This window comes from Melanotaenia boesemani, chromosome 21 (genome assembly GCF_017639745.1).
Source record: "Melanotaenia boesemani isolate fMelBoe1 chromosome 21, fMelBoe1.pri, whole genome shotgun sequence".
Classification (NCBI taxonomy): Eukaryota; Metazoa; Chordata; class Actinopteri; order Atheriniformes; family Melanotaeniidae; genus Melanotaenia; species Melanotaenia boesemani.
In genome coordinates, this window is record NC_055702.1 from 29,111,230 (window position 1) to 29,224,922 (window position 113,693).

The 113,693-nt window shown below is 44.1% G+C and overlaps 3 protein-coding genes across 5 annotated transcripts; 2 read left to right on the forward strand and 1 right to left on the reverse strand.

Moving 5' to 3' along the window:
- Positions 1 to 7,309: 7,309 nt before the first annotated feature.
- LOC121633000 (transmembrane protein 26-like) lies at positions 7,310 to 18,744 on the forward strand. 3 transcript variants are annotated; one of them, XM_041974847.1, is made up of 6 exons: positions 7,310 to 7,569; positions 7,674 to 7,770; positions 7,876 to 7,959; positions 15,165 to 15,364; positions 15,442 to 15,521; positions 16,213 to 17,225. In XM_041974847.1, the coding sequence occupies exons 1-6, from the start codon at positions 7,382 to 7,384 to the stop codon at positions 16,338 to 16,340; spliced, it is 777 nt and encodes a 258-aa protein (XP_041830781.1). In that variant the 5' UTR covers positions 7,310 to 7,381; the 3' UTR covers positions 16,341 to 17,225. The 3 variants fall into 3 exon arrangements, with proteins under 3 accessions (XP_041830781.1, XP_041830780.1, XP_041830779.1); XM_041974846.1 differs by lacking the exon at positions 16,213 to 17,225 and adding an exon at positions 17,234 to 18,744 and having other exon boundaries at positions 7,311 to 7,569; positions 15,448 to 15,521; XM_041974845.1 differs by lacking the exon at positions 16,213 to 17,225 and adding an exon at positions 17,234 to 18,743 and having other exon boundaries at positions 7,312 to 7,569.
- Positions 18,745 to 19,630: 886 nt separating this feature from the next.
- Positions 19,631 to 66,452, forward strand: adgra1a (adhesion G protein-coupled receptor A1a). The gene is made up of 7 exons (XM_041974843.1): positions 19,631 to 19,830; positions 20,051 to 20,413; positions 50,649 to 50,776; positions 56,128 to 56,251; positions 57,817 to 57,968; positions 64,407 to 64,502; positions 64,590 to 66,452. The coding sequence occupies exons 2-7, from the start codon at positions 20,411 to 20,413 to the stop codon at positions 66,064 to 66,066; spliced, it is 1,980 nt and encodes a 659-aa protein (XP_041830777.1). The 5' UTR covers positions 19,631 to 19,830; positions 20,051 to 20,410; the 3' UTR covers positions 66,067 to 66,452.
- A 34,817-nt stretch (positions 66,453 to 101,269) lies between these two features.
- On the reverse strand, positions 101,270 to 106,372 carry si:ch211-214e3.5 (zinc finger protein 518A). Its single transcript, XM_041974314.1, has one exon. It carries the CDS (start codon positions 106,354 to 106,356, stop codon positions 102,337 to 102,339), a length of 4,020 nt encoding a protein of 1,339 aa, XP_041830248.1. The 5' UTR covers positions 106,357 to 106,372; the 3' UTR covers positions 101,270 to 102,336.
- Between the last annotated feature and the right edge of the window lie 7,321 nt (positions 106,373 to 113,693).

Below are 113,693 nucleotides of genomic sequence, written 5' to 3' on the forward strand. Positions count from 1 at the left end.
ATGCTCAAAAGCAAACCCATCACACCAAAACAGTTGCTCATATGCTCAAAAGCAAACCCATCACACCAAAACAGTTGCTCATATGCTCAAAAGCAAACTCTGACACCAAAATACCACTCAAGGCCTGCAAAAATGTAAACACTACTGAGCATCATTAACCACATTACCAAAAAAATTGAAAGCACAATTTTCACAGTGTGAGACTGTTCTTTTTACAGTTTCACAACTGCCAGGATGCATTTGAGCAACCCTTATTTATTCTCAAATATGTTTTGGGCATTTTCTATAGATTTGTGCATTTCATGGGAATAGTTACATAATGCAGAAAATGCAGTAATATCACAACTCAATGCAAAAATGAGTACTAAACTCCATGGAGGATCCATTACACACAATAGATACTGTACAGTAACAATTGAGAACACAATGTTCAGGGTGCGATTTCTTTTATTACAGTACGTTGAAAATTGACACAGTATGTTGTATGTTGACACCGAAATCATGGAGAGGCATCACGTCGTCGGGCTGGGTCGGGCCACAGGACCTCATCAACGTCACAGGCAATATTGTCCATAGCCAAACAACGTGGGAAGAATGCCCTGGCATGCCGCACCCAGCCTTGGAACGCCTCCACAGCCACATCATCACAGGCCAGGTCCATAGCCCTGAGAAGGTTCTCTCTAGTGTAAGGTTGGCGGTCATAGACCTTCCACCGCCATGCTGAGAAGAGCTCCTCTATTGGGTTTAGGAACGGAGAGTAGGGTGGCAGACACACATTAATGAATTGCTGATTGATGTTAAACCACTCTCTGACCTGGATGCTGCGATGGAAGCTAACATTGTCCCAGAGGATGACGTATATGGGAAGATCAGCTGGCCCAGGAATCTGCTGGTCGTGGTGATCTGCTGGCCGAGCATTCAGGTGGTCATTGTCATGCAAAACATCTCTGAGCTCTCCTAGGAAGGTGAGGAGACGCTCAGTGTTGTAGGCACCAAGTTCAGCATGCCGGTGGAGAAGCCCTCTAGAACTCATGGCAGCGCAGAGAGTGATGTTTCCTCCACGTTGGCCGGGCACATCAACGATAGCTCTCTGTCCTATGATGTTACGGCCTCTCCTCCTCCTTTTTGTGAGGTTGAAGCCAGCCTCATCCACAAATATAAATTCATGGGGTCTGGCCATGGACTCCAACTGGAACATCCTCTGTGGAAACAAATAGCGTTTTCAGGTGTTCAGAAAGACAGTCAATAGAGCACATTACAGTACGACAGTATAGTATTGTATAGTATATAGACTCTGTCTATGGTTGTCAGGCTGACATTGTCAATGGTCGGAAAGTTCAAATTGTCACCAATGATCCTCTCCCGTATCTCCCGTAGTCTGATCACATTGTTCTCCCGAACCATATCCACAATGAGGACCTCTTGGGCTGGTGTGAATCTGGAAGCCCTCCCACCTGCAAATGGCAATCTTTCAACTCTAGAGAAACAAACATAGTCATTTGGTCAGAAATGGTCCTTGCAGTACACACTTTTACTGTAACCATGATTGCACTTGTCTGTATGTAGGTGCACTCCACTATACTACTGTATACTGTGAATATCTAGTGTAGTGACTAAAAAACTACTACATACAGTACCTGTTGTGTTCTCTGAAGGCCCGAATAATGGTGCCCACTGAGAATCTGCTGAGGTTTGGTTGGACTCGTTGTCCCGCTTCGGTCATTGTCATGCCGTGGACAATGACGTGGTCAATGACTGTTGCTCTCATTTCATCTGTAATGAAAATGCGTTGTCTTGCTTGCCCTCCTTCTCCTCTCGCTCCTTGGCCTGCTCCTCTTTGGACTGCTTCTCGCCCTCCTTGGCCCACTCCTCGGCCCGCTCCTCTCCCTCCTCGGCCCGCTCCTCTCCCTCCTCGGCCCGCTCCTCTCCCTCCTCGGCCCGCTCCTCTGCCTCCTTGACCTGCTCCTCTCCCTCCTCGGCCCGCTCCTCTGCCTCCTCTGACACGAACTCCTCTGCCTCCTCTGACACAAACTCCTCTCCCTCCTCTGACACAAACTCCTCTTCTTCTGTCTTCATCATCCATTTTTGTTTTTGAACTTTCAGCAAACTGCACTGACTTATATAGGTGTGGTCACATCATTTGCAATAGGTGTTTTCAATTATGAGTCGTTGTGTTTACTGATTGGCACCAGGTATGTTCATTGTGTTCAAGTTTTGCTGATTGTGGGTAGCATTTTGCATCACATGAGCTTCACAATGCATATTGGAGCAGAGTTATATGCAAAATGTGTTTTAGCACGGCAATTTTTGTTTTGAGTTTTGAGAAAAAGGGGATGGGTTTTGTGAACAGTGTCTACAGGTGAATTGTGTTTGTGGTTGTGGCAAAAGGGGGGGAGTTTTACTAAATGTGTTTAGGCAACTGGTCATTTGGTTTAGAGTACTGGGTTTTGTGTTTTGGCAATAGAGAAAAACTGTAAACCCTAGTTCCAACCACCCTGCAGACCTGTCCAGGGTGCCAGAGATTATCAGAACTGTGGTCAACCTAAGGAGGCCTGACGGAATGCAGATCCTCTAGGAACCACTGGAAACACAAATATCCTCCTCACTGTCTGAATGCGCCCCTCATCCACACTCCTTAAGCCTTGTAGCAGTTTGAGGCTTTGGAAGAGTTTCCTAAATAAAACATGTGGAGATTGTTCGTTTGGATACAGATGGAAACTGAGGAAGGATGGAGGGTCTAAAGCAGCACTTATGGGGAAGCAACATGGACCACAGGCTTGCTGTGACAGGCTAAAAACATCCTCCAGCTAACAGAGTGGTGAGCTGAAAGCACCCAGGATGCAGGAGGAACTTCTTTATTTATCATATAGCTGATAGTAAATACAGCGGGACAATAACTGAAGCTGGGCCACTAATATCTGACTATCACACGGTGTTGTTCATGCTGTGCAAAGAAACATCAGTTTGAAGGCAAACAAGCTTATGTATTATGGAAATCTGTTAAAATCCCACTGGAAACCTGCATTATTAATCAGAGTTAACTCTGTTAGAGCATCAGTCTTGTACTGCCCACAGAAATCATCAACTCTCTTCTTGTCCTGTATTGATGTTTATTATTTCAAATAAAATCTTAATTCTGTCTCCAGACATTATAATATGATTATTATATGAACACAGAGGTCGGCTGCTTCTTGCTGTTTTACACCCCTTTGCTAACAATGTCATGTGCTGCTCCAGCTCTGTACATTCATGGACCAGGAGGTCTCATGGTTTACGACTGATGGCAATCCATGTGTGGATTTTCCCCCATATATGAATCATGTAAAAATGCAAGTAACACTTTTCATTTCATTCCACAGTGTAGGATTTTTTAAATGCTAGATTAGATGTGTATGTGTGTATGTGTGAACCTAAAGTAGTTTAAATGAGAGGTTATATGTGTGTATGTGTTAGTCTAAAGTAGTTTAAATGAGAGGTTATATGTGTGTATGTGTTAGTCTAAAGTAGTTTAAATGAGAGGTTATATGTGTGTATGTGTTAGTCTAAAGTAGTTTAAATGAGAGGTTATGTGTATGCGTGAAACTAAAGTAGTTTAAACGAGAGGTTATATGTGTGTATGTGTTAGTCTAAAGTAGTTTAAATGAGAGGTTATATGTGTGTATGTGTTAGTCTAAAGTTTAAATGAGAGGTTATGTGTATGCGTGAAACTAAAGTAGTTTAAACGAGAGGTTATATGTGTGTATGTGTTAGTCTAAAGTAGTTTAAATGAGAGGTTATATGTGTGTATGTGTTAGTCTAAAGTTTAAATGAGAGGTTATGTGTATGCGTGAAACTAAAGTAGTTTAAACGAGAGTTTATATGTGTGTATGTGTTAGTCTAAAGTAGTTTAAATGAGAGGTTATATGTGTGTATGTGTTAGTCTAAAGTAGTTTAAATGAGAGGTTATATGTGTGTATGTGTTAGTCTAAAGTAGTTTAAATGAGAGGTTATGTGTATGCGTGAAACTAAAGTAGTTTAAACGAGAGGTTATATGTGTGTATGTGTTAGTCTAAAGTAGTTTAAACGAGAGGTTATATGTGTGTATGTGTTAGTCTAAAGTAGTTTAAATGAGAGGTTATATGTGTGTATGTGTTAGTCTAAAGTAGTTTAAACGAGAGTTTATATGTGTGTATGTGTTAGTCTAAAGTAGTTTAAATGAGAGGTTATATGTGTGTATGTGTTAGTCTAAAGTAGTTTAAATGAGAGGTTATATGTGTGTATGTGTTAGTCTAAAGCAGTTTAAATGAGAGGTTATATGTGTGTATGTGTTAGTCTAAAGTAGTTTAAATGAGAGGTTATATGTGTGTATGTGTTAGTCTAAAGTAGTTTAAATGAGAGGTTATATGTGTGTATGTGTTAGTCTAAAGTAGTTTAAATGAGAGGTTATATGTGTGTATGCGTGAAACTAAAGTAGTTTAAACGAGAGGTTATATGTGTGTATGTGTTAGTCTAAAGTAGTTTAAATGAGAGGTTATATGTGTGTATGTGTTAGTCTAAAGTAGTTTAAATGAGAGGTTATATGTGTGTATGCGTGAAACTAAAGTAGTTTAAATGAGAGGTTATATGTGTGTATGCGTGAAACAAAAGTAGTTTAAATGAGAGGTTATATGTGTGTATGCGTGAAACAAAAGTAGTTTAAATGAGAGGTTATATGTGTGTATGCGTGAAACTAAAGTAGTTTAAATGAGAGGTTATATGTGTGTATGCGTGAAACAAAAGTAGTTTAAATGAGAGGTTATATGTGTGTATGTGTTAGTCTAAAGTAGTTTAAACGAGAGGTTATATGTGTGTATGTGTTAGTCTAAAGTAGTTTAAATGAGAGGTTATATGTGTGTATGTGTTAGTCTAAAGTAGTTTAAATGAGAGGTTATATGTGTGTATGTGTTAGTCTAAAGTAGTTTAAATGAGAGGTTATATGTGTGTATGCGTGAAACTAAAGTAGTTTAAATGAGAGGGTATATGTGTGTATGCGTGAAACAAAAGTAGTTTAAATGAGAGGTTATATGTGTGTATGTGTTAGTCTAAAGTAGTTTAAATGAGAGGTTATATTTGTGTATGCGTGAAACTACAGTAGTGTAAATGAGAGGTTATATGTGTGTATGCGTGAAACAAAAGTAGTTTAAATGAGAGGTTATATGTGTGTATGTGTTAGTCTAAAGTAGTTTAAATGAGAGGTTATATGTGTGTATGTGTTAGTCTAAAGTAGTTTAAATGAGAGGTTATATGTGTGTATGTGTGAAACTAAAGTAGTTTAAATGAGAGGTTATATTTGTGTATGTGTTAGTCTAAAGTAGTTTAAATGAGAGATTATATGTGTGTATGTGTTAGTCTAAAGTAGTTTAAATGAGAGGTTATATGTGTGTATGTGTTAGTCTAAAGTAGTTAGGATCTAGAATCTGCTACAGCCAATGAGAACGGGTCCTTCCAGGTCCCTGCTTTGTCCATTGCCTAGCTTACAAAACCTAGACCTTGAACTTCCTCCCCGGGGTATTGCATCCATGAGGAACTTTTGTGTTTGTGTACACATCAACATTTGACATCATGTCTCTGGGATTCAAAACCTTCACACCTCAGTTTCCACAGGTAGTATCTTGACTTAATAAGAAAACAACCAAATTTCTCTCCTGGACTGGGTTTTACAAATACCAGTAGAGAATTACTCGTCTCACGTGTCAGGATACTGTTATTCTGCCTTTGGGGTATGACGTCAGCTTTGTACAGCTAGACACACAGTTAACAGCACGAAGAAGGAAAACTCCAGAAATATTCTTGAGGATTGATGTTTAGTCTTTTTGTTGTCTTTTCTTACTCAGTTTTATTTAATAGGTTTTTCCCATTTAAGTCTGTAATGAGACCAAGTTCTGTAATGAAGCAGACCTGTGAATGATTTCTGTACTGTTGCTCAAACTGGTCCGTCACTGAAACGGGTCTGACTAGGAAGTATGACTCAACGCAGCAGGGCGGAAAACGGTGGAAATAGAAACAAGCTGATGGCCTCCATCTCTGTCTGCCTCAAAACATTTTATAAATCCTGAGTGATACTAGCTGTACGCGTAGAGCTAGTAGAAACACCTCCAGCTTTATTAGCAGTTTTTTTGTCCATGGACATTTTTGACCATGAAGGCCACCAGAGGGTGTAAATGTGAGGAGGACACAAGGGTCCAGTCTCATCAGTAAACTCTATTTCCCATTAGGTGAAATCCTGATTTAGGTCTTCTGTCTGGTGGTGGTAGACTGGATCCTGGTGTGGTAGTAGGAGGATCAGCTCTGGTCTATTGTCTGGTGGTGGTGGTAGACTGGATCCTGGTGTGCCTAGCTCCACGGTGGGAGGTGTGGGGCTTCTGATACTGGGTCCGGGGTCTGATCTGTGTCCTTCCTCTTTACTAGAAGTCAGAAATATCTCCTTCCTCTTCATTCTTATATCTTCCTCTACTGAACCAGACTGGTTCCAGCATCCATTTCTGCACATTTTCATGCTGTAGCTTCTTTAAAACCAACTAGCCTCTTGTAAAAATGAAACTGGATCCTGTAGTGCTAGCTTAGTCAGCACTAAGTAACATGGATACTGAGGTTTGTTTTGAGCATCTTTATAGTTTATTTTCAGCTCCACTGTGAAAATCTTGATGGACTGAGTTGATGTGTAGTCCCTAAATACACTCACTGGAAACTAAACATGACCTGGTTTCCCCACATTATCTAAAAACTAATCTACTGCTAGCATAGAACTAGATTAGCACTGCTATGTAGCTTCATGCTAACATCAGGTTAATAGCCTTACATAATGTTAGTAGTTGTAACTGCACAGGGACTAAATTTGTTCTGTCAGTATTTTTAATGGATGAATAATTTGGAAAACTACTTCATAATTACTTCAAACTGGTGTAGTGATACTGGTGAGCCATGCAGGTCTGGAAAGAGGTTTCTGTCCTCCTCTCTCGGTGACCTGTCAATCATTTGAGATGACATGTCCAATCAGACCCCCCCCCCCCCAAGCTCCATCCCTGTAGACTTGTTAACAGAATGCATTCATTCATAGTTTGACTGTGCTTGTTATCTGGACTGTGGTGTTTCTCATGTGAACACGGCCTGATCCATCGACGCTCCTGCACTTTCCTCATTCACAACTGTTTTGAAACCATTATATTTTACAAACATGTAGACCGTGACGACACAGCTGCTGGATCAACATTAGAGTAAAGTGGAAAATAAACAGGTTCTGGGAGGCGAGTCTAAGCTTGTCTCGCACCCTTCTGTAGTAGCTAAACAGCTTCAGACGACATTCTTCCTCACAGTCTCCTGCTGGAGCTGGTCTCTCTGATTCTCCCCCTCTCAAACCTCTGACATGCTCTTTAAGTTCATCTCTGCTGTTGTGACCAGGGCTGTCTTCATCCTCGTCTCCCTCATCGGTGTGTGGAGAGTGGTGTGGGTGAAAAACAATGGACACTACTGGTTACTTACCATCCTCTACCTACCGCTGGTGGCTGAGATGATCCTAACCCTGAGGAGAAAGAAGGGGAATGATTACAAATGGTATGATGGTTCAACAGTTTCAAGCTGTAATCTGTAACAGGTTGTTAAAACAGAGAGTTTTAAATAATAAGAATGTTTGGTGAAGATGTCTTCTTTCCCTCCAGGTTTTCTCCAGCAGTATTTCTCTTCCTCATCAGTATTATTCCATCTATATGGATTTTAGAGATTCATCACCAAGAAAACAAATCTGCAGACTCCAGAGTACCAATCCATCATTTATCATTTATATTGTTTTACTGTTCAGTTAAACATGAAGATATTTTAAAATAAGAAATATTTCACATTAATCCCTCTTCATCTTTCTAGTGTAATAAACTTGACTCATCTGAAAATTTTGAGAGGCTTTTCAAACTCAGGAGCAACTCAACCAGCGTCATGGAGAGATTAGAGGTAGGTTTCAATATATTTCATTAATGATGACTTTTACATGGAAGAAACTTCATTATGAAGCAGCATACTTGGAATGGTGGTTAGATTGAACAGAATCAGGTTTATGTGGTGTTATTTTTCAGTTTTCTGTGAAATAACAGAATGAGGGTGATTTTTAGTTTTCAGCTTATTGAAAGACACCTTTCTACTCAGTTATTGACAGTTTTTTTTCTGTAATCCAGGTCATAGTATTTTTCTTTTTGGTGTTCTTACATGTCGAGACAGTGGGGCTGTGTTTGGTAATATGGGTTCACCTCAAAGAGGCCTCTGTGAGGCTTGAACTGTAACTGCATTCATAGAGCTGGTGAGTTTTAGTGAAACAACCTGCCCTAAACAAAAAGTCCACTCAGAAGCATCACATTTCTTCTCTCCATGCTTTATAGAAGAATATTTTAGCACATCTTAATTCTCATTAAACTTTTCACAGAGTATATTCATTTTTTCTTTAAGCTCTCCCTGCATGATGTTTAAATTGAAACTTCCTCCTCTCAGGACCACATCAGTCATCAAAATGACAAATATTAAACCTCCTGAAATGAATTTGACATTGAAGTTTAAGACTACATGGAAAACTGAGCTCGATCAAATATGAACACATTCTTTTTCATCTTTGTTCTTGTAGCAATGACAGCAACATTAATAATAATTATTATATGAATATGACTAATAGTAATGTGTTTTCTTATTCTTAAATAATTAAAATAACTATAATAAAAATAATAATAATAATTATTATTATAGATTATTATATATATATATAAATAAGAATTATTGTTTTCTTTAAACGTGAAAGAGGAAAGCCTTACAGAGCCCTGTTTGAGATGACATGAGCACAGCCCGACCCGTCTCAGCTCCTGGACTTTCCTCAGTCTGAAGGACCTCTCTGGCTCAAACAAGGTGCAGAGTAATTTATTTGAAAGGTGCAAAATCAACCCTGAAAACTCCTTCTCTGCAAACTGTCCCCTGAATGGGACCTTTTTAGGGGGTCACCTGTCTCAGCAGAAGAAAACATAGACCCTGAATCTGTTGTGAAGGCAAGACAAGTTTATCTGTACGTCACATTTCATGTACAAGACTATTCAAAGTGCTTTACATGAAACATTACAAGCATTACAGTGGGGTCCAGCAAGCAAAAACAAGTAAATTTAAAAGCAACATAAAAAGTGAGGACTGGAGTTCTAGGAACTACTTTCCTGGTCTTAGTGAGGACTGGAGTTCTAGGAACTACTTTCCTGATCTTAGTGAGGACTGGAGTTCTAAGATATACGTTCCTGGTCTTAGTGAGGGCTGGAGTTCTAGGATCTATGTTCCTGGTCTTAGTGAGGACTGAAGTTCTAGGATCAACTTCCCTGGTCTTAGTGAGGACTGGAGTTCTAGGAACTACTTTCCTGATCTTAGTGAGGACTGGAGTTCTAAGATATACGTTCCTGGTCTTAGTGAGGGCTGGAGTTCTAGGATCTATGTTCCTGGTCTTAGTGAGGACTGAAGTTCTAGGATCTACTTCCCTGGTCTTAGTGAGGACTGGAGTTCTATGATCTACTTTCCTGGTCTTAGTGAGGACTGGAGTTCTAGGATCAGTGTTCCTGGTCTTAGTGCGGACTGGAGTTCTAGGACTAATGTTCCTGGTCTTAGTGAGGACTGGAGTTCTAAGATATACTTTCCTGGTCTTAGTGAGGGCTGGAGTTCTAGGATCTACTTTCCTGGTCTTAGTGAGGACTGAAGTTCTAGGATCTACTTTCCTGGTCTTAGTGAGGACTGAAGTTCTAGGATCTACTTTCCTGGTCTTAGTGAGGACTGGAGTTCTAGAAACTACTTTCCTGATCTTAGTGAGGACTGGAGTTCTAAGATATACGTTCCTGATCTTAGTGAGGACTGGAGTTCTAGGATCTATGTTCCTGGTCTTAGTGAGGACTGAAGTTCTAGGATCTACTTCCCTGGTCTTAGTGAGGACTGGAGTTCTATGATCTACATTCCTGGTCTTAGTGAGGACTGGAGTTCTAGGATCAATGTTCCTGGTCTTAGTGCGGACTGGAGTTCTAGGATCAATGTTCCTGGTCTTAGTGAGGACTGGAGTTCTAAGATATACTTTCCTGGTCTTAGTGAGGGCTGGAGTTCTAGGATCTACTTTCCTGGTCTTAGTGAGGACTGAAGTTCTAGGATCTACTTTCCTGGTCTTAGTGAGGACTGGAGTTCTAGGATCAATGTTCCTGGTCTTAGTGCGGACTGGAGTTCTAGGATCAATGTTCCTGGTCTTAGTGAGGACTGGAGTTCTAAGATATACTTTCCTGGTCTTAGTGAGGGCTGGAGTTCTAGGATCTACTTTCCTGGTCTTAGTGAGGACTGAAGTTCTAGGATCTACTTTCCTGGTCTTAGTGAGGACTGGAGTTCTAGGATCAATGTTCCTGGTCTTAGTGCGGACTGGAGTTCTAGGATCAATGTTCCTGGTCTTAGTGAGGACTGGAGTTCTAAGATATACTTTCCTGGTCTTAGTGAGGGCTGGAGTTCTAGGATCTACTTTCCTGGTCTTAGTGAGGACTGAAGTTCTAGGATCTACTTTCCTGGTCTTAGTGAGGACTGGAGTTCTTGGATCTATTCCCCTGGTCTTAGTGAGGGCTGGAGTTCTAGGATCTACTTTCCTGGTCTTAGTGAGGACTGGAGTTCTAAGATATACTTTCCTGGTCTTATTGAGGACTGGAGCTCTAGGATCTACTTTCCTGGTCTTAGTGAGGACTGGAGGAGCAGCGTTCTGGACTACCTGCAGCTGTCTGATGGCCTTTTTAGGGAGACCTGTGAGGACAGCATTACAGTAGTCCAGTCCACTAAAGATAAATGCATGGACCAGTTTTTCTAAATCCTGCTGAGTCATCAGTCCTTTAATCCTGCAGATGTTCTTTAAGTGACTTCACAGCTTTCTTAATATAACTGCTAAAATCCAGCATCCAAGGTCTGAGTCCAGGACTACTCCCAGGTCTGAGTCCAGGACTACTCTTAGGTCTGAGTCCAGGACATTTCGCAGGTCTGAGTCCAGGACCATTCCCAGGTCTGAGTCCAGGACTACTCCCAGGTCTGAGTCCGGGACTATTCACAGGTCTGAGTCCAGGACTATTCTCAGGTCTGAGTCCAGGACTACTCCCAGGTCTGAGTCCAGCACTACTTCCAGGTCTGAGTCCAGGACTACTCCCAGGTCTGAGTCAGGGACTACTCCCAGATTTCTGGCTTGGTTGTTGGTTTTAAACGTCACTGTTTGAAGCAGAGTGTTGACTTTAAAAAAAAAATAATAATTTTTGCGCTCTAGTGGCCTTTGTTTTAAGGAAGATCTAAAACATCCAATCTTTAATGTTATTAATGCATCTGATCAGTGTTTGGATTGGAAAAACAAACAAAATAAACAAATTACATAATCATCTCCTGGTGAGATAGTTATGTAATTTGTTTGTTTTCCATAATGTGAGCGAGTGGTAGCATGTAGATGTTAAACAGCAGTAGCCCCATGATGGAGCCTTGGGGAACCCCACAGGTTATTTATGTTGACTCAGATTTATAGTTACCTGTAGACACAATGTAGTCCCTGTCTTTTAAATAGGAGTCAAACCAATTCAGTACTGGTCCAGAAAGTCCAGCCCCGTTTTTTAGCTGACCAAGTAAGATATTCTGGTGGATCCAGTAGTATCAAGACTAAAATGTTAATGCTATCTGTGTGCAGGCAGATATCATTGAAGACCTCTACTACAGTCACAGTGCTGTGGCATCACTGAAAACCGGACTTGTCAACATCAGAACAGTTATTAGTGTCAGGAGGTTGTGTAACTGGTGAACGACCATTTGTTTTCTGTTATTTTACTAAATTACTATGTTGTCGGGGGCTCATGCCCCTGGTAGGGTCACCCATGGCAAACATGTGTCCAAGATTTCCCTTGCTTGGATGTGTGTCACCGGGGCCCCCCTCTGAAGCCAGGCCTGGAGGTGGGGCACGGAGGTGAGAACTTGGTGGCCGGGCCTTTGCCCACGGGGCCTGGTCGGGCTCAACCCGAAAGGGTGACGTGGGCCTCCCATCCCATGGGCTCACCTTCTGAAAGAGGGGCCATAGGGGTCAGGTGCAGTGTGAGCTGGGGGGCTGCCAGAGGCTGGGACCCTGGCGGTCTGATCCTCTACTGCAAAAGCTAGCGGTAGGGACGTGGAATATCACCTCTCTGGCGGGGAAGGAGCCTGAGCTGGTGCGCGAGGTTGAACGGTTCCGGCTAGGTATAGTTGGACTCACCTCGACGCGCAGCTTGGACTCTAGAACCACTGTCCTTGAGAAGGGCTGGACCCTCTTCCATTCTGGAGTTGCCCCCGGTGAGAGGCGCCGAGCAGGTGTGGGCATGCTCATTGCCCCCCAACTTGGCGCCTGTACATTGGGGTTTACCCCGGTGGACGAAAGGGTAGCCTCCCTCTGCCTTCGGGCAGGGGGACGGGTCCTGACTGTTGTTTGAGCTCATGCACCAAATAGCAGTTCAGAATACCCACCTTTTTTGGAGTCCTTAGGGGGGGTGTTGGAGAGCACTCCTTCCGGGGACTCCCTTGTTCTGTTGGGGGACTTCAATGCTCACATGGGTAATGACAGCGAGACCTAGAGGGGCGTGATTGGGAGGAATGGCCCCCCGATCTAAATCTGATTGGTGTTTTGTTGTTGGACTTCTGTGCTCGTCATGGATTGTCCATAACGAACACCTTGTTCAGACATAAGAGTGTCCACATGTGCACTTGGCACCAGGACACTCTAGGCCGCAGTTCGATGATTGACTTTGTAGTCGTGTCGTTGGACTTGGGGCCGCATGTCCTGGACACTCGTGTGAAGAGAGGGGCAGAGCTGTCAACTGATCACCACCTGGTGGTGAGTTGTCTCAGATGGTGGGGGAGGATGCAAGTCAGGCCCGGCAGACCCAAGCGCGTTGTGAGGGTCTGCTGGGAACGTCTGGCAGAGTCCCCTGTCAGAAAGAGCTTCAACTCCCATCTCCGGCAGAGCTTCAACCATGTCCCGGGAGAGGTGGGGGACATTGAGTCCGAGTGGGCTGTGTTCCGTGCCCCTATTGTCGAGGCAGCCAGCCGCAGCTGTGGCCGTAAGGTCGTCGGTGCCTGTCGTGGTGGTAACCCCGAACTCGTTGGTGGACACCAGTAGTGAACGATGCAGTCAAGCTGAAGAAGGATTCCTACTGGACTTTTTTGGCCTGTGGGACTCCAGAGGCAGCTGATGGATATTGGAGGGCTAAGCAGAGCATGGCTTCGGCGGTCGCTTAGGCAAAAACTCGGGCATGGGAGGAGTTTAGAGAGGCCATGGAGAATGACTTCGAGGAGATTCTGGTCCACCATCTGGCGACTCAGAAGGGGAAAGCAGTCAACACTGTGAACAGTGGGGATGGGGGGCCGCTAACCTCGACTTGGGACGTTATGAGGCGGTGGAGGGAATACTTCGAAGACTTTCGCAGGTCGCTGAGATGGTTAAAAAGCTCCTCGGTGGCAAGGCCCTGGGGGTGGATGAGGTCCGCCCAGAGTTCCTTAAGGCTCTGGATGCTGTAGGGCTGTCTTGGCTGACACGCCTCTGCATCATCGCGTGGAAGTCAGGGACAGTTTCCCTGGACTGGCAGACTGGGGTGGTGGTCCCCCTCTTCAAAAAGGGGGACCGGAGGGTGTGCTCCAACTACAGGGGGATCACACTCCTCAGCCTCCCCGGTAAGGTCTATTCAGGGGTTCTGGAGAGGAGGGTCCGTCGGATAGTCGAACCTCGGATTGAGGAGGAGCAGTGTGGTTTTCGTCCCAGTCGTGGAACAGTGGACCAGCTCTGCACCCTCTTCAGGGTCTTTGAGGTGGCATGGGAGTTTGCCCAATCAATCTACATGTGCTTTGTGGACTTGGAGAAGGCATTCGACCGTGTTCCCCAGGGACTCTTGTGGGGGGTACTCCGGGAATATGGAGTGCCAGACCCACTTGTACGAGCTGTCCTGTCTCTGTACGACTGGTATCAGAGCTTGGTCTACATCGCTGGCAGTAAATCAGAATCGTTTCCAGTACAGGTTGGACTCCACCAAGGCTGCCCTTTGTCACCGATTCTGTTCATAACTTTTATGGACAGAATTTCTAGGTGCAGCTGAGGTGTTCAGGGGATCTGGTTCGGTGGCCTCAGGATTGGGTCTTAGTTGGGGAGAATCAGCACCTCCAAGTCCGAGACCATGGTCCTCAGCCGGAAAAGGGTGGAGTGCTCTCTCCGGGTAGGGTCCTGTCCCAAGTGGAGGAGTTCACGTATCTCGGGGTCTTGTTCACGAGTCAGGGAAGGATGGAGCGGGAGATCGACAGGCGGATCGGTGCGGCGTCTGCAGTGATGCGGACTCGTGGTGAAGAAGGAGCTGTGCAAAGCTCTCGACTTATTGGTCGATCTACGTTCCTACCCTCACCTATGGTCACAAGCTGTGGGTAGTGACTGAAAGAACGAGATCGCAAACACAAGCGGCCGAAATGAGTTTTCTCTGCAGGGTGGCCGGGCTCTCCCTTAGAGATAGGGTGAGAAGCTCGGTGATCCGGGAGGGGCTCAGAGTAGAGCCGCTGCTCCTCCACATCGAGAGGAGCCAGATGAGGTGGCTCGGGCATCTGGTCAGGATGCCTCCTGGACACCTCCCTGGTGAGGTGTTCTGGGCCCGTCCCACCAGAAAGAGGCCCCGGGGAAGACCCAGGACCCACTTGACAGACTAAATCTCTCGGCTGGCCTGGGAATGCCTCGGGATCCCTCCGGATGAGCTGGTGAATGTGGCCGGAGAGAGGGAAGTCTGGGTTTCCCTGCTTAGGCAGCTGCCCCCACGACCCGACTCCGGATAAGAGGAAGAAAATGGATGGATGGATGGATTTTACTAAATGTAGGCAAACTTCCTGAATGGACCAAACCTGCAGGAAAAGGTAACAATTTTTCAAATCGTTAACAAACAATGAAAACAATTATGTAAACCTATTGGTCTGCTGGTGCCGTCTCTGATGGTTACCATGGTGACAGGTGAAGCAGAATTGAGCCTTTAATGTTTTGCTGAAGGCATCTGGACCACTGGGTTGGTACACTGTGCAGTCATTTGTTTCCACTCTTTAAATGTCATCTGCACACATGAAACTTTGTCTGAACCAGATGTGCTGTGTTTCCTGCGTAGGTTCCTCTGACCACCGTCTGTGCCAATGACTGGATCCTGGCCTTACATCAGATCCTGCTGATCTTACTGATTTTGGGAAAATGGCTGCTGCCAGCAACCGGAGAGCTGACCAGAGACCAGCTGTCTCAGTTACTGCTCATCTTTGTGGGCACAGCAGCCGACATCCTGGAATTCACCTCTGAAACCATTTCTGACATCAGGTGAGTGGAACGGAGGAAAAGGAGAGATAAAAAAGCCATTTTATTGTTTTGTTAAAAGTCTCTTTGTCTGTGTGCAGCAACAGTAGTCCAGCTATGGTCTACGTAATTCTGAGTGTGTGGACTTGGAGCATGCTGCAGTTTCCTCTGCACCTCTCAGGTATGATTCAGAAGATGATCTGCAGTCAGGCAGAGACTTAGTAGTGAACCCCAGCCAGATAATGGTGAAGTTTACTAATGTTTCCAGAATAATTTTATTTAATGTTCATTTTTCCGTTTTTTGAACATTTTTGATCTTCATTAGCCTTTTTCCAGAAAACATTATAACAGTTAAAGGACAGAAATATAACATATAAGCTCTTTCAGGCAACAGCGAAGTCTTAGACACGTGAGCACTTTCATTCACTGACAACATTTGACACAGGAAAATATAAGGTCTTTTTTACAAATTAAAGGCTAACACATTAGAAACAGCTTTGAGTCCTAAAGTTCAGGTTTTAGCATTACTGTTACAAGACTAATGCACTTAAACACTTAATTAAAACAAACATGCTAAAGAACACATAGATAGATAGATAGATAGATAGATAGATAGATAGATAGATAGATAGATAGATAGATAGATACATAGATAGATAGATAGATAAAAACTTTATTAATCCCCAAAGGGGAAATTCAGGTGTCCGGCAGCAAACACAATCACCAAAACCACGCACACACATAAATAAGTATAAAAAGTGTACCAATACAAATACAATGCACAGATAAAAAAGTAATTAGTTCAGACATATCTGTTGACCAGCCTAATAGCTGAAGGAATGAACTACTTTTTAAACCATTCTGTCCTGCAGCGCAGCGAGAGGAGCCTGTTGCTACGGTTACTCCGCTGGTTTGTTATTGCCACATGCAGATTCAGAGAATCAGGAGGAATCTCTGTGTGCATGGGACAAGGCTGGATGCTGGTGATCTTCTGCATTAAAAGCAGACATGATTCCCTACTGGAAACCACTGCATGGACTCAGGAAGACTTCCAGAAACCACTGTCTGTGAACACAGTTCACCCTGAAACCCACAAATGTAGAGAAGAAGCCAGATGTGAACAGGATCCAGAACCAGCTTCTTCCGTCTTCTCTGGACCAAAGCTCAGACCAAAGAGGAGAGGGGGCATCCAGGAGGATTATCAGTGGACAGGCTGGCAGGCTGCTTATTCCAGGAGCAGGACTCTCAGAGAGTTGGCAGCTCAACTGAATAGTTGAGCAAGAAGGATCTTGTCAGAAAACAAAACAAAACAAAACAAAAACAGCTCAGGGATAATCTGATTAAACATGTAGCTGCATCTCCTGCTCACGAAAACAACCCACAACTCCTAACGGCTCAGCAAGAAACTCCAGTGAAATCTTACTGTTTTTAGTTTCAAGATGATGAAAAAGATCTCATTTATACAGGCTACCACAGAAAATTCAGAAAAATCCAAGTTTTGGCTTCTTTACGTGCCTGAATGTAAGCTAAGAGGACATGCTGCTTCTCAGAGAACTGGTCTGAACACACATCTCTGGAAGCCCAGGTTTCCATGTTCTCAACCTGGCCTTCCAGAGATGGTCAGATGTTTTAAAGTTGACCACTACAACTCTGAGATTCTCTTCTGTTGTTCTGTTTTGTACCAACAACCTAAAAGCTGACTGTATGTAACTATAAACGTCTTTTTGTTTGTCCAAAACTGGTTTCTCTCGTAACTGAGACAGTGTCTCAGTGGGACTACCTGTTTAAATAGAGGTTAAATAAACATGAAATTAAAAGGATGAAAGACTCATCAACAGGAAGGAAAGAATGAAAACTGTCAGTTTAAACTGAGTTTGTCCTGGATCTCCACAGTGATGGACTCATCGTCAGAGGACCAGCCTGAACCCGCCCCGTCTCGGCCCTGTCACCTCCGGGCTGATATCTGGAGCATCATGGAGGCTTTGCTCATCCAGGATGGACCTTTCTTGGTTGTTCGCCTCGTCGTCATGATCCGCTTCAAAGTTGTGCACCAGATGCTGATCTTCTTTGTCATTAAGAACTTCCTGGTTGTTGTGTTGAACGTCTACAGGTTGCAGGTCCTCAGCTGTGACACTTCCAGCTCGGACGGCTTGTAAAACACATTAACATGAAGCCATGCCAGAAATCTAGTTATTCACCTTTTTAAATACAGCCCATAAATTGTTGTTGCGTTATGTGTGTGTTCAGAATTGGGACGGAGGTGTGGTAAAAACTGTGTCCTTTAGCTCAGTGGTTCCCAACCTGGGGTCTGGGACCCCCCAAGGGGGTCACCCAAAGAGCACAGGGGGGTTGCTGAGGCTTTGACCATTCAGGACCATTGTGATTAATGTCCACACATTGTCCCCATGTCTCTGTCTGTCTGTCTGTCTGCCAACAACATATAACCAGAAATGTCAGAAACGGAATAAAGGAACAAGTGATCCTGTTGGAGGGGTGGTCCAGATCTCCGTCTGGATCCAGGAATGTTTTAAACGATTCTTTTGTATGAGGAGATGGGGACCTCCTTCGAACTTCTAACTCCAAAATAATGCCCACAATCACTGGTATAAACAATAAATACAATGGCTTGGTGGAGGTCTGCACTCTCTGAGTGCTTCTAGTTTTTTCTTTCTTTCTTTCTTTTTTTTTATTAAGCTGTACAGATTCGTAAAGGTTGGAAAAATGATGATACATTTTTTTATAAGTGCTTTACATTGTACTGGTGGTAGTCTGGAAATGATTTATCTTGATCTCAGTTGGCATTTTAACAGAGGTGTGAACATTTTTTTCTCCTCTGGGTCATCAGTGATGGAGGAAACTGCTGCTTGTCTGTGTCCCTGGACCAGAACCAAAGCTCCAGCATCGTCTCCCCGTCCAGGCGTTGCTGGTCCATCACCTCCATCCAGTCCTCTACAGCGCAGGACTTCTTCTCTGGAGCCTGCTGCTTTCTGACCTGCTCGACTGATTTCTTTTCTTCCTTTTCTGCTTCTCGTCACGTTTCTTTGAGTCTGGCGTTCGGTTCATCTGGATCTTTAACAACTTCCTTCCTTTCTTTGTTACTCCAGATGTTAGACCAGCTGACTGGACAGATCTTTTTTTTTTATTATTAAATTATCTTTGTAAAGGGTTTTAAAGTCCTTTCTGATGTGTCACTGTTTTATCTGTTAGAACTTTATGGGCCATGTTTCTGTCAATCATCAGGTGCAACAACTCCCCCAAATGAAAATGTTTTACACTTTCATTTAAAATATTCCTTTATGTGTATGTAAAATAAAACGTTTCCTGTGTTTAACTCAAACAAAGCTGGTAATTACAGTCATTTTTTAATAAACTAGATGTTCAGCTGATCAGTTTAGTGTCATTTCTGTGATTTTTATCCTTTTGTTTTTTGTAACTTTCAGTAATATTGAACTCTTTCTTTTTTCATTTTTGATTTTACAGTCCTGAATAATCGGTGTAATGTAAGGTAAACATGCAGGATTCCTCTCACACGAGCTGATAAATCCTGTAAATCTGCTTTATGGGTGAAAAGAAACCGACTTTCACTACTTGGTGTTAAAAGGTTTAATTGATCTGATTCAGCCTCTGATCAACCAACAATAAATTAATATTAAAGAACTTCTCTCTTCCCTCCTCCTCCTCCCCCCTTATTTTTCTCTCTTCCCTGTTCTTGCCCCTCCTCCCTATCGCCTCCCTACTCTTCCTGCTCCTCCTCTTCATCTTCCCCTCCCTCTTTTTCTCTCTCTCTCTCGCTCTCCCACCCTCGTCTTCCTCCCTCTGCTCCTCCCCCGTGTAACTCCTCCTCATTTTCCTCTCCCTCCCCCATTCCTCCTCCCTCCTCCTCATCTTCCTCTCTCCTCCCTGTGCTCCTCCCTCCTCCTCATCTTCCTCTCTTTCCTCCCTACTCTTCCTCCCCCAGCTCCTCTTCCTTCTCCCTCCCCCCTGCTCCTCCTCTGTCCTCCTCATCTTCCTCTCCCTCCCCCTTACTCCTTCTCCCTTCTCCTCATCTTCATCTCTTTCCTCCCTACTCTTCCTCTCCCTGCTCCTCTTCCTCTCCCACCCCTCTGCTCCTCCTCCGTCCTCTTCATCTTCCTCTCGCTTCCCACTACCTCTCCTCTTCATCTTCCTCTCCCGCCCCTTTACTCCTCCTCCCTTCTCCTCATCTTCATCTCTTTCCTTCCAACTCTTCCTCCCCCTGCTCCTCTTCCTTCTTCCACCCCTCTGCTCCTCCTCCATCCTCTTCTTCTTCCTCTCCCTTCCCACTACTCCTCCTCCTCGTCTTCCTCCTACTCTTCCTCCTGCTCCTCTTCCGGTGCCGGCTGTCCCCGCCCCTCCTCTGCGTCACATGCGGCACATCGTTACGAGCAAATGGAGCGCAGCCACTATATCCACTGACCTGGATTGAGGAGGTTCTGGATCTCCGTCAGTGGAATGAGAAGACTCCTTCGCAGGTAAACCTCACTGCTCTTCATCACTGAATATTTGCTCTGTATTCTGTGGGAAAATGTTTGTGTTTCATTTCAGAGGTTGTTTCATTTGTCACCATGTGGTGAAGCTGATGAATGAAACGCTCTCAGCTCCATGTCCTGTTAAATAAACTGATATCTAATGAGTCAGATGATTAAATCTTCACTCATGATGGAAATTAAGCGGATTTCTGTATTTTTAAAGCTGCCTCTATGTTTCCTGAACGTGACCATCGTCCCTCCATCCGCCCACGCGCACGTGTCACGCGAAGCTGGACAAACTACAGTTGAATATTGAGCGCTGATCGGATCCACTGTTCGGATGGAGCCGGGACGGAGAGGCCAATCAGGGGAGGTCCCGGAGCCGCGGCGCCGGAGGAGGAGCAGCATCCTCCCGAAGAGACCCCTGTGACCTCATCACCCTCCTACTGAACCTGGTTAAAATACCTGGAGAGCCTTCACAGCTTCATCATCCTCTGCATGGAAGTGGAAGGATAGGGCAGGGCAACAGCTTCTCCTCCAGAGACCAGACCTCATCACCTGAAGAGCAGCTCCACTGAAGCTAATGGTGAGTTAGTTTTCTAGCTTTTTCTATACAGTCAGATTACAGCATATGGATGGATGGACGACATGTCCATAGGTCCTAATTCAAGTGCTGGGGTGGGTCTGGAAACTCATTGGACCTGATATGTTAGTGAAGAATTTGATGGATCAAAAGTTGGATAAATGATGGAAAGTTAGTTTGAAAGATGGAGTAGTGATTCCAAAGTATGCTGAAGGTGGACCCGTTCAGCTGTGTTAAACTTGCTGGTCCATCAAAAACACGTTTTCACTGTAAAGTCATGGTACATCTGTGTTGTAATGAAATTAAAAAGTTAACCTAAAGGTCTGTTTCAGTTGTTTTCTCTGAAAGCCCAATATATGGAACAATATATATATATATATATATATATATATATGTATATATAGATAGATATTGGCTATATATATGTTTAGCTTTCTATAAGTAAACTAAGTAAAAGCAAGTTTTAAAAGATGTGTTTTTAGCTGCTTTTTAAAAGAGATCATGGAGTCCACAGATCTCAGGCTGAGAGGAAGGAGGTCCAGAGGGAAGGAGCCACGGCTGCGAAGGCTCTGTCACCTTTGGTTTTCAGTCGTGTTGGTTTAACAACCAGCAGACCTTCATCACTTGATCTCAGGGACCTGCTGGGAACGTAGGGCTGCAGAAGGTCTCTGATATGTTCAGGTGCTTGTTCATGAAGGATTCGATAAGTTAAAACCAGAATTTTAAAATGCACTCTGTAATAAATGGGAAGCCGGTGCAGCTGGATCAGTAATGGAGTGACATGAATGAATTTGGAGGATTTTGTTATCAGCCTTGCAGCAGTGTTAAGAACAACTTGGAGACGGTCAAGAGATTTTTTGCTTAAGCAAGTGAAGATGGAATTACAATAATCTAGTCTGGATGAGATGAAGGCATGGACGATCATCTCCATCTCAGGTGGTGAAACAGCTTGACAATGTTTCTGAGATGATAAAAACTGGATCGAACAAGTAATTTTACATGAGTGTCTAAAGACAGTGCAGGGTCAAGGGTTACACCAAGGTTCCAAACCGAGGGCTTAATACATGAGGCAAGTGGGCCGAGACTCTCAGTAAAAACAAGGACCTCAGTTTTTACATCATTAAGTTGAAGAAAGTTTCATTCATCCAGCTCCTGACAGCATCCAAACACCCAAGCTGGATCTGAATGCATATATGAAATGAATAGCTGAAGATCATCAGCATAGTGGCAAGAAATATCTTTAAAAGAGTTTATAATGCAGAGGCAGCAAATATAATATAAACAATAGAACAGACCCCTGTGGAACACCAAAATCAAGAGATGAAGAAGAAGATTTGAACTTAGCAGCAGCCACAGAAACTAACCTCCCAGAGTAATGAGAGGAGAACCATTTAAGAGCAAATCCTGAAACCCCAACCCAGCGTCTCAGCCCGTCCAGGAGGACAAGATGTAATGTGATGTCTAATGGGCTTAACCTTTATTTATTTCACTACCTGTAAAATTTGACAGTATTTTATCAAACAACTAATTTTTCTGTGTGCAGGTAAACCAGAGATAATTTTATTTATTTATATGTTCTTTTGTTAAAATGATGCTAAATGAAATTTAAAGCCCAGTGAAACTGAGATAGACTCCAGCTCCCCTCATGACACTGAACTGCATTAAGCAGGTTTGGAAAATGGATGAATGGATTGTTGATAGTAATCTCACAAGATAAGTTGTTGTGGATGTATCTCACAAACAGCTCATATCAATAAAAACATATACAAAAGAGAGAAAACCCCCAGAGATTTTTCCTTGTTAACAAAAAAGAAAACAAAATTATCTAAATCTTGTCTTCCAGTCGATTATTTGATATATTGGATAATCATTCCGCCTCCAGCGAACTGATTGGTTTATGGATTTTGTATTGAAGGCTATTTGGACAGGAGTGCTTCAGCACTGTTTCTACCACCAGCAGCCGTTTTACAGAAGAGCTGCAAAGTACCACAGAAACGGTGACATTTATTGTCTGTAACCCACAGCAACTCTGCTCAGTGACGGTGGATAATTCCAGCTGAAATGATAACAGTCATTTTCTCCATCTGGGAGAGCAGAAGCATCGCCAGAGAAACCCAAACTGACGACTCATTTCATAAATAAGTTAATTTATTTACTCATAATATTAGATGAGATCTGTTGGGATATTTTCCACATCAATATGTCTGATTGATATTTAGGTATTTTTTAAATAAATTGATTCAATTCAGCTTTATTTGTACAGCTTAATTAACAATAACATATTCTTAAGTCACTTTTACACGTCCACTTCAGTCCATTCTGAAGATAATTCACTTAAAACATATCCATGATCCACATCAGTCCAGTTTATAATAACAATGCTCATATAAACCTGTTCAGAGAAGAATGACTGAGCTATGGAGACCAAAGGACTGGATCAGATCTTCTCTTTTATTCAAGCCTCTGTCCTGATCTGCATGAGGACACAGTGGAGAGGAAAACCTCCATCAAAACCAGAACCAGGAAAGAAAACCTCCACCAGGACCAGAACCAAAAAGGAAAACCTCCATCAGGACCAGAACCAGGAAAGAAAAGCTCCATCAGGACCAGAATCAAAAAGGAAAACCTCCATCAGGACCAGAACCAGGAAAGAAAAGCTCCATCATGACCAGAACCAAAAAGGAAAACCTCCATCAGGACAAGAACCAGGAAAGAAAAGCTCCATCAGGACCAGAACCAAAAAGGAAAACCTCCATCAGGACAAGAACCAGGAAAGAAAACCTCCATCAAAACCAGAACCAGGAAAGAAAAGCTCCATCAGGACCAGAACCAAAAAGGAAAACCTCCATCAGGATCAGAACCAGGAAGGATGGCCAGATACCTGGATCTGTTGGGAGTGGAGAGGACAGGAAAGAGGGTGAACTAGCAGCAGAACTCTAATCCAGGGGTTCCTGCTGAGAAAGAAGAAGAAAAACACAAGTTAATAACATCATTAACTCCCTCCTGTCCACAAACAAAGTGCAAACACACTGAGCGAAACAGCATCACCACTTTGTGAACGATGTGGAAGTAACTTATAACGTTCCTGTTGTTACTTCTGTCCAGGAGAAGAAGCTAGCTCCGAGTCAGACTGCAGCCTCTTTAGCTCTCGCAGTGCGCTCCTCTTTGGAAATACAAGGCCCATGCTAATCCGGGTTATGTCCATTTCTTTATCCAACAACTTCTTCACCAACAACCATAGTTTCCTTAGAGAAGAAACCTGGTCGTCTGCAGGTGAACGTTTCGTTCTGCTCTCTGCCATTTCACTTGGAAAATACTTCGAGCTGCCATTGCTCGCTGGCTGTAGGCTTTTATAGGGCCAAGGGCTCGGAGAGGAGGGCGGAGGTGGAGATTCACATGAACATGCAGCCGGACCGGCTGGTAAACGTGGAGCTGAGAGGCAGTGTGTGACGTCATGCTCCAGATTAAAGTACACCTCTAGTTCTTCACAGACATCTTTTATTTCTTTCCATCTAGAAATGATGAATTTCTGCTTATTGCCCCTTTAAACTTTCTGTTCCCCCAACAGGCTCCGATGACCTAAAGGTGGTGTTTATGCTCAGGCATGAAGGAAAAGAAGCCTGATTATAAAATGTTGTGTTGTGGCACTGCGTGTGGTCATTCAGCTGAGATTAATGGTCTGTTGTGCACTCACATTTTGGCTGCTGTCTGTGTGCACCCTTGTGTTTTTATGTTTTTTATTTTCAGGGATCTGCAAAGGATTTAATCAGTCATGCTGTGTCTAATAGATGAGTTGTTCAGTGGAGCGTGAGGAGAGAGCATGCTGTTGTGGAGAGAGATGATAGGAGGAAGACATGACAGTGTCTGTAAAATCCATGCTATCAGAAGACAAAGGAAAAACGAGTTGACGCTGTCGTAAAGATGGAGCCCAGTTAGCTCTGGATTTCTGCCTCCACAGGAATCTTCAGTTTGAATTGCAGACATGCAGGAGTGTGTTGTGCTGAAAGAAAGGACGAGGCCTAACTGTTGTCTGAAGGCACATTTTGCCTTTAAACACAGAGGGAATGTTAGACCTGTCCAGGACACCCCATCACTTACCCGTAGTACATGAGTCACGTTCTCATCCTCCTCCACACTCCGCCTCCCCGGCTATCTCATCCAAGCTCTGCCAAGTAACACTGATGCAGTCATGATTATTTCACTAAATTCATCCTGAAATGGCATCCTGAAAGAGCGCTGATGATATCAGGAAGATGGTTTCAGAGTTCAGTAATCCAGATCGGGTCCCTCTAATCCCGCATTAGCTGATTTTACTAGAAATTTGCGTGGACACCCGTTGCCTTAAACCACTTTAGTTTTTACAAATGCTGAAACCAAACATGTCAAGTTGTATCAACATAGGCTGACGTTTCACAACGACCTCAGCAACCTCTGAATTCAGGAGAAAATTCAATCATCCAGGTTCTACAGAGTTCTGTAAAAAAGCTGGAAGTCCCCAAACAAAAATCAGGATTCTGTTTGTTGACAGCATTTACCTCCATGAGCACCATCCAGCCGATCATCTAACTGCAGACACTGCAGCTTGGAGCCTCCATTTGTCTGCGGATCAAAGATTTCCTGGCTAACAGACCCCAGCATGTCAGGATGGGCACCTCCACATCCGCCACCATCGTCTTCAATGCTAATGTTTCTCAGAGCTGCGTTCTGAGTCAGTCTTGTACACACCATACACCCATCCATGACTCTAACACACTCATCAAATTTGTGGACAATACAACTGTTGTTGGGTTGATTAACAACAATGACAAGGCACCCTACAGAGAGGAGGTCCAAACACTGGTGCAAGTGAAAGCACCACCAAGAAAACAAAAGAAATCATCACTGACGTCCAGAAATCAAGGAAGGAAGTCCTCCAGCAGAACTAGAACTAAGAAGGAACGGTCATTTTCTTGGACCGGCTGGGGGTGGAGATGCACTCAGGCCTGAGCATTAATGGGGAAGAAGTGGAGCGGGTCACAAACTTCAAGTTACTCGGACTGCACATCTTGGAGAACCTGGGCTGGACTGTGAACATGACCCACATTTTTAAAAAGGCGCAGCAGCGTCTCTTTTCCCTGAGAACACTGAGGAGGAACAAAGTCGCTCCATCTCCACTGACAAAGTTTTACCGCTGTGGAAAAGAGAGAGTCCTGACCTTTGGATGTACAGTGTGGTACGCCAGCTGCACTGCATCCGACACGCCTAGAGGAGATCTATTTTAGCCGTCTCTTCAGACTAGCCACAAAGGATGACCCTGTCCACCCAGGACACGTCCTGTTCACCAGCCTTCTGGCAGACTCAGAGTCATGCGAGCTCACACCAACAGACGTAAACACAGCTTCTTCCACATGGCTGTGAAGAGACCACTGAAGAAACCATGGAACAAGCTGGAGTCCTTCTTTTATTAGCAATACTACCATTTATACTACCAATACTGCATCATTAATACGAACGTTACTATCAACACTAATATGAACATTACTGAGTAAAGCTAAACTTTGCTAGTTGCTACATTCTGCTAGCTGTGGCCTGTGCTCTTATATCATGTATGTGTTATTGGTTTGTTTCCATCCTACAAATTCATCATCTCTATCTGGTCTGAGTTCTCCAATGCAGCGGTCAGAGTCCACAAACGTTAAACAAACGTTAAACCAGCAGCGGTCAGAGTCCACAAACGTTAAACCAGCAGCGGTCAGAGTCCACATACGTTAAACCAGCAGCGGTCAGAGTCCACAGACGTTAAACCAGCAGCGGTCAGGGTCCACAAACGTTAAACCAGCAGCGGTCAGAGTCCACAAACGTTAAACCAGCAGCGGTCAGGGTCCACAGACGTTAAACCAGCAGCGGTCAGGGTCCACAAACGTTAAACCAGCAGCGGTCAGATTACACAAACGTTAAACCAGCAGCGGTCAGGGTCCACAGACGTTAAACCAGCAGCGGTCAGGGTCCACAGACGTTAAACCAGCAGCGGTCAGGGTCCACAGACGTTAAACCAGCAGCGGTCAGAGTCCACAAACGTTAAACCAGCAGCGGTCAGGGTCCACAGACGTTAAACCAGCAGCGGTCAGGGTCCACAAACGTTAAACCAGCAGCGGTCAGATTACACAAACGTTAAACCAGCAGCGGTCAGGGTCCACAGACGTTAAACCAGCAGCGGTCAGGGTCCACAGACGTTAAACCAGCAGCGGTCAGGGTCCACAGACGTTAAACCAGCAGCGGTCAGAGTCCACAGACGTTAAACCAGCAGCGATCAGAGTCCACAGACGTTAAACCAGCAGCGGTCAGGGTCCACAGATGTTAAACCAGCAGCGGTCAGAGTCCACAGACGTTAAACCAGCAGCGTTCAGAGTCCACAAACGTTAAACCAGCAGCGGTCAGGGTCCACAAACGTTAAACCAGCAGCGGTCAGGGTCCACAAACGTTAAAACAGCAGCGGTCAGAGTCCACAGACGTTAAACCAGCAGCGGTCAGAGTCCACAGACGTTAAACCAGCAGCGTTCAGAGTCCACAAACGTTAAACCAGCAGCGGTCAGGGTCCACAAACGTTAAAACAGCAGCGGTCAGGGTCCACAAATGTTAAACCAGCAGCGGTCAGAGTCCACAAACGTTAAACCAGCAGCGGTCAGGGTCCACAGACGTTAAACCAGCAGCGGTCAGGGTCCACAGACGTTAAACCAGCAGTGGTCAGGGTCCACAAACGTAAAACCAGCAGCGGTCAGGGTCCACAGACGTTAAACCAGCAGCGGTCAGGGTCCACAGACGTTAAACCAGCAGCGGTCAGGGTCCACAAATGTTAAACCTGCAGTGGTCAGAGTCCACAAACGTTAAAACAGCAGCGGTCAGGGTCCACAGACGTTAAACCAGCAGCGGTCAGGGTCCACAAATGTTAAACCAGCAACGGTCAGGGTCCACAAATGTTAAACCAGCAGCGGTCAGAGTCCACAAACGTTAAAACAGCAGCGGTCAGGGTCCACAAATGTTAAACCAGCAGCGGTCAGAGTCCACAAACGTTAAACCAGCAGCGGTCAGAGTCCACAAACGTTAAACCAGCAGCGGTCAGGGTCCACAGACATTGAACCAGCAGCGGTCAAGGTCCACAAACGTTAAACCAGCAGCGGTCAGAGTCCACAAACGTTAAACCAGCAGCGGTCAGGGTCCACAGACGTTAAACCAGCAGCGGTCAGAGTCCACAGACGTTAAACCAGCAGCGGTCAGGGTACGCAGACTTTAAACCAGCAGCGGTCAGAGTCCACAGACGTTAAACCAGCAGCGGTCAGGGTCCACAGACGTTAAACCAGCAGCGGTCAGAGTCCACAGACGTTAAACCAGCAGCGGTCAGGGTCCACAGACGTTAAACCAGCAGCGGTCAGAGTCCACAGACGTTAAACCAGCAGCGGTCAGGGTCCACAAGGGTCCACAAATGTTAAACCAGCAGCGGTCAGAGTCCACAAACATTAAACCAGCAGCGGTCAGAGTCCACAGACGTTAAACCAGCAGCGGTCAGAGTCCACAAACGTTAAACCAGCAGCGGTCAGGGTCCACAGACGTTAAACCAGCAGCGGTCAGAGTCCACAAACGTTAAACCTCCGTCCTTCAAATGCCACTTACCCTATGTGGCAGGGTGGTGTTGGTAAGGCGAAAAAAACAATAATTTCTATACAAAAAAGTCCACTCAGCCGCTTCTTGTGAAAAACTTATGATTTTAACGATGAAAAACAACATTAACATAATAACTGATTTAATATTTATGTCTTTCGTAAGTGACCGTGGTATAAGCAGGATAATGCCCTTCAAGGTGTCCATTATCAGAAGGTAATGGACTCTGACACATAACGCCTCCGCATCGTCCAATAATTTATGATAATGGACACTTCGTCAAACGTTATCCTCTACGTATGTTCTCGGTCAAATGTGTTAAACGGTTTGTAGTTATTAACATTCCTAAAACAGTTTTATCTGCTGTAACTTCTCAGTAAGGATCTATATTTACCCCCACAAGCCTTCTCTTAACTCTGATCCAGAGTCAGGGTGAACTAACTTTCTTTCTTATAATCAAAATCCAGCTCTCTGTTGAAAACCAAGAGTGTTGTTCATAGAATTGAAAAAGGTTTCTGACGGCTCATTGACTGAAATCTCCTAAATACCTACAGAACCTACCTACAAACCTTCTATCATAATTTCCTGAACTTGTCCCTGACCTGACTGGAAAGTGTCATGGAGGTAAAAAAGCTTTTATGGCTGAGGAGAAGATGGATGTGGTGCCCTGAGAATCTAAACTCACAAAACACTAAGCTGGGATGTCGGTCTGCAGGACTAATCAAAAATACCAACTTTGTTATCTGACCTGGTAGGTCCTACTCACACTGATTCAGTGATGAGCCCCTTCATCATCATCATCACCATTATCATCATCATCATCATTATTTTGTTCCCAACAGAACAGAAAAGCCACAAAAGTGGATTTTAGTGTTGTCTCAGGCTGCACACTCTCATGATAATTAATAAAATGATTTAGAAAATGTCCATTTTAACAATAGCGTTGGTAGTTTTCATAACAATAAAGTTGCAGATGTTGTTTACAGCTCTATGAACGTGGGTTAGGTGCACTACCCCTTTAATAAAGGATGTTTTGGTGTCTCAGGAAGTGTTGAAGCATCAGGAGAATTCCACCAGCTCTTATCAAAGCTGCCATGTAGATAGTTCTGGGTCATTTCACTCGCTGAGGAAGATTCTCTGCAGAAACGACTACATGTTAATGAAAGAGTGTTCCAGAAGTCACCTTCTTCACATCTGATCAGATGTGATGATCAGACATTAAAAAGCTTTTGTCCCTGAGTCACAGCTGAAAAATAGATCATAAAAAATCACTTAAATATGAGTAAATGATGGATCATCAACAGATTCATCTCTACACTCTAACAGAAGCATTTATTTTGTTCAGTTTAAATGTATGAGGTCTTGAATCATACAGGTGAAGGAAATAAATAAACGGTGAATACTAGGTGAATACTTGTGGTCAGATTTACAAACATCAGGAACCCTGATAAGAATAACCCTCCCCTAGTGTGTGCTGCTGTGCCCTCTGTTAGTCTAGCTGAATATTTCAGGGTCCATGTAACCATGATGTACATGTTTAATGATGTGCACAGAGTTATTTTAAGGTGGTGATGTCATTGTAGTGAGGCAGTGACATCACCATCACAGCTTCAGTGTTGCTCAGGTGGATGATGTGGTGCACATAATTCACCCGCCTACATGAGAGGAACTAGTGCCTCCTAACAGATGATTCAGTCTCAGGGTTAACCATACCTTGGTGCCATCAGCTGATGGTGTTCAGACTTCTTTTAATAAACTAAGTTAGTTGTTTAAAATGATGGAGGAGCCGATGCACTCATGAGATGTTTTACCTCCAGATGTTGAAAGTGAGCAGGGAGCTCTGCCAACAGCTGTTTGCAGTGATGTATCCTCAAAGCCTCCATCAGGGTTGAAGATCCAACAAATCCCAGATGAGTCAAGTTTCACTGCACATGTCTTCATGTGAGGAGCTGCACACAACAGACAGTGACCTCCACAACCTCATCATATCGTTTTCCAGCTTTCTCTGAGGCACGGCAGTTTTACTCAACAGCAGATAGAAGGACTCCTAGATGCTCCACCAGTGTAAAACTTGAAGATGGACATGAGATATCCTTGAAGGAGTTGAAGAATAAAATAAAATAAACGCACAAGTTCTGCTTGTCTCACACGATGTTATCTCAGCATAAAATCAACTGGCCAGATCATTACCGTAAATATCCTTAAATCTATTAAAACATTAGTTAGGTTCAGAGAAGCATTTATTATTCAAAATGGTAATTATTTAACTGTGATGAGTTGCAGATTAAAGACTGCAGCCTTATCAGCAGGTTACCGTTTCACAGCGCAGACACAGTGTGGAGTCAAAGCAGGAAGACAGAAATAATGTTCTGGAGCAAATTCCATTCATTTTCAATAAATATGAGATTTTTTTACAAGACACAATAGTATGAAAACGTTTTGTTAAGTAGGAAAAAACAGATTTTGTCATTCAGTTGGTCAGAAAAACTTTGGACGTTTAGAAGAGAAAACAGTGTTCTTGGTTTATCTACCTTCTATGAAACCGCTGCTGTTATCTCTAAATGAACCAATCACTTGCCTCTTCTGTTGACGCCATGTTTATCGTTTTGCTTACATCCTACAAACTTCATCTCTGTCTGGTCTCCAATGCATCCTCTGGTGAAATCCTCCAGTAGCTACAGACAGATAGGGCCAGAACGTCATAGGAGTCATGGTAAGACAACTTCTGCTGTTCTGGTTCGGTTTCTTCTGACCACCACTCAGACTTGGCTTTTTCCATCCCCATCACCTCTACTGCCGGCACACAGCACTATTTCTACTGTCAAGTTTTTCTCTGTTGCTTTGGTGTATTTCTCACATCACAATTAACAACTCGTCGTATGTGCATATGAGAGCAGAACTTCTCATGCATTGATCAAACGCTTTTGGGCGTGTAAGTGTTTGCTTTTTCATTCATTTGCTTTGGTCACATCAGTCAAAATTAACTTTAGTTACAACTGCAGAAGTCAGTCCCTATAAAACTAGTAGTCCTCATTCCTCTGCTTGAGTCATTACAAGCTAAAGAGTTAAACTAGTTATCAGAATCTGTCAAGCAGATTTTTAACGTTTCTTTATAATATTTTCCTGGAACATCTCAGAAATGGAACAACTGCTCTCCGCTTTTACTAAATCCAACAGAGGAGTTTTTCTCTGCCTGGAGGTGGAAGGTGAAAGGCCAGCGTCCACATACTACCACGGCTCTGCTAGCAGCCATGGATGCAGGATGCAATGCGATGACAGCAGAGTCCTGCAGAGGGTGGGTTCTCCACTCCGGGAGATTCTTTCCTCGCTGCATTGCACGGGATGAAATCCGATGTGATGTGTGTCCAGACAGATGGGAACGTCTTGGTGTACAGTAGAGATTTAGTATGTTCAGTTACATACAGAACACTAATGAGTATGTACTGTTACAGTAGTATGTTGCTTACAGTTGTGCACAACTGCACTCAAGGACTGATATTAACTTTTAGTTTGTTGTATAGAAGTGACTGAAGTGTTGGCTTTTTGCATAATGCTGTGAACAGATGACTGTATTCAGTGTTCAGTTACCCTACAAACAGGAACTTTGCTGCAGTTTTCAAATGGATGTACATCTAGTGCTGTCTTGGGCATTTTAAGATAATGTCTCCAAGACATTTTTATTCAAAAACACGTAGATTAGACTGTCACAATGAAGTCATGACGAAGCCATTTGAGTACCTTGTTCACGGTGGCAGGACTTCTCATTTTGATGGCTCAGACAGGAGCTACGTTTATATGGAGGACTTTTAATCTGATCAGAATAAAAGTGCGTCATGTAAACATGTCAGCTGGTCTAATCAACCTGGATTGGAAAGAATTTTTGATCTGATCGAGAGGGGTGGTTTGAACCTTTTCGTGATCAGATCTCATTTGTGGTGCATGTTGTTTCTGTGAATGCTTGAACCAGGTGGGGTTACATGGTGAAAAATGGCGGCAGCATAACGGAACGGGACTGTGGCAGATACATTTTTGTTAGAAACTGAAAGGAGTTAAGGATTATTAAGCATTTCAATGGTCACAGGCTAAAAATAAAAACAAAAACACACTTTTTCCAAACTAGTAGCTCTGCACATGTCAAAAGCATTACGATTGTTCGCATTAAATCTGTCTATCACTATCCAGCCCCCACGTAAACATGTCAACTGGAATCTCTGATCAGACTGACTTCAATCGGATAGATAAAATGTTTATCCATGTCTTATCTTTAAACGTGAGTACTTGCTTTCGAGGAATGAACAATCTATTTTCAGAAAGTGACATGCTTCTGCAGGTCACCCACTAGCTTCTGCAGTTTGTACTAAGTGTTTTGAGAAACCCACTAACTGCTGTGCAAATGTTAATTCAGATGTGAGAAATGCACCAAAGCGACTGAGAAAACCTGTAAAGGTCATCAGCTCCCTGCTGCCACCCAGTGGAGGAGTATTTAGTCCACTGACGGGAGCATCATGATGGTTGTATATTATTTCTCACCAGGAGTCAGTTCATTGGTCTGAACCATCAGTCGCTACAGGAGGAACCACAATGTCACAAAGAAAGTTGGACCCCAGGAAAAGCATTATCCAGCAAGGCAGGTTTACCAGATTTATTAAGGATAGGTTGGATGGAGCTGTAGATGGTTGACGTTCAGGGATCCAGGCGGGCTTGTAAGCGGGCAGACGGGTTCCAGTGGAGGCAGCTTTGGACCTCAGGCAGGGAATCTTTTAGAAGGGCAGGAAAGTTGGTCATGGAAGTGTTTAACAAGAACATGAATTTACTAGAAGCCGGTGTACCACATAGCTGTAGCAACAATCCAGCGCTGATTTAAGGTCAGCGGGTTTATAAGCAGGTGAGGTGCAATAAGCCTGATTCCACTCAGCTGTGCTGGTTAACCACAGGACACGCTTCCTGATCACACCAAGGGAAGACGGCATCGTGCACACAAGAGACGGGGAGGAGGAGCATAGACTGCTGACACAGAAAGGTCTGCAGAATAATCATGGCGTGTGGACAACGTTGAACTAAGGATTGTCATTTCTCTTCCACCTCTTTCCCCTCCCCCTCACCATAGGGGCATGACCTCCTCCCTGTCATGAAGATTTTCAACGGGGAGCAAGCTTCTATTAAGGTGTCATACAGTTCTTTTAATGAGCTAAGGATTACCGATAAAATGCCTCACATCACTTCCCGGACTTCCTTCACCGCGCTAATTGTGTCTCTTTGCGTCTGCAGGACGGCATCCGTCATCCGCCATGTGCTCAGGCAGGCCATCCCAGCAGCCTTTCTTTATTTGTGATTCCACGACTGTGAGCCCCAAATAAAACGTTTTTGCGAGCCTTCACCTCACCGGCAAGCACCTCAACTTCAGTCTCCATGAAACTGTGTTTTCTTGTTTTCTCGGTTGCCATGATTTAACTTTAAATCAGATCAGCTTATTTATTTACGTAAGATATTTTGCATTGGCCATTTCTGGTAGAATGTGGGTGCGTAGAGGCGTATGGGCTAATTTCACCTTTCAAGATGAGTGTGATATGTAAAAGGGAAACTTCCACCTGTGCGAACGCTTGGTGTAGTGCGTACGTCCCACTAAGACGCTACTGGATGTTAACTGCTTGGCACTGTTCATACATAAACTCAGTTGGGCTAATGATCACTCTTCCTCCGATGTGTAAAATCAGATAATTTATTTTCCACGACAGTCTATTTCCCTTCAGCCTCCATTAAGACACATTCTTATTAAACAAAACGTAAACCCCTTTAACTGAGTACAGTAGAAAAACTGTTTAGCCTCTTCTGAGTCACAGAATGATTGACCTTACATAACCCCAGGCTACCCTAGCCACAGGCAGAACACACAAAAAACCTGAACACCACCCCCTAGAGGTTGGGGGGAAACTTAAACCAAAACATGGCTCCTACACCCCCTAACTGCACGTGGCAGAAGACATAGCAGTCACCACAACCTAAATTAAAGGAGCCACAATAACAAAACAAAACAAAAAAACAACAACAACAAATAACAGATATCTCAACATGCTTGAGTGTAAGTTTCCACATATCACACTCATATCATCTAAGCTTATATCAAGCCGTGACTTCACCTAGTAGACATATTTTTGTTACAGGTCTTTCAATCACGCTTGTTTTGGTCTGGAGACGAACCACACATACCAGTCCTTTCTTATCTGGGAACGTTTTCAGAACTTTTCCAAGCACCCAAGCTCCTCTTGGTGTTGTGGAGTCCATAACAATGACAACATCTCCAGACACAAAACTCCTCTTCTCCTTGGTCCATTTTTGTCATTGTTACAGCAATGGTAACTACTCTTGGGTCCATCATTTCTAAAAGAGATTGGAGATGTATTGAATTTGCTTCCACTTTCTCCTAGAATAAAGATCTTCCTTGTTAAAAAGCCCTGGTGTGAGAACTGGTTTCCCTTTCCTCCCGTGTTAAAGCCTCCAAATCATTGGGGTCCTCCGACAATTTTGTAATGGGGCGATCGTTGAGTATTGCTTAAGCTTCGCAAAGCACAGTATGAAATCTTTCATCATCCAATGTTTGCTGACGAAGCACAGAATGCAGAACCTTTCCGACCATTCGTATGAGGCGCTCCCAGACGCCACCATGATGTGATCCAGATGGTTGATTAAAACTCCGTTCAGTTCCCCTGTATGACATTGCTTTGTCAGTTTGGTCATGGTTTAAAGCAGCTAAGGCTTCTCAAAGCTCTTGTTCTGCTCCTACAAAGTGTGAAACTTGTCCTGTTTGAGAGATGAATCTTCGCAACGCATTATTGCTGTATCAAGTAAACACCACTCCATACCATTTCACAATATTGCGCCCTCTTTTTTTTTTTTTTTTTTACATCAACTGGCCCAAAATAATATCTAAAAAATCTACGCCAACATTGGCAAATGGTGGTAAATGAGGGGCCACTCTTTCCTGGGTAGGTCTGCCATTTTTTGTTAATTTGTCTTCCCTACATCTCGCTTGCAGAACGAACATTTTGCTATGACTCTTGTCATGGCCGAAATATAATTTGTCATCCAAGACTTCCTTCTTACAGTTGACAGGACATCATTTCTGTCTCCATGACCTAGCTGTAAGTGGAACTGATGGAGAATGAGGTGGAGAAAAGGGGATGTGTTGGTGTTTTGATAGGATGAGGGGATGTTTTATGTTCTCAGGAATAGCTGCTTGCTCAGCCGGCCCCTGACATGCAGAAGACCTCCCTTTAGCACAGGATCAAGTTTGTAGATGCTGCTACTCTTGGGCAATACTGGATTACTGAAGGCCAATGCAGCAATCTCATCAGGGAATCTTTCCTAGTGACAAAAAGCAACTATGGATGTCTCAGCTTCTGCAAGATCTTCCAAAGACACTCTTTGATTTCTTAGAACATCTTTGAAAGCTTGCATGTCCTTAGTCAGATTCAACACAGGTCCTCTGTTATCACATGCAGCTCTTTTTTAGCTTGACGATCCGAACAACTGCAACCTTTAATCGTTGCCAGTCTGAGAAAAGGGTTATTAGCTGAGAAGTAGCATTTGTGTTGATGACAGTAGCATTGACCATGGGATGTTGTTTTACCTCTGGGTCATCAGCAGTCACAATGAAGTCCATAGATGACTTTGGCCACCTGTTTTCAGGTTCTCATAGAAATTTCCATCCATCTTTGTTTCCAAAGGCTATCTATCTTTAATCCACGAGAAGCATCATCAGCAGGATTTAGACGTGAAGGAATGTATCTCCAACCTCTGAGCAATCCCTGATTGTTATTATGTTTGCAACAAAGGTTTGAAACCTTCAGTCTTCATTTCGTATGTACTTTAGAACTGATGTGCTGTCAGTCCAGAAGAAGGCTCTCTTCAATGGCAGTTGGAGCTCATTTTGAAGCATTTTATCCACTCTGACAGCAACAACGGCAGCGGTGAGCTCCAAACAGGGAATGGAAACAGGCTTGCCAAACAGGAAAGAAACATGAACCTTGTTATTCATGTTTTGTATTCTAAGAAATGTAGCTGTGCCGTAGCCATTTTCACTATCATCAGAGAAATCATCAGAGAAAGAAACAACATACGCATCATCACTGCAGGATCTGGTTTCTCATCTGCTGTGGACTCTTTCATGGGGTGAACTTTCTTTGAATGCTCTTTGCATTTGCCTTCTGGCCCTTTTGCGATGCTGATTTTGATCTGTACTGCCTTGCAAAGTGGTTCAGTTTTCCACAGAGTGCATTGTTCATTTTTATCTGGGCACTCTCCAATGTGAGGGTGTTTACTTCCACATTTTCTGTAACTCTTGTGGGAATATTGGGTTCAGCTGAGGTCGCTTGCGGATAAATGACGGGACACTTTCGTCTTCTTTACTGGTTTAATAGGCGTATAAACATTCTTACAGCTTTGAGTTGCTCAGCCGTATTCATCTCTTTTCTTTCTACAATTAACCTTAGCTTGAACAATGCTGCCACCCTGTGGCCAGGAGTAACTATAGCTTTAACAAACAAATTAACTAATAAACTGTAGTCTCCTTATCTGAACCAACCAATACACAGATAACTAACTATTACCAAACATACAACATACTCCCCCCCAAGAAGACGGTTCAAGGGCTCCTCTGAGCTAAATTTCCAAAGGATACAGGAGTTGTACTGGTCTTCTTAATACTGTCCCATCTGGAGTGCGCACAGCGCAAGATCTCACAAGTCCATCTCTTCCTGAGAACAGCTCTTTCACCATCCCAGTCTTCCAAACCTGACGTGGCATCTTGTTATCTCCAATAAAAACCAGATCGCCTTCCTTTATTGTGGTGGTGCATGGAGACTTCACGGTATGGGCGGATCTCAACTCCAGTAGATATTCCTTTTTCCACCGAATCCAGAAGTCTTGCAGAAGCCGCTGTTGAAACTTCCATCTGCGAGTCAGCATCGCCTTTGTGGAGCTTGGAGTTTGTCCGACAGTTAGAAAGGGTTTGGGTGGTAAGGCAGAGAGCCTTGCGCCGATCAGAAAGTGTGCTGGTGTCAGTGGCTGAGGCTCTTTAGGCTCATTATAGACAAAGGTAAGTGGTCTTGAGTTAAGCGTTGCCTCTATCTCTGCAAGAAGTGATGTAATTTCCTCAAAACTCAGTGACGCTCTTCCCATTATCTTTCGCAGGCATGTTTTTACTGAACGGACCAGTTGTTCCCAAAATCCGCCCCACCAAGCTGCTCTTTCTGCAATGTATTTCCATGTGATTCCCTTTTCTGAAAAGTATTTCTGCAGCTCAGGTTCCTTAATAGATCTCCAAAGTGCCTCGAGATCTTGGTCGGCTCGCTTGAATGTCTGTGCATTATCTGAATAGATGACTCTGCAGAGGCCTCTTCTGGATATGAATTTTTTAAACGCTAAGAAGAATTTTTCTGTTGACATGTCTGACACTAGCTCCAAATGAATGGCACGGGTCACAGCACATGTGAATAATGCTATGTATGCCCTCTCTGCTGTGCCCTTGTTCCTCACATAAAGTGGACCTGCAAAATCCACACCTACTGTTTCAAATGGAGGTGTTTCCATGATCCTCTCCCATGGCAGGGGAGCTGTTACTTGCAGTATGGCCTTCATCTTGAATCTCCTGCATGTGGGACAAGCAGCAATAATCCCCTTTGCCATTTGTCTGGCACGAGGAATCCAATAAGTTTCTCTTAGCTGCACTAACGTGTCTCTTAAGCCTGAGTGCATAACTTGCTCATGAATTTGTTGAATGAGCATTCGTGACAGTCTGTGATCCGAGGGCAGAATCAGTGGATGTCGCTCGTTAAAAACCAAGGTTTGACTGCTGCATCCTTCCTCCAAAGCAAAGCAAACCATCTCCATTAAGAAATGGCTTGAGATGTCTGATCTTTAAGTGGCTGTGGATTTCTTTTCCTGCCCGCAATTCCATCATCTCTCTGTGATAAGATTGCCTTTGCACATCTAAGATCCAGTGTCTTTCAGCTTCTGCTATTTCTTCCACAGTTAGTTCTCCCTGTCTTTTTGACCTGGACCGACTGTTGTGAACCAAGCGTTTAACCCAAGCGGTGACCCTGAAAACAGTTTTAAGCTTACTGTATTTTTCCAACTGCAGCAGTGGTTCTGTACACATGGTCTCTGTGTTGCTAAGATGTACCTGAACCTCTGATTGTTTGAGCTCATCCTTCATTTCTTCTTAAAGCACTCTCTCGGCACTGGCTCTGGTTGTGTGACTGTATCCAGAAATGAAGGCCCAGACCACCACAGCCTTCCCTGTTTCAGTTTTGAGACTGTTTGGCCTCTTGTGATTAGATCTGCAGGATTCAGCCTTCCAGTGCAATGTGCCCAAGATTTGGGTATGGTTAGTGACTGAATCTCCACCACCCTATTGGCGGCTGTCAGGGACCAAGCAGTAAAGCAGTGAGGACACAGAAAGTAATTTCAGCTTTGCCCAGGGGATTAGCTGTAGATGGTAAACTCTCCATTTCTGATAAATCTGGGTTACCTGGTACAGCATCCTGAAGTGGAGATGTTCGGGCCTGAACCTCCAACTGGAGAAGCTGGAACTGGTGTTGGAGTGTTTTAAATCTCTGCTCCTGGCATTCAGTTACCTCCTTTTGCCTTGCTTTTCGGGCCTCCTGTTGAGCCATATTAGCCTGAAGGATTGAAACCAAATCTGCCATAGTTGGCTCCTTACCATCTTCACCCTCAGTGCTCTCAACCACTCCAGAAGCTACATTGTCCTCCTCCTCTTCACCAGCTTGTTTGTCCTGGGCAGCTATTCCTCTTTTCTTATCACTTTTTCCTCCACGCTGCATGTTGTCTTCACTGACAGAGAAAAAAAAATACTCTCAAAAATATGGCCACAAAAGGGGTGGGAAAAAAAAGAAAAAAAAAAACAAAAACAAACTGTGTCCTCTACTCGATGATCCCACCACTGCCACCAATTGTCAGGGACCAAGCAGTAAAGCAGACACAGAAAGTAATTTCAAAAACCTGGGTTTTTATTGACCCAAAAATACAGAAATCCAAAAAGGATGAATAAACTAGCCGGCCATTAAAAGAGGTCAACTGAATTTAACGATACTCAAAAGTGTAACTTAAACAAAATCATACTTAACTGAGGGAAAACTGACCTAACACAATGACACAATGAGGGTAACTTATAGTGGGTTGGCCAAACCAAATAACACACACAGGGGAAAACAAAATGGAAGACAATAACTAGACAAAGACTCCAAACTAACTAAACTTGAAACCCCCCCATGATCCAGCAGCACATGGTAGAGCCTGACGAGCTGGCGCCCAGATTTAAAGCTCCTCAGCCCTTTGCCACGCCTTTCATCAACCAGGAAATGAAGTTTGCGCCACCACGGTAACTCAAAACAAGAAAACACATGTTAAAGCACATAATCTTCCATTGTTGATATGTGTGCACTCCAAATCATCAATGCAAGGTAAAACAAATACAAATACTGTCTAATATTTATCTGCAAATCAATGTATAATGAAAATATGTGAACATTACCATTGTGGGGCTTATGCCATCACAGCGGCAAACAATTTCCATCTTTGTGCTGAGCTGCGAATCCATTGAATGACGATCATGGAGTCTGACCACATCCTGATTTGTGTTGGCTGCATGTTCAGCGCCTTTAACAAGTTGTTTCCCATCCGAGCAGCAACTAGAGCTCCCATTAACTCCAGACGTGGCAGAGTAAGTTTTTTGATGGGTGCCACTCTTGACTTGGACATGATCAGTGTAGTAATAGTCCGTCCTTCGTCTGTCTGTCCCTGAATATATGCCACTGCCCCATATGCCTTCTCACTGGCATCACAGAAAACATGAAGGATCTGATCACTGGTTGTGTGCGACATATCTACTCCATACCATCTCGGGATAACAATCTCGTGAAGTTGAAGCAGCTCCACACACCACTGTTGCCAATTTAGAGAGAGGTCGTCTGGCAACTCCTCATCCCAGCTGATGCCTCTTTGCCACATCTCTTGAAAGAGACACTTGACTCCTATTGTGAAAGGAGTCAGAAATCCCATAGGGTCAAACATTTCAGCTGATGACTGCAGGACACTTCTTTTAGAGTTTTTCCTGTTTTGAAAAATGTCCATTAGATGCTTGAAATCAAAGACAAAGTCGTCTGTCTCTGGTCTCCACACAAGACCAAGCACTTTCAACACACAGCCATGCGCTTCAGTTTCCAGTGCAAGCTCAAACTCTCCTTGCGTCCACTTGGTTCTCAGCTCAGGAGAATTGGTGGCCCATTTACACAAGTTCATGCCAGCCGCTTCCAATATTTCCTTTGCTTCTGTTGTGACCACATAAGCCCCTTCAGCATCTCCAGTACTAGCTATAAAATCGTCCACATACAAAGTGTCCTTCAGAAGGTTAGTAGTATGTGGATAGCTTTCCTTGTATTTCTCCAGGTGCTTTCTGATGGTGGCTGCCAGCAGGAATGGGCTTGATGACACCCCAAATACCACACGAGTCATTCTGAGGGTGCACTGTTCTGTGCCTTCAGCTTCGGGTGGCCCTGTGAACCAGAAAAATCTCAGAGCATCTCTGTCCTCTTCTGCGACTGAGATCTGTAGGAAAGCCTTAGTTATGTCAGCTAAGAATGCAACTGGATGCAGCCTGAACTTTATTAAGACGCTCAGAAGGTCTGGGTTTAGATTTGGGCCCGTGAGGAGACAGTCATTGAGTGAGGGAAAGCCATCCACATGTGACGAGGCATCGAATACAACTCTCAACTTGGTTGTGACTTTATCTTCTCTGATTACTGCGTGGTGAGGCAAATAATATTCAATGTTGCCGTCATAAACTCCATGAGACTGCTTGGGCTCAGGTGCTCTTTCACATATTCCTTGTTGCAGGTAGTCCTGTATCACTTCGTTATATCTCCTCAACAAGGACACATCACCTTTACTTTCTTTTGAGATTCTCAAATCTCTTTTGAGCAACTCTCTTGTTGTCTGGGAGTTTAGGCGCATCTGATCGCCATGGCAACCTCACCTCATAGCGACCCTCTCTACTTTTCAGTGACTTGTCGAAATGCTGTTGAGCTTCAGCATCTTCAGCCTTCTGCTCTGGTTTATGAGTAATACCCAGGGATTCTATTTCCCAAAATGCTTGTAGTTGATCTGAGACTTGGATAGTTTCATCAATTCCTATTTTCATGCATGAAGCTTCACTCACGCTTGACATTGGAATGGGTCCCTGAACTGTCCATCCAAATACAGTCTCTATGGCAGCCAGGTATTCTGACAGTCTTTCAATCTTTCCTGACACCACCTCCCAGTAGTGATCAGCACCTATTAGAACAGACAGCTCCAAGTCTTCAGCACTGCTTACTGACATGTCAGCTAATGGCAAACCCTTTTCCTTCAGCTGCTGTCTGATCTGTTGTCCTGGTACCTGCACTGTTGCAGAGCTTACTTGTGGTGTCTCAATGGTTTCAATCGTTAAGGTTTTTTCCTTGTTAGCCACGTTCTCTGGCACTAGCCTTACAACACTACATTACATTCTTGTTGGCGCGCTGCTACCAAAGGTATGGAGCTTGATAGTCTCTTTTTTCACCACTGGCAGTCCCAATGCTCTCACATGCTTCTCTGATACAAAGCTCCGCTGACTTCCTCCGTCAATCAGGCAACGTAGCCTAGCTTTTCCCAGTGGTCCACAAGCACATGCCGTCACTGTCTGCAAAAGAACTGTGTTACCTTTTCCTTTGTTTGTCCTTAGCGTGTGTGGAGCCACTGATGATATGACGGCATCCGTCGCCACCGGACTTTCAGCGAGGGGTTCGTCATCACCATGTTCGCCCTTATCACACATAGTTGAATAGTGCCTTTGACCACACAAGCTACATGTGATGCCCTTAGCCCGACAGAACCTTGCCACATGCCGCCACCTAAGGCACACAAAACATCTTCCCAGCTTCCTCAACTTCTCCCTTCGGATACTCAATGAGCTCTCTGTACATTGTCCAGACTTGTGATTTGTGTTATCTCAGAATATGCAGACTTCTGTTGTGTTAGTGCTGCTAGCGTGAAGCGCTGCTGCAGATGGTAAATCAGGCTTCCTGAACCGTCTGCTGTCTGCGTCTGACTTGTTGTTTCGGTGGTGAGAAGGATGAGGATCTTTATTAATGCTGCTCGCCTTGGTCATGTGCATGGCACGTTCTCTGCTTTCAACTTCCTGCTGTAGAAAGGCGATGTCTCAAGGCAACAATGTCCGTGGATCTCTTGACTGGGGTTAGGTTCAGCAGCTTTGTCATGTGAACGCTCACTATCAAGTCCTTTCTGCCAAACCTCTCTCTGAGCATATCTATGGCAGCATTGTAGTTGTGCTCAGTTAGCTTTAGACCAGCAATGGCTCTTGCTGCGGGACCCACAAGATAAGACTTGAGATATGTAAACTTTTCAGTTTTGCTCAACTCACTGTTTTCATGGATGGCAGCCTGAAATTCCCAGAATTCTTGCCACTTTGATATGTCCCCATCATATTTATTAATGTAGAGCCATGGCAACTTAACTGACTGCCTGTTGTTTACACTACTGGATTGCGCACTCACGTCACCTACCCACGCGCTTTGTTCTGTAGCTGGTCGGGCATCGTCTCTTTCAATAAGCCGTATGGCTCTACTTTTCCAAAGGTTAAGGTGATCGTGATAATCCACACTTTTAATCATGTCTGCCTCCAACTCGCCCATCTGAAGATCTGCTTCAATGTCTCTTTCTAGCTCCTGAAGACTTGCTTCCTTGACCGATAACATGGTCAGCAGCTCTTTTAGATGGTCGCAACTCACGTCATCCTTGCGTGTTTCCTCCTCAAGGGTTCGCAGCAACTTCGTTGTGGATGCTCGTACAACGCCTCGTTTTTGCTTTAGCCTCTGTAGACGCTCCGCCATTCTACTCAATTATCCTCTTGCTAGCAAGTTAGCTACAGCTGTCTGTCAATAAATCCTTTCTTCATCCCGTCCCGGGTTTCGGCACCAAATATTGGGTTCAGCTGAGGTCGCTTGCGGATAAATGACGGGACTCTCTCGTCTTCTTTACTGGTTTAATAGGCATATAAACATTCTTACAGCTTTGAGTTGCTCAGCCGTATTCATCTCTTTTTCTTTCTACAATTAACCTTAGCGTGAACAATGCTGCCACCCTGTGGCTGTTGGATCAAATTAAATGGATCCAACAGCCTATAAGGATCTGAACAATGACTCATTAGTTTAAGTCAGGTGTGTCGGTGCAGGGATGCATGGAAAACCTGCAGGATTGTGGCTCTTGAGGACCGACGTTGGCCACCCCTGCAGTATTGATTCCACTCTCAATCTGTCTCTCTGAATATATTGCGCTGTTCACACACTAGGTGGCGTAGATTTTTTTAAAACTTATTAAATTCTTGTATACACCATAGTAATGATGTTACGCACAGTTTTAAAAATAGGGCCCCAAGTTGATTTGACCCAATCCAAAGGACAGAACCTTCTGTAGCATCACAACTCTGATTACCTAATCTCGTTACTCTCCTTCCTTCTGCTCATTTACTGACCAGCAAAACCAGAAACATTTCAACTTTAACAACAAATGACCCACAGATTCTGTAGATGAGTTTAAATTACAGAAGCTAATATTAACCAGTCAATTTCCCAGTCTGGGATCAATAAAGCACGTCTGATTGTGACTGATGGACAACCAGCGGAAATGAAAGGACCTTAGTGCCAAAGGTCTTGTGTGGTGTCTTTGTTCCATCATAGATCCCTCAACTGCGGATCTGAGTCAGCTGAAACTAGTCTTAACTAGCTAACTAACTAGTCTTCCTGTATCACACCTCAGGAGAAGCTGTCATGGCCAGAGCTGGCAGTGAGTTATTCAGAGAAATGAGTAATCAATCCATCTGAAGCCAGATTATTCAGACTGAACATGTAAGATGAATCAATGAGAGAACAAGTGCTGCTTTTTCTTCAACCAAACCTCTTGTTCCATCACGTTTCAGTTTCTTCACCGCACGTTAGAATCAAGATCTGCATCTTTTATTTATTTACAGTTAATTTGTTACTGTGGCTAGGGTCTCAGGCTTTACCTTGTTGAGTTGGTTAAGTCGATTAAGTATGACATTTGAAGCTTGTCTGTGGTAATGCCGACTAGTTTCTTTCCACCAGGTCCCAGTAGCTGTTGTTTGTCTCAGACCAGCAGCTACGTTCTGCCTGGTGTGATCTGGAAAAAATTAATCTGGAGACATTTCATTTTCACGTTGAAATCCATGTCAATAAAATGTAGCGTGACATTTCTATACGGCTCTATGGTGCAGCTTGACCACAGGTCCATAGCGGTGGCGAAACATTGGACTGCAGCCACGTCAACACCCTCATCATCCTCATCAACCAGGGAGAGACTCTCCACTAACATGGAGACAAGATGGTGGTGATGCCGTTTGTCCAACATGTTGATGAGTTTCTTAAATTCAGGTTGCTCACTGTGTTATTTGAGAAAAAAGTTCTGTTTGTTTATAACGTTTGTCTCTCTGGGTCTCTGGAAGCTGGTGGATTATTTAGTCACGAATCAAAAGAATTGAACATTTTTCTATTTTCTTGTGTTGCGTTGCAAGCCCCCGTGTGCACATCTGCGTGAACGACCGCAACATTGCACATGCGCGAATGTCGCCTGTCGCTTGGCTGAAGGAGGGCAGCCATTTTCATCTCATCATGCAAGTTCGATAGAAAATGTAGGAGAAGGAACGACGTCGCCTCCCGTGTGTCCAGCCCATAACTGGCGAGGTGTTTGCAACTCGCTCTGAATAAAACTAAAACAGTTGGGCTGTGGGAGGAGTCTGCAACAGTGGGAGAAGTCTGCAGCTGTGGGAGGAGTCTGCAACTGTGGGAGGAGTCTGCACCAACTGAAAACAGCACAAGAGGAAACTGCGAAGGACAAAAATGATTGGATCCTTTAATTTTTATGATCGTTGAAAACCCAGATCGTAATCGTGATTAAAATTCGATTAATCGCCCAGCCCTAGTACCTGCTGTCTTGTTTCACACAAGCGTCATATCATATATTTAAAAAAAATCTATTCAGTAACAGTACAACATATTTACCAGTACACCAACATTTCAAAATGATGCAACATTTTTGTTCAGTCAAACTTTATGTGGGAAAATAAACAATCGCAGCGTGCGGGGAGAATGCTTGTCTGTGACGTCTTGCATGCCACAGCTAAGACTGAAGGCCCATTTATGCTCGACACATATGACGGATACACAGACAGACGGACAGTATGGAGAGAAGGCGCTTCAAGATGTGAGTGACCTCGGGGACACTGGCGCAATAAAAATTCATTGATAATAAAATCAATAGAAAGTAAGCTTCCACAGTCTCTTAAGAAAAAGTGGCTTGTCTACATGGCAGATGGATGGAATACCTCACACAACAGATTTGATAGTCTGCTGAAGATCCTCAAAGGGCAAGAGAGCATATATGAACAGCTTGAGCAACTGTGGGATGACAGCTATGCAGGAAGGCCAGAACCAAGATCGCCAAGTCGGAGAATGACCAGACAGTACGGTCTGTGGTGATGGAAAACACAGAAAGATGCTTTAAGCCTTTCAGCCTTAAGGTTAGCAGACAAGAAGACTGCAGTTAGGAAACTGTGGGCATGCAAGAAGTGTCTGGAGATCTATGACATGATGGCATACTGAAAACCCACTTATTTGTGTAAAAAAGACGGTGAAGATGACCATATCATCTTCGGAACACCGTTACTATCTCAGCACCAATGCTGAAAGAGAGAAAAGCAGTGCAGTGCAGAAGGTGGGCAGATGTGACCTGGAGAAAAAAGAAAAGTGGAAAAAAATACAGATGAGCAACAAAAATTTCTTAGTAAACTTTCACCAGAGCTGGCAAAGCAATGCCAGGATGCTTCCTCAAACACTGCAGCACAGACACTTAACACAGTAAAGAACCAGCCAAGCCTCCTGATGGAAAGTGGCCTGCAGGCCAGTAATCGTGATGCTACTTGAATTCTCTGCTAATGCTGGTCAGCCAGTTGGCACCCTGAGTGATTTGGCCTTAGACACAAATTATATAGCCCACTCAGCTGCAAGTAGACTGAATCTCAGAAGTGAGGATATCACCCTTGTTCTTCATGGTGTTGGTGGAATGAAAGTCCATGTGGAAACCAAAAGGCCTCTTCTCAAGATTCAGATAAAGACTCCAAAGGGCTCCCTATGTGCACCAGCTGGTGTGTTATGGATTGGATAGCATCGCAGATGTCTACAAAAGTGTGACTGCTGAGCAGTTGAAAATTCTTTCCAGATGTCTCAGTTCGAGGATTTTGTGAGACCCAAGGAGATAAGTCTGCAAATAAGCCATCGAGAGGGCAGGCTAGCGCCTCAGAGGATTGGAGTTGTTGGGGATCTGGTGCTGTGGGATGGACAGTTAGGAATGACAGTCGGAGGTACACATGGAGAGTTTTTGGAAGAAGCATATTGGCCCATATGTCTAAAACTCACTTTGCCAGGTCGATGAGGGCAGCTGCTGAAAAGTATGAGGAGCTCCCTGCCATAGCCTCAGAATTGTTTCCACCCAAAAGGCGAGGTGGTAGTGACCCCCCAAAAATCAAGCATCTTGAGGGTCTCAGATATTTTACAGGAGACCATCATCAACCACATTGGCATGCCAAGTATCCCTGGTAGCAAGAACGGCAGCCAGAAATTCAGAGGTGTGAGTCTGAATGATGTGCTGATGAAGGGTCCAGATGTCCTTAACCAGGTATGTGCTGTCATTCTCAGATTTGTTTGCTGCTCTGGGTGACATAAAAAGATGTACAACTCTGTCTGGCTTGAGGACAGAGAAATGCACCTTCATAGATTTCTGTAGGGAGACTCCGATAGTGAGGAGTCCAATATTCACCAATTACCAGGGTGAATATTGGAGACAAGCCAGCAGGATGCATTGCACAGTTAGCAATGTGTGAGACCGCCAATCTCCCCACCTTTAGTCATCTTGATGAAGAGTGTCGGGTAATCCTGCAAAGCTGGGGGTTTCAAGCTCAAGCCATGGGTCTTCTCTGGCCAAAACGGGAAGAAGGAGTGCAGTGAAACACAGGATGACAAGGAAATTATTAGGTTGGGACCAAGGTCTTGCTAAACCAAATGGGTAAAGATGAAAACAAAGTACCTGCCCTCGGCTACATAGTTGAGGAGGACAAATTGCATATTATGACTGCAACCAACTTTTCAAAGAGAAAGAAGAAAATTAAGCTTGGGCAAAATCTTCAGGGGAGCATTTCAGGAGACAAAAGTTTCAGTTAAAGACTCACTGGACATTGCACTTTCAGGTGGCCTCAGAGAAGATGCAGTTGAACTCTTTGAAGAATATGTCCAGTTAAGCATGATCAAATTTATCAGAGCCATGACTCCTTCTTTCTTGTGGGAAGGCCTAAGGCAATCACATTCTCAGACAGAAGTGAGCATGCCTATGCGGCTGTGATGTATTTGTGGTAGAGCACAGACTAGGATCCTGTAAACCAGCTGGTTGAATCATAAGCCAAGCTGACTCCTTTGGATCACAAGGGTGGTGAAAGCAGAGATGTGTGAGGCAGTGTTCGCAACAGGCCTAAGAAAGTCATTTGAGCTACATGACCATATCCGGGTTGGGAGGTGGTACCACTTTGTTGACAACCAAACTGTCATTGGAGCAATGCAGCTGGAAAGCAGACAGAGCTCAGGCAGGCAGACAGACAGACAGACAGTCAGTAAAACAGGCAGGCAGGCAGTCATAAGGATGGACAGGCAGGTAGACAGACAGTAAGACAGACAGACAGACAGGCAGTGATTTTTTGCCTTTTAAAAAACATGGATAAAGGAAACTACCTGCATGTCGGCCCCGGCTTATCCTGGAGAGAGCCATAAGTACCCACCTAGCTGCAGCCTGGAGCAGCACAGATCCATCAGATGCTGGGTTGTTATCAGGCTGGAGACAGACGAGGATTTTGGTTCCATCCTGGAGGGAGGGGACTTGGGCGCTGTGGCTGGGACGACTGGGTCAGAGCTCGCTGGGGGACTGGTGGGGGAGGATGAAGTGGGGTGTTTCGGGGTGAAAAGATGGGACTGGGGCATGGGGTCGGTTTGGTCGCCATAGTAACCAGCTCCTTCAACTGGGAGGTGAAGTCCAGGAGGGGTGGGGAGGATGGGGTGAGGGAGGGTGACCTGGATGGAGGATGATGAGATGAAGGGGGTGGGTGCTCGCTGGAGGCTTTGGGGGTTTCTTAAGGAGGGGCTGAGGTGGTTTTCTCCAGGTTTCCTCTAGACTCTGTCTCATCACGTTGTTCTGGTCTTTCCTGTCTGTTGTCCTTGTCCGAGGGAACAGAGTCTGTTCAGAAAATAAACCAGTTTGGAGGTGAACAGCCTCACTTCTAACACTGTTAATTTTTTTAATCGCGTGTTAAGGATTTTTTTTTTTTTTTTTTTTTTGCTGGCCGCTGTCTTTGATGACAGAAACATGGCGTCCATGTCTCCCTTCCCTGCTGCAGCGGTGCATCTGATGTAATCAGAGAGCGGGTTTATTAGAATGAAGAGACGTTTTCTGTCTGGAACTTAAGAAAGAAGAAAAAGAACCAACGTTTCTCTTTGTCAAAATCCATGCAGAAAGACACAACATCATGATTTTTGGGCGGGAAACTTTTTATTTATTATCATGCTTTTAATAAATCCATCCATCCATTTTCTGCTGCTTATCCGGAGTCGGGTCGCGGGGGTAGCTGCCTAAGCAGGGAAACCCAGGCTTCCCTCTCCCTGGCCACATTCACCAGCTCATCCGGAGGGATCCCTAGGTGTTCCCAGGCCAGCCGAGAGATGTAGTCCATCCAGCGTGTCCTAGGTCTTCCCCGGGGCCTCTTTCTGGTGGGACGTGCCCAGAACACCTCACCAGGGAGGTGTCCAGGAGGCATCCTGACCAGATGCCCGAGCCACCTCATCTGGCTCCTCTTGATGTGGAGGAGCAGCGGCTCTACTCTGAGCCCCTCCCGGATCACCGAGCTTCTCACCCTATCTCTAAGGGAGAGCAGGTCATCCTGCAGAGAAAACTCATTTCGGCCGCCTGTACTCATGATCTTGTTCTTTCGGTCACTACCCACAGCCCGTGGCCATAGGTGAGGGTAGGAATGTAGATTGACTGGTAAATTGAGAGCTTTGCCTTTTGGCTCAGCTCCTTCTTCACCGTGACAGACCGACGCTGCACCGATCTGCCTGTCGATCTCCTGCTCCATCTTTCCCTCACTCCTGAACAAGACCCCGAGATACGTGAACTCCTCCACTTGGGGCAGGACCCTATTGCAGACCCGGAGAGAGCACTCCACCCTTTTCCGGCTGAGGACCATGGTCTCAGACTTGGAGGTGCTGATTCTTATCCCAGCCGCTTCACACTCGTACAGGGACCGGACAGCTCGTACAAGCGGGTCCGGCAGTCCATACTCCTGGAGTACCCCCCGCAGGAGTTCCCGGGGGACATGGTCGAATGCCTTCTCCAAGTCCACAAAGCACATGTAGATTGGTTGGGCAAACTTCCATGCCCCCTCAAAGACCCCGAAGAGGGTGTAGATCTGGTCCACTGTTCCACGACCAGGACGAAAACCACACTGCTCCTCCTCAATCTGAGGTTTGCTATCCAACGGACCCTCCTCTCCAGCACCCCTGAATAGACCTTACCGGAGAGGCTGAGGAGTGTGATCCCCCTGTAGTTGCAGCCCACCCTCCGGTCCCCCTTTTTGAAGAGGGGGACCACCATCCCAGTCTGCCAGTCCAGGGCAACTGTCCCCGATGTCCACGCAAGGCATGTCAGATGAAAACAGCCCAACAGCATCCAGAGCCTTAAGGAACTCTGGGCAGACCTCATCCACCCCCGGGTCTTGCCGCCGAGGAGCTTTTTAACCATCTCAGCGACCTGCGAAGGTCTTCGAAGTATTCCCTCCACCGCCTCATAATGTCCTAAGTCAAGGTCAGCAGCCCCCCATCCCCACTGTTCACAGTGTTGACGGAGCACTGCTTTCCCCTCCTGAGTTGCCGGATGGTGAACCAGAATCTGCTCGAAGTCATTCTCCATGGCCTCTCCAAACTCCTCCCATGCCCGGGTTTTTGCCTTAGCGACCACCCTCCGATACTCATCAGCTGCCTCTGGAGTCCCACAGGCCAATCACGCCCCTCCAGAGAGACACTTGCAGCTCCAGAGTCGCAGGTTGGAGACCCCTGATGTCGTGTTTGTAAACCAAAATTTACTGTATTTTTTATATAGCTGTAGGCCTTCTTTTAAAGGAAAGAGACATTTTACACATAACACTCACGATTAATCGCAGCATGTCATGCAATTAATCGCGATTAAAAAATTTAATCGTTGCCCAGCACTAATATACATATATATATATATATATATATATATATATATATATATATATATATATATATATATATATATATATATATATATATATATATATATACATATATATATATATATATACAGTATATATAGTAGTAAGTTTTGTTTGTGTTTTTAACTAATCTTTCTTCCCTTTTAGGATCTAAAGAGAGTGCTGTCCTTCCCTCCATACCCTGGGGATTATCTGCATCCAGTGGTGTATGCCTGTACTGCTGTCATGCTGCTCTGCTTGCTCGTCTCCATCATGACTTACATAGTACACCACAGGTGAGAAGAAAAGTTCATTGATAAAACTTTACTATTCCATTTCCTATGGATCTCTTTAACTTTAGAGCAATCTCTCAATCGTCAATGTTCTTCCAACATATGGGACATGGAAGCAATGCCAGTCGAGAGAGATGTGGAGCTGTCGACGAACTCAACTGTGGTGCCTCCAGAATACGTAAAAAATGCAGTCTAGGACGGGGTTCTTAACCTTTTCTATGCTGGGCCCCAACTTTTCCAGTACAAACAGGTCCGAGGCCCATTCACATATTAATCCTGTTTTTGTTCTGTTGATATCACTCTTGGTTTAATTTGTATTCAACAACTAAATCAAATCCATTTTCAGTTTAACAGCTAGAACCTTGTGAAACATCACATGAAAAATGATCTAAAAAAATGACATGATACAATGAGATTGTCACAAAAATGTTATCAATAAAATCATGCAGTGAAAAAAATGCATTCAAAATAATAGGTTCAAATTAAATAGTAAAAAAATAAATACAAAATATTTAATTAAACTATTTATTAAACTTTTCTTAGAATCGCTTCACTTCAGGCTGGCAGCTAGCTGAGTCTTCTTTTGCTTATTGGAGTCAGTGTTGCCAGATTGGGAATGTTAAAGTATCATACCAGGAGCTTAAATCGCATTTTCAGTAAAATTATTGTACACTCCCAATTTGCATCCAGACGTGGGTCATGACTATCACTTTCAAATAACACATTAAGACTGTGCACATTGCACCCTATAATGTAGTTTTAGCTTTGAATAATTTTAATAAAATGTTTGGCTATTGTGGCTGTCTTTGTATGGCCAAAACTGAGGCTACGTGTAGTTTTTGAGTCTTTAAAAATATCTTTTAAAACATCCACTAAATGGTCTGAAGCTCTCATGGTAACGTCATGCTCTCCTCTAGCCAAATTTAGCTCTGCCGTTTTCACGGTTGTCTTGAGCTGACCGGTCTCCGGGGTCTTCTGCAAACACTGTGCTGGGACCAGGCATTTTTTTATCTAGATGTTTATTTAGACCTTGAGTGATTCTCCAAAACAGTGAGCTCCATCACCATTTGAATGTTGCAACAGCGACAATTTTTCCCATTCTTGCCTGTATAACTGCTGGCCATGCTTCTTTTTTGAATCCTCGCTCATGCCATGCCTCTCGGCTAGTACTTTGCTAGCAGCAAATTGCTACATACGCCACACTAATTACTTACATTCTCCTTCTTTAAGTATAACTCCAAGCGTCACCATGGGCTACGTGAGCGTTGATTGGTTGTATAAGCAGGAAACTGTGAGCAGTCAAAGGATCTGTGTCCCACATAATGACAGAGCCAAATTATCGTACTTTATAGGATTTGTGGAATTATTGATCGTACATCGTACAGAGTGCTAAATTATCATACAAATACGATAATTATCGTTCATCTGGCAACACTGACTGGAGGTGATGTAGGTGTTGTGCGAGTCATGAACAAATCTTTCAGTACTTGAGAATCACTTTACTGAATTGTGAATCACGATTCCTCGTACCCACTGACTCATTCACTGATTCGTCCCTGCTACTGCTAGCTAACTACAGAGCTAACTGAAGACCAAAGAAAAAATATTCCCAGCCAGGTCCCCCACTGTTTATTTTGAAGATAAACTATGAATTTAGTGTCCGGTTCGCCACTTTTTACTGCTGCAATTAAAAATGCAATGAAAGGAGCAAGTTTTGGTTGAGTTCCGGTTTCTCATTAGATTCTTAACTGAGATTGGAAAATAGGTTTTCACCATATTTGGGTGGAAAATAAGTTTAATTATTATTAATGAAAACTGTTTAATTAGAAAACAGGTGTTTCTGTTATTTAGTTATTTATTTTGCCCATACTTGACTTTAATGTGTGAGGGGCAGGACCAGGAGGGGGTAAATCCTCATTTGTGGGTATGTCTCAGTGGGTAGAGTAGTCATCCCATAACCTGGGGGTTGCTGGTTCAATCCCGGCCTGGAGAGCTCATGTCAAGGTGTCCCTCAGCAAGACACTGAATCCTAACTGCTCCTGATGGGTCGTGGGCCTTGCATGGCAGCTTCCGGCATCAGTGTGTGAATGATAGATACAATGTGAAAAGTGCTATATAAATCTAATCCATTATTATTATTTGCGGCCCACTCATCTTCAGGGTAAAAAGAAAAAAAATGGATAGTTGCAGAAGAAGTCATATTTGGATGCGTTTTGAAATGACAAGTCCAACACATGCAAAATACCAGCTTTGCTTTTCTCCTTCGAGGGGGAAGCACATCCAGTGTGAGAAGGCACCTAACACCTAATGTTGCACTGTTTAAACATTGTAAATTTTCTCAGCTGCATTTATTTTTAATTTTAATGTGTGAGTTAGAGAAAGAAAATTAAAAGTTTCCCCTTTGAGATCTGTTGACCTTTCACTTTTTTTCTACAATAAAATAGATTATTTGCAATCAGTGGTTTTAACGGTATGAATCAGTCAGAAATGGGAGCACATGTAGATTTTAATGTACTCGCCAGGTAACTGACTCAAAAACCTGATTCACTTTGGTGAGTGACTCATTCACGCTCGATTCAGTAAAACGAATCGAGTTTACCATCACTAAACCAATCACTAGCTAGTGATGTGCAGATCGATACCAAAATATCGATACTACCGATACCAGCATTTCATGTTCTAGAATTCAACATGTTAGAATGTCGATATTTTACTGATTTGGGGTAAAAATGCAAACTAACTGGAATACAGTGGAAAGTAACTATAATATCAGGATCTTCCCAAATTATACCCCGTTGGTAGGAACTACTTTTTCTTCCGCCTTCCAAAGTCATGTGTGAAATGGCCCAGCGAAGGGGCAGCGGCGTCTCTCAGGCCATGTGGAGCTGAACAGCAATGGCGTGATGTATGACGTGTGTGGGAAGACATAGAGGTTTCCATAGCAACACCACAAACCTCCTTAAGAGAGTCGACCAGAACACAGAATATAATTAAATTATGATGAGGAAGAGGAGGAGATTAGCAGGACAGGTGCTGTAAGAGGAGACACGTCATCTTTGATGCTGCAGCAGGTACTAACCAGAATTCAGAGGGATAAATGTGGAGCTGTGGACCACTGATGCTGAATGCTGTGAAAGTGGTTTTCTATATATATTTCTGGTTTGTACCAGTTACTTTTCTTCTACTGGGAATGAAATGTGGCAGGATGGGATTATTTCTAGTTATATTTATATTTTACACATAAATCTGACCACAACTGGTGGCAGTTTTCTTCCACCCTAACCATCATGTAGGTCACCAGAGGTTATATTTTACTCTGATTTTTATTCATACATTTAGCAATTCTATGCTGAAGCACACGTGAGATCTTTACATGAAGACTTTCCTCCTCACAGAGACAGGCGTGTACAGAATCCAAATATCTACAGCTCAAATCCAGTCAGCTGCTCCTGCCTTCAGGACAGTACCTCTATGGACCGGTTGTTAAAGCTATCTAGATTTGGGAATCCATTTTTCAGAAAAATAGGATTGGATCACTCTGATCCAGAATCCCGTTTTTCACCAAAATCCGTATTTCCAGCGTGTGGATGATTGTTCGCTGCCGGCCATGTACAGAACAGCAGGAAGAGACGGTGGACCCACTGGGAGCATCCGTGCATGTGTTGTCCTGCATTACGACCAGAGAATCTCTGTGAGGACGTTAATGACGCACCTGAGCCCCGTGTGGAGGTTCCACCGCTGGCTTACTGTCAGAATGAGGGACGGACGGGGCGTGTAGAGTGATGAAATGGTAGAAATGTATTTTTTTGACAGGTTCTTTTCTGATTATGCAGTGATGAATAACAAGAATTGAAGAAGTAATTATTTGTGTTTCTTATTTGATTTGTTTGGGGGTTTATTTCATGGGGACAGGATAGTGTCATGTCTTTATTTTTCATTTTTTATTTATTTTTTGCTGTTTTATTTTACTATGCTGACAGGCTTAGTAGGCAGCCCACCTATGTTAACCACTTTATCTGTAACGGTTAAGTCAGGTACAAAATACAAATATAAAAATGCACCGAATAAAAAGTTGTAGTTGATCAGCTGTTAGGTTGTACGCAGTTTCTTCCTGAAATCTGCCTTTGATCCTGCTGTTGGGATCAGGATAATCCTGTTTTTTGGATCAGAGTTATTCAGATTCTGCTCAAAAGTTTTGAACAACCCAAACTGAGGGTTTTATCTGGATAGCAACCAGGACTGGATTACGTGATCCAAGTGGATTTCGGGATTCGGATTTCCCTTTTGAACAACCCATTTTCAGGATTTGATCCTATCCGAAGCCCGATCAGATTACGTTTGAACAACCGGCCCTGTATGATGATACTTCATCACCTTCACCTAAAACAGCAAAGCAGCGCTTTTATTCACTCATCTCTCCTTCTGTATAATAACATAAAACAACCATCTTAGACATGAAACACAATGTCCTAACATTTCTTTATCTAATTGTTTCTTTAGTTTAACTAAAGTGCAGACAGTCAAAAGTAATAAAAAGCCAAATGCTTGCATGTGCAGCACTATTTAAATGATTTAAATAAGATTTTAATATCTGCCCTAATTTTCACTCTTAGTTTATATCCTCGTTCCAATGAGCCACTGGTACTATTCTGATGACTGCAAAGACAGGTGGAGTGGTAAACATCTTTTCATTTCTTAAGACAAATATGGAATGTTTACACAATGTTTAAGTTAATTAGTTTATTGGTTATGGTGTGTGTGTGTGTGTGTGTGTGTGTGTGAGTGTGTGTGTGTGTGTGTGCGTGTGTGCGTGCGTGCAGTAGCAGAAACCAGGGAGTATTCCACAAAGCTGGATGAAGGGAAATCCAGGCTTATCTTGATATGTCTGGCTCATTTAAGCCAGAGTTCCATCAATGTGGTTTATGTGAATGCTGCTGAGTAACCATGGTAACTGATGCACCATAACTAGCCTGCTCGGGGGCAGGCTAACGTTTAGCTTAGCTTAGCTGTGTCTCAAAGGTCTGATACAGACTCTGGTTGGTTGGTGTAGGGTATCTTGGTGAAAAATGTCGACAATAAAGAAACATCACGCGATGTCCAGTCATTTTGCCTCCTATGTGCTTTTCCTCATGATGGTTGCCTCTGAGACTGGACACTGAAGATGACAATCCTACACACTGGATCGTGTTTGACTCTCTCTTCAAGCCGAGGGGATTTAGCTTACCCTTTCAACGGAGCTTTTTTTCCTTTTAGATGAGTGTTTCCACTGTCTGGTTGGTTGTTGAACCAGTGGTGGATGAAGAGCTGGTGAATGGCTGTCCATCTTTATATTTATCTTTGTTTCTTGTTTCCAGTGTGATCCGCATCGGCAGAAATGGCTGGCACACTCTGCTCAACTTCCTCTTCCACACAGGACTGACATTTGGAGTTTTTGCTGGAGGCATCAACCAGATCAACTTCCCTTTTGTTTGTCAAATAGTGAGTATTCTACACATCGTACACATTGTTATACGAGTATGATGGACTTGAGAGAGCTAGAAGCAGCCAAATTCAGCCAACAGCTGAAAAGAAGGAAGCATGAAAACATATGACTGTTTAAATAATCACAGATCAGGTTATTTAATGTACGTTATAAAAAAGGACTTCCAAACAGTTTATGTCGTAAATAGCACATATACCTCCATCCATCCATTTTCTTATCTGAGGTCAGAGAGGGACTATGTCCTATAGAGGGAACCCAGACCTCCCTCTCCCCACTGATCCTCTCCAGCTCCTACTGGTGAATCCCAGTCCAGCAAGCCCTGCGACCAGGACATGCTGGTCCTTGCCCATGTTCTACTTCTAGATTTCATCTCATGTCTGAGGCTAAGCCCTGCCTTCCAATTCAATTCAATTCAATTCAATTCAATTCAATTCAATTCAATTCAATTCACTTTAATTCAATTCAATTCAATTCAATTCAATTCACTTTAATTTAATTCAATTCAATTCAATTCAATTCAATTCAATTCAATTCAATTCAATTTAATTCAATTCAATTCAATTCAATTCACTTTAATTTAATTCAATTCAATTCAATTCAGTTTAATTCAATTCATTTCAATTCAATTCAATTCACTTTAATTTAATTCAATTCAATTCAGTTTAATTCAATTCAGTTCAATTCAATTCAGTTTATTTCAATTCAGTTCAATTCAATCCAATTCAGTTCAGTTCAATTCAATTCAGTTCAATTCAATTCAATTCAATTCAATTCAATTCAATTTAAATCAGTTCAGTTCAATCCAATTCAGTTCAGTTCAGTTCAATTGAATTGAATTCAGTTCAATTCAGTTCAATTCAATTCAAATCAGTTTAATTTAATTTAATTTAATTTAATTTAATTTAATAAGACCCATATTAGTCTGATGGAGGTCAGTTGTCCATCCTGAGCTGCACAAGGAGACACCGGAGAGAAAAACCTCTATCAGGACCATGAAGGACGGCCATCTTCCTGGACCAGTTGGGGGTGGAGAGGACGGGAAAGAGGGTGAACCAGCAGCAGAACTCCAATCCAGGGATTCCTGCTGAGAAAGAAGAAGAGAAACATGAATAAACAACAACGTCAGATAATTGTACATGGAGAATAAAGAGAGCAGAGAGGAGCCCAGTGCATCATGGGATGTCCCCCAGCAACAGAGTTATTATTGTAGGTCAACAATTATATTTTATAAAATATTGAAGTTCAACGGGTAAAGTTTTGATGGGTTTAAGAACGTTTTTCTTCAACAACAGCGAAGTAAAATACAAATAAAGAATATTTCTAGGTCATGTTCCTCTTTTCAGGGTTCTGTTGCTGTACCATTTGATCATATTTAATAAAGTGAATTATGAGAGGCATTATAGTATATATAGTATGACAAGGTTTTTTATGTTGTATTTTAGAGTACATTAGCATTCAGACCTCTCAGTATAATGTGAATATAATAATAATGGAGTTCATCTTGTAGTAAGATGTTCATTTAGATTAAGTCTTTCTAACCTGAGTTTATTTCTTTCATTAGGTTGGTGTTGTGCTCCATTATTCTTCTTTGTCAACGATGCTGTGGCTGACATTCACTGCTAGAAACATTTGGAAGGATGTGTCTAAAGACCCACTTCGGTCCAAGGACAGGAACGGGCCGGTCCAGACGCGTACCAAACCGACCATCCTGAGGTAAACTCTAAGCAGGTTTCTTACATCCAGATCTTCTCAGCAGGGTGTAAATAAGTCTTGATCGATTCTGTTTACTAGCAACGTCTCCATGAGCATCCTGATACCTCTGTACTACAAGTTATTGTTCCCCAAAGAGAAACGTCAGAAATGTGCTGTAGTCTGCAGCAGAGCTGCAGAAGCCTCTGACTGAACACATTGTATAGAGCACGGGTGGCAAACGTTGGTCCTGGAGAGCCACAATCCTGCAGGTTTTCAAAGTTTCCGTGCTCCAACAGACCTGACTCAAATGAAATGGATCCAACAGCCTTTAAAGATCTGCACAATGACTCATTAGTTTAAGTCAGGTGTGTTGGAGCAGGGAAACATGGAAAACCTGCAGGATTGTGGCTCTTGAGGACCAATGTTTGCCACCCCTGCTGTAGAGGATGTTCAGTATCCTTCTCTGCACATTCGACTCCAGGATCTGGTCAGGATCTACTGGAACTGATGGAGCAGAAGACATGGACGGTCATGAAAAACACCCTCAGGACATTATTAAGCTCATTCTCATTACGACTTCATCACTGACTGTTACTTCGAAGGGCTGGAGGCCTGGAAGGCAAAGCCGATGGAGGGGCGGGAATTATAAACTGAACAAATACTGGGCAGCTTTCTTCTTGATGAATCACAGCTACAGCTTATACATCTTTCATTTGGTTGGATTTGAGTGTTTATTTGAACATAAGGGTAATAAAAAGGAGATGTGGAATGTCCAGTGTACTAGTAGTGAGGTGGTTTAAGGTATGGAAGCACACAGGTTTTCCATTTGACTGGTTTATTTCCACCGGACTTATAGTCTGCAACAGTGCAAAATGATATAATTCAGAATATAGTAATAAAATGCAACTGCACATTAACAATTACATAAAGGCTGTAATGGGACATTAATCGCGCATCGTTGCTTGCATATAACTTTAGGCCTTATAGAGCTCAGGAAAGGGACATCACAGCATTGAGGGATTTGCAGATACGCCGGCAAACCAAGCATAGCCAACAGTCCCAGCTGCTCTGCAGTAAACGTTTTTCAGGCTCATTTTTCAGCGATGGCGAGGGCTTATGTTTTGAACTATCACAACTGTTCTCATGGCTGTAATGGCAAACCATTGCAACGTCATATTATTTTTTAAATTTTTCCAACCTGGAAACAAAAACATTTCTGACGTTACCGGCCTGCACGGATTCAACATTTCAAGGAGTATGCTTATTTGTTGGCGGCATTTTCACAGCAGAAAGTCAGCATTGATTGTATGTGAAGGTGGATAATTAATGACTTTAGTTAGCATTCTTTCTTTTTTTCTGTCATAGTGTGATATGTGTTGTGTTTTTTTCCAAGGTAAAAGCTGGTCATGGTATTTACACAGTACTTGTAAAACCTGTATTATGTATGTTATTGTGAGTGTTGGCAGGAAAGGATGTTGGAGTAAGTGGTGTGTGTGAAGTGAAAACACTGGCTTTCAGGACGCTGTCAGCTTGATGTCAAGGATGTCTGAGTGTGAGGGAAAGAGACCAAGTCTGAGAGCAGAGTTTTGAAAGGAAGAACAATATATTTGAAAGCAAGAGAGGACTTTCTGAGTGTGAGAGCAGAGTTTTTAGAGAGAACACGAAGATATTTGACCGTGAAAACCAGAAATCTTGCTCTCAAAACAATTGCGCTCTTGATTAAAGATGAATGAAATGAATGAATGAAAAATACTTATTAATCCCAAAGGGAAATTCAATATTGTAGTAGTAGTAATTTTTTTAGTAAAACAATCACATTAATTAATTAAGGGCTTTGTTCTTCAGCCTGATAGCTGCTGGAAGGAAGGATCTTCTGTATCTCTCTGTCTTGCATCGGACTTGAACAAGCCTCCCACTGAACACACTCTGTTGTTTCGTCACGGCGTTGTGTAGAGGGTGTGAAGGATCTTCCATTATCTTCGTCAGCTTGTACAGAATTCTTTTTTTGATGATCAACTCCAGCGGCTCCAGAGTTACTCCAAGCACAGAACCGGCTTTCTTGATCAGTTTGTTAATTCTTTTCAAGTCTCTGGTTCTGATGCCGCTGCCCCAGCAGATTGCTGCAAGATAGATACCCCCATAAAATTTCTCCCAAAAGAGAACGAGAAACAGATTTGTTCTTGTTTTCTTTTTGTTCTACACGCTGTCTTATCCTGCTGATGTCGTGGTCTGTGTGTCTTTGGTTTTGTTTTATTCTTTGTGGGTTTATTGTCTTGTCTGGTTTCCTGTTTTATTTTGTACATCATTCCCCTTGTGTATTGTGTTTTGCTTCCTGTTCATTAGCTCACCTGCTTTAATTGGAAATTCTCTTCACCTGTTCCCTTTTAGTTCCTCCGTGTATTTATACACCTTGGTTTCAGTTTGTCACATTATCCGTCCTATTTCCCTGTGGTTTTTTTTCCTGTTGAGTGGTTCCTGAGTTTCTTGTGTTTTCGGTTCATGCTTTTAACCCTTTTTCTGCATTCCATCTGTCCGTCCTGCATTCGGATCCTCATTTCCACCAAACCGTGACAGAATGATGTGGCCTTACCCTCCTTGTGTGTGAATGGAAGAGGTTGGTAGATCTATTGATTGTTCAACTATTGACAGCTTTCTGGGTGCAGTTAATGGCGTTGATTGAGGCTAAAGTCCGGGAAGCGATATTTGAAGTGTGTCAGTCAGCTCCACTGCCCACGTCTCGAGTGTCACCACCAGCGCTTCAGCGTCCCTCGCCCAGGTCCCATCCAGCGCTTCAGCATCCAACACCGGCACTGTGGTCCACACCACCTCTTGAGATTCCTGTCTCCAAAGGGGTCCTGGAAAGGGACGGTCCTCCTCTGCCTTTAATGCCAGGGCCTGTCTTTGGGCAGATCCTGCTGGACTCGCCAGAGGGGTCGCAGCCTCTGGGCCGCCCTCGAGGGGTCGGAGCCGCAGGTTGCAGACCCCTGATTTAGTGTTTGTAAACCAAACTTCACTGCATTTTCTTCATATAGCAGTGGGCTTTCTTTTAAGGGAAAAGGACATTTTGCGCGTAATTAATCATGATTAATCGCAACATTTTATGCAGTTAATTGTGATTAAAATTTTAAGTTTTGCAGCACTATAAAAAATCTATACTGATGGTGATTAGAAACCAGCTCATCTGTTGAAGGTCCCAGCTGCATGCTCCTCTGCAGCTGCAGAGTGCGACATTTCCTCTGATGCTTCCAGATGTTTGATTACCAAATGCTAATGTAATTCTAATGTGAGGCTTTGCTTTAATCCGAAATGATGAATGGTTACTAGCAAAATCTTTCAAAAACCTTCAGTTTACATTGCAGTTTAATCCATTTTAAAGCATTGACTGATTTACAACCTCGGTTGTGACACATTCTCGAGCAGGCGCGCTCAAGCGTAACATCACTACCTCTATCTTGGTGGTAATTTTAACAGGATGTACCAGTGGTGATAACTGCACTAGGAGCAGGCTAGCTAGATTCATGGCTTGTTTCTTTTTACATATGCCCCCTCTGTCTTTTTCACTCAAATGAATGAAACTTTGTCTACTTCATAGGTCCTCCAGGCCTGGACCCACCGGAGCAGCTAACTCCGGCTACTCGGGCCTACATTGGCTAAACAGCCTGTGCTAAGGCCATAGAAGAGATTCTGCTGCTGCTTTGGTTTTTGCATAGCTTTGCTTTGGCTTAGCTCAGTGGTTCCTAATCTGGGGTCCCCTAAAGAGCACAGGGGTCCCCGAGGCTTTGAACATTCAGAGCAATTGTGATCAACTTCCGCACATAATCCCCATTTTAAAGATTGCTGGGCTACTGCTGTCCAGCTTCTGGTGGTGATCTTACTTGTGAAGAGCTGGAAATTCATTTACACACTTTTAGTGTGGGAGAATTTAGCTTTTGTTTAAACTATTTTATCTTAAATTGATTTTTAGAAACTCATTAAAAAGAGAATTTTATTTTGGTTTTTACAACTTAATTTTTTTCTGGAGGTCTGAGGCAGTGGTGGCTGGGCACTGCTGGTGGCGATATCCCCTTTCTGTTTTGAGTGCTGTGTTTATCCCAGCGTTACTGTGTATGTAGCATGTGTGAAGTGGTGTCATGGGGAAACCTCCTCCTCCTGAACTGCCCGCCTCCCTGCCGGTAAGTCTGCCGGCACCACTGATCTTGTTTCTTTAATTTCTTTTGGTCTTAATTGATTTTATCCATTTGTAAGATAAACTTTTACATCTCTTGCTACGTCTCTTACGTCCTAAAGATTACAAACCTGAGTGCCTTTCTTTAGCTAACGTAGTCGTGTTTCTCTGAGTGCAGCCCCCAAGGTGCACTGTCGTACTAGCCTCATCACCCCCCACTCACCAAACCAAGAAAAGATAATGGATGTAAAACAGCGATAATCTTAAGGTTTATTAGCAGAAAAGCTCAACCTGAGCTGCTGCGAAAAACAGAAACTGAGAACTGCTGTGTACATAAATGAACACGTGTCCAAGAAGAACCTGGAAATTTCCTTCCTCTCAGAAAGCAGGGAAGATGCAGTGGACATGGATGAGGAACTTAGTGTGGATAAAACGGCTTGGATCTGGAAACCTTTGTAATCATGATAATTACTTTATTCAAGTCGAGTGTTTTATTATCAGGAAAAGCAACTGGATGGAAGTGTTAAAGGGTTAGTCACTGTCAATAATTCACAGCAGAAGTCTCTTAATATTAAGAACTTTTAAAATCAGTTTAAGACCCCATTCAAGATCACAGCCATATCTGGAACATAGATTAATGATAGAAAGGAGGCACACTTCAATTTATGTGGAATGAGATGTACACAATAGAAAATGCTAAATTGGTGGAAGGGTAGCATCCTGAGGGGTCCCGGGATGTTGACAGCAGACTGAAAAGTAAAACGTCGGCCATCATGATGTCAGCTGTGGATGAGTTGATGGAATGTTTGACTATTGAAATTATAAGGAAAACAGGGAAATTATCATAGTAAGTTAGAGCACCAGGATCAGATTTAGAAGAATTTAGAAACTGTTTGGAGAAGATGTACACAGCATCTGGCCAAAAGGATGTTACTGCAGCTCAGCTGAACCCCATCTGGCTGGGAGTCGAATGTCAACCTTAGTGCACAAACTTTACGTCCATGTTACGCTCAGCAACTTCACTCATTTCCACCAAAAACCAGTGGGAAGGCGTATTCAGTTCAGATGCATCATGGGTAATGAGGTTTTCATATTAACACAAGAATCTTAAACTGGTCTCAAAGTCTGAAATTAATTATTTTACCAAATAAATCAGGTTGAAATTAATTACTTCATCCCTTTGAAACATTTAACTTCTCCATAAATTACACCATGACTTAACAAATATTTATTTATCAACACTAATGTGCTTCAGATAAGTCACAACAGACATCTTCGTGGGTGGAAACTTTAATATAGACCTCAAAAAGTTACATAACCTGACCGATGAATTCTTAAAGTCAATGTTTAGTTTGCTCTGTTCCCCACGAGTAAAACAACTCATTGCACAACCTTGATCGAAGTAATCCAACACAATATGGTCAATGCCTTATTGATTAATGATATCAGTGACCTGTTTCTGTTTTTTTAACATCAATAATGGGATTAATGAGGGTAAGAGTAGAAAAAAGCAAGTACAACAATTCCAGTTGCTGTTGTTGGTGTAGTTATTATTTTTATTGTTGTATAACTCGATCCAAATTTTCTCTTTTTCCTGTTTTTGTTTTTCTTTCTTGTCTTAATGTTCAAATAAACTTTTCAATCAATCAAACAGCATCACCACTTTGTGCAAGTAACTAATAACGTTGCTGTTGTTACTTCTGTCCAGGAGAAGAAGCTAGCTCTGAGTCAGACTGCAGCCTCTTTAGCTCTCTTTTTATCTTTTATTTCCTTCCATCTAGAAATGATGAATTTCTGCTTACAGCCCTTTTAAAGAAAGTAGCTATATGAATTCATTATCTGTTTCCTCACAGGAAAACAGTCATTAGATAACGAGAAGAATCATCCTTTTATCACCAGAAAACACACGTTTTCTCTGTTATCACAAGAAACTCGTGATAACATAATTATCTTCTTGTCACAAGATAATAATGATAAAAAAAAGAAAACATACAATCATGGCCGCTCTTTGCTCCCATACATTTACTCAGTCACGGAAAAAGTAAGTATAATATAGGGGGTATAATTTCTTTCTTATTGTCACATGTTTTCCACATGATCCACATTTACATGTTCCAAAATTCTGTTTCCACATGTTCTTCTTCACATGTAAATTTCTGCAATAATTATTGCACATTAATGAGCATAAGTAAAAGATGCATGTTAATGTGCAAAGAGTTAGCATCATAGCTAATTCGCATATGTTGTCTCTTCCTTACTAACCACCGTGACCGTTGCTTTACTTTTGTTGGCAGGTTTTATCTGGTCAGTGATGGAATTCCTCTCATTATTGTTGGAGTAACTGCAGCGTTTGGTTTGGAAAACTACGGCAGCAGGGACGATGCTATGTAGTAAGTATGTTGTATTTCCTGTAATGGTGTCTCATTCAGGGTTGAATGACTAAAATGAAAGTTTCTGTCTCTTTGTGTCATGTGAAGCTGCTGGATGGCCTGGGAACCGAGCCTGGGTGGTTTTTATGCCCCGATGAGTCTTCTGGTCTTAGTCATGTCTCTCTACTTCTTGTGCACCTACATCCAGCTGAAGCGCCACCCAGAGAGGAAGTATGAGCTGCAGCTTCTGAGTGAGGAGCAGCAGCAGTTGTCATCCAGTGAGTCAAACCATCACTGCCACTCTGACGGTGTGGGGGCCTCAGGGCCTGCCGGGGACTGTACGCCATTTTCTGCTGGTGTATCGGTGCTGGCTAATGAGCACTCCTTTAAATCCCAGCTTCGGGCCACAGTCTTTACCCTCTTTCTGTTCCTGGCTACGTGGGCCTTGGGAGCGTTGGCGGTCTCACTGGGACACTTCCTGGACATGATCTTCAGCTGCCTGTACGGGGCTTTTTGTGTCACTCTGGGACTCTTCCTTCTCATTCAGCACTGTGCCAAACGTGACGATGTGTGGAGCCGTTGGTGGGCTTGTTGCCCATCCAAGTCCAAGACAGATGGTGGAAACTGTGACCAGAGCCAAAGGCAGGAGCTCCATCAGCCACACTGCCACCTGAGCTCCCCATGCTCAGGAAAGCAGCCGCTACTTTCCCCCCACCTTTTACAGAGTTCTTATGACAAAATGACGCCACCTCATGTGAGTCCCACTCCCAGCCACTCAGGTCCGTGCTGCGTGACTGTGATGAGTCCTGCATCCCCTGTTTCATCCCTCACAGAGCCGCTGCCATCTCCACGTCCACAGACGCTTCCTGATGAGCTTCCTCGTCCAACTCTCCCCTTACAGAGCTGTTTTACTGACAGAGCAAAGTCCCGCTCCTTTAACCGGCCACGTCCATGCCTCCAGGACTACCGCTCACACATGGCGTCCCTCAGTATGGATGGGAGTGTGCACAGCTCCCACCTGGACAGCCCTCACACAACTGGTTCACCGTTAGTTTCCAACAGCCCACACCCAGACCTCCAGCTGCCGTGTCCCAGCCCTCCACTAGAGAAGCAGCTGGCGCCCTGCCATGCCTTGCAGCGGCAGACATCCAGCCACAGCATCCAGGACTCCGTGACTTCCCGTCACAGCCTTGTCCACAACATGCATGACAGCATCGCTTCCTGTCAGAGCCTCTTCCTTCCTTCTCACGGGGTGCATACCTGCCAGTGGCACCTTTATGGCCTGACTGATCACCCTTCCAATACCAGCTGTTGCGAGAAACCTGATCCCTTCACTTTGCAATATCAGCAAGACCCCGACGCTTACTGCTGCAGGTCAAAGACAGCGAGCAAGGACAAGGAGAATCATTGTCTGGACGTGGAGCAGAGAAGCTTCCCGAGAAACACCTTGCCTCGACAGCATGCCACTGTCAGCCGTCGAGGAGCCATTGGTCGAAACAGGAGTCTGCAAGAAGATGGCCTGTTTGGTTCAGATACAACAGGAAATATACGCACTGGTCCCTGGAAGAACGAAACCTCCGTATAGTTTCCTTCTGCTTGGAGCTGTATGACTTTGGAAGTGTTTGGGTCTGCTTGCCTTGAGCTTTGCCCTTCAACCACAGGTTGAGTTTTCAGCGATTTTGTTATCCCAGCAATGTTTGAGCTATTTATAAAAAAAGATAAATAACTTTAGGAGTGATGCTAATCAGTTTTTGTAAATTATCTTCATTCAAATCAAAGTTTAATCCATATTTCACTCTGAGACCTTTAAAGCTGCTCATCAGCACAGTTTCAGTGGACTCAGAAGACATTACTCTCTGAATTGTAGAGATTTCATAATTTTCTTCTCATCAACTCCTTTTCATTTATTAGTATTCATTCATCATTTCATCCTTCCTAACACTTCCACCATTCAGGTGAAAAAGTTTCAGGTGTTTTTCTGTTTTTTTCCACAAATTTTCCTTAAAACACGAAACACAGAACCCTGATCCGACCCCGTACCGTCACAGAACCCCGATCTGACCCCGTACCGTCACAGAACCCCGATCTGACCACGTACCCCCACAGAACCCCGATCCCGTACCGCCACAGAACCCCGATCTGACCCCGTACTGCCACAGAACCCCGATCTGACCCCGTACCCCCACAGAACCCCGATCCCGTACCGCCACAGAACCAGGCTTTTGGACTTGTTTCTGAGCACAGTCTGGATGATGCTTATGTTCTTTTTTTCCCCATTTCTTCCAACAAAGATCTGGAAAACTGATGCCACATGTAAACTTCATGCAGACTGAGGTGATTTAACAATACTCACCATCAGTGGATGAATATGCAGCATTTTTATTATTTATTTATTTAATTATTTAACAAACTTGTTGCTCCATCTTTCCTCTCATCCTCAGTTGAACCCCATGCTTAGTTATTAAATTACATCCCAGTACCAGCCCTAAGTTCCCAGTCCTCTGTCCCAACTTTTTTTGGGAATATGTTGCAGGTGGGAAATGTGCAATGAATATATATGAACTTACGAAATGAAGATGAATAGATACTACCTTTACCTCTTCAGCAGCAGAGCATCTATGGTGTTGTTGCTGCTTCCTTCTCCATAATGATCTGGGTTTTACACAGACCAGTTGTAACTGGTTCCAGGACCAGTTTGATGCAAAAGTGAAGAGGGATAAAAAATCCACAATATAGTCTTACCTCAAACTGCCAATTTCATTAGTCAGAGAGAATATTTTAGTTATTAAGAGGCACAATAAAACTGCAGCGAGTCCAACCAGAACAGACAGAACCTGATGTGAGTTGCTGCCCGATGTGAGACACAAGATGTGAACATGTTTAATGAAGGAATAACCCTGAGCAGAGAAATACCCACGCAGCCAAGCAGAAAGAAAACAAATTAAATGGAAGGTTACATATATTCAGTCTAATTCACTGTAGTCCCATTTTAATCTAAAAAAAACACATCCATCATGTGATCCACATTAGTCCTAGTTATACTGTGTTCTTGTAAACCAGTTCATAAAAACCGCTAGATTGGATCAGATCCTCTCTTTGATTTAATCCTTCATCCTGAGCTTCGGAGGAGACAGTGGAGATGAAAACCTCCATCAGAACCAGAACCAGGAAGAAAGACCTCCATCAGAACCAGAACCAGGAAGAAAGACCTCCATCAGAACCAGGAAAAAGACCTCCATCAGAGCCAGAACCAGGAAGAAAGACCTCCCTCAGAACCAGCAAGAAAGACCTCCATCAGAACCAGAACCAGTTAGAAAGACCTCCCTCAGAGCCAGAACCAGGAAGAAAGACCAGGGGCGGCGTGGCTCAGCAAGGTAGAGCGGTCGTCTTGTAACCCGAGGGTTGCCGGTTCGATCCTCGGCCAAGTCGTGTTCATGTCGAGGTGTCCTTGGGCAAGACACCGAACCCCTAGTTGCTCCTGATGGGTCGTGGTCGAGCGCCTTGCATGGCAGCTTCCGCCATCAGTGTGTGAATGTGTGTGTGAATGGGTGAATGTGCTGTGTACTGTAAAGCGCTTTGGGTATCCTGGTACAGAAAAGCGCTATATAAATACGGGCCATTTACCATTTACCATCAGAACCAGAACCAGCAAGAAAAACCTCCATCAGAACCAGAACCAGCAAGAAAAACCTCCATCAGAACCAGAACCAGCAAGAAAGACCTCCATCAGACCCAGAACCAGGATGGAAAACCTAATCAGGAATGTCTAATCTGGAAGTAACCAGTCCATGGACTAGGTTTTTACATATTCAATAGTCACAGCTTGTGATTGGCTGCTCTGTACAGGTGTGGTAGTGTTAATAGGCCGATCCATCTGTCGTAAAGACAAAGAATAAAGCTGAATAAAGCTGATAGCAGCTATAAAAGGTGTGTGTCTCATGGTCAACATGAGCAGAAAAGCACAATAAAAACTGTTTATCGACCTCACGCTGCTCGTGTCTCAGCGGGCAGCGACTATCATCATGTATGATAGTCACGTGTGGATTTGCTCTCATAACTTCTCACATTAACCTCAGTAATGGTGTGCAGGCTTTTCTGATTTTAGTTGGGCCCACTAAGGAGACAGTGGGTTTATCATTTCACAGGAATAATAACTACAGGAAGTACATTCAGCTTCAGTGTTGGTCTGAGCTGCTGCTTTAAAAAACCTTACTATTCAAGTCATAAAAGTTCATCACTGTAGGTGATTATTAGAAGTTTAAGAGATTATCTAAATCTATAAATCCATGTCCCCTTTAGATATGATCCATTTTAATCTATATTTGTTCATTTTATATTTCTGATGGCATTTACACAATATGATTTAAACATGAGTTGTTGATGTAAAAACACATTGAATCAGTGTGAGCATGTGTGTGTTTTTTATGTGCATAAGGTTATGATGTGTTTGTGTTGTGTGTTTATTCTTATGGATCCACTCATGCAGATTTCTTGATTTATTTATATGAACTTATATCAGTCTATGAAGATTTTATAAGACACTTTATGTATGCTGCCAAATAGATTCTGACCCTTGTTTGACAAATATTGCACTAGTGTTTCTATAGTTCCCCTCAGCTGGTGAGATAGCAACTTAAAAAAAAGTGCAATGTGCTCTGAAGCCAGTTTTCACTGTGATGAGAAACTCCACACAAACACATCCTCAGTGAGAGAGGACACCGTTGTAGCATACAACTCAGGTTTGACATCATCAGCAGCATTTCAGGTCGTCATAGCAACTCACAGATGTCTCCCAGAGAGATGTCTTCACTGGACTGGAGGTGTTCCAGATGCTCCGTCAGACTGACATGGTGACGACATCTGGGGCCCGGAGATGCTCGTTTGTACAGCAGCAGTTCACAACAAGCTCATGTCAAGTCACGTCACAGACACATTAATCCAGTTTAGAAGAACTGTATTCACACAAGAAAATTCACGAATAGTTCCCTCACCAAGACAACATGTCTTAAATAAATATATGATAACTTTTGTGAGTTGAACACAGGAACTATCCAGAATGCAAAGTAGTGTCATGTCATGTGTTTAACTTTGCTGCTGCCACCGTCGTTCTTTATTATGCCGTTTGGTTCAGACCTTCCATCGTGTCAGACATGGGGAGACGCTGTTGCTTAAATTCTATTCCACCTATTAATAATAATAATCTTTTTATTGTGTGATCGTTTCTTAATGAGTAAATCTTCAACCTGCAGAAAGTTTTAGCTTTATAAAAATCATGGACTGAGCAGGGAGATGCAGCCCAGCTGTCTGTGGCTCGTCTGCTTCATCTGGAACAAGAGAAGCACTTCATCCTGATCCCTGTTACAGGCTGCAGGTTCAACACTGACTTTCACTTATATGTTAGCATATTCCAGGAAGACGTGGCCATCAGACCACCTGACATTACTGTGTACATGTGATGTGTGTGTTCCAGTGTTTAAGCTTTAAATGTTTCCAGGGCAGGGATTACTGCCTGTATTCAGAGGAAACAAACAGTTTCTAACCAAATATCACATCGTTCTAAACTGGCTTTTTGTTCTCTTCTCACTTCTTCTGTGTAAAGAAACAAAGGGAATAAATAGTGAGCACTGTGTGTCGTCTGCACTTATAATAAAGATTAACAGTCATGTTCTGTGAAATCACTCATCTGATTTTGTGCCAGAAGTTAAAGACATGGCCTTGTTTTTTGTTTGTTTTTTTCCCCTTTTCTTTAGTTTTTTTATTAATAAACCTAGTGAACATGGTTTGCCATCTTTAGAAACAGAAGCAGCTGATCCTCTGCTGGTAGCTCTGATAATGTCTTAAAGTAAATAAAGAAGTTTTATGTTTAATTGAAAGACAAGATTTAAAATGACTTCAGACATTTTGTTTTAATTCTCATTTATGAAAAGAAAATGACCAGGGACAGATTTTAACTTTAGTTACACAGAGGATCAGTTCAAAGCCCACATCAGTATGGATCGTAACATTTCCATCATTCACTTCAACAGTAGAAGCTTGCAGGCCAGTTTCTGTAACATCACACAGTATCTGACACAGCCCCCCCAAAACCAGATAAGGGAACAGACTTCAAATTAGATGGATATGGTTTGATCTTAATGAATAGGAAAAAACAAGGAGGGGGAGTGGACAAGAAATATGTATATATGAAATTTTTCTGTACCCGTCACTGACTCGGCCTTGTCTGACCATTTTTGTATTTTGTTTGATTTACTGATCACTCAGAATGTTCAACCAACCTGCTCCTCGGTTAGGAAGAGGTACATTAATGAAAGAACAAGTGCTAAGTTTGTGGAGGCCATAGCTATGTTACCAACAACCAGTGCAGAGTCAGTTGATGGACTCCTGGATCATTTCAATCTGAAAGTCTTGAATGTAATGGATGCTGTTGCACTGATAAGAATCAAGAGCAACTTGAGCAAACAGAAAACACCATGGAGAAACACCACTGTGGTCACCAGCCTAAAAAGAGAAAGCAGAAAAACTGAGCGGAAATGGCGGAAAAATAAACTTCAAATTTACTATGAGCTGTACAAACAAAGCCTGCGTAACTATAACAATGAGCTGTGAAGGCCAGAGAGCTGCATTTATCTGGAATGATTAACAGGAATGTAAACAATTCTCACACTCTGTTTGCTATGATTGAAAAACTTACTAATCCTCCTATACAGATAAGCCCAGAGCTCCTTTCCACTGAGAAGTGCAACCAATTTGCAAACTTTTTTAGCCAAAAAATTAAAACAATTAGGCAAAATATTAATTCCACACAGTCAAACAAGAAAACTAGTCTGTGTCTAAAACCCAGAAATAATTCTGATGTCATGTCACAATTTAAAATGGTGAATTTAAAAGTCCTACAAGAAACAGTTTGGCATTTGAAATCAACAACATGCACTCTGGACATGATACCATCCGACTTTTTGAAAACAGTTTTTACCTCAGTAGAAAGTGATCTCCTACTGATAGTTAACGGCTCACTGGCATCAGACATTTTTCCCAAGTCACTAAAGATAGCTGCTATTAAGCCTCCTAAAGAAAAGGACTCTAGACGCCTCTATAATGAACAGCTATAGACCGTCTCTAACCTCTTTTATTTCCAAGATTATTGAAAAAGTTGTATTTCACCAGCTTCAAGACTTTTTAAATGAAAGTGGAAATCTTGATAAATTTCAGTCCGGCTTCCGACCTCATCACAGCCCTGAAACAGCTCTGGTCAAAGTGTTAAATGACATTAGGTTGAATACCGATTCTGGTCAAGTATCAGTCCTGGTTCTGGTCAAGTATCAGTCCTGGTTCTGGTCAAGTATCAGTCCTGGTTCTGTTGGATCTCAGTGCTGCGTTTGATACTGTAGATCACAGAATCCTGTTGCACAGGCTGGAAAACTGGGTTGGACTTTCTGGAGCGGTTCTTAACTAGTTCAGGTCCTGTTTAGAAGGCCGGAGTTATTTTGTTACGATCGGCAGCTATGAATCCGAGCAAGTGGCCATGACTTGTGGAGTCCCCCAGGGGTCAGTCCTTGGACCTCTTCTGTTCAACTTGTATATGCTCCCTTTGGGTCAAATATTACAGAACTATAGCATTAATGATCAAAGTTATGCAGATGATACACAACTTTATGTGTCTCTGTCACCAGATGACTGCAGTCCAATAGACTTAATGTGTCAGTGTCTGGAGCAAATAAACACCTGGATGAGGGAGAATTTTCTACAATTAAATGAAGACAAAACTGAGATTATTCTGTTTGGTAGCAAAGAGAAGAGGGTCAGCATTGGTAAACACCTGGAGACTCGGGCTTTTAAAATCACCGACCAAGTTCGTAACCTGGGAGTGTTGATAGACTCAGATCTGACTTTCAGCAGCCACATCAAAGCTTCACTAAGAAGCTTTTTACCAGCTCAGAAACATCAACAGAATTAAAATTTTAGTTTCCCAGAAAGACCAGGAGAAACTCATCCATGCATTCATTTCCAGTAGACTGGATTACTGTAATGGTCTTTTAACAGGACTTCCTAAAAAGAGCATTAAACATCTGCAGCTCATCCAGAACACTGCTGCTAGAGTTTTAACCAGGACTAAGAGATCTGAACACATCACACCAGTTTTAAAATCTTTACACTGGCTTCCTGTCAGTCACAGAATAGATTTTAAAAGCCTTCTGCTTGTTTACAAATCCCAGAATGGTTTAGGCCCAGAATACATCTGTGATATGTTCAGAGAATATAAACCTAGCAGAGCTCTTAGGTCCAAAGACTCTGGTCAACTTGTCCAGACCAGAGTCCAGACTAAACATGGAGAAGCAGCATTTAGCTGTTATGCTGCAAACAAATGGAACAAACTGCCAGTGGAGATTAAACTTTCACCAAATGTAGACATTTTTAAATCCAGGTTAAAAACATTTCTTTTCTCATGCGCCTATGCATGAACTCTGCACGGTAACTTTTTTAACTTATCTTGCTTTTAATAATTTTAATGCAATTTATTATTTTATTGTGATTATGTGTTGATGCCTTTTACTATTCTAAATATCTGTAATGTCTTTGTTTTATGTAAAGCACTTTGAATTGTCCTGTACATGAAATGTGCTGTACTAATAAACTGCCTTGCCTATATAAGCTGGTGGAAAGAATGACAAGTTGGGATAACAATATTTTATTTATTTCTGTCTGGAAAATAGGAGAATGTTTTTGTGAGCTCTATATAAAACACCAGGTTCCAGTATTAAGATTCTTAAAGAATGAATTGATGAAAAGTTTAGGAATTCATCTAGGAAAACTATATTTATTTGTTGTGACTTTAACGCAGATTCAAATAAGCGTAATATAATCCATCCATCCATTTTCTTCCTCTTATCCGGAGTCGGGTCGTGGGGGCAGCTGCCTAAGCAGGGAAGCCCAGACTTCCCTCTCCTCGGCAGCATTCACCAGCTAATCCGGAGGGATCCTGAGGCGTTCCCAGGCCAGCCGAGAGATGTAGTCAAGCGTGTCCTGGGTCTTCCCCGGAGCCTCTTTCCGGTGGGACGTGCCCGGAACACCTCACCAAGGAGGTGTCCAGGAGGCATCCTAACCAGATACCCGAGCCACCTCATCTGGCCCCTCTTGATGTGGAGGAGCAGCGGCTCTACTCTGAGCCCCTCCCGGATCATCGAGCATCTCACCCTATCTCTAAGGGAGAGCCCGGCCACCCTGCAGAGAAAACTCATTTCGGCTGCTTGTATTTGCGATCTCGTTCTTTCGGTCACTACCCACAGCTCATGACCATAGGTGAGGGTAGGAACGTAGATCGACCAGTAAATCCAGAGCTTTGCCTTTTGGCTCAGCTCTCTTCACCACGACTGACCGATGCAGAGTCCGCATCACTGCAGACGCTGCACCGATTTGCCTGTCGATCTCCTGCTCCATCTTTCCCTCACTCGTGAACAAGACCCCGAGATACGTGAACTCCTCCACTTGGGGCAGGACCCTATTACAGACCCGGAGAGAGCACTCCACCCTTTTCCGGCTGAGGACCATGGATCCTTGACTTGGAGGTGCTGATTCTCATCCCAGCTACTTCACACTCGGCTGTGAATCGCTCCAGTGAGAGCTGAAGATCACGGCCCGATTAAGCCAACAGAACCACATCATCCGCAATAAGCAGAGACCCAATCCTGAGGCCGCCGAACCGGATCCCCTCAACACCTCGGCTGCACCTAGAAATTCTGTCCAAAAAAGTTATGAACAGAATCGGTGACAGAGGGCAGCCTTGGCGGAGTCCAACGCGCACTGGAAACGATTCTGATTTACTGCCGGCAATGCGGACCAAGCTCTGACACCACTCGTACAGGGACCAGACAGCTCGTACAAGCGAGTCCAGAACTCTATACTCCCGGAGTACCCCCCACAGGAGTCAGCAGGGAACACGGTCGAATGCCTTCTCCAAGTACACAAAACACATGTAGATCAAAGACCCCGAAGATGGTGTAAAGCTGGTCCACTGATCCACGATCGGGACCAAAACCACACTGCTCCTCCTCAATCCGAGGTTCGACTATCCAATGGACCCTCCTCTCCAGCACCTCTGAATAAACCTTACCAGGGAGGCTGAGGAGTGTGATCCCCCTGTAGTTGGAGCACACCCTCTGGTCCCACTTTTTGAAGAGGGGGACCATGACCCCAGTCTGCCAGTCCAGGGGAACTGTCCCCGATGTCCACGCGATGCTGCAGAGGCATGTCAGTCAAGACAGCCCTACAGCATCCAGAGCCTTAAGGAACTCTGGGCGGACCTCTCCCACCCCCGGGGCCCTGCCACCGAGGAGGTTTTTAACCACCTCAGCGACCTCAGCCCCAGAGATAAGAGAGCCAGCACCAGCTACCCCAGACTCTGCTTCCTCATCAGAAGACGTGTTGGTGGGATTGAGAAGGTCTTCGAAGTATTCCCTCCACAGCCTCACAACGTCCCGAGTCAAGGTCAGCAGTCGTCCATCCCCACTGTACACAGGGTTGACGGAGCACTGCTTTCCCCCCTGGATGGTGGACCAGAATCTCCTTGAAGCTGTCCGGAAGTCATTCTCCATGGCCTCTCCAAACTCCTCCCATGCCCGAGTTTTTGCCTTAGCGACTGCCGAAGCTGCGTTCCGCTTAGCCCGCTGATACCCATCAGCTGCCTCTGGTGTCCCACAGGCCAAAAAGGTCCGATAGGATTCCATCTTCAGCTTGACGGCATCCCTTACTGCCGGTGTCCACCAACAAGTTCGGGGGTTACCGCCACGACAGGCACTGACGACCTTACGGCCACAGCTGCGGCTGGCCGCCTCAACAATAGAGGCATGGAACACAGCCCATTCGGACTCAATGTCCCCCGCCTCACCTGGGACATGGTTGAAGCTCTGCCGGAGATGGGATTTGAAACTCTTTCTGACAGGGGACTCTGCCAGATGTTCCCAGCAGACCCTCACAACACGCTTGGGTCTGCCAGGCCTGACTGGCATCCTCCCCCACCATCTGAGCCAACTCACCACCAGGTGGTGATCAGTTGACAGCTCCGCCCCTCTCTTTACCCGAGTGTCCAGGACATGCGGCCGCAAGTCCAACGACACAACTACAAAGTCAATCATCGAACTGCGGCCTAGAGTGTCCTGGTGCCAGGTGCACATGTGGACACTCTTATGTCTTAACAAGGTGTCCGTTATGGACAGTCCATGACGAGCACAGAAATACAACAACAAAACACCACTCGGATTTAGATTAGGGGGGTCGTTCCTCCACGCCCCTCCAGGTCTCGCTGTCATTGCCCACGTGAGCATTAAAAGGGTGGGGACTCTGAACAGTCAGGACCCGTCCCCCCACCTGAAGGCGGAGGGAGGCTACCCTTTCGTCCACCGGGGTAAACCACAACGTACAGGCACCAAGTCGGGGGGCAATGAGCATGGCCACACCTGCTCAGCGCCTCTCACCGGGAGCAACTCCAGAATGCAGCGGAGGATCAGACCGCCAGGGTCCCCATCTCTGGCAGCCGCCCAGCTCACACTGCACCTGACCCCTATGGCCCCTCCTGCAGGTGGTGAGCCCACGGGAGGGGAGGCCCACGTCACCCTTCTGGGCCCCGTGGGCAAAGGCCCGGCCACCAAGCACTCGCCTCCGTGCCCCACATTCAGGCCTGGCTGCGGAGGGGAGCCTCGGTGACCCACGTCTGGGCAAGAGAAACCATGGTCCTTGCTTTCTCCTCATCATAGGGGTAATCCTTCAAGGTGAAATCAGAAAATGGTGCAGAGCTCAATATGACTAAAAACAGAACAGAGTTCATCTCAAGGTGTTCAATTATTGACGTTTTTACACTGAGGATTTCACTGCAGTTCACAAATAACACTTCTTCAACCAATAAATGGTTTCCTTCCCTGAACGGCCTCATTCCCATCTCTTGATGAACAAGTACAGAAAATTTACAGATAAAGGCACTAGTGTGACTAATTGCACTAGTTTATGTTACAAGGGAATTTTCTACTGCTAGGAAATTTGTGCAGTTTCAACTGCACAAGTGTTACTAGTTGCACAAGTGTTACTAGTATACTTGTTTAAATGAAAGTACATTCTTCACTTGTAAGCTAGTAAAATGTAAAAACTGGTATTATTCGTGTTACTTATGGACTGCAGTTGAATGACGTAAGTCGGCACAACAAGCGTTTTAATTGGTCAAAACACAATCTTCAGACAGTTTTCTGAGAGCCTTGAAATCCCTGCTTTGAACAGCTGCTCATGACTGAACAGTATGTTGTAGGATATTGATCAGACATCGTTATGAAGAACAACATGCCCCGAAACACACACATCAAAACACACAGTTGAACCCCGCAAAGGGCTGTGATCACGGCCAGTCTGATCAGATCACGTGATGTCTTTAAAGGTCATCCGGAGGCTGCTGTCAGCTGCACAACAAAGTTCAGATATGAAACCTTTCCACAGTTTTTCTTTTACGTCGGTTGACCATGTAAAACTAGAGATATGATGGACCAGTGCTGCTTTTCTCTCTATATTAGTCTTTTTTTTATTTAAGTTAACTAAATGAAATGATGTTTGGGGGCTTTTAATTATAATACATAGGACCTTTTTTTAACATTCAGATTTGACAATTTTTCTAAGTTTTGGGATCAATAAGTTAGTAAAGAAAAGGCCGGTCTTGTTTGTTTGATAAACTTTTTTGGTAAGTATATGAATGAAAAATCAACAGTATTTAAACAACCAAAAAATAAACATCAAAGAAATCCTGATCCGTCATGTGGATTTTGCAGATTTTTTATTTCATGTTTAGATGTCGGTAAATTAAATATTACTTTGCTGTTAAGGATGCAACCTAGTGGTAGACTCAATGATGGATTCTATCCCTCATCATCCCTGCATATGGACGGATGGATGGACGGACGGACGGACGGATGGACGGACGGACGGATGGACGGGTGGATGGATGGATGGATGGACGGGTGGACGGATGGATGGATGGACGGACGGATGGATGGGTGGATGGATGGGTGGACGGACGGGTGGACGGATGGATGGATGGATGGATGGATGGACGGATGGACGGACAAATAGACGGCTGGACGGACGGATGGACGGACGGGTGGATGGATGGATGGACGGATGGATGGATGGATGGATGGATGGATGGACGGGTGGATGGATGGACGGGTGGATGGAATGATGGATGGACGGATGGATGGACGGATGGATGGATGGATGGATGGATGGATGGACAGATGGATGGATGGATGGATGGATGGACGGATGGACGGACAAATAGACGGCTGGACGGACGGATGGACGGACGGGTGGATGGATGGATGGACGGACGGATGGATGGACGGGTGGATGGATGGATGGACGAACGGATGGATGGATGGATGGACGGATGAATGGATGGATGGATGGATGGATGGATGGATGGACGGATGGACGGACAAATAGACGGCTGGACGGACGGATGGACGGACGGGTGGATGGACGGATGGACGGACGGATGGATGGATGGATGGATGGATGGATGGATGGATGGACGGACGGACGGATGGATGGATGGATGGACGGACGGATGGATGGATGGATGGATGGACGGATGGACGGGTGGATGGATGGATGGACGGATGGATGGATGGATGGATGGATGGATGGATGGACGGATGGATGGATAGATGGATGGACAGATGGACGGATGGATGGATGGATGGATGGACAGATGGACGGATGGATGGATGGACGGACGGGTGGACGGATGGATGGATGGACGGACGGATGGATGGGTGGATGGATGGGTGGACGGACGGGTGGACGGATGGATGGATGGACGGACGGATGGATGGGTAGATGGATGGGTGGACGGACGGGTGGACGGATGGATGGATGGACGGACGGATGGATGGGTGGATGGATGGATGGATGGACGGGTGGACGGATGGATGGATGGACGGACGGATGGATGGGTGGATGGATGGGTGGATGGACGGGTGGACGGATGGATGGATGGACGGACGGATGGATGGGTGGATGGATGGGTGGACGGACGGGTGGACGGATGGATGGATGGACGGACGGGTGGATGGGTGGATGGATGGTTGGACGGACGGGTGGACAGATGGATGCTACTTTGCTATTACATTTCTAGTAGAGAAATGTGAACACCAGGCCCGGTTAGAAGATTTTATTTCTTGTTAACATGCTAGAGGTTTTTTCTGTCGTTGTTAATGTAATTTTTGTTTTGTTTATTTAGTTTTACAGAGGAAACTTGGTAAATAACATGTTGCCGTCCCATTTTTTTGTTAAAATGTTATATTAACCAGTTTGTGAATGAGATCTGAACAAACCTCTTTCCAAAAGCTACTTGAACATAGTTAAGAAATTAAAACTAGAAAGTTTTGTGTGTGTAAGTAAAACTGAAGTAGTTTATAGCATGAGAAAATAATTCATTTAAAGAAAAGGGGTTTAAAGATTTTAATTGTGCTATGACAGACTGGACAATTCCTGCTTATATGTTTGACTAAATAAATAAATAAATAAACATGCATAAGTAAATATAAAGTCTGAAATACATTTTAAAGTGACCAAAGCAATTAATTAAAGACCATTAATACTGTTTGTTAGGGGACACATTATGTTTTCCGGCTATGACAAATTAAGGGGCAACGTTACAGGTAGGAAAATTTGCAGCAAATTTGTAGATTTGTCATTAGAAATTTAAATTATGTCTTTGTTATACATTATGAACACAGCATGCCATCATTACTTTGTCTGTCAGTAGTGATTATTATTTGTGTTTCTCCTCTGAACGAGATATTCGTTATTTCCTTTCCAGATATTTTCATTGAGATGTTTATGTGACCAAGTTAAAAAGGAACGACGTGTTTCGTCTGCTCATATCAGAAAATCATCAAATGTTTTCTGCTTCAGTGTTTAAAAACAGTTAAAATAAAAACACACAACCTTTTTAAAGCCAAAAACCAGGTAACATGCAGGGGTGATGGAGGTCCAGCGGGCAAGGAAAACAACATAAAAATAAGATTGACTGCTGAATGGAGACCTCTCAGCCACAGCCATTAATAATAATAATAACTTCATAATTATTGGTTTTCCAAACGTTATCCCTCCATTATTGTTAGTGATACTTCTGCAGCGCTTTGCAGCTGCAAATGATGAAGCTGTAAAGTCGGATCAGATTAGCCTGGTAGTGATATTTATGGTAAGACTTACGGGAGCTGCAGAAATTAACAGAACCGGAAACCAAAAATGTTTTGTCATGACATGAGTCAGACACCGTTCATAACGCCCCCCGCCCCCCCGCGGCGCATCCTTTAAATCTAACAAAAGCTGCGACAGGCGGTTTATCCAAAACACGTCACGCTAAAACCATGCACTTTTCACGTTTTTTTAATGTTATATCCTTATTACAGTCTGAAAGTATACTTCTTATTTTCTTTGATGTGTTAGGTTATATTAGTGATATCGATATTAATATAGACAATAACATTAGACGTAGACGGTTAACAGAAAATTTCACCCCGTCTCCATGCTCCAGGGCCCAAAACCAACACAGGTGAGCACACTCATTAATAACCTCAACACACACACGGTGCCACCCACAATCACCGGTGGTGTCACTACGCATGCACACACATACTTCAAGTGGGAAATAAATAACTCAGAATATGGCTCCTACAAGAGGATTGGACATATATTTTTAACTTTTACGCAAACGTTGCTACACCAGTTGTTCCTGCACCACCCCCTCTCCTCCTCCTCCTCCTCCTGTCACTCCTGACTCATGACAGGACCGTCATGATCAGCTGATCGTGTTTTTTTGATGTTGTTTGTTTATCGTTCTGCTCCTGCTGATGAAAAGGAAACCAGTCGATGCAAAAAGGTGGCCTGATTAAATTAGAAAGCCGTTTCTTTGCATTGATTTGATATTATTTTCAGTATTAGTTCAGGTTTGCTGGTGACACAGCTGTAAAATCTGCCGGATGGATCAGGATCAGAGATCTAGCGAGTGTAAAGATGATGTCTTCTCTGAATCATTGGCGCTGTGCTGATGTTGGATAGGCAGGTTGACCTTTTAGGAGTCATGAATGCAGTGAAGGGAAATTATCAACAGGTTCTGAAATAGAAATCAGAGCAGGACCTTCTCTAACCATAAAATAAAGGTTTTATATGCAGGAGCAGGTCTAGAGAGGCTTTATGAGCAGGCCTGGCAGGGACGGACTAGGAACAGGAGCCACAAATCTTAAAATATTTTTTAAGGCATAGATTTTTAAAATAATTAGCTGATTATTACAACTTAAGCGGTCATCCGGTATTTAATTTGAAAAAAACAAACAGCCAATGTTATTTTTCAGTGTTGATGTAGAACGAAGTCTATCACAGGTGTGTATCACAGGTGTGTATCACAGGTGTGTATCACAGGTGTGTTCTGTGTAATAATATTGTGCTGAATTTTACTGGTGTCCATTGAGGAATAAAATGTTCGTGCTCAGGATCTTCATCACCGCTGGACGTTTTGTTTGGTCACACTGGATGATTTGTTTTTTTAACACGTATCTTCAGGCTTTTCTCTGTGAGCGAACAGTGAAAACGTGTCGGGCTTTAAAGGGTTAAATATCCTCATTCAGTGCAACCAGTGTAACTAGGGACAGTTTAGATCTTCAGTTGTCAACTAGTAAGCATGTATGGTCTATTCAAATAACTAGTAAAATCAAACCATGCTTTAACTACTTAACTAGTACACATGTTGGACCTCTCTAGTTGACTAGTGGCGTTAGTTAACAAGTAAACTCAGTTTTTATTGACCTATGCGCTTGTTAGAGTTTTTGTATCTCACTAGTTAACAAGTGTGGCATACAAAGCAAATCGTTCTAGGTGGTTTTGAAGGTCCGCTTCCTGTTCGGTTGAAGCCAGATGAGAGCCATGTTTGTAGATGGAGCAGAAGTCAACTCAGAGTTTGTTTGTGCGTTCTCACCTGCCCAAACAGATCAAACAAACTAGGATTAGGATGAGAAGGGCTTGTGTAACTGATGGAACCCAGGACATGCTGGAGGGAGCTGGAGAGCGTCAGCAGGGAGATCTGGGTTGTCCTCTTTCATACTGGATGGATGAAGCACATCAAGGCCAATCAGTGTGCTGTAAAATGGTAAACACCTTATAAATACTTCTGTACCCTATCAGACCAGTCCGTCTTTATTAGCTGGATCTGTACCACAGACCCCAATGCTCCTTTTTTCATTATACTTGAAAGCTTGTCTTAAATGTGCAGAATAATGGTTTGTTTGAAGAGTTTCAGTCTGGTTTTACAGTACACCGTGGTACTGAACTAGTTCAAGTTACACATTCAGACAGTGGTCTGGTCTCTGGGGCTGGAGCTCAGTTTGACACCACTGAGACTTGATCATCAGGTCAAAGCTGCTGCTTTCTTCTAGGTGATCTGTTTTATGGTGTAGATTCCTTCTCAAATGTACATAACTAAATATTTAATAGATTTAGGTGATAAGAATGGACATATTAAGTATTATGATATGTTTAGAATGATAAACATTATATAAAAAGCTAAACACTTATTTCTTGTGTCTCAGCATCTCTGACAGTGTTTCATACAAAGGTCTTCTCCATCCATCCATCCCATCCCCCACTTGCTGCTCTCCTCCACAGCCGTGGGCCACAGGCCTAACAACACTTCAGCAGCAGAGAAGTCATAAAAATTATGCAGACATCCCTGATGTGAACATGACCTATTTCAATGCACTGCAGAAGCCTGAAGACCTCAGTGTCTTCCTGCTGCAGTGGCCTCCTGCCTACATCTGACTGCATGACATACTAAATATTGATGGTCTGTTTGTTGTAGAACTTGCTTATGTATCCAGAATCCTTCGTGTTTGTTTAATGTTTGACATTTCATGCTTATTTATAGTTAAGTATTTGAAAAACCATAAATAGATAAATACCAAAATGAATAAAAATGCTCACAAAATATATAAATTTGCCAGTGTAATAAATGCAAAATAAATTAATCTGTCTATCCAGTATGTATATATATATATATATATATATATATATATATATATATATATATATATATATATATATGAAGAGAAGTGAACTTATCTGCTGTAGATCTGCTAGTTTCAGACTTCTGTTCTTTTACAGTTTCTGCAGAAATATTCCTGCAATGGGACGGATTTGTGCTTCTGAGGGTGTTAAAGGAACACCGGACTTTATTCTTTACCTGCTGATCCTCATCTGGTGACAGACAGCAGCTCAAATCGTAGCAGCAGCAACTTCCAGCAGCTGCCACAACCTGCCACTAGTCTCCACAGCTTTCCAGAGCTGCTGGAGCTGCTGACAGGCAGCTAACAGCTAACAGCTCACACTGATACGCTCAGGACCACCTGGTTCATGTGGAGCTGAGGAGGTTCTGGAGGGAAAGTCTTCCTCATCAAAGACGCTCTGTGGTTTAGCTGCTTTGTGAATCTCGCTTTGCATCTTGCCAGAGAGCTGAGCTGCTGTCTGTCAATCATTTCTGCCTGTGTATCCCACCCCGCCCACTCAATCTTGTGATTCTCCACTTCTCCCTTGATTTTGTGATCTCGCAGATCCAGCTAGGTGGACTGCATTCCCAGGTGCTCCACATCTGACACGCTCCTGGTGTGGATTGACACGCCATGGAGGTTGAAACTAAGAGCTAATGAGCTGACCCCCCCCGTCACACCTCCACTCACCTCCAGCCCGTCTCTCCCCTGCAGTCAGGTGTAGAAGCACATGGAGAAACTGAACCAGAACAAGGCTGCCGGTCCAGATGGTGTCAGCCCCAGGGTTTTGAAAACCTCAGAACAGCTGTTGGTTTCCTCAACTAGGCCACTGTTTATTATGAATTGGCTGGTGTGACAATCAGTTGGCTTGAACTGATAGTATGTAAAGTTCTCTGAGATTACGTCATTTTGAGTTGGTGCTATACAAACAAAGCTAAATTGGATTCTCCAGCACCTTTTCAGTGCCAACCTGAGTCAGACAATAGTTCCAGTACCTAAAACATCTGAACCAAAAGACCACAGACCAGTTGTCCTAACATCTTATATCATAAAGGTCCTGCAGAGATTGCTATTAGCCCACCTCAATAAACAAGTCAACACCTTTCAGGACCCATTACAGTTTGCTTATCATAATGGGATTGGGGTCAAAGACGCCATCATCTACCTGCTTCAGAGAGCCCACTCTCATCTTGACCGATCAGGCAGCACTTTGAGGATCATGTTTTCATTTCTCAAGTGCTTTTAATAAAATTCAGTTGCTCTTTTATGGGAGAAGCTTAACAAATTCCAAGTGGATACTTTCACCACCACCTGGATTTCTCTTCACACCTCAGACTTCTAATACAACTCTGAGTCCTGTCGTCTGCAGAAATACGCTGTGGTTAGCTGTGGGGAGGATCAGTGATGGACAAGAAGCTGAGTACAGAGAACTGGTCAGTTTGTGTGATGGTGCAGAAACAATCATCTCATCTTGAACACAAACAAAAGAGATGATTGTTGACTTCAGGAGAAGCAAGAGTAAACAAAATACTGTTTACATCCTGGGAGAAGAGGTGGAGGTGGTGGAGGAATACCAGTACCTGGGAGTTCAGCTGGACAACAGACTGGACTGGAAATGTAACACCGAGGCATATAGAAGAAAGAACAGAGCAGATTCTCCTTTTGGAGGAAGCTGAGATCCTTCATTGTTTGAACCAACATGTAGCATCTTCTGTCAGTCTGGGTGGAGAGTTCAATCTGCTCTGCAGCAGAACCAGAACCTGTTGGAGCAGATTTTCAGGAAAGATGGAAGATTCTTCACGTGCTGTACACAACATGGTGAAGAAACAACAGAGCATGTTCGGTGAAAATGGACCAAACTCGTGGGGAGAACAGGAATTCTCATATAACTGGAAGAAGTGTTCATCAGCAGAGGTAAGCAAGCTTGTTAAAAGTGGAACATTTAGACACTTTTACTTTGAGAGAATGACCGTTCCAACAGTTTGAATTTCCTGTGACCTCCTAACATCAATCTTTCGTGTCTTATTTGTTCTCATATATTAGTGTGTTGTCTCAGCTGTCTCTTCAGTCTGTGAGACATAAAACATTTCCACCCTGTCATCCCTTTGAGTCAAGTGCTGGGCGTTTATATGGACCATCAGAGCTTTGAGTCAAGCACAATGGACAAAATAGGAAGAGCAACTTGTTTTAGTTCTTCTGCACAAGCTTCTCTTTGGCATTTCCGTGGCTGTTGTCAGTTCAGTCAAAGAAATGTAGAGAAAATGTCACTGCCGGTTCTTTTTATTTCTACTGGCATGTTGTTAGTAAAAGTCTGATGAGCACTGTCCTTCTGAGGATTATTTTCAGTAGTAGGTTGGGTATACAGCAGGAAGACCAGCTGTTCCAAAGCATGATGAAGATTTGGGTAAATTTCCAGGATGAGTGGTACTTCCCAACCTGGTTTGAGCTGTGTGCAGACTGCTGTGGAACGATGAATGAAAGCTGTTATTGGTTGGCTGTTATTTATCTATGCTAACAAAACAAGTTTGTAGTTTAGACAGAATTCAAAGGTACACGTATTTCAACATCGTAGTTATTAAACCTAACCTGCAGCTCTGCATCATCATCTAACGAGCATTCCCCCTCATCTTCATCATCCTCCATGACAGGCCACAAGCTTCTTTCTATGAGTGACTGTAAAACAAGTCATCATCTTTTAGTGTGTATATAGAGGATGGTGCACAAAGCTGATATGTTAGAAGACACCATGGCTTTTCAGTTCATAAACAATTTCATATTTAAATGAGAATTCTGAGCTGCTTCTGAATTTCTTGGAAAAATCTTTGGAACGATGTCTACTCTCTCCTTCAGAAGATCCCAAATCACGATGTCCTTCAGACCTTTCCTGAGCTGCTTCACCTGTTGACTTGTCCTTGAAATCATGTCTTTGGTTGAAAATATTATACCTCTGACCTCTTTTCAATGACAGTACACACACATCTCTGATCTCTGGACAAGGTCATGCACAGCTTTCATTTCCTCTGGTGTCAACTCAGCAGACCCTCCAGCTTAATTACTTCAATTCCATTTGAAAGCTTCAATAATGAATTTTCATGTTTTAAGATGTCATGTCTGTATTATTATGGTGAACTTTAGAAAAGCTCATATTAGTCTGTGATGGAAAGCACAATATTACTGCCAGGCAGTCTCTACATTACAGTCATTTAGCACCTTCCAGTGGCCAGGCAGCAGCAGGGAGAGTCTAATATTCTTCCACCGGGGAATTAAACTTGGGTCTCCTGCATGGGAGACAGATGCTCTGCCAACTGAGCTATCCAGCCTCCACAAAAGAAGAAATTTACACCAATGACTTAACACAAGGGACAACAATAAATACTGTCTCCAAAATACAGTGAAAACCAACATGTGTTTAATTCAAGGCTTCTCCAGTCACTGCAGCTAATAATGTGACAAACTGCTCATAACAACAGTTAAACTAGATTAATGTTTATAGAAATGACGAATGAAGGATCCAGCTAGAACAGGCTCCACTCCTCCTGCAACCCTTAACGTGGGCGTGTAAAATGTGTGGATGGACTTACTAATGACATTTTTAATAGCAACAATGCGATTAGCCTGTTTGGTTTGTTTAAGTGTGTGCTACTCAATTTAAGTTATTTGCCAGTGATGTGTCATACATGATGTGTGTATGTGTGTGTGTGTGTGTGTGTGTGTGTGTGTGTGTGTGTGTGTGTGTGTGTGTGTAAAAGAAGTGGAAACCTGTCCTGCAGTCTGATCAATCAGATGTCTTCACATTCAAATACAGGGTTAAAAGAAATTCCCTAATAATTGAGTTACAGCTTCAGATTATATCAGAGCTTACATACATTCTAATCAGGTAAATTAAATTCCTCACCAGATGGAGAGCAGTGGGAATTTCAACATCACAATCTTCAGTGTGGGTTGTTGAAGTTTCTGGTGATCCCCTACACAGGACATGAACTATTGCTGGACTAAGACCAGCAAAAGAGGGACCACTCTGCAGCAATGAATGGCCAATCATCCTTCCTTATTATTCTTTTTTTTTCCTTAGTTATGCAACCTGCTACAGCGAGCCATATCATACAGCATGATAGAAATAAATTACTCTGCATCAGGTCGGTGATGGAAAAAACTTTTTATCGCCACCACCAGCAGCTTACAACGGGGAATCTCTATGGTGGCGCCTACCTTTTGTTGTACATGAGCGGCGGAGGCAGTGGAGGAAAAGAGGGTCACAAGCTGGAGTCCTGGTCCAGCTGAGGAAACGGGGGAATCGGCCTCCCCTACTGAGTATTCTTCTGGCAAATGTTCAGTCATTGGACAACAAGCTGGATGAACTTTGGAGAAGGATGGCGTTTCAACGGGGGATTAACACCTGCAATGTTTTTGCTTTAACAGAAACTTGATTCGACCCCTCAATCCCGGACTACGCCATTGTTCCCGAGGGACTCTCCCTTTATCGGCTGGACCAGCCTATACATTCAGGAAAGAGGAAGCGAGGTGGTGTCTGTTTCATGTTGAACAACAAGTGGTGCTCAGATGTGGGAATTATTTCTACGGGCTGTACTCTGGACCTGGAGCATCTCATGATCGGACCTTATTATCTTCAGCATGAGTTCACATTGGTTGTCATGACAGCAGTGTATGTTCCACCACATGCTGAAATCAACGAGGCCATGGAAGAACTGTTTGAAGTTATCGACAGGGCAGAGACTACATGGCCAGAGGCTGCGTTTATTGTAGCAGCACCAACCTGAGGAAAGTCCTGCCGAGATACCACCAACATATCAGCTGTTCTACATGTGGCAAGAACACACTCCATCATGTTTACACCCCTTACACACACACATATAAGGCCCTCCCTCGCTCTCCTTTTGGGAAATCTGATCATGTCTCAGTGTGGCTGTTGCCTTCCTATAGACAGAAACTGAAGTGACACAGACCAATCAGCCGTGGTCGTCCAATCGAGTTGCAGCATTCAAACCCGTCCCACCAGCTCAGGGACGGCTTCATACCGCAGTACATGAGACTTATAAATGCTGTCAGCAGCAAGGCCGTCTTTAAATAACAACATATTCTTATTGCTTATTATATATTTCACTGTATAACTCATTTGTAGTATTCTTGGTTTTTGTGTTTGACTATTTTCATGGTTTATCTCCTTTTTAGCTTTGTTAGGAGAACCTGGGATCTAAGAATTTCACTGCCAATGATTATTGATGTAATTGTTGTGCAATGACAATAAATTAATTAATTCATTCCAAAAACAAAAAAGATTTAAAGAGATAAATTATTTATATATGTATATATATTCCAATATTATCCGTTATGGTGAAATTAACAAACTACATTTTGTTGAATCTTAATTCCAGTTTGTGATCATCTGTGGTGGGACTGAGATATAATTTATAATGTATCCAAGTATGTATGTATGTATGTAAGTATAAACATAATTCTGTATTTTTGCACCTAAAAATACATACGTTTTTGTTTCCTCTAACTGATTCCATGGTGAACTGACTATATCTAGTAGTACGAAATTAAAGCTTCAAACACAACTATAAAATAGTCCTTAAAATATGTGAAAAAAAACACAAAAAGCAGGAATATTTTTTCACGTTTAATCAGCACTGGAAAAAAAATAAACCTGCGCAGATGTAACTTAATTGAATCTGTGATGTTGACAATGCAAAGCCAATTTTTTATCTTTACATTATTATATCTTGTTTTTAGATAAAAAATCTAAAAAGGACAAAATTATATTTTTTTCCCTACCAAGACGTGTCTTCATAACCCCAGCAGTCTTCTCACGTCCGCTCACACAACAAACAAGGACCTTGTTGTAGCTACTCTGTTTTAATTTGATCGTGAAGTGGGGTCGTTACAAGTTCCAGTGGCGTTCTGAGCTAACGCAGCCACAAAGGCTCATGGGTAGGCACAGTAAAGCGCTATATAAATACGGACCATTTACTACGTTGTGTCTGTCAACTTTTTATTTACGCTGCATTGCTAAAGTTGTGCTAAATTAGCTTAAGGTGCTCCCCGTTGTAATGTTTTGGCCAGAGCCGTCAATCTATTCAGAGTTGTGACCTCCATTGACTTTGTTGTAAGAGCGGGCACGTGGGTCATGGAGCCTCCAAACAAATCCCGCTGCTAGACTCTACTACAGAACAGAGCAGTGACTGTTTTACTGAGGATGAAAACTAAATGAACACATACAGGTTTGGCAATGAATGAATTATTATGTTAATGTTGATTTAAGTGGTGATCAAGTTTAACAATAGATTAAATAAGTGTAACCAGCACAATGATTTCATACATTTTAGAGGGAAATATTCATCTCAACCAACAAGCTAGCATTTATTAAAGACCAGACATGATGCTCCTCATTAGCCTCTATATTTCTTACTGATAACCATCCTTACAATACACTTTAGTAAGGTTAAATGATCAGCTTGTTAGGGCTTACTTTCATCTATTAAAGCCAGCCGTGTGGTAGCATGTAATGTCCCAACAGTACTGGACTTAAAGTCAAAGACACAATGCAGACAACACCAAAGATCCTCTTCAGCGGGACTGTGTCTCTCAGCTGCATTTCAGTGGTTTGTATGTAAATCCAAATCTGCAGTGTCTGTCTTAAGCTGGATTAAAATAAAAAACTTGATCATGCTTAGTTTATGTTCTTCCCTTTTTGTATTTTATTTTAAATGATGCTTCATATATTCTTATTTGAATGTCTTTGTAAAGCCCTTTGAATCACCATGTTGGTGAATTGTGTTGTACAAATAAAGTTGCTTTGCTTTGAATGTAAAAGGAAAAGTCTCATTAACAACTTGGTTTAACTAAAAACTCACCTGACCTACTGGTGGGACTGGCACCGACAGGACAAGAAAACAAGTGAAACCTTAAAAAAACAAACTTTTTATTAACATAAGACATAAGACAGTAAAGTAAATAAACCAGTTTCAGTTTGCATAATGAAATCATAAAAATAAACCTTGGGGAAGGAAAAATGAAAAACTGATGGATGTCAGTGTTCCTGCCTGCTGCTCCTGAACAAAGATTAAAAAATGGCAGTAATGACTGACCTCCTCCCTGAGCCGCCACCTGATTGTGAAGTAGTTTGTGCGTCCTGACGATCCTAGCGGCTATGTTGTCAGGGGCTCATGCCCCTGGTAGGGGGCAAACAGGTGTCTAGAGGAGGGACTAGACGAAGTGCAGCTCAAATCACCCCTATGATGATGAGAAAACAAGGACCAAGGTTTCCCTTGCCCGGACATGGATCACCGGGGCCCCCCTCTGGAGCCAGGCCTGGAGGTGGGTCATGGAGGCGAGCGCTTGGTGGCCGGGCCTTTGCACATGGGGCCCGGTCGGGCTCAGCCCGAAAGGGTGACATGGGCCTCTCCTCCCGTGGGCTCACCACCTGCAGGAGGGGCCATAGGGGTTGGCTGCCAAAGGAGGGGACCCTGGCGGTCTGATCCTCGGCTGCAGAAGCTAGCTCTAGGGACATGGAATGTCACCTCTCTGGCGGGGAAGGAGCCTGAGCTGATTAGTGAGGTTGAGCGGTTCCGGCTAGATATAGTTGGACTCACTTCGACGCGCGGCTTGGGCTCTGGAACCACTGTCCTTGAGAGGGGCTGGACCCCCTTCCATTCTGGAGTTGCTCCCGGTGAGAGGTGCCGAGCCAGCGTGAGTGGGAGGAACGGCCCCCCTAATATAAATCTAAGTGGTGTTTTGTTGTTGGACTTCTGTGCTCGTCATGGACTGTCTATAACGAACACCTTGTTAAGACATAAGAGTGTCCACATGTGCACTTGGCACCAGGACACTCTAGGCCGCAGTTCGATGATCCGACTGTCGTGTTGTCGGACTTGCGGCCGCATGTCCTGGACACTCGGGTGAAGAGAGGGGCGGAGCTGTCAACTGATCACCACCTGGTGGTGAGTTGGCTCAGATGGTGGGGGAGGATGCCGGTCAGGCCTGGCAAAACTAAGCGTGTTGTGAGGGTCTGCTGGGAACGTCTGGCAGAGTCCCCTGTCAGAAAGAGTTTCAACTCCCATCTCTGGCAGAGCTTCAACCATGTCCCGGGTGAGACGAGGGACATTGAGTCCGAATGGGCTGTGTTCCGTGCCTCTATTGTCGAGGCGGCCAGCCGCAGCTGTGGCCATAAGGTCATCGATGCCTACGAACTCGTTGGTGGACACCAGCAGTAAGGGATGCCGTCAAGTTGAAGAAGGAATCCTATCGGGCCTTTTTGGCCTGTGGGACTCCAGAGGCAGCTGATGGGTATCTGTGGGCTAAGTGGAGCAAGGCTTCGGCGGTTGCTAAGGCAAAAACTCGGGCATGGGAGGAGTTTGGAGAGGCCATGGAGAATGACTTCCAGACGGCTTCGAGGAGATTCTAGTCCACCATCCGGCGGCTCAGGAGGGGAAAGCGTTGCTCCGTCAACACTGTGTACAGTGGGGATGGGGGCTGCTGACCTTGACTCGGGACGTTGTGAAGCTGTGGAGGGAATACTTCGAAGACCTTCTCAATCCCACCAACACGTCTTCTGATGAGCAAGCAGAGTCTGGGGTAGCTGGTGCTGGCTCTCCTATCTCTGGGGCTGAGGTCGCTGAGGTGGTTAAAAAGCTCCTCGGTGGCAAGGCCCCAGGGGTGGATGTGGTCCGCCCAGAGTTCCTTAAGGCTCTGGATGCTCTAGGGCTGTCTTGGTTGACACACCTCTGCAGCATTGCGTGGACATCGCGGACAGTTCCCCTGGACTGGCAGACTGGGGTCATGGTCCCCCTCTTCAGAAAGGGGGACTGGAGGGTGTGCTCCAACTACAGGGGGATCACACTCCTCAGCCTCCCTGGTAAGGTCTATTCAGGGGTGGTGGAGAGGAGGGTCCGTCAGATAGTCGAACCTCGGATTGAGGAGGAGCAGTGCGGTTTTCATCCCAGTCGTGGAACAGTGGACCAGCTCTACACCCTCTTCGGGTCTTTGAGGGGGCATGGGAGTTTGCCCAACCAATCTACATGTGTTTTGTGGACTTGGAGAAGGCATTCGACCGTGTCCCCGGGGACTCCTGTGGGGGGTACTCCGGGAGTATGGAGTGCCGGACTCGCTTGTACGAGCTGTCTGGTCCCTGTACGACCGGTGTCAGAGCTTGGTCCGCATTGCCAGGCAGTAAATCAGAATCGTTTCCAGTGCGGGTTGGACTCCACCAAGGCTGCCCTCTGTCACCGATTCTGTTCATAACTTTTATGGACAGAACTTCTAGGTGCAGCCGAGGTGTTGAGGGGATCCGGTTCGGCGGCCTCAGGACTGGGTCTCTGCTCTTTGCTCTCACAGGAGCGATTCGCAGCCGAGTGTGAAGCGGCTGGGATGAGAATCAGCCCCTCCAAGTCCGAGACCATGGTCTTTAGCCAGAAAAGGGTGGAGTGCTCTCTCTGGGTCTGCAATGAGGTCCTGCCCCAAGTGGAGGAGTTCACGTATCTTGGGGTCTTGTTCACGAGTGAGGGAAGGATGGAGCGGGAGATCGACAGGCGGATCGGTGCGGCGTCGGCAGTGATGCAGACTCTGCATCGGTCTGTCGTGGTGAAGAGGGAGCTGAGCCAAAAGGCAAAGCTCTCGATTTACCAGTCGATCTACGTTCCTACCCTCACCTATGGTCACGAGCTGTGGGTAGTGACCGAAAGAATACAAGCGGCTAAAATGAGTATCCTCCGCAGGGTGGCCGGGCTCTGCCTTAGAGATAGGGTGAGAAGCTTGGTGATCTGGGAGGGGCTCAGAGTAGAGTCGCTGCTCCTCCACATCGAGAGGAGCTAGATGAGGTGGCTCGGGCATCTGGTTAGGATGCCCTTCTGGACGCCTCCCTGGTGAGGTGTTCCGGACACGTCCCACCGGAAAGAGGCCCCGGGGAAGACCCAGGACACGCTGGACGGACTACATCTCTCGGCTGGCCTGGGAACGCCTCGGGATCCCTCCGGATGAGCTGGTGAATGTGGCCGGGGAGAGGGAAGTCTGGGTTTCCCTACTTAGGCAGCTGCCCCTGTGACCCGACTCCGGATAAGCGGCAGAAAATGGATGGCTGGATGGACATTAATGACAGCTGTAAGGGTAGAACATGAGGTAATATCAATGAGTTTTACCAAATAAGTCAACAAGTATGTGTGAAAAAGTAATGCAAGAGTAAAGAGGGAAGATAAAAGTGATAGTGAATAGAGATGCACAGGGAATCGGTGAAATATAAGTTAATTAGGAATAAACTTAGGTGATTATTTTAATCAGTTATTGGTGCATGGAACATGGAAAGCAAATGGGACAGGGCAGTTTTAATAAATATTTAAACAGTTTAAATAACATTTAATGGATAAAAGTCAGTAGGCTCTGGATAATTACCCAACAGGTGCTCTGTGATTTTCTATAATATGTAATAGAGAATTCATCAAAAGCATTACAAACTGCCGAGCTTTCCCTTCTTCTACACATTAAAATCCCCAGTATAAGAAAAAACTGTTCACCTTAAAATACAACACAGGACCCTGAAATGTCATCTTTGGGCACCAGTCTAAACACAACCAGCAATATGAGAACACAGTGATAGAACGTTTTCACTAACAGAAGTCACACTGAACATCAAATTTTATGAATGAATAACGATGCACTTGATCATAACACTGAAATAATTAATAGAAGACCGTGACCACACTTATTAGAACTAAACAAAAAGGCTGGGAGGCCATGGGGTAAAAGGATAATATCTATAACATACAAAGACAAAATACATTTAAACCAAATTTTATGACGTTGAACAGACATAATTATTTTAATGCAGGACGTCTGACAGAATATACATGTATTTTTATGACTTATAAGACTGATATTGCATCGACTTCCCTCTGAAAACAAATTAAACGGACTGGCGATGAACGCAGTCTGATCTGGTGTTTGAACTATTGAACATCAACCCGGAAGTGCGCCGCCTTTTTTCTACACGGAAGTCAGTGGGTGTGTCCCAAACCGCGCACTTCTATACTTCGAACACTACATTTAAGTGCTTAGTGCGCTGACACAGAAATTTCAGTAAAAACTCAGTGCACTGAAAGTACCCGGATGCTGCCCTAAACTCGGCCAAAAATCTAGTGCGAAACGATGGACACTACACGCACTAAACAGACGCCATCTTGCTGACGTAGCGGAAGGGGAGGGACTTTCAACCAGTTTTTCAGAGCTGGCAGCCACCGACTCAGCGGTACCGATGCAGGCGGAGGGTATTTTCAACTGTTGTAAGTATGAAGATATTTGATCATAATTCTAATATAAATTGCAGCATGCTTCGTATCTCTTCTATCCCTGATGACAGTTATGGATCTGATCATTTGTTGGAGGCTGCAGTAGAGTTAGCAACGTAAATGTTAGCAGTTTTATAACCGATTTCGCGGATCTAGATGGGCTATAAGTGTTAAAAATGATTAATGCTATAGGTTCCGTATGTTTATTCATGATTGCTGAACCTCCAAATTAAGCACTGCGGGGTCTCTGGCGTAAACGAAATGGTCCTTGATCTGAAAACTGATTAGGAAACACCGCTGGTTTAGAGAACCGGCCCGTTTCCATGGTACCGCTGACGAAGCCGTAGCTGATTGCAGACGCTTATCTAAAGTGATGTACAAAGTACCCATAAAGTACATAATAATGTTTGCTTTTATATAAACTTCCATTCTGTGTTCACCGTAGGTCACTGTGGCATCGAACTACCGAGCCAGCAGTGGCACTGAGGCTTTTACCACCTGCGGGCTAGGACGCTGCTGTGGAGAAGAGGAGGCGGCAAGAGAGAAATGTTTTAATAAAAAGTTTAAATAAAATGTTTTCTGCATCCCTGTTTTAGCGTCTTCATTACTGCATTTCATATTTTAAATGATGATTTCTAGTATAATCGGTTTCCTGTTGCCAGACGTGAACGTATCAGTGTAAACACCAATGAAAACACATGTATAATGTAACGTACTTTAATTCAGTTAAGATATCTTTGCTTATTTAAAAACTGTTTTAGCATAAAAGTATGACATGCAAACACGTATGTTGACGTGATTTTGGATTTTGGAAGAAAAAAAAAGGTATATTAACCGAGCGGCGCCGCTAAGCTGGTACGTCACTACCGGTAAGTGCAAAACGTTAGTGCTCAATTTGGATCAGGACTTACCCACGATAGTATGCACTACAGAAGGTAGTGCTTAGTGCGCACTACGCACTACCTTCCAGTGCACTCATGTAAGTGCGCGGTTTGAGACACACTCAGTGGGTGTGAACCAAACCGCGTACTTCTATAGGCGAATCTTTTGTGACGTCAGTGTTTACCTTTTGCCGCATTGCATCACGGTATTGGGTGGCAAGAAGCTGCATCTGTTAGCTGGATTTCTTTGCGTTTGGAGTTTGAGGGCGATCTACTACATGGTTCACTCGTGTTGTGTGATTGGCTGTACGGCTCGTTGGGGGCCCAACAAAAAGTTTTTCCGCATTCCCACCGAAAAAGACCCCGAAAAAAGAAGGAAATGGTTACGTGCTATGATACGTGCTTTGATACCTGCAAGCCTCACTGGTACACGCAGCTGTTGTGAGTGCTATCCTGACCGCTGTTTCTATTTTAAACATTAAAGCTGCTACATGACTGCATGTTTCTCCTAGACTGGATTTGAAAGAAAAATTTTGTAAGATGTTATTATCGTTTTTCACGATAGACCAAACGCCATTTAAATTATAGTTAACAGGACCAATAAAATTGAAAAACAGTCATTAGATTTAAAATGAAAAATTCAAAGGCACTGATAAATAAAGCCTTACCCGGCTTTGCAGTCGCAGTGACATGTGATTATTTCACCGTTTTCTTGGGCGATCACCCACGGAAGATGCGAATCACGCTGTGACACTGCTTGGCCGGGTCTGACCTCCGCTTTGAGCACGACCACTGATTTTTGTTTCACCGAAAAGATTGGCCCAACCTTTCTTGAAACAAAATAGTTATAAGCTTCGAGGCTTTTAAAAGCTTTTAACCTCTCGTGGGTGAAGGGTCCAGGGCTTTCAACTAAATAAGAATAAATATCTCCCCAGCACATCTGTGGCCAAGATGCAGGTGAGTCAGACCAGTATTTTTCGTCATCCCGGACTTCATATGGGCTTTGTATTTGTTCGATTTTGTCTGCAACACAAATTTTTAGTTTCTCTCTAAACCTCCTCTGGTCTTCGGAGCTTAGCGTACTTATATAATTTGGATTTCGCCCGCTTACTTTCTTGTTTATGCTAGCAGGTTCCGCCATCTCAACAGGTCTTCTTGCCACCCAACCACACGCGCATGCGCAAAAAGATGTAAACAAAGATTCGCCTATACTTCGAACACTACATTTAAGTGCTTAGTGCGCTGACACAGAAATTTCAGTAAAAACTCAGTGCACTGAAAGTACCCGGATGCTGCCCTAAACTCGGCTAAAAATGTAGTGCGAAACGATGGACACTACACGCACTAAACGGACGCCATCTTGCTGACGTAGCGGAAGGGGAGGGACTTTCAACCAGTTTTTCGAGCTGGCAGCCACCGACTCAGCGGTACCGATGCAGGCGGAGGCTGTTTTCTACTGTTGTAAGTATGAAGTTATTTGATCAAAATTCTAATATAAACTGCAGCATGCTTCTTATCTCTTCTATCCCTGATGACAGTTATGGATCTGATCATTTGTTGGAGGCTGCAGTAGAGTTAGCAAGGTAAATGTTAGCAGTTTTATAGCCGATTTCGTGGATGTAGATGGACTATAAGTGATAAAAATGATTAATGCTATAGGTTCCGTATGTTTATTCATGATGGTTGAACCTCCAGATGAAGCACTGCGGGGTCTCTGACGTAAACGAAATGGTCCTTGATCTGAAAACTGATTAGGAAACGCCGCTGGTTAGAGAACCGGCCCGTTTCCATGGTAACGCTGACTAAGCCGTAGCTGATTGTACATCACTTTAGATAAGCGTCTGCAAAGTACCCATAAAGTACATATATATATAATAATGTTTGCTTTTATATAAACTGCCATTGTGTGTTCACTGTAGGTCACTGTGGCATCAAACCACCGAGCCAGCAGTGGCACTGAGGCATTTACCACCTGCGGGCTAGGACGCTGCTGTGGAGAAGAGGAGGCGGCAAGAGAGAAATGTTTTAATAAAAAGTTTAAATAAAATGTTTTCTGCATCCCTGTTTTAGCGTCTTCATTACTGCATTTCATATTTTAAATGATGGTTTCTAGTATAATCGGTTTCCTGTTGCCAGACAGTGTAAACACCAATGAAACAAATGGATAATGTAACGTACTTCCATTCAGTTTAAAAGCTGTTTTATTAGTGTTTTAAATTGCACTTTATACTAACAGGTATGGGGGAGACATGCAAAGACACATGAACGTGTGCTGATGGTTTCTATTGTTATCTACTGAGATAGATTAATACAGTGGAGGCCACGGTTCTTTGTTTCACTAACGAGGCCTTTTAAAAGGCATTTAATAGCATAAAAGTGTGATGACATGCAAACACGTATGTTAACGTGATTTTGGAAGAAAAAAAAGTATATTAACAGAGCAGCGCTGCTAAGCTGGTACGTCACTACCGGTAAGTGCAAAACATTAGAGCTCAATTTGGATCAGGACTTACCCACGATAGTGTCACTACAGAAGGTAGAACTTAGTGCATACTACACACTACCTTCCAGTGCACTCATGTAAGTGCGCGGTTTGAGACACACTCAGTGTCGCGACGAGAAAATCAACGGCTCTGGTTCTGGCTAACTGCTGTAAGCGGAACTCTTATTTTGAAGTGTGAAGCACCGGAACAGCATGTGCATGTAAAACGTTGTAGCGTTGATTTGTAGCCGCAGTAGCACATCAAGAGCGTGAAATACAGAAGCGGCAGATGTTGGCAGTTTACATATATCGTGTGGTTGTTATTCCTAAAAAAACAGCCTGTCATAACACCCGTCTATGTTAGCAATAACATCTCTGTTATCCCGACCTAGCATAGCATTAGCTATGAACGAGAATTCATCAGAAATATAACTTTTATTTTGGGGGAAAAAAACTAATAGAAACGCAGCTATTGTCTTTTTTATTATAATAATTATTAGTATAATAATAATTATTGTTTTTGTTATGTAGATTATTTTATGTTGATGTTTACGTTGACTTTGAGCTGCTTTTTGGTACTTTATAAATAAATGTTCACTCAACAAATTGGGGAATAAAACGAAGCTGCAGTAAATGCTGTTAACAGCGGTTGGTATTTATTTAGCTGTTGCTGCCCTCATGTGGAACTTTCAGGAAGCATCATGTTCACTCAGCAGCCTGTCAGGTAAACATCCTCCCAACAACCCTCTGACCTGTGTGTTTACACTCACTTCTCAGTATGAAATCTGAAATGATCCAGGTCAGAACCGGGTCAGAGGAAAATATTCTGCTGGGTTTTTCACCCTCAACCAATGCTGACATGAAAGAACATTTCCACCAGTATTTGAATTTTACGTGCCTGTAAATAATTCAATCACAGATGTTTTTGAGCCGTTAGATATTTAGAAACAAGAGCATCCCACTATTTTTGAATGATTTTTTTCTCTGTAGAACAGATCCAGACGTTTTAGCACCACCTTCTCGTCTGGTTGAAGTTGACGGGGTTGGATGGCTCTGCAGCATGACGCTTTCTTCTGATCCGACCTGAAGTGAGGCTGAAACCTGCAGGTCAGAGAGATCAGGACGCTTCTAGTACATCCTCACATGGATTTCTTTGGTTGTAGTAAATACAGTTTTTAGGACAATGAAGTTAAAATTTCATAGAAGAATCAGAATATCTGCTGTTATGAATTTGTTATGATTTTGGGAAATTCATCTTTATTTCCAGTTGGTTAAATACTGCAGATTTTAATTCAAATAAAAGGAGAAGAAACTCCAAGGAGCAGATGTAAAGATGAAGCTCAAAATCAAACAGGAATGGCTTTAAAGAAACTGGATTAATACATAACCAGATCATTTATCAAATAGCAAAATACTTTTTTATAATAATCTATTATGCTAATTTTTTAATTATAAATTTATTTATTTTTCCAATATCATCAAATAAGTATTAAATATTTTTCCAATATTCTATTGAATAATAAAATGTTAGTCATAAGATACTAAAATATTTTCATAAACATATTTAATATTTTTCTGATCAACTGTTTTTCCAATACTGGATCAAATAAAAACGGAATACATGTACTGATCACCCCATAATTAAACAGGCAGTTTTCAGATGTCTGTACATTTAATGGAGACCCACAAAGACAGAAGAGATGTCTGAGGTGCTCAACCAAGGAAAGACGGAAACCTTCGTCTGATGAGCTCAGCCTTTTTATCACAGTACTGAGGAAGAGGAGGGTCTTTGCCAGGATCCAGGAGGCAGCCTCTAGCTTTCAGACTGCTGACCCAAAGTTACCCAGAAGACTTAAACTATGCTGACTGGAGCTGACCTGGTCTTGCACAAGTTCACAGAGATTTCACAGAGGCAGGACTTCACTTTGGCCGAGCGCAGGTTTTAAGGTGGGAGTTTGTACCTGGTTGCGTCTTTTAGGCTCGTCTGCCAACACAGTTCATTATTTCTAAAGATCTCCCTCAGTTTGACGAGAGGATCATCAACCTTTGCATAAAATTGGAAAAATACTCAGAGACACTTGAAGCTAGTTGATAAACACATCTGTGTGTCCATGAGTCTCTTTCCTCTCGGCTCATAAAAGCATCGTCAACCTCCACATTTTAATCTGCTCATGTCCCATTTCTGGCCAACAACGGAAGAAATTTCATTAAATAAGCTGCAATCATTACTTCATTTACTGAGAGGGAATAATAAAACCCTGGTGTACCAAACCAACCCCAGTATGAGACAGTCTGACTGCACTGCTCAGCACATTTTAACTGTAATAAAACATTCTTTAACGGATCCGTCTTGATGTGATACGATCATTACAATTATGACATGAAGTTAATGTTGTTATTTTTAATAAAAACTAGAAAAAGTAACTAAATATCTGCACAGCAACAAGCTGTCGACTGTCATCAGCTCACCAAATATCCACCGAGCATAGAAAAACTACCACATAAAGGACAGTTAGAGGATTCAGAAACCTCCAGGTCTATTTCAGGACCAGTCTAACACTCCCTGCTTATTTACCCTCATCATAGGAGACACTCTGAGCAGCAGCAGGGAGGCTAAGAACATTTCATGGAGATCGACCAGGGAAAGAAGTTTCCCGACCTGTACGTCCATACTGAAACTGTGGCAACAAATACAGATTAACTCTGCAAGTCACAGGCCTGCCCATGAACCAGGCCTGCTCATGAACCAGGCCTACTCATGAACCAGGCCTACTCAAGAACCAGGCCTGCTCATGAACCAGGCCTGCTCATGAACCAGGCCTACTCATGAACCAGGCCTGCTCATGAACCAGGCCTACTCAAGAACCAGGCCTGCCCATGAACCAGGCCTGCTCATGAACCAGGCCTACTCTAGAACCAGGTCTACTCATGAACCAGGCCTACTGTAGAACCAGGCCTGCTCATGAACCAGGCCTACTCTAGAACCAGGTCTACTCATGAACCAGGCCTACTCACGAACCAGGCCTACTCATGAACCAGGCCTGCTCATGAACCAGGCCTACTCATGAACCAGGCCTACTCATGAACCAGGCCTACTCACGAACCAGGCCTACTCATGAACCAGGCCTGCTCATGAACCAGGCCTACTCATGAACCAGGCCTACTCATGAACCAGGCCTGCTCATGAACCAGGCCTACTCATGAACCAGGCCTACTCATGAACCAGGCCTGCCCATGAACCAGGCCTACTCAAGAACCAGGCCTGCCCATGAACCAGGGCTACTCAAGAACCAGGCCTGCTCATGAACCAGGCCTGCTCATGAACCAGGCCTACTCATGAACCAGGCCAGCTCATGAACCAGGCCTGCCCATGAACCAGGCCTGCTCATGAATCAGGCCTACTCATGAACCAGGCCTGCTCATGAACCAGGCCTACTCAAGAACCAGGCCTGCTCATGAACCAGGCCTACTCATGAACCAGGCCTACTCAAGAACCAGGCCTACTCATGAACCAGGCCTACTGTAGAACCAGGCCTGCTCATGAACCAGGCCTACTCTAGAACCAGGTCTACTCATGAACCAGGCCTACTCACGAACCAGGCCTACTCAAAAACCAGGTCTACTCATGAACCAGGCCTACTCTAGAACCAGGTCTACTCATGAACCAATCAGATTTCTCTGACCTTGTAAAATTTACTGACTGACCAGTAAACTTTCCTTGTAACGTCTTGCAGACTGAATCTGTATTTGTAGATTTCTATCTGTGCTTGTTGTTACACTTTGGAGTTCTTGGAGATGCCAGTTAGAAAACTTTTGTCCCTATTCTAGCTCATAGGGTGCCATGGCTTGTGATCCAAATGGAGTCATTCTGTAGTGTTTGGACAGGAATCAGTGTTAGGGCTAAAGAGATGCATGAACACACTCCACATGGAATTAGAATCACTTCGTGCTCTCCTTCAGGGTTTATGACTAAATAAATGTCAATATTTTTGTCTTAATAAGTGTTCAAATGATTAAAAGTGACTGAGTTAATATCCAACCATAAAACAAAAAGTCTGCACCAACAGCTTGTTTTATTGAGAAAACTACAAACATATTTAACTTGAGAGAAGAATCATGTGATGTCTAGAAACCAGAGGTCATGCCAACACATGGGTGTCTCAGGCCAAAACTAACACAACCAAGTGGACACAAAACCTCATTTCAACCCTCCAGATGCTGGAAGGGCTCTCCACGCTGAAAAAGTAATTTCAATGTCAGCTCTCAGTCTTTGTCAAAGGCCTATAAAAGGAAATAATGCTGAACCGGTGGGTGTGGATGCTACGCCATGGAGCATCACACACAGCCGTCTGCTGACATGCCAGAGGTCATTACAGCTCATCAATTACTAACATGAGCCACAAACAAACCAAGCTCCAAAACAGGAATCATGTCAAACTGAAAGTGCATAGGGTGAGTGGATCCATCTTTAGTCTACCAGAGAAGCTTTCATGTGGCTTCCTGCTGGAACAGACTGAACCGAGGGAAGTCGCAGGGCGATAAAACCCAGACATAAAAAGAAAAATGAACCAGCAACAGAAAAACACACCTGCTTTGATTCCATTATAAAAAAAGAAAGGAAATTAGACCAGAACATTATTTTTCACAAAGAAATGAGTTTGTTGAAACTTTTATAGCTAACTATACATGTGTAGGATAATAAAATATACACCAGCTCCTAAACTAGACCTTTGATTTTTTTTCCTTTTCAATTTTTGATTAAAAAAGACAAGATTATTATGAAATTACCTGAGTAACATAATCTAAGCTTTGCTCCGATCCCCAACCCCAACTTAAGGCCCATTTATGCTGGACGCAGAAGACGGATAGACAGAAGGACATTTTCGTCTCCGTCTCCTGCGTCCAGCATGAACGGGCTTTTACAGTGTACCATGTTCACAGTAAAATCTGACATGAGCATGCATGACACACATCATGTTTGCAGTACAAAATTTTCCACAATATGCACCTATTTCAAGATAAAAGTAGGTTTTACTTCATATGTACAGGAACAGAAACCAAACATCGAGGAGCGTTCCACCTTGGCGGGAGTAAGGACCAGCCCGTTTAAAGGGAAAACTCTCAGAACAGTTTGTTCCAGTCTCTGGTGGCCTCCATCAGATGCCTCTGGCCGTGACCGACCCAGTCCTCCTGGTTGTTGAAAAGCCGACCACAGAACCAGCAGTCAAACACGGCTGATCCCGGACTGCCACCCGACAACATCTTCACCACCTCATATTTCTTCTTGCTTTTTTTCCTCAGCTTGAGTTTGAGAAGGAAGCGTTCCTGAACAGAGCTCTGAACTGGTCTTGGACTGTTGCTAGCACACCACGCGTTTTTGGTTGGTGAATTATTCCCTACAGTACCAAGGTCCGACAAGGCTTGGACAGTTTTTTGGCACAGAGCGACCTTTGTGACCGCCCCTTCGTACCTGTTGACCACCTTCATGATGTTGGCCACCTCAGGAATGTCAGCATCGGGGTGATTGAGGACGACTACTGGCTGGTATCTACGAGGACATTTGACCCGCTGCTCCGGGCTGAACGGGGAAAGTCTCAGTGTTCTCTCCACCTCTTTGGTGACCGGCCTCCACATCGCAGAAGTCTCTCTCTCAGTCTGGACTTTATTTGAGAGTCTTCTAACTTTTTGTACTGTGACTGGAAGCTCGTCAAACAATGCTTTCCTGCGCCTTTTCCTTTGGCTTGGAGGCCTCACCGGCCTTGGAGCTAAGCTAAGTTTCTCTGCTTCACAGGGCTGCAGCTTTACACTCACATGAGACGGAGGAGCGTTAGGGGTTTTCACATCTCTCTGTACAGTGTTCTGGATGCTGAGCAATTTCTTTATTCCACTAGAAGCAGCAGCATTGTTTTTGTTTGACGACACCAGGAAGCACTTGGTCTGAGGTCTGGTGGCCAAAAACAGGGGCTGGTTGTTGGACGTGGGAGCTGCACTAGTCAGAATGCTGCCAGTGGGGGTGACGATCTTTAATATGACTTTATTTACAGAGCTTTCGCTGGTTTGGTTACTGACAGGTCCACTTTTTGTCTCTTGGTTGTTTAGTAACAGGCCTGATTTGTGTGGCGAGATGTATCGGAGCAGAAACGCCTGGCGACCAGTCTGCAGGGTGCTGGCTTTCTCTGCAGAACTCACAGGCATGGCCAGAACTGGTCTAGAGTTCAGTGGGAATGGAGTACTCGCCAGTTTGATGGCAGGCGTAGTCTGGGTCTGAGTAAGAGGGACGGATCTTTGCACCAGGTAGCACATTTGTGGCGTTTTTGCGGTTTTTTCTGTAGGTGTAGCATGTGGTGAAAGGAGCACAGGACCCTTAAGGCCTGAACTATTGATTAGGTAATGGTTGGAGGAGGTGTGAATGCCTGGTTTAAAAGCAGAGAAAAGAGTTTTCCCCTTCTCCACTAGCTGTGGCTTTGCTTTTGGTACCCCCATCAACTTAGTGTTAGGAGTCCGAGTCAGGCCAGATGCTGATTGATCCAATCCTGGTTTCATGTTCGATACTTTGATTTGAGGGTTTGTAGAGTTGGTTAAGAGTTTGAAACCAGGAGTGGCTTTAACTTGCAGCGGCAGAGCAAAACGGTTCTCAGCCGCCCTCAGCAGAACCGGCTGCTTACCCTCAGGTAACTGTAGGATTCTCAGAGCCGTCTTAGTCTGCTTTAAAGATCTGCTGCTTTCCACCGAAGCCTCTGTTCCTTCCTTGTTTAGTTTTTGTTGAATAGTTTCATCTGAATGTTCCTCCACAACATTCTCACTTTGTGCTGAACTACTTTTTGTTTTGGATTGTTTCATGGAAATGGGAATGCTGTCCTCCTCTATTTTGATGATATTGAAATCTTGGAGCTCTGAATCTACATTTTGCTCAGTGGGAGCGTTGTCCACACCGGCTTTGTACTCAACCACAACGTCTGGACTCTCTGTGAAATGTTCTGGAGACTCTGCTAAGGTCAGGCTAAACTCGGAGGATTCACAGGGGGTTTTCTCATCTTCAGAGTGTTCGGAGTTAGAGTCAGAGGTCTGGATTGTATTCGCTAAAGTGCTAAATGTTTCCTTGGAATAGTTGTGAAAGGCGAATACTTCCTGGTTTGGGATATTTCCTGTGCTAATGGCACCGTCTCTGCTGCAGGCGGCTGAGGACGGGCATGGCTGTGTAGGTTTCACATCATTTACATTCTGCTGGACATTTCTAGCTTTAATATCAATGCTAATACCATCAGTTTCCTCTGGAGTAACCAGAAGAGATGGGATGATATCCATGGAGCTAAACACACCGTTCCCTTTCCTTTTCTCCCCATCGGTTGGTGACCCTTCGAAAGACCCACAGACACTTTTAGTGAAGACTGATTTGGACTCATTTGTTTCTTGAACACCTGAAGTGGAGGATAAACTAGTGGCCTGATCACATACTGTTGTAGTACTACTCATTTCAAAAGTACTACAGCTGGCTGCATCAGTTTTACAGGTTTTAGAATCAAAGTTATCCCCCTCTACTTCATCGGAGTGAGTCTGATCACCCACACAACCCAGTTGGTTTCTAACTGGATCTGACATATCTGCAGAGGTCAGAGATGGATTCAGTAAGATGCTGCTTTGTTCCCCATCATCACCTGTGTGTGGAGAGGGAAAAAAGTTGCACACAGAAGTTTCCTCCTCCTCAATCTTCACCTTTACTGCCATAATATCATCCTGATCCATCTGAATGCAGGAGCCAGTCGTTGGGGAATCAGCTAAGCAGTGTGACGCTGAGCTCCTGCTATCAGAGCATTGTCCGTTCTCACCAGAGGCTTTACTTTTATCCAGGGCCAGATTTAACACCAACGGACAAGCACTGTCAGCTGTGGAATGGTTCTGAGTGGGCAAGTCCTGCTTCACTGCTGGAATTACTTTGAGAACCAAATGTTTTTTACCATCCACCATCTTGAATCCCATGACTTTGGTTGTGCAGTGAGGGGGAAGAGAGATTTTGTTTTTTACCATGAGAACTGTGAGGCCATTGGTGTTGGTGTGACTTCCAGGACTGGAGCTTAAGGAGTTGTCACATTCCTGCAGCATGTACGATGTCGACTGGTCTGAGTTCTGGGAACTTTTGCTGCTACCTCTGCTGTCCTTCTTCCCAACACTCCCATCCAGGATGTAGCTGGCTTCCTCCAGGAGTAGGTCTGGTTTCACGAGTCTGCCATTCTGGTTTGGTACAGTCCCAGTGAGGTTGTTCAGTCTGGACATCCTCTGAGCCTCCAGTGATTCACAACTTCTTTTAAACATTTTGAAGTTGGTTGAAGGATTAGCCGGTGCAGAAGTGTCTTCAGCAGCCTTCCACGGGTTCCTTCTTCCAGCCTCCTCTTTATGAACAGTTGCCGAGTGTTTTTTAAGGAACTCACTCTTTGCTGCTCCAAACCCACAAACCTGACAAGTGAAAGGGAACATTCCTGAGTGGGCTTTCATGTGATTCTGGTGATCCTCCTCATTCAAACTAATATGTCTGCATTTTGAACACTTCCAGTGACTCTCGTTGTGATGATGGATGTGCTGGACAAACGTTCCTGCATCGACGGTGGTGAACTCACACCAGTCACACCTGAACTGTCCGTTTACACTGTGACACATCATGTAGTGTCTGGTGAGCAGCAGAAGTGAGTACTGGATGTTATTGTTGCACAGTTCACATGGAACTAAAGTGTTCCTGTGCTCGATTCGATGGCGCTGAAGAGCAGGGAACTCATTAGTGACAAAATCACACAGATCACATGGGTAGGTAGGAAGGCATCCTTGGTGAGCTACTCGGAAATGTTTCAGAAGGTCATTGGGACTGAAAGTGAAATTATCTTTACACATCGAACATCCAAAACTCAAAATTTTTCCAGAGAAAACAGCCCTTTGTTGAACTTTACAGTGGGCCTTGAGAGTCTGTTTGTCTCTCTTAGTGGAAGTCCTGTTCTCCTTTACGGGAGATTCTCCTGCATGATTGAAAAGAGGTCCATCCGTCACTTCTCTGAAATGCTTGTAAACAAAGTCTTTCACCTTGTCTTTTTCATCCTCGATTACTGATAGGTTGCAGTTTTTGGCAGAATCGTGAGGTATGGTGAAGTCTTCCATTGTACAAACTCTGCCGATTTCTAGAAGAGAAAGAAATGGTTGGTTCTACATGCAGAGACTGTATGCAACTTATCAGACGGTATGTTCTGCTTTTTTATTATACACACACACACATACATATATGTATACATATATATATATATATGTATACACATATATATATATATATATATATACATATGTATATATATATATATATATATATTCTGATCCTAGTTTTCAAGGGCCAGCGTCCTGCAGGTTTTAGATGTTACCCTGCTGCAACACACCTGATTGAGATTAAAAAGATCTCCAACTAATAATAACTGACTGAGGTTTTGTTGAAGCTTTGACCCTTGACTCAAATAATGGTTCACTACTTGAGGTTCAAATATTTAAGGTCAAACTGGATGCTTGTGATCTTGGGATCCTCAAGCAGCACCAATTTAAAAGCAGACACGATTCTCTACTGGAAATGATGTCATGGGCTCAGGAAGACATTCAGAAATCACTGTCTGCCTTGCAGATTTCAGCAAGACGATGCTGAACCACATCCTGCATCCATCACAGCAGCATGGCTTCACAAGGGAAGAGTCCGGCTGCTGAACTGGCCTGCCTGCAGTCCAGACCTTTCACCAGTACACAACATCTGGAGAATCATGGAAGCAGGAATCCAGCAACCAAGGTCCAGGACTGTAGAGCAGCTAGAATCCTGCATCAGACCAGAATGGGACAACATTCCTCTCCTAAAACTCCAGCAACTGGTCTCCTCATTTCCCAGATGTTTCCAGACATGTTAGAAGAAGAGATGCTACAACATGCTGAACATCACCCTGGAACTACTTTTTCCACCGTGCTGAACATCACCCTGGAACTACTTTTTACACTGTGCTGAACATCACCCTGGAACTACTTTTTACACCGTGCTGAAAATCACCCTGGAACTACTTTTTACACTGTGCTGAACATCACCCTGGAACTACTTTTTACACCGTGCTGAACATCACCCTGGAACTACTTTTTACACCGTGCTGAACATCACCCTGGAACTACTTTTTACACCATGCTGAACACCACCCGAACATCACCCTGGAACTACTTTGTACACCGTGCTGAACATCACCCTGGAACTACTTTTTACACCATGCTGAACATCACCCTGGAACTACTTTTTACACCATGCTGAACACCACCCGAACATCACCCTGGAACTACTTTGTACACTGTGCTGAACATCACCCTGGAACTACTTTTTACACCGTGCTGAACATCACCCTGGAACTACTTTTTACACCATGCTGAACACCACCCGAACATCACCCTGGAACTACTTTGTACACTGTGCTGAACATCACCCTGGAACTACTTTTTAGGCCGTGCCGAACATCACCCTGGAACTACTTTTTACACCATGCTGAACATCACCCTGGAACTACTTTTTACACCGTGCTGAACATCACCCTGGAACTACTTTTTACACCGTGCTGAACACCACCCGAACATCGCCCTGGAACTACTTTTTACACCGTGCCGAACATCACCCTGGAACTACTTTTTCCACCGTGCCGAACATTACCCTGGAACTACTTTTTCCACCGTGCCGAGCGTCACCCTGGAACTACTTTTTCCATCGTGCCGAACATCACCCTGGAACTCCTTTTTCCACCGTGCCGAACATCACCCTGGAACTCCTTTTTACACCATGCTGAACATCACCCTGGAACTACTTTGTACACCATGCTGAACATCACCCTGGAACTACTTTTTAGACCGTGCCGAACATCACCCTGGAACTACTTTTCACACCGTGCCGAACGTCACCCTGGAACTACTTTTTACACCGTGCCGAACGTCACCCTGGAACTACTTTTTCCACCGTGCTGAACATCACCCTGGAACTACTTTGTACACTGTGCTGAACATCACCCTGGAACTACTTTTTCCACCGTGCTGAACATCACCCTGGAACTACTTTTTAAACCATGCTGAACACCACCCGAACATCGCCCTGGAACTACTTTTTACACCATGCTGAACACCACCCGAACATCGCCCTGGAACTACTTTTTCCACCGTGCCGAACGTCACCCTGGAACTACTTTTTACACCGTGCCGAACATTACCCTGGAACTACTTTTTCCACCGTGCTGAACATCACCCTGGAACTACTTTTTACACCATGCTGAACATCAGCCTGGAACTACTTTTTACACCATGCTGAACACCACCCTGGAACTACTTTTTACACTGTGCCGAACATCACCCTGGAACTACTTTTTCCACCGTGCCGAACATCATCCTGGAACTACTTTTTACACCGTGCTGAACACCACCCGAACATCGCCCTGGAACTACTTTTTACACCGTGCCGAACATCACCCTGGAACTACTTTTTCCACCGTGCCGAACATTACCCTGGAACTACTTTTTCCACCGTGCTGAACATCACCCTGGAACTACTTTTTACACCATGCTGAACATCAGCCTGGAACTACTTTTTACACCATGCTGAACACCACCCTGGAACTACTTTTGACACGGTGCCGAACATCACCCTGGAACTACTTTTTCCACCATGCCGAACATCACCCTGGAACTACTTTTTACACCGTGCCGAACATCACCCTGGAACTACTTTTTACACCATGCTGAACACCACCCGAACATCGCCCTGGAACTACTTTTTACACCGTGCCGAACATCACCCTGGAACTACTTTTTACACCATGCCGAACATCACCCTGGAACTACTTTTTGCACCATGCTGAACATCACCCTGGAACTACTTTTTACACCGTGCTGAACATCACCCTGGAACTACTTTTGACACCGTGCCGAACATCACCCTGGAACTACTTTTTCCACCGTGCTGAACATCACCCTGGAACTACTTTTTAAACCATGCTGAACACCACCCGAACATCGCCCTGGAACTACTTTTTACACCATGCTGAACACCACCCGAACATCACCCTGGAACTACTTTTTACACCATGCTGAACACCACCCGAACATCACCCTGGAACTACTTTTTACACCATGCTGAACATCACCCTGGAACTACTTTTTACACCATGCTGAACACCACCCGAACATCGCCCTGGAACTACTTTTTCCACCGTGCCGAACGTCACCCTGGAACTACTTTTTACACCGTGCCGAACATCACCCTGGAACTACTTTTTCCACCGTGCCGAACGTCACCCGGGGACTACTTTTTCCACCGTGCCGAACGTCACCCTAGAACTACTTTTTCCACCATGCCAAACGTCACCCTGGAACTACTTTTTCCACCGTGCCGAACATCACCCTGGAACTACCTTGTACACCGTGCCGAACATCACCCTGGAACTACTTTTTCCACCGTGCCGAACATCACCCGGGGACTACTTTTTCTATCGTGCCGAACATCACCCTGGAACTACTTTTTCCACCGTGCCGAACATCACCCTGGAACTACTTTGTACACCGTGCTGAACACCACCCTGGAACTACTTTTTACACCGTCCCGAACATCACCCTGGAACTACTTTTTACACCGTGCTGAACACCACCCTGGAACTACTTTTTACACCATGCTGAACACCACCCGAACATCACCCTGGAACTACTTTGTACACCGTGCTGAACATCACCCTGGAACTACTTTTTACACCATGCTGAACATCACCCTGGAACTACTTTTTACACCATGCTGAACACCACCCGAACATCACCCTGGAACTACTTTGTACACTGTGCTGAACATCACCCTGGAACTACTTTTTACACCGTGCTGAACATCACCCTGGAACTACTTTTTACACCATGCTGAACACCACCCGAACATCACCCTGGAACTACTTTGTACACTGTGCTGAACATCACCCTGGAACTACTTTTTAGGCCGTGCCGAACATCACCCTGGAACTACTTTTTACACCGTGCCGAACATCACCCTGGAACTACTTTTTACACCATGCTGAACATCACCCTGGAACTACTTTTTACACCGTGCTGAACATCACCCTGGAACTACTTTTTACACCGTGCTGAACACCACCCGAACATCGCCCTGGAACTACTTTTTACACCGTGCCGAACATCACCCTGGAACTACTTTATCCACCGTGCCGAACATTACCCTGGAACTACTTTTTACACCATGTGGAACACCACCCTGGAACTACTTTTTACACCGTGCTGAACACCACCCGAACATCCCTCTGGAACTACTTTTTCCACCGTGCCGAGCGTCACCCTGGAACTACTTTTTCCATCGTGCCGAACATCACCCTGGAACTCCTTTTTCCACCGTGCCGAACATCACCCTGGAACTCCTTTTTACACCATGCTGAACATCACCCTGGAACTACTTTGTACACCATGCTGAACATCACCCTGGAACTACTTTTTAGACCGTGCCGAACATCACCCTGGAACTACTTTTCACACCGTGCCGAACGTCACCCTGGAACTACTTTTTACACCGTGCCGAACGTCACCCTGGAACTACTTTTTCCACCGTGCTGAACATCACCCTGGAACTACTTTGTACACTGTGCTGAACATCACCCTGGAACTACTTTTTCCACCGTGCTGAACATCACCCTGGAACTACTTTTTAAACCATGCTGAACACCACACGAACATCGCCCTGGAACTAATTTTTACACCATGCTGAACACCACCCGAACATCACCCTGGAACTACTTTTTACACCATGCTGAACACCACCCGAACATCACCCTGGAACTACTTTTTACACCATGCTGAACATCACCCTGGAACTACTTTTTACACCATGCTGAACACCACCCGAACATCGCCCTGGAACTACTTTTTCCACCGTGCCGAACGTCACCCTGGAACTACTTTTTACACCGTGCCGAACATCACCCTGGAACTACTTTTTCCACCGTGCCGAACGTCACCCGGGGACTACTTTTTCCACCGTGCCGAACGTCACCCTAGAACTACTTTTTCCACCATGCCAAACGTCACCCTGGAACTACTTTTTCCACCGTGCCGAACATCACCCTGGAACTACCTTGTACACCGTGCCGAACATCACCCTGGAACTACTTTTTCCACCGTGCCGAACATCACCCTGGAACTACTTTTTCCACCGTGCCGAACATCACCCGGGGACTACTTTTTCTATCGTGCCGAATATCACCCTGGAACTACTTTTTCCACCGTGCCGAACATCACCCTGGAACTACTTTGTACACCGTGCTGAACACCACCCTGGAACTACTTTTTACACCGTCCCGAACATCACCCTGGAACTACTTTTTACACCGTGCTGAACACCACCCTGGAACTACTTTTTACACCGTGCTGAACATCACCCTGGAACTACTTTTTACACCATGCTGATCATCACCCTGGAACTACTTTTTCGACCGTGCCGAACATCACCCTGGAACTACTTTTTCCACCGTGCCGAACATCACCCTGGAACTACTTTTTCCACCGTGCCGAACATCACCCAGGGACTACTTTTTCCACCGTGCCGAACATCACCCTGGAACTACTTTTTCCACCGTGCCGAACATCACCCTGGAACTACTTTTTCCACCTTGCCAAACGTCACCCTGGAACTACTTTTTCCACCGTGCCGAACATCACCCTGGAACTACTTTTTCCACCGTGCCGAACATCATCCTGGAACTACTTTTTACACCGTGCTGAACACCACCCGAACATCGCCCTGGAACTACTTTTTACACCGTGCCGAACATCACCCTGGAACTACTTTTTCCACCGTGCCGAACATTACCCTGGAACTACTTTTTCCACCGTGCTGAACATCACCCTGGAACTACTTTTTACACCATGCTGAACATCAGCCTGGAACTACTTTTTACACCATGCTGAACACCACCCTGGAACTACTTTTTACACTGTGCCGAACATCACCCTGGAACTACTTTTTCCACCGTGCCGAACATCATCCTGGAACTACTTTTTACACCGTGCTGAACACCACCCGAACATCGCCCTGGAACTACTTTTTACACCGTGCCGAACATCACCCTGGAACTACTTTTTCCACCGTGCCGAACATTACCCTGGAACTACTTTTTCCACCGTGCAGAACATCACCCTGGAACTACTTTTTACACCATGCTGAACATCAGCCTGGAACTACTTTTTACACCATGCTGAACACCACCCTGGAACTACTTTTGACACGGTGCCGAACATCACCCTGGAACTACTTTTTCCACCATGCCAAACATCACCCTGGAACTACTTTTTACACCGTGCCGAACATCACCCTGGAACTACTTTTTACACCATGCTGAACACCACCCGAACATCGCCCTGGAACTACTTTTTACACCGTGCCGAACATCACCCTGGAACTACTTTTTACACCATGCCGAACATCACCCTGGAACTACTTTTTGCACCATGCTGAACATCACCCTGGAACTACTTTTTACACCGTGCTGAACATCACCCTGGAACTACTTTTGACACCGTGCCGAACATCACCCTGGAACTACTTTTTCCACCGTGCTGAACATCACCCTGGAACTACTTTTTAAACCATGCTGAACACCACCCGAACATCGCCCTGGAACTACTTTTTACACCATGCTGAACACCACCCGAACATCACCCTGGAACTACTTTTTACACCATGCTGAACACCACCCGAACATCACCCTGGAACTACTTTTTACACCATGCTGAACATCACCCTGGAACTACTTTTTACACCATGCTGAACACCACCCGAACATCGCCCTGGAACTACTTTTTCCACCGTGCCGAACGTCACCCTGGAACTACTTTTTACACTGTGCCGAACATCACCCTGGAACTACTTTTTCCACCGTGCCGAACGTCACCCGGGGACTACTTTTTCCACCGTGCCGAACGTCACCCTGGAACTACTTTTTCCACCGTGCCGAACGTCACCCTGGAACTACCTTGTACACCGTGCCGAACATCACCCTGGAACTACTTTTTACACCATGCTGAACATCACCCTGGAACTACTTTTTACACCGTGCTGAACATCACCCTGGAACTACTTTTTCCACCGTGCCGAACATCACCCTGGAACTACTTTGTACACCGTGCTGAACACCACCCTGGAACTACTTTTTACACCGTCCCGAACATCACCCTGGAACTACTTTTTACACCGTGCTGAACACCACCCTGGAACTACTTTTTACACCGTGCTGAACACCACCCGAACATCGCCCTGGAACTACTTTTTACACAGTGCCGAACATCACCCTGGAACTACTTTTTACACCATGCTGATCATCACCCTGGAACTACTTTTTCAACCGTGCCGAACATCACCCTGGAACTACTTTTTCCACCGTGCCGAACATCACCCAGGGACTACT

Bases quoted from the DNA above. Each gene is read 5' to 3' on its own strand.
- adgra1a (XM_041974843.1), top strand. The intron at 56,252-57,816 runs GTGAGTATTCTA...TTCTTTCATTAG, and splicing joins TCCCTTTTGTTTGTCAAATA to GTTGGTGTTGTGCTCCATTA. The intron at 64,503-64,589 runs GTAAGTATGTTG...TGTCATGTGAAG, and splicing joins AGCAGGGACGATGCTATGTA to CTGCTGGATGGCCTGGGAAC.
- si:ch211-214e3.5 (XM_041974314.1), bottom strand. From the start codon at position 106,356: ATGGAAGACTTCACCATACCTCACGATTCTGCCAAAAACTGCAACCTA.
- LOC121633000 (XM_041974845.1), top strand. From the start codon at position 7,382: ATGCTCTTTAAGTTCATCTCTGCTGTTGTGACCAGGGCTGTCTTCATC. The intron at 7,570-7,673 runs GTATGATGGTTC...CTTTCCCTCCAG, and splicing joins AAGGGGAATGATTACAAATG to GTTTTCTCCAGCAGTATTTC. The intron at 15,365-15,441 runs GTGAGTGGAACG...GTCTGTGTGCAG, and splicing joins GAAACCATTTCTGACATCAG to CAACAGTAGTCCAGCTATGG.